Source organism: Urtica dioica, chromosome 9, assembly GCF_054948205.1.
Source record: "Urtica dioica subsp. dioica isolate 48M chromosome 9, U.dioica_male_clone48M_v1_H2, whole genome shotgun sequence".
NCBI lineage: Eukaryota > Viridiplantae > Streptophyta > Magnoliopsida > Rosales > Urticaceae > Urtica > Urtica dioica.
The window spans coordinates 24,792,576-24,927,451 of record NC_142764.1 but is presented as its reverse complement, the minus strand read 5'-3'; the positions used below and the strand labels follow the sequence as shown (position 1 = coordinate 24,927,451).

The 134,876-nt window shown below is 39.5% G+C and overlaps 18 protein-coding genes and 5 pseudogenes across 24 annotated transcripts in view; 7 read left to right on the top strand and 16 right to left on the bottom strand.

The window, feature by feature from the left end:
- The first annotated feature begins 7,551 nt into the window (after positions 1-7,551).
- Positions 7,552-8,990, top strand: LOC149386112 (cysteine-rich repeat secretory protein 55-like). The gene is made up of 2 exons (XM_089627539.1): positions 7,552-8,366; positions 8,456-8,990. The coding sequence occupies exons 1-2, from the start codon at positions 7,613-7,615 to the stop codon at positions 8,533-8,535; spliced, it is 834 nt and encodes a 277-aa protein (XP_089483665.1). The 5' UTR covers positions 7,552-7,612; the 3' UTR covers positions 8,536-8,990.
- A 41-nt stretch (positions 8,991-9,031) lies between these two features.
- On the bottom strand, positions 9,032-11,886 carry LOC149386111 (G-type lectin S-receptor-like serine/threonine-protein kinase At1g61370). The gene is made up of 7 exons (XM_089627538.1): positions 11,206-11,886; positions 10,994-11,113; positions 10,534-10,712; positions 10,218-10,428; positions 9,891-10,128; positions 9,646-9,796; positions 9,032-9,572 (listed from the first exon to the last, which is right to left on the bottom strand). The coding sequence occupies exons 1-7, from the start codon at positions 11,273-11,275 to the stop codon at positions 9,273-9,275; spliced, it is 1,269 nt and encodes a 422-aa protein (XP_089483664.1). The 5' UTR covers positions 11,276-11,886; the 3' UTR covers positions 9,032-9,272.
- LOC149386110 (G-type lectin S-receptor-like serine/threonine-protein kinase At1g61370 pseudogene) lies at positions 11,282-12,616 on the bottom strand (annotated as a pseudogene).
- A 5,880-nt stretch (positions 12,617-18,496) lies between these two features.
- Positions 18,497-19,947, bottom strand: LOC149386109 (uncharacterized). The gene is made up of 2 exons (XM_089626470.1): positions 18,855-19,947; positions 18,497-18,531 (listed from the first exon to the last, which is right to left on the bottom strand). Exons 1-2 carry the CDS (start codon positions 19,945-19,947, stop codon positions 18,497-18,499), a joined length of 1,128 nt encoding a protein of 375 aa, XP_089482596.1.
- Positions 19,948-20,746: 799 nt separating this feature from the next.
- Positions 20,747-21,649, bottom strand: LOC149386108 (G-type lectin S-receptor-like serine/threonine-protein kinase At1g61550 pseudogene; annotated as a pseudogene).
- A 2,994-nt stretch (positions 21,650-24,643) lies between these two features.
- Positions 24,644-28,002, bottom strand: LOC149386107 (G-type lectin S-receptor-like serine/threonine-protein kinase SD1-29). The gene is made up of 7 exons (XM_089626469.1): positions 26,614-28,002; positions 26,402-26,518; positions 26,069-26,262; positions 25,773-25,983; positions 25,441-25,678; positions 25,202-25,352; positions 24,644-25,124 (listed from the first exon to the last, which is right to left on the bottom strand). The coding sequence occupies exons 1-7, from the start codon at positions 27,923-27,925 to the stop codon at positions 24,825-24,827; spliced, it is 2,523 nt and encodes an 840-aa protein (XP_089482595.1). The 5' UTR covers positions 27,926-28,002; the 3' UTR covers positions 24,644-24,824.
- Positions 28,003-29,048: 1,046 nt separating this feature from the next.
- Positions 29,049-32,306, bottom strand: LOC149386106 (G-type lectin S-receptor-like serine/threonine-protein kinase At1g61490; annotated as a pseudogene). The gene is made up of 6 exons (XR_016301350.1): positions 30,970-32,306; positions 30,791-30,882; positions 30,403-30,596; positions 30,104-30,314; positions 29,576-30,012; positions 29,049-29,497 (listed from the first exon to the last, which is right to left on the bottom strand). The product of XR_016301350.1 is annotated as a G-type lectin S-receptor-like serine/threonine-protein kinase At1g61490 (transcript).
- A 4,072-nt stretch (positions 32,307-36,378) lies between these two features.
- On the top strand, positions 36,379-38,225 carry LOC149386105 (uncharacterized). Its single transcript, XM_089626468.1, has 2 exons — positions 36,379-37,054; positions 38,173-38,225. The coding sequence occupies exons 1-2, from the start codon at positions 36,379-36,381 to the stop codon at positions 38,223-38,225; spliced, it is 729 nt and encodes a 242-aa protein (XP_089482594.1).
- Positions 38,226-41,286: 3,061 nt separating this feature from the next.
- On the bottom strand, positions 41,287-45,137 carry LOC149386104 (G-type lectin S-receptor-like serine/threonine-protein kinase At1g61360). Its single transcript, XM_089625497.1, has 7 exons — positions 43,736-45,137; positions 43,526-43,642; positions 43,158-43,351; positions 42,860-43,070; positions 42,527-42,764; positions 42,288-42,438; positions 41,287-42,207 (listed from the first exon to the last, which is right to left on the bottom strand). The coding sequence occupies exons 1-7, from the start codon at positions 45,039-45,041 to the stop codon at positions 41,908-41,910; spliced, it is 2,517 nt and encodes an 838-aa protein (XP_089481623.1). The 5' UTR covers positions 45,042-45,137; the 3' UTR covers positions 41,287-41,907.
- Positions 45,138-46,111: 974 nt separating this feature from the next.
- On the bottom strand, positions 46,112-50,007 carry LOC149386103 (G-type lectin S-receptor-like serine/threonine-protein kinase At1g61480). The gene is made up of 7 exons (XM_089625504.1): positions 48,570-50,007; positions 48,380-48,481; positions 48,101-48,294; positions 47,802-48,012; positions 47,473-47,710; positions 47,232-47,382; positions 46,112-47,145 (listed from the first exon to the last, which is right to left on the bottom strand). The coding sequence occupies exons 1-7, from the start codon at positions 49,873-49,875 to the stop codon at positions 46,846-46,848; spliced, it is 2,502 nt and encodes an 833-aa protein (XP_089481630.1). The 5' UTR covers positions 49,876-50,007; the 3' UTR covers positions 46,112-46,845.
- A 3,859-nt stretch (positions 50,008-53,866) lies between these two features.
- On the top strand, positions 53,867-57,261 carry LOC149386102 (G-type lectin S-receptor-like serine/threonine-protein kinase At1g61360). The gene is made up of 7 exons (XM_089625503.1): positions 53,867-55,234; positions 55,338-55,451; positions 55,710-55,903; positions 55,990-56,200; positions 56,289-56,526; positions 56,627-56,777; positions 56,848-57,261. The coding sequence occupies exons 1-7, from the start codon at positions 53,911-53,913 to the stop codon at positions 57,151-57,153; spliced, it is 2,538 nt and encodes an 845-aa protein (XP_089481629.1). The 5' UTR covers positions 53,867-53,910; the 3' UTR covers positions 57,154-57,261.
- Positions 57,262-61,229: 3,968 nt separating this feature from the next.
- On the bottom strand, positions 61,230-62,678 carry LOC149386101 (G-type lectin S-receptor-like serine/threonine-protein kinase At1g61500). Its single transcript, XM_089627453.1, has 5 exons — positions 62,569-62,678; positions 62,270-62,480; positions 61,945-62,182; positions 61,720-61,870; positions 61,230-61,637 (listed from the first exon to the last, which is right to left on the bottom strand). Exons 2-5 carry the CDS (start codon positions 62,472-62,474, stop codon positions 61,344-61,346), a joined length of 888 nt encoding a protein of 295 aa, XP_089483579.1. The 5' UTR covers positions 62,475-62,480; positions 62,569-62,678; the 3' UTR covers positions 61,230-61,343.
- A 718-nt stretch (positions 62,679-63,396) lies between these two features.
- Positions 63,397-64,845, bottom strand: LOC149386100 (G-type lectin S-receptor-like serine/threonine-protein kinase At1g61550 pseudogene; annotated as a pseudogene).
- A 7,892-nt stretch (positions 64,846-72,737) lies between these two features.
- On the bottom strand, positions 72,738-75,907 carry LOC149386099 (G-type lectin S-receptor-like serine/threonine-protein kinase At1g61500). The gene is made up of 7 exons (XM_089625654.1): positions 74,608-75,907; positions 74,425-74,535; positions 73,957-74,150; positions 73,665-73,875; positions 73,334-73,571; positions 73,107-73,257; positions 72,738-73,031 (listed from the first exon to the last, which is right to left on the bottom strand). The coding sequence occupies exons 1-7, from the start codon at positions 75,902-75,904 to the stop codon at positions 72,738-72,740; spliced, it is 2,496 nt and encodes an 831-aa protein (XP_089481780.1). The 5' UTR covers positions 75,905-75,907.
- Positions 75,908-80,805: 4,898 nt separating this feature from the next.
- Positions 80,806-84,182, bottom strand: LOC149386098 (G-type lectin S-receptor-like serine/threonine-protein kinase SD1-29). Its single transcript, XM_089626467.1, has 7 exons — positions 82,817-84,182; positions 82,523-82,633; positions 82,204-82,415; positions 81,916-82,126; positions 81,592-81,823; positions 81,369-81,519; positions 80,806-81,265 (listed from the first exon to the last, which is right to left on the bottom strand). Exons 1-7 carry the CDS (start codon positions 84,180-84,182, stop codon positions 80,957-80,959), a joined length of 2,592 nt encoding a protein of 863 aa, XP_089482593.1. The 3' UTR covers positions 80,806-80,956.
- A 6,164-nt stretch (positions 84,183-90,346) lies between these two features.
- Positions 90,347-93,952, bottom strand: LOC149386097 (G-type lectin S-receptor-like serine/threonine-protein kinase At1g61370). 3 transcript variants are annotated; one of them, XM_089625652.1, is made up of 7 exons: positions 92,533-93,952; positions 92,180-92,293; positions 91,897-92,108; positions 91,579-91,789; positions 91,262-91,493; positions 91,020-91,170; positions 90,347-90,943 (listed from the first exon to the last, which is right to left on the bottom strand). In XM_089625652.1, exons 1-7 carry the CDS (start codon positions 93,872-93,874, stop codon positions 90,623-90,625), a joined length of 2,583 nt encoding a protein of 860 aa, XP_089481778.1. In that variant the 5' UTR covers positions 93,875-93,952; the 3' UTR covers positions 90,347-90,622. The 3 variants fall into 3 exon arrangements, with proteins under 3 accessions (XP_089481778.1, XP_089481777.1, XP_089481779.1); XM_089625651.1 differs by having other exon boundaries at positions 91,262-91,499; positions 92,533-93,951; XM_089625653.1 differs by lacking the exon at positions 90,347-90,943 and having other exon boundaries at positions 91,243-91,499.
- Positions 93,953-95,671: 1,719 nt separating this feature from the next.
- On the bottom strand, positions 95,672-97,735 carry LOC149386096 (coumaroyl-CoA:anthocyanidin 3-O-glucoside-6''-O-coumaroyltransferase 2-like). Its single transcript, XM_089625655.1, has one exon. It carries the CDS (start codon positions 97,520-97,522, stop codon positions 96,119-96,121), a length of 1,404 nt encoding a protein of 467 aa, XP_089481781.1. The 5' UTR covers positions 97,523-97,735; the 3' UTR covers positions 95,672-96,118.
- Positions 97,736-102,188: 4,453 nt separating this feature from the next.
- LOC149386095 (protein EIN4-like) lies at positions 102,189-105,401 on the top strand. Its single transcript, XM_089626923.1, has 2 exons — positions 102,189-104,218; positions 104,559-105,401. The coding sequence occupies exons 1-2, from the start codon at positions 102,476-102,478 to the stop codon at positions 105,099-105,101; spliced, it is 2,286 nt and encodes a 761-aa protein (XP_089483049.1). The 5' UTR covers positions 102,189-102,475; the 3' UTR covers positions 105,102-105,401.
- Positions 105,402-108,528: 3,127 nt separating this feature from the next.
- On the bottom strand, positions 108,529-112,097 carry LOC149386094 (G-type lectin S-receptor-like serine/threonine-protein kinase B120). Its single transcript, XM_089625171.1, has 6 exons — positions 110,470-112,097; positions 110,162-110,394; positions 109,862-110,072; positions 109,518-109,755; positions 109,268-109,415; positions 108,529-109,079 (listed from the first exon to the last, which is right to left on the bottom strand). Exons 1-6 carry the CDS (start codon positions 111,866-111,868, stop codon positions 108,774-108,776), a joined length of 2,535 nt encoding a protein of 844 aa, XP_089481297.1. The 5' UTR covers positions 111,869-112,097; the 3' UTR covers positions 108,529-108,773.
- A 5,262-nt stretch (positions 112,098-117,359) lies between these two features.
- LOC149386093 (protein trichome birefringence-like 14) lies at positions 117,360-121,891 on the top strand. 3 transcript variants are annotated; one of them, XM_089625172.1, is made up of 6 exons: positions 117,360-117,646; positions 117,848-117,940; positions 118,739-119,012; positions 119,354-119,680; positions 120,088-120,283; positions 120,688-121,891. In XM_089625172.1, exons 3-6 carry the CDS (start codon positions 118,856-118,858, stop codon positions 121,505-121,507), a joined length of 1,500 nt encoding a protein of 499 aa, XP_089481298.1. In that variant the 5' UTR covers positions 117,360-117,646; positions 117,848-117,940; positions 118,739-118,855; the 3' UTR covers positions 121,508-121,891. The 3 variants fall into 3 exon arrangements, with proteins under 3 accessions (XP_089481298.1, XP_089481299.1, XP_089481300.1); XM_089625173.1 differs by having other exon boundaries at positions 118,736-119,012; XM_089625174.1 differs by lacking the exons at positions 117,360-117,646; positions 117,848-117,940 and adding an exon at positions 117,968-118,043 and having other exon boundaries at positions 118,736-119,012.
- A 495-nt stretch (positions 121,892-122,386) lies between these two features.
- Positions 122,387-123,661, top strand: LOC149386092 (uncharacterized). Its single transcript, XM_089626465.1, has 5 exons — positions 122,387-122,559; positions 122,602-122,798; positions 122,877-123,080; positions 123,152-123,552; positions 123,596-123,661. Exons 1-5 carry the CDS (start codon positions 122,387-122,389, stop codon positions 123,659-123,661), a joined length of 1,041 nt encoding a protein of 346 aa, XP_089482591.1.
- A 7,631-nt stretch (positions 123,662-131,292) lies between these two features.
- LOC149386091 (calcium-binding protein KRP1 pseudogene) lies at positions 131,293-131,864 on the top strand (annotated as a pseudogene).
- Positions 131,865-133,671: 1,807 nt separating this feature from the next.
- Positions 133,672-134,876, bottom strand: part of PPD1 (Photosystem II reaction center PsbP family protein) — a 2,159-nt gene continuing 954 nt past the window's right edge. For both annotated transcript variants that reach the window (XM_089624964.1, XM_089624965.1), the window contains exons 3-4: positions 134,690-134,876; positions 133,672-134,174 (exon numbers count right to left, since the gene is read on the bottom strand). The exon at positions 134,690-134,876 is cut by the window's right edge. In XM_089624964.1, the coding sequence (XP_089481090.1) occupies positions 133,953-134,174; positions 134,690-134,876 (409 nt within the window). In that variant the 3' untranslated portion in view covers positions 133,672-133,952. The remainder of the gene's footprint in view (positions 134,175-134,689) is intronic.

The following is a 134,876-nucleotide window of genomic DNA, read 5'->3' as shown; positions in this document are numbered from 1 at the left end:
AAAACAAAATCCAGTTTAACAAGAAACGAACACGTCGCAAATTTCTATCATAAAAAAACGAGAAAGAAAATAGCAAAGAAATTATGTGAGAATGAATGAACGATCTTTAGTTTTCAGAAGCGGTCGAGAGAGAGAGAGAGAGAGAGAGATATTACTATTATTTAGTAAATTAGTTGGTTTTTTAATTTCGAAATTAAATTTGATTATCCAAAGGGTATACTAGGCACAATATATTGGACCTTACTTGTCACATCAGCGCGAAGCCTATAAGTTTAAAAACTTGAAATGTTGGCTAAAATAAAATTAGTATATTTCAAATGGCTTAATCGGTTATAATTAAAAAAAAAAACTGCCAATTAAAAAGTAAATAAAAAATTCCAGATTAATTTTTAAAAAAATATTTATGATGGAAAGGACAAAACAGTAAAATTGACAAATAAAACATGCCTAAAATTATGAGAATGGCTAGTTATTTAAAAATATTGAAGCTATGACTATTTATTAATTGTCATAATTTTAAGTAGCTTAGTTTGTGCAATTTCTTTATAAATAATGTGATTATTTATTTCATTTTTTCGCATTTTTGGTCTTCGGGGCATTTCCACTAGACATGGTGGATTAACATTTTATAGAATATTCACAAGAAAAAGACAGGGCTTGACCTTAGTAAAAAAATAATAAGGAAAATAGAGAGTATCGCATCACGTCAGCTCGATGTAGAGATGAGAGATATTTTTTTAAACCATTTAAAAAAATCCCTTTGAAGTTCATAAGTTGTTTAAAAAAAAATCCAGTTGTCGTCTCAAGTGATCATCGTTGACATTTCCTTCACTTATTCATTAAATAAAATTACGAATTCTCACGGCTAATAATATTGATATGTTCCCTGTTGCTTTTCTTTAAAACAACTTTCTTAAATGTAGATTTTGACGAAGCATTTTTTAAAACCATTTTCCATTTCCGAGTTGCTTCGTTTGTCTTTTTTTATTCGTATAACCTCTCTGGCCTTCCCCAACTCACCATACGCTCAGTGTAATTAATCAATAATCGTGATAAGTGTTGTATATATAATCATTTTGGAACGCCATCAAAGCAGAGAGCGTAGATTGGGACAGAAAAAATAAAATAAAACATAATGCTAGGCATGCTTTTCACAATATTTACCTACAAAACATGCATAATCATAGATATTATTATTCCCCAACAGATTTTACGTCGAGTGAAAGTTACGGTAATTAAACGAGATAATCATACATAAGAAACAGGAATACAAAGAGAGCACGTGACTTGCAAGTGGTTGAAAACTTGAAAGAAGTGAAGTCACGTGTATCCAGAGAGGAGGTGGCAGAGTCGATGTGTGCAAGCTAATTTGGGCTCATCGCTGAGTTATGTACTAATGAGAATCTATTACAACTGGAAAAACTGTAGCGTTTTGTCTTCTTTTATCCGTAAAGCCAACACTTCCAAGTCTGATAAAGGAGTGAAATTATTTGCTGTGGTCAAAACTGCCTTATATAGATAGGTAAAAATTTGATGGATCTAGAGTTTGTTGCTTGGAATCAATCTTGATCTAGTATTAGAATCCCAAAGCTAGGTTAAATTTGTCATGACTCGATAAGAATCAGCTTTCTACGGTTATGACAAGTTCATATTTCAATATATATAATTATATTATTACATTTAGCTCGTTGTTCCGTAATATATCTCGATCGAGGTCACTCATATTGTGTTGTATATCTAGATCTTTTGAACAAATCGGAATAGAAAACGATGTTCTGTTCGACATGATTTTGAAATTTTAAATCGAAGACGTTCGATGGTTTCCTTACGCCATCAAGTAGAGCTTTTCAAAAGATTTCCTAAAGTCAATTGGATTTTAGAGCGACAAGTTAATGGCCGAAATACGTGTATCCTCTATTGATATGAAGGACCTTAGCTCGACCAGCAAAATTCGGGGCATTAGAGATGATATGCAATAATGAAAATAAATTTTAATCCATAGTATTAATAACGTTTTGAAGAATAAAAGTTAAGAAAAAGGTTTTACATATTAGTTCTATTTTAAAAATAGAACACCAAATAAACTATATATATCTTGTTTTTATTTAAATAACTCTAAAAAAAAAAAAAAAAAAAAAATTGGGGTGCTAAAGCCCCCTCACTGCAACGTAGCTTTGTCCATGATTACCCTCATCAATGATAGGGCGTAGAGCACTCTAGTCTGTCTCAACAGGTCACTTTGGAGAATTTGGTTGATAAGTTCTTTACAAGTCTAAGCCTGTGAGGCAACCTTGACATATTAATTCAAACTTTCATGGTCTTAGAATCGTGTATATGACTTGGACAAGGATTGTATACATTCAACATACGGATGTCAAATACTATTTTATTCGACAAAGGATATCTGAGGGCGAGCTAAATGTTGCTACACTGAGCACTGAGGACAACCCTGCTGATAGTGGGACTAAAGAGCTAACTCTTGGGGAGTTTAAACATTGTCTCCCGAGAGTTTCGTCACCACCTTAGTCAGCATGGACTTCGAACGATGAGTCCTCAAGGACGAGAATAGATTGTATCTAATTTGCACAGTAATGGTAGTTGAAGATGAAGCTAAAGTAAAGTCTGTTAATTTCGGCTTCACCATCAACATTTTTATCAGACAGCTCAGCAGTGACATGGCTTCATCAATGGTTGAAGACACCGTGATCTAACAGTGTAGTTACATTATTAAGTTTAAGTTCGATACCAAATTGTTTCTTGTTCATTTAATTTTGTTTGTGATTGTTTGGTTTAATTGCTTGCGTTCTAAGGTATTTTCTGTTCTTGAGTTCAGTGAATATGGGAGTAACTCTTAGTCAACGAGTACTAAAAAGTAATGTTGCTCTAAGTCGAGAAACGACACTAGTCATGTGTAGTGGCAAGTAAAATTAAGGTTGTCGCATGGCTATTATGATGAAACTTTTTTTTCTAAATACTTGAATTCCTAAAAATAGTGTCATTGAGGAGCGAGAAGAAATCAACGAAAACATACGACGAAACAAACGTCTCATCGATATTTTCTGTTGATAGTTCCACAAAGTGGAGAAACCCTTGATTGAGGAACCCAATTAATACGGACAATAATTACAAAAGAGAAAAAAAAATCACTTTTTCAAGCAATAAAATGTTTATTTCTTGGTTAAGACTAATCCCAACAGTAAAGTGCAGTTTAAGATGAGATTCGAGATCTTATTCATTCTCATATAGCGAGTGATTGAATGCATAATAAAAAAAACTTATGCTCTCAGAATAAAAACTAGAAGAGGAGAGAAGTGACACAGAGCTGAGATCATGAAAAAAAAGGATAATGAATTCGATGCTTAATTTTTTTTAAATAGAATAATGATGAATCCAAATTACAAAAATTTGTTCACATCAAACCCCAACCATACAAGCGTAATTTACAAAACCTAAATATAGCTTTCTTGATAAGAAAAAAAACTCTCTAAACCCCCACCAAAGATGCAAGGAAAATGAAACAAAAATATCCTAGTTATTAAGCATAAGCAAGATTTGGCAAATAATACACTTGTCTTCTTTCAGTGCATTCTTCTCCGCTCGAATGGGTCGGGTCGTTGATCCTATTCTAGCTTGTAGTATAGGACCAAGGCTTAAACAGAGTATTTTTAATCCGATTCCGGAGTCCGGACCAAAGAAAAAAGAGACCTAGTTGTGTCATCAATTCTATAAGTCTATGGTTCACGTTAGTCTTGTTCCAATGTATAGTATCAGACTGAGGTTTATAAGAAGCATTTTAGATTACCAACTTCAAACTAAGAGCCTAGTTTAAGTAATCTAAATCTAAATCTTCAGTAATCTCAACATTTCAACGAATTACACATATAAATATATTGCTTTCGTAGACCAACTCCTAAATCCAGATTTTTTCCGCCGCGCCAATCTAATTTGCAGGAAAGAATGAAATGACAGAACAATGAATTCTAAGGTCATAATACACCAACCAAGAAACTCAACCTATAGCAACCGAACAAGATCAACAAACCAAAGAATCAGTAAATAAGAACTGACCGAACCGGCGTGAACAAAAATGCCCTTGCATCTCAACGCTCTATATATCTGTATCGGAAGTGGCCCACAAAAATGCTCTCTTTGTGAAGGAATTGGACAAGAATCTGGAAATTACTTTTGATGTGATAATCATACTGGAAATCAAACATGGTAGTCGAGTTTTAGTGGATAAAACGATTTACAAATTGGATATCCTGAGCAATAGAAATTGAAACACAGAAGACAAGCCTGAGGATAAAAAAAAAAAAAACCAATTCGATCAAAGACATAAAATCACAATAGAAAAAAACAAACGTGCCTCAGCTCAAACACATCCAAGGAGATCCAGAAAAGCAAGACCGCCGTTAGAACAACCTCGCCGCCCAATCAGTGTATTTTCGATTCCCTCTCTCATCTTGTTTTGTTTTCGCTGATAGCCCTTGAGCTTTAAAGCTTCTGGCATTTTGATCCCTTTTTGTTTTTGCATTTTAATCCGTATTCTCTTGATTTAACTTAAGTAGCATTTTGGTATTTTCGAAAAATTAATTTCATTATTTTATTCTTAAACTTAGCACCTAAACAATTTAGATCATTTTAAAAACTAATATATCTTATTTACGATTGTTTTTATAACACCATATTTGGTTCAAGATTGCCCATTTTTAATTCCAGGGTTTCTCTGAATTTGAAAGTTATCACTTGACAAGTTTCCATATCAAGGTTCAATCCAATTAAGTCCTTAGCGTCTACCAATTTTGCCATGTCCTAATATTTTCACCCTAAAATTAAAAAGATGAACATTTTTAGATTTTAGAGCATTCTTATGTTAATGATACTTTTAAAAATTAAAAATAAGTTGTTTTAGTTTGTAACTATATTTTAAGTTATTTAGGTGTTGAATTTAAATTAAAAAATATTTCTAAAATAACCAAAATACTACTAAATTAAAAGGATAAAGACCAAAATGCTCCAAAACAGCTTAGAGATGAAAATACAACAATCATAAAGATGAAACTATATATATAGCGGAATGATTACCCTTAATTAAATTATAGTTTAATTATCTAAATATTAAAGATATAATCCAATTCAACTCATGACTTGCAAAAATGCTAATAATGAACAGATCTAAACAACCAGCATGTTGACGAATTACATAGATTATTAATGAAATCTAACAACCAGTACTCGTTGATGATCATTAACAACGCAACTACAGTCCATGCTACTCTCTGCGAAAAAAAAAACAATTTAAAAAGAATGACAAAGTCAAACTGCATAGCAACAACATTAGTGACTATTGGAAATAAAAAATAATTCATTCTCAATAGTTCTTATTCAGCCTGACAACATCAAACGAGAGAGAGAGAGAGAGAGAGAGAGAGAGAGAGAGAGAGAGAGAGAGAGAGCAATAACTAAGTATCAATAACTACTTTCTATCAAATGGTTTTCAAATCAATTAATATTAATTGATAATTAAAAAATATTTAAATTTGAATTATTGTTTATACCGATCACAAACTCAGGAAAGGCATAATTGAGAAACTTACATGTTGAATCATATGCCACGTATCTGTGTTGGCTATCTTTCTAAACTTTTTAAAACGTTGACTAAAACAAAATCATCACGTTTGATGTGGCCTAGTGAGTTAAAAAATTCTATTTTTTTTTATCTTGTTTAGCTTCATTTAAGTTTTCTTTAGTTGTTTATAGTTTTATTAAAAATAATGGAAAATCATCTGAAACCTTAAAAAGAGTGTTTTTAAAAGAAGTTAAAAATGAGCATTTTGAGAAGTGGAGCTATAAAATTGACTATGTGATAAAATATCTCTTTTTTTTTTTCTTTTTTTTTTTTTAAATCAAAGTGGAAGTAGTTATTTTTCTTATAAATGAAATTATAAGCAGTAAAAAAAAAGTTAGATGAAGACCAAAAAACTAAACAACTTTTAAAAAAAATTCTATGAACATCTAAAAAAGTAAAATTGTGATCATCTAAATTACATTGATATTTTCACTTTCAAAATATATTTTTTAAATACTTCGCTTTTCATTCTTATTATGAGGAAAATTAGAAAAATAGCCAACTTAAACGTTTGACATTCTTATAAGTATATGAAATGATTATTTACCTAAGATTTACTTCTAAAAATGGTTATTTATTTAAGATTTATCAAACATTGACTATTTAACAATGTCAAACGTTTAAACTGACTATTTTTTTAATGAACCTTTTTTTTAATGTATTTTTTATTATTTCATTGCTTTAGACCTTCGTCTTAACCCGTGTTTCCTTTTCAGACTCGTTGACGATAGATGGAAGATAATATTGACGAAAACCTAGCAAACTTTAGGTTTTGTTTTGTAGTATGTGTTAGTATAATACGTACATTAAATAATTTCAACCTGAATTAAATTACATTCGATATAATTCTTCTTGAATAAGGTTAGAAAGTAATTATCCTAAAACCTGATTTTATAGGGAATTTATCCTAAACCCTTTGCTGTAGTTTATGCCACTAGTTTTTTATTAGGCTATTCGGTTAGTGAATATTAATTTGAAAACTAAGTAAAATTTACAAGTTAGAGGGAGTTGTGCTGTAATTAATGTTACAGAAATATTAAAAATAAGTATTTATGGAAAATTTTGGATGGACCCCCTGGCATGTGAACCAATTGAGGATGGAGGAGTTTCTTTTGGAGCAAAAAAAAAAAAAAAATGAGGATGGAGGTCCATCTTTATATCTAAGCAATTAAATGTTTCCTCTTTCACAAACATACCATTCCATTGCAACCTTTATTTATTTTTCCTTCCTCAAGAGACTTGTTCTTGACCCTTCCAAGATCCATTTATCTTCTCTTGTCTTTCAGCCAAAAAAAAGGCTAATCTAAAAAAAAAAGCAGTTTGTCTCGTATTCATCTATCTGTAAAGCGTACTTAAAAAAGAAAAAATCTATCCGTAAAGAGACGCGCACGAAAAAAAAAATGGCATACATATCATAATTTATAAGAGCCAATAGTAATTTACTACTTTGGTGTCAATTCTCCCGCTAAAACATGAGAAGTTGACTTTTAGATTTATAATTTTTTTTATATCTATTATATATATCTAAGTGGATGTATGACTAATTAGTGAATAATTAAGTCATACAACAATACGCTTTACTCTTTCATCGTTATCAGGTGTTGTTACCATTAATTTTATATTCAACGTCTTTGCTCCATCAATTAATTAATACTAACCTGTCTCTTTAGCATAATCCGTACGAAATCTATATTATCATTAACCATTAATTTAATTGTTTTTTTCTCAAGTAAATTGATCTTTACTACTTCTTATCCCAACTAAACTAGTTGCTTGGTCCATATCTTTTGACTTTGAACTCAACTTGAAATTAAAAACATTTTATTCTCCTTAAAGTAAAAGTTGACTTGGACATAAATTGTTTTTTTTTCTTTTCAAACCAGTATTCCAAGTTGCAATAATTAATTTCCCTCCATTGCAACTCCAATCAAACTCTTTTTTATCAAACCATAACCACCCTTCTCTAAAAAAGAAAAAAAGGAGATGAGAGTTTCTCATTTTCCCATCATTTTATTACTAATCCTCAGCGATGTTTGCAGTGGAGACACAAACATGGAAACCTGGTTCAACTGCCCGGACGAGAACAACAACGAATCATCGATCGACACGTCATTCCAAGCCAGCCTCCGAAGCCTGTTGGGCTCGCTGATCGCCAACGCGCCGCTCAAGCGAGGCTTCCACGAGTCGGAAACGGGGCACAAAGACCACGAGGTGATCAGGCTGTACGGCCTTGTCCAGTGCCGGGGAGACATCTCGGCCGTCGATTGCTCGAGGTGCGCCGAGGAATCCGTGAAAACGGCCGCGGAGAAGTGCCCGAGGAGCAGGGACGTCTCGGTGTGGCTGCGGTGGTGCTTCCTCAGATACTCGGACGAGGACTTCCTCGGGACGATGGACAAGACGTCGGTGTCGAGGACCAACGAGACCGACTTTGACGACCTTTCGGTGGTCTCGAAGGGCTTAGAGCTCATGGCCGGGCTCGCCATCACGGCCCCGAAGCGGGCCCTGATGTTCGAGGCCAAGGAGGTCGATGTGGGGCCCGCCGGGAAGAGGTTCGGGATGGCACAGTGCAACAGAGATATCGGGAGAGTCGAGTGTGGGAAGTGCCTTCACTCTCAGCTCGCCGATTTCAAGACCACCGTTTGGAACAAGCGCGGATGGGAGGTTTACGGGCTGAGTTGTTCCATGTGGTACCATGATTACCGGTTTTACTTCAACGTTTCCGCCGATGCTAGTCGAGGTTAGTTCTTTATTTGTTAATACTTGTAATTCATAACTTTATTAACCTTCTTTTTAGATGATTTATTTTTTATTTTTTTTGGGTTTAAGGTGTGGTGAGACTCGCTTTGGGAAAAGGAGTTTGGATTCGGGTTATGATCGCGGTTTTAGCGCTTGTGATGGTTTTTTAGTCTCTTTTTTTTTTGCCAATGTCACTGCTAGGCAATGAAATTGGTTCATTATTTATTCTTTGTCCATTTAGAAGATTGTTTATACACCAGTGGTTTTGTGTGTGGGTGAGTGTGAGGGTGGAAGTTTGTACAAGATCAATTCATTTATTTGTTGTTTTCTCTCTGGTTTTTTATATTATATTTTACATTATTTATGTGTAATTTTGTGGGAACCCAGTTTTTCGTTGTCCAAATACTGTGACAAGGTGAATTAAAACCAAGGTTAATTTAGTACATATGGAATAGTTAGAGGAGCTCAACGCCCCGGAATATGATCTGCAAGTAAATAGTACCAAAGAAAAAGTTCAGTGATTAGAATCCTTCACTTGCTCTATGAAACACAATTTGAAGCTCTGCCGAATATCATGTGTGATTAGGCGATGACACTCTGGCATTTAAACGTACACCGGACGATAACAAACAAGAACATTATTTGGGAGATCACGTTCAGAGATCAAGGAGAAGAACATTATTTGGGAGAATCTTATAATACTGTAATTTGGTGAATTCAGATGGTATTGCTTATATAACTGTATTAAATAATTAACATCTGTATTATGTACTATAGACTAGTACTAAAGACTAACATTGGTCATTGTATCGCCGATGAGAGAGTGATTCTGTGTATTTTTCGGCGGGTGATGGATCATAGTGTGACTGTGTGATCATAAACTTGATTTCTTGGAATAGTCCTCTCATTATCGACCATCAAGAATCGACACGGTGACCTCGTTGGCAGAGCCTTGGGTGTCATTGTGTTGCCGAGGTTGGGGTTTTCGCCTTTCGAAAGTGAAAAGAGGCTCTTTTGGCCGAGGACGATCCGACTCGTTCATCAGCATCGACACTATTCCCGGCATTGTTGGCCTGTCTGAGGCCTGGTCTTGTACGCAAAGAAGCCCCACGTGTACGCATCTCATTGCTTCCTCTGAAGAGTAACCATTTTCTAGCGCTTTGTCCACCATTTCTACATCCCTTCCTTCACTCCACAACTCCCAAGCCTGACACAAGGGTACAATTTTATAGAATATAAAAAAAAATGGAATTAGCTAGGAAATCAGTTATATAACTCACAAAACCGACGAGGCTAAAGTGTTTTTCATAGAAATTGAAGCTCGTGTTATTCCGGCCGCTGAGAATTTCTAACATCAAGATCCCGAAGCTATACACGTCTGATTTTTCGGAAAAAATCCCGCCCATGGCATACTCAGGAGACATGTAGCCACTGCATTTGATCACACACGTACTCATTAGAGATGCGAGGCTTCAAAAGTTTGACAGCTCAAATGTGTAGTTAAAAGAAGAAGGAAAATACTTACAGCGTTCCAACAACCCTTTGAGTATTGGCAACATCGAATGTCTCTTCAAAAATCTTAGCTAGTCCAAAGTCTGATATCTTTGGATTCATCTTGTCGTCAAGGAGAACATTGCTGGCCTTGAGATCTCGGTGGATTACCCTTAAAAAAGAATCGCGGTGGAGATATACGAGACCCCTTGCAATGCCGATTATAATGTTGAAGCGCGTGGTCCAGTCCAGTTTCTTACTTTTTTGTGAATCTAATCAATGAAAATAAGCGATTTCTTGAGCACGATAATTAACCAGGAGAAATTATTGGTAATTCATGTTAGCTCATGGGGTGACAGACCAAAAATAAAATTGTCCAGGCTTTTGTTGGCCACGTACTCGTAAATGAGTAACTTCTCGACGTTTTCGGTGCAGAAACCAAGAATCCTGACAAGATTTCTGTGTTGGAGTTTGGAAACTAATACCAACTCGTTCTGAAACTCTTTCGTGCCTTGTCCCGAGCTGCTAGACAGTCTCTTAACCGCTATCTCTGTTCCGTCTTTTAGTTTTCCCTGAAAATCGACTCGTGAAAATTTCAATCACTCTAAAAATAATTTAGATGTTATTCGAAAGGTTTTTTTTGTTTTCCTATCGTGGAACACCTTACAATCATTTACCTTATAGATAGTGCCGAATCCTCCCTGACCAATTTTTCTGTTAAAGCTGAAGTTATCAGTAGCTACCAAAAGGCTCTCGTAACTGAAAATAGGAAACTCCTGGTGGTAGTTTAGCTCTGTAAAAGTGCTGCTACTCTTGACAGCTTTGGTCTTCTCTGTGATTGGCTCGATTTCTGATTCTGGAGCAAGAAAAAGAATAAACAGACTTAGCTCAAAGGACAAGTGAAGTAGTACATAATGGTTGAGAAGTTGTGATTTGTTAAACAGGGATATCAGTATTCATTATCATATGGTATCATCATCATCTCAAAACCGATCAACAATAGCTGGCGTAACAGACGACCTTATACACGTTTCACCTCTATTAATGTTAATAATGGGCGATCCTTAACAAATATAATTAAAGGGATAATTGTGCAGGCGACGCACAAATCGAAAGAGTAACTAAATAGTTGCTTACTCTTTTGATAAGTGTCTCTCCTGCACAAATAGATCACTGGAAAGACACATAATAAACTCACAACACATGATATCGTTGCAAGGTAGGCTGTGATTTCCTTTCTGTTGCTTTTCCCTCGGCCTGCAAAATGAAAAGAAATGGCCAACTAAAAAAAAAAAAAAAAAAGTGTGAAGCGATTTACAAATTTTTCACAAGCTAAAGATTACACTCACCTAGCTCTCCATGAGCGAGGCGGATAAATAGAGATTCGCCACCGGACGAAAATTTCTGGACATCAAGCATGCTATCTCACCATACAAAGCACCCTACTCGATTGACATAAGCATAAGCACTGCAAGAACAATTTTCTAAGCACGATTTCTGACAATCGGTCGTATTTCTCGGAAGAGTCAAGTATTGGTAAAAATCAGGAAGCTTTGTACTTGTGAGCTCTAAAAAGCCATCGCTTTTCCCTCTACTGTTGTTCCTCTCACAGACCAGCGGGGCTCTCCTAAAGCACCCTTGAGTCCAATTCTGCTCTTTCCACTCGAGATCCGATTTCGGAGCATACCCTTTGAAGCAGCTACAAACCGGAGACTCAGATGCCTTGCACACCCCAAAATTACCGCAAAAACCGTACACATCGCACAAACTGTTTCGAGACTCCCAAATTGTCCTCCAATCAAGGCCTTCTTCTTTCAACGCTATTTTTAAAATGCCTTGCGGCGATATGAAGAGCTTTGTGTTAGTATTGGAGACCCTGTCGGGGTTTAAGCGGAGGTGCGCGGTTCTCTGCTCCGCGATTTCAGTGAGATCTAAAGGGTTCTGATATGACTTGATCACGTCCCACGGTCCGGATCTATAGTGGGCCCTTGTCCCGTCCCATATAAAGACCTGCGCCGGCATAACCTTGGTCGAGACTCCTACGCTGAAATTCCCGAGCGTTGGGTCAGAATCGCTTTTCCAAGAAGTCAGTACGTCGTTCTTTCCTGTTTTCTCGTCGAAGCCTATTACCGAGCCTGGTAAGAGCGTGTCTCCGAGCCTATCGAAACTCTGCCATAAAGTCTTGTCTGTTTCGACATCCTTGAGAACCAAGTTTCCATCGTCCGAGAGTGTTGCCACAGATCTTTTTGACCTAACATGAGGGCTGGTTGACCAGACGGATTTGTTGTTTCCATCGACCAGCTCTAAATTTCCGTTTTCACCGATCCGTAAACTCGCTGAAGAATCTGCTACGCCGACTGGTCTTTCTCTGTTTAGTACCCAAACTATAATCTGTGGAGATATGTTCTTGTACCAGATTCCCACATATCGATTACTTCCTGAATTATTCGGAGCAAAGAAGCCTAATTCGAAAATCTTACCTGGCGAGATTAGAGTTTTTTCTTGAGACAGTGTCTGGGACCGAGTAATGTTTTCAGCTGCACAGCAATACTCAGATGATAACAAGAACAGCAAGACGAGAGATACTGTATTGAGTACTTTGAGGTCATTTTCTTAGAATTATGTTTCTAGAATGAATGATTGGGAAAAAAAACACATATTTCAGTGCGGTCTAAAAGATGTGAAGTGAGCGAACAAGATATCAAGTTTGAACGTTTGAGCTTGCTGTTCACACTTCGCTTTCCTGAAATTAGCAACCATATTTTTGTATGGTTGATACCGTGACAACGAATTAACGCTCATTAATAATGTATTTATTAACACTTTGACGACTTGTCTGTATTAGAAGACTCGATATATATATATATATATATATACAACTCAAGATGATAAGTCATTAATTACCGAGCATATGTACCAAGTGTTAACGTAAGAATGAAGTAATAAATATAACTTGACCAAAGCAAAGATAGGTCTGTAAAATCAAGTCCAAATGGGAAGATAAAACATAGTCGTAAGTCTGTCTCTACGACATAATATTCAAAGCTTAAATAAATAATAATAACATCAATCTCAAGCAGATCGGAATCAAAGAGATGTCCACACAAACTGTTGAAAGTAAAAACTTTTCTTTGAGTCATTTCAACAAACAAGTAATAGGCACAACCCAGAAGAACAAAAGAAAATATTTAACCGGAAGTGAAATCCAGTGTTTTATCCAATTTCACGTCTTTTGAAACAAAGACTTCATTTACAACACGTTCTCTTCTTTTCGTCTTCCTCTGATTCTCTGCTCAAGTTTTTTTTTTTTCAAAAACTTTGCATCTTTCTAATCAGACTTCTCTTTTTCTCTACTAGCTATTACATTAAACAATACTAGTACTGATACAAGATAAAAAAAACGCAGACCAATAGTCTGTACACGTCAGGTAACAACTAATGAATATTTACCAGTTTGCCACCGAAAATCAAACGGCAAATAAAGGCACCATCGTTGATGCGTTGAAGGTAAAGAAAACTACATTCTAACTCTACTACCACAATTATCACTGCACTAGAAAACCTAATAAAATATATCTCACTAATTTGGGCGTCGGAGTTTCTGCACCAAATACAATCCGGTGAGTCTGTTTGTTCTTCTGTGCTCGTTTATTGTACAGAGTGAACTTACTGTCCGTCTAATAATCACTATGTTGTCTACCTGAACTCTTGTAGGTCACTACCCAGATTTTGAAGCTTCCATTGTCGAGCTTCAAGCATTGACATTGTGGCCTCATTGGCAGAGCCTTGGGTGTCGTTATGTTTTCGAACTTGGGGTCGTGTCCTTTGGAAAGTGAAAAGAGGCTCTTTGGGCCGCTTACGATCCGTCTCGTTCATCAACATCGACACTATTCCCGGCATTGTTGGCCTGTCTGAGGCCTGGTCTTGTACGCAAAGAAGTCCCACGTGTACGCATCTCATTGCTTCCTCTGAAGAGTAAGCATTTTCCAGTGCTTTGTCCACCATTTCTCCTTCCTTTCCTTCACTCCAAAACTCCCAAGCCTGACATAGGAATCAATATCATACAATTTCAAAGAAATTGGGATCAGAGAGGGAAAGAGTTATAACTCACGTAACCAACGAGGCTAAAGTGTTCGTCATAGAATTTGTGGCTGGTGTTCTTCCGACCGCTGATAATCTCTAACATCAAGATCCTGAAGCTATACACGTCTGATTTTTCGGAGAAAATCCCGCCCATGGCATACTATGGGGACATGTAACCACTGCGCTTGATCACAAACATACTGTGAGACGCCGGGATTAGAAGGTTTGGGAACTTAGAATGCTTAATGAAATGAGGAAAAGGGCTTACAGTGTTCCGACCACCCTTTGGGTATTGGCAACATCGTGCGTCTCCTCGAAAATCTTAGCGAGTCCAAAGTCCGATATCTTTGGATTCATCTTTTTGTCAAGGAGAACATTGCTCGCCTTGAGGTCTCGGTGTACTACCCTAACAAAGGAATCGCGGTGGAGATATAGAAGACCCCTTGCGATGCCGAAAATGATGTTGAAGCGCTTTGTCCAATCAAGTTGCTCACTTTGTGAATCTAAATCATTGAAATAACAAGAGATTTCTTAGGACGGGATAATCGTAAAAAAAATTATTTATAGCTTATGCTAACACAGGGAATAACACTTACCAAAGATAAAATAATCCAAGCTTTTGTTTGGCATGTACTCGTAAACGAGTAACTTCTCGTGGTTCTCAGTGCAGAAACCGAGAAGCCTGACAAGGTTTCTGTGTTGGAGTTTGGAAACTAATACCATCTCGTTCTGAAACTCTCTCTTGCCTTGTCCCGAACTGCTTGACAGTCGTTTAACTGCTATTTCTGTACCGTCTTGCAGTTTTCCCTGTAAATCAGCCCTCGCAATTTTTAGCCATTACGAGAATATTTTTGGGCTTATTAGAAATAAATTCCTTGAAACAGCTTACAATTATATACCTTATAGACAGGACCAAATCCTCCTTCACCAAGTTTGCTGCTAAAGCTGAAATTATCCGTAGCGGCCAAAAGGCTCTAGTAGCCAAATATACGAAAGTCTGGCTCATAGTCTTGCTCTGTAAATTGAGTATTTGATCTATATTTTCTGCTTTTCTTGACGATTTTGGACTTCTGAGTGATTGAATCGACTTCTCCTGATTATCAAGCAAGACAATAGAAAAAGGAAAGCAATTAGACTAATTACTTTCATAAACTTAGTTACTTACTCTTTCGATTCGCACCTCTCCTACACAAACAGATCACTAGAAAGACACATAAACTCCCAACGATTGAAATCGTTGCAAGGCTGGTGATGATCGATTTTTTGTCGATTTTTCTTCTGCCTGGGAAATTACACGAAAAAGCTAATTATAAAAGTTAATAATGCAAAGTGATTTACAAAATTTTATGAAGTCGAACATTACACTTACCTAGTATTACAATCGAGCTTCGATGAATCAAAACAGAGAAAAGAAGAGAGAATCGAATGAAAAATACTTCTGTGATTCTTTTCATTAATTCAAATGTTCAAAATACAACCAGCGTATATATACAGTAAAACCAGAAAAAACTAACTCATTAATACAAAACGACAACGTATTAAATGAGCTAACTAAACAACTAACAAACGACGTGTCGTACGCAGACGACTACCAAAACCCGTCGTTCAACAAAGGAAAACAAAACAGAAGAAACTTGTACACTAAGTAACTAACTGAAACATTATTCATAAAGCCTATAAACTTCAATACACCCCCTCAAGATGAACTGAAAAGATCTAAGAAGTTCATCTTGGATAACAGATGCTTCAACGCAGGTGAAGGTAAGGGCTTAGTGAAAAGATCAGCCTGTTGATCGATCAGCCAGTTGATCTTGAGTTCTGATCGGTAAGAGCTTCAGAGTACCTTTCCTGACATGATCCCGGACAAAATGCAAATCAATCTCGATATGCTTTGTCCTCTCATGAAAGGAAGGATTCGAAGCAATTTGAGACGCTGCCTGGTTGTCACAAAACAGAACAGATACAGCTGAAGAAGAAATACCAAAATCCTGTAACAGCTGTTGCAACCATATAACTTCAGAAGTAGTAGCCGCCATAGCCCTATATTCTGCCTCTGCTGAAGACCGAGCAACCGTGGTTTGCTTCTTAGACTTCCAAGCTATAAGTGCCTCTCCCAAGAAGACACAATATCCAGTAATAGAACGTCTAGTATCAGGACAAGTCCCCCAATCTGCGTCTGAGAAAGCTCGTATATTTGTTGAAGACGAAGAAGAAAAATGAAGACCTAACCCGGGTTGTCCTTTGATGTATCTCAACAAGTGATGAACAGCTTGGAGATGGATATCACGCGGAGACTGAAGAAATTGGCTCAACGCATGCACAGCAAAGGTAATATCCGGTCTGGTGATGGTTAGGTATAACAGTCTTCCAATGAGACGTCTGTAATGAGTGACATCGTCCAACAGTTCACCATCAGTAGCTGACAATGTAATCCTCGGCTTCATAGGCGTGTAGACAGGTTTTGACTCCAGAAAACCAAAATCTTCAAGAAGCTGCAATGCATAATGTCTTTGGTTCACAGTGATCCCAGTTCTTGAATAGGCAATTTCCAATCCCAAGAAATATCTCAATTGTCCTAGATCACGCAGCTTGAACTTAGACTTCAAAAACAGCTTGACTTCATCAATCATAGTTGTACTTGGACCAGCAACTATGATATTGTCCACGTACAAGAGAATAGCCACAAACGTAATCCCTTGACCCCTTGTGAAAAGGCTGTAGTCAGACTTGGATTGTTGAAAACCCCCTCGAACGATCTCCTCCGTGAACTTTATATTCCATTGTCTTGAGGCTTGCTTCAATCCATATATGGATTTGTGCAGCTTGCAGACAAGCTTCCTTTTACCAGTATTTTGCACCCCCTGAGGTTGCACTCCCAATGGCACATCCATGAAAACCTCTTCAATAAGCTCTCCATTCAGAAAAGCATTTTGAATGTCCAATTGTGCCATTTGCCAATGCTGTGAAGCACATAAAGCCAAGAGAAGTTTGACTGTCACCAACTTCGCCACTGGTGAGAACGTATCAATGTAATCAACCCCTTCCTTCTGTGTGTATCCCTTGGCGACTAATCTTGCTTTATGTCTAGCAAGAGAGCCATCTGCATTTAGCTTGTTGGTGTATATCCATCGACACCCTATAGCTTTGGCATGATCCGGAAGAGGTACAATAGACCAGGTCTTGTTAGCCTCCATTGCATCTAATTCCTCTGCCATAGCTGATCTCCATTCTTCATGCTTGACCGCTTGATGGTAATAGTTAGGAGTATAGTGAGCTGAGACAGATAAAACAAAATGCTTAAAAGAGGTAGATAACCGTCCATAATTCATGACTTTTTCAATAGTATGTTTAGATTGAAAACTTGGACCTGGCATGTCTCCCAAAAGATTGCAGTGATAATCTTGCAAGTAAAGTGGAGGCTGAACAGTCCTAGATGATCGTCTCAGGATATGAGAATCTCTGTGCTCATCTTGATGAGCACCTTGAGTGTCTTGATCATGCACATCATGTGGTGGAGCTTGGCTTGTAGGCTGTTGAACTTGATACTCAACATCCTCAGAGTCCACATGATGGTGTGATCTTGGTAAAACTATATTTTCAAAAGGATCTGCAGCAGGATGATTAGCAGCCATATATTGGAAAGGAAAATAGTTTTCATGGAAAACCACATTTCTTGAAACAAAAATATCTTTGGTGTTGATATCATAGAGTTTGTATCCCTTGATCCCTGGACTATAACCAACAAAGACACATTGTCTAGCTCGTGGTTGAAATTTAGTCCTGTGAGCCTTCAAAGTACTGGCAAAGGCAAGAGAACCAAAAACTCTCATAAACTGATAGTCAACATCTTTCTGAAACAAAGCCTCAAAAGGAGACCTATGTTGTAAGAGAGGAGTAGGTGTCCTATTGATTATATAGGTCGCAGCAAGCACACAGTCAGACCAGAAAATAATAGGCACATGTGATTGAAAGAATAAGGCACGAGATACATTTAATAAGTGCTGATGTTTTCTTTCAACCACTGAATTTTGCTCAGGGGTTTCAACGCAAGAATATTGGTGAATAATCCCATTTTGTGAAAAATAATCAGTGAAGGCAAGTTCTTTAGCATTATCAGAACGAAATTGTTTGATAGAAACACCAAATTGAGTAGAGACAAGAGTACAAAACCGTGGAATAATGTTCTGAACTTCTGACTTGCTTTTCATTAGGAACGTCCAACAGTAACGAGTACAGTCATCTACAAGTGTGAGAAAAAACCTGTGACCTGTTCTAGAAGTTACAGAATATGGACCCCATATATCACAATGTAACAAGTCAAAAGGATTAGCAGACAAGTGATTATTCGAAATGAAAGGGAGGCGTTTTTGCTTTGCTAAAGGACATATGAAACATGGCTTATTTTCTGTACACGAGTGATAAGCCAGTTTGCCTTTTAAAGACTCAAGCCTCTTGTAAGACAGGTGACCTAATCTTCCATGCCAAATCTGAGCTGAAACTTTATTGATGTAAGTCTTTGATGATGCATCAGTGAGCATGTATAGGTCACCAAGTCTCCTACCCTTCCCAATCGTCTTCAAATTCCTGTAGTCCTGTATATCAAAACCATCATAGGCAAAGACAACTTTCACTCTTGATTCATCTGTAAGTGCACTGACAGAAATCAAATTAAATTTGAATCCTGGCACATACAAGACTTCTCTAAGAGTGAGGTTATGAGATAACACAACATCACCATAATGATTGACAGGGATAACAGTATGATTTGGTAAAGTGACACTAGAGTTTTTCAGAGGTTTTAAGCATCTAAACAGTCTAGAATTAGCACATATATGTTTAGAGGCCCCTGAGTCCATAATCCAGGAACAATTACTAAAAATGTCACCATATGTCATATATACAGAGTTAGAAAGACCTGTCTTGTAGGATATGGTATTGATGTCACTTGATTCACCTCCTCCTTTTGTCATGGTGAGCTGGCTTGACAAGTGTTGGATCATCTGATGAATCTGCTGGTCAGTCAGGGGAGCTGAGACTCCAGTCTGAGACGCTCCTGATTGGTCTTGACTCAGTCCTTCAGATGCATTTGCCTGGCCCCTGACTTTTGGCTTCCATCCAGGTGGATATCCATGAAGCTTGTAGCATTTATCCACTGTGTGGCCCAACATTTTGCAATGAGTGCAGGTAGGTTTGTCTTTCTTGATTCCACGCTTTTGATCTTCTTTCACAGCCATCGCCATGGTGCTGGATTGGTCTGAGCTTCCAAGAAAGTCAGTTCCAACTGATCTTTGTTTCTCTTCTTGAGAGAGCATGGCAAAGACCTTGTTGATTGGTGGAATTGGATCCATCAGTAGAACCTGACCCCGAGTTTGAGTGAAAGACTCATTCAATCCCATCAAGAATTGCATCACATACTCATTTTGGAAGAAAGCATTGAGATCCTTGACTCCACCACAGGTGCATTTTCCGCATGAGCAATTAGGTCGAAAATTGCATAACTCTTCCCAAACTCCCTTGAGTTTTGTGAAATACGTGGTCACACTCTTCTGATCTTGGAGCATATTCATCAATTCTCTCTTTAATTGGAAAATACGAGGAGCGTTTGATTGTTGATATCTTTCTTCAAGATCTTTCCAAACTTTAAACGCAGAATCTCCAAAAAGAATGCTCGATGAGATTTCTTTGGATACTGAGTTGAGGATCCAAGAGAGAACGATATTGTTGCTTCGATTCCAAGCAGTATAGAGACTCACGTCTGTCGCATCTGGTTTGGCTATTGTTCCGTCTATGAAACCTAGCTTGTTCTTGACCGACAAGGCTATTTTCATAGATCGAGACCACGATACATAATTGTCTCCATTCAATGGCTGAGAAACCAAAGTGATACCTGGAGAGTCAGAATGATGAATGTAAAAGGCTCCACTTGGATCTTCGATCTCTGATCTCCTTCTTGATCCTCCGATGACCGTCGCTGATCCTGAATCGGTAATTTCTGGATTCTGATCCATCGATTCAGATCGAAGAGAGCTAGGCAATAAAAGAGGAGGAGATAACTGGATGAAGAACGATCGGAAACCCTAGGCGCAGAAGCGCTCTGATACCATATTACAATCGAGCTTCGATGAATCAAAACAGAGAAAAGAAGAGAGAATCGAATGAAAAATACTTCTGTGATTCTTTTCATTAATTCAAATGTTCAAAATACAACCAGCGTATATATACAGTAAAACCAGAAAAAACTAACTCATTAATACAAAACGACAACGTATTAAATGAGCTAACTAAACAACTAACAAACGACGTGTCGTACGCAGACGACTACCAAAACCCGTCGTTCAACAAAGGAAAACAAAACAGAAGAAACTTGTACACTAAGTAACTAACTGAAACATTATTCATAAAGCCTATAAACTTCAATACCTAGCTCTCCGTGAGCGACGCGGAGAAACAGAGATTGGCCACCGGATGACGATGCCCTCCGGCCATACCAAATAACCTATGCCGTTGACATAGGCATACGCATTGCAAGAACAATTCGTCATACAATATTTTTGACAATCGTCCGGGCTTTTTGGAATAGACAAGTATTGGTAAAAATCAGGAAGCTTTATGCCCTCGATCTCGTAAAAGACATCGTTTTTCGCTCTACTATTGTTACTCTCGCAGGGCAGCTCGGCTCTCCTAAAGCACCCTTGTGTCCAGTTCTGTTCTTTCCACTCGCGATCCGATTTCGGAGCATACCCTTTGAAGCAGCTACAAATCGGTGTCTCTGATGCCTTGCACATCCCGAAATTACTGCAAAAACCGTTACACATTGCAGGAACTCTTCCGAGACTCCCAAGCTGTTATCCAATCGCTGTCGTGTTCTTTCACTATGCATTTGAAAACGCCCTCCGGTGATATAAAGAACTTGGTGGATATGCCAGAGAGATTGGTGGGGTTGAAGTAGAGATGCGCGGTTCTCTGCTCCGAGAGTTCGACGACATCAAAAGGGTTCTCGTACGACTCGTCCATGGCCGGGATTCCGGTGAACTTGTTCCCGTTCCACGGCCCGGATCTCCACTCCGGCGCCGTCCCCTTCCATACGAAGGACTGCGCTGGCATCAACTTGGTTGAGACTCCGACGCTGAAATTTCCGAGCGCTGGATCGGAATCGCTTTTCCAAGAAGACAAGACGTCGTTCTTTCCTGTTTTCCAGTCAAACCCTATTCTCGAGCCTCCTAAGAGCGTGTCGCCGAGCCTATCAAAGCTCTGCCATAAAGTCTGGTTTGTTTCGACGTCCTTGACAACCAAGTCTCCGTTGTCCAAGAGCGTTGCGACCGAGCTATTCGATACAATGCCGTGTTTGGTTGACCAGACAGATTTGTTGTTTCCATCGACGAGCTCTAAGTTCCCATTTGCTGTGATCCTTAAACTCGCCGGGGAATCTGCTATGCTGATTGGGTTCTCTCTGTTGAGCACCCATACGACAATCTGTGGAGATATGTTTTTGTACCAAATGCCCACATACCCATTTCTTGTTGACTTGTTGGGACTAAAGAAGCCTAACTCCAAAACTTGACCGGGCGAGACGAGAGTTTTTTCTTCATATAGTTTCTGGAACTGAGTGATGTTCTCAATTGCACAGCAATACTTCGATGTTAACAAAAACAATACTGCCAGAGATATTGGAGCCAGCAAAGGGCTGAGGTCGCTATACTTAGGATCCATTTTTTAGCGACTACGAAAATAATGCAATGTAAATTAAGGTATACAAAATAAAGGTTGTCATTGCTGTGTGTGGTTGAGTTGAGTGAAACGAAGAAGATGAGAAGTCAGCAAGGAAGACATTATTATTGTTGAAGTTTCAGTTGGTCGTTCAAACTTCTCTTTCCCATAAATATCAGCTTTGGTCAATTTTTCGCTGTTGACAATAACTACAATTGGTCTTTAAAATATCATATGGAAAATTTAAAGCGATTTTTTGACCTCTAGTAAAAACAAGTGGTCATTTTAAATTCAGCAAAAATCTAAAATTTTATAGATCTACAAGCATGTCGCTCGTTACAGCGGAATAATTAATATATTTTAATATAAAAAAATAAATATATAAAGATATATCCAGAAATATTTAAGTTTGAAAAAAATATATTTAAAGTTTTTTTAAAACATTTTTATATTTCTGATAAAAAAAATGGTACAAATAAACATTACTTGTGTTAGGGTAAAAAAAAAAAAGTTAAAAAAAAATCACGAAACACTGTTCATTGGACCGTGTTTCGTGAGAGGGAGACCATCATCTCCTATAATAATAATAATAATAATAATAATAATAATAATAATAATAATAATAATAATACTCTCAATTTATTTTCTCTTTTTTTCATTTTTTTTTGTTTAGGTTTATTTTGTAAATATAGTGGATTTTGAATTCGTCAAACACGAACTTGAACCTGTCGCCGCTTGGAGAAGAGGCCATCGTGGAGAATCACGCTGGACGAGTCTCTCGGGAAAAGGTCGTGGCCCTCCAGCACTACACTGCGTACAACTAGGTATAGGGGAAAGTACGAGCAAGCGTTTGCTAGGAACACCGAAGAATAGGTGGAGCGTTGATTTTGGTGGTGGTGATGGTGGTGGTGGAACGGGTTTTCTTCTACAAATATTATTCTCTCCCAATCTCTCTAAACTAGCCAAACGCTAAAACTAAACTTCTAAAAATAATGAAAAATATGTGATTGTTTGGGCTTAACTTCGTTTATATAGGATTTCAGTTAATTTCGAAGCCATTTGGGCCTTTAAATGAGATCCAAATTGTCCAAAACGCTTTAAAAATAGTTAATTAGCCAAAACATGACTCCATGGGCGGGTGGCGCGCAAAATGCACATGCACCACGCGGTGGGCACAGTGGGCACGTGGTCTCTTTGGGAGTTAGCGTAAAAAAGTGCGCTTGATGTGTGTGGCAAAGTAGTGCTTGAAATTAGGAATGGCAACGGGTACGGGTTTTAGCGAGTACACCAATACCGGTACCCGTACCCGCCTATTAAAATACCCGTTAACCCGTACCCGTTAACCCGGTTTTCCCAACGGGGCGGGTAACGGGTATACCCGTCGGGTGACGGGTGCCAAAATTGAGCACCCGCTAACCCGTTAACCCGTTTAAAAAAAATAAAAAAAATAATTTTTAATAAGAATCAAAACAACAACCTACTCATTATGATGTAATTTAATGTTTTCTTAAAAAAAAATATCTAGTTTTTTTCCATAAAAATAATTAACGGGCGGGTTAGCGGGTTAACGGGGCGGGTTTAACATTTTCGCTACCCGACCCGTACCCGCTAAAATACTAACGGGTAATACCCGTTAGCCCGTTAACTCATTTTGAACGGGTATTACCCGACCCGTTAAGACCGGGTAACGGACGGGCTAACGGGTTTCGGGTAAAAATGCCATCCCTACTTGAAATGGCCATAAAGGTTTGCTCCGATATCCGATTTTTGAAAATAAATAAGAGAAAGCTCTATTCAATGCTGAAAAGAATTCATCTGAAATCATCAATTGAGAAAAAGGTTCAAAATACCGACAATATATCCCGATATCAAGGAAAAATGAGAAGTTCGGTATAAAAATTACTATAACAGCTTAAATATCGTTTTTATTCATCAAATACCGATATTTATGGAAAAATGACTATGACAGCCAAAAATGAAAAATTATTCCTTAAATACCGATTTTATGGCTCTAAACAGACCCAAAATTTAAACTTACGTTATTGGGCTAATGAAGGCCCATTGTTGCTTCTGAATTTTCATAGAACCGCATAAGTTTATATGTAGTGATTTCTTTCAATTTTTTAATTTCACAATAAGGTGAATTTTATTTGTTAGCTAAATAGTAACATCAAAGATCACGTTTTATTTTTTATTTTTATTTTTGCATTCCCTTGTTTCAAGTTAAAATCAAGTGGTTCAAAATTCAAATAAATGTTATATATTCATTCATTAAGTATATTTATAGATATAAATATATATATATATATATATATATATATCTATTTAAAATATAATTGTTATATGTATCATTAAATGATATATACATAATATCTATTTGTTATAGGATTTTTGTCGATATATCCGTCGGTAGTCGATATATCATCGGTAGTCGGTATTGAAATTGTTATAAGATACCCGTCGGTAGTCGATATATCATCGGTAGTCGATATATCATCCGTTGATACTCAATATAGTAGTAAAATCAAAACTTCGGTATCGGTATCGATATTTTAATCCTTGATTGAAAATCTCAAAATCATGAAGAAGAGGGCTCCATTAGTGTTTTGCTCTAACTTTGCCAAAAGCATCTGAATCGTCTTGAATTACTCCGATTTTGTTCCATGAAAACTCCAAAAGCTAGTCTCCCTAATAACCTGAAAAATCTAAAGAAACTACAAGAAAAAAGATGATAAAAAAAACCCTAAAGATTAACTTCAATTCAAAATTAAAAGTATATAATAAGTGTGTGTAAAAGGCATTTAACAAACATCTCCTTTAAATATGCTATTTCTTTATTAAAAAATTAATTATTGCGGTGGTCGGAATTGGACCATGATATTGGTTCATTAATCCATTTAAAGATTGTTTATACACCGATGGCTTTTTGTGTGAGAGTGGAAACATGTGCAAAATCGATTCAGCTATTATTAATATTATTATTATTATTATTATTATTATTATTATTATGTATAATGAAGTTAAATATAAAAAAAATAAGTTACAATGAGAGGATCTGTGACTTAATAAATTTTGTAGTCTCTCTAATAATCTCCGTTGTTGGTCATTTAATTGCTGAATGCAAACATGGTTTTGTGTATTGTCGGCGGCGATAAATCAGGGTGTGACTGTATTATCATCATCGACCTTCAAGCATTGACACGGTGGCCTCATTGGCAGAGCCTTGGGTGTCATTGTGTTGCCGAACTTGGGCTTGTGGCCTTTGGAGAGTGAAAAGAGGCTCTTTCAGTCGAGGACGATCTGTCTCGTTCATTAGCATTGATATTAAGTCTGACATTGTTGGCCTGTCTGAGGCCTGGTCTTGTACGCAAAGAAGCCCCACGTGTACGCATCTCATTGCTTCCTCTGAAGAGTAAGCATTTTCTAATGCTTTGTCCACCATTTCTACTTCTCTGCCTTCGCTCCACAACCCCCAAACCTGACAAATGATTAAAAAAACGATTTTATAGAATTTTAAACGAACTCAGGTTAGAGAGAGAAGGGGATATAACTCACATAACCAATAAGACTCAAGTGTTGGTCGTTAAATTTGAAACTTGTGTTCTTCCGACCACAGACAATCTCTAATATCAAGATTCCGAAGCTGTACACGTCCGATTTTTCGGAAAAAATCCCGCCCATGGCATACTCAGGAGACATGTAACCGCTGTGCTTGATTACGAATATAGAGTGAGGCGTGAGGCATGAAATATTTGACGACTTAAATGTTGGATTGAAAGGAGAAGAATACTTACAGGGTTCCGACCACCCTCTGAGTATTGGCAATATCGAGCGTCTCTTTGAAAATCTTAGCGAGTCCAAAGTCGGATATTTTAGGATTCATCTTGTCGTCTAGGAGAACATTGCTGGCCTTGAGGTCTCTGTGTATAACCCTTAAAAAGGAATCGCGGTGGAGATATACGAGACCCCTTGCAATGCCGATAATAATGTTGAAGCGCGTTTTCCAATCAAGTTGCTCACTTTTTCGTGAATCTAATAATTGAAAACTAGCGATTTATTTGGGCAAGATGATCGGAAGAAACTATTTATAGTTCATGCCAGCTAGATCAGGGAGTGTGAATCTTACTAAAGATTAAATTATCCAAGCTTTTGTTTGGCATGTACTCGTAAACGAGTAACTTCTCGTCGTTCTCCGTGCAAAAACCGAGAAGCCTGACAAGATTTCTGTGCTGGAGTTTGGAAACTAATACCATTTCATTCTGAAACTCTCTCGTGCCTTGCCCCGAACTGCTAGCCAGTCTCTTAACCGCTATCTCTGTGCCGTCTTGTAGTTTTCCCTGCAAACCACACCCGTGAATAATTTCAGGTTTATTCAGAAGTTTTTTTTTTATATATAACTTGAAACATTTAACAAATATTTACCTTATAGACCGGGCCAAATCCTCCTTCACCAAGTTTGTTGTTAAAGTTGAAGTTATCGGTTGCCAGCAAAAGGCTCTCGTAACCGAAAATAGGAAACTCCAACTGGTGATAGTTTTGCTCTGTAAATTGAAGATTTGATCTAAAATTGCTGCTTTTCGTTGCGCATCTAGTCTTCTCCGCGATTCGCTCATCTTCTTAGAAAAATGAAAAGAGCGCGTATCGACTTTGTTAATCATTGTTAAATATGACATGATTTCATCACAAAACCAATTGACAATGACTAAGTAAACATTATGTTAATCACTTGAGATCTTAAACAGCTGAGTTACTTACTATTTTGATTAGCATTTCTCCTACACAAACAGATCACTAGAATGACACATGAACTCACAACACATGAAATAGTTGCAAGGCTGATTATGATTTCCTTTTTGTCGCTTTTACCCCCACCTGCGAAATCAAGCGAAATAGCTATAGCTTAAAAAAAATGAAATATTGTAAAAAAGAGATTGATAAAGTTTTCAGAAGTTGAAGATTACACTCACCTAGCTCTCCGTGAGCAAGACGGATGAATAGAGATTCACCGTCGAAGGAAAATTGTTGGACATCAATAATGCTCTCTGACCATACCAAACAGCCTATGCGATTGACATAAGCATAAGCACTGCAAGAACAATTTTCCATGCACGATTTCCGACAGTCGTTCGTGTTTATAGGACGAGTCACGTATTGGTAAAAATCAGGAAGCTTTGTACTTGAGAGCTCTAAAAAGCCGTCGCTTTTCCCTCGACTATTGTTTTTCTCACAGAGCAGCTCGGCTCTCCTAAAGCACCCTTGAGTCCAATTCTGTTCCTTCCACTCAAGATTCGATTTTGGAGCGTAGCCTTTCAAGCACCTGCAAATCGGAGGCTCGTAGGCGTTGCAAACCCCGAAATTACCGCAAAAACCGTAAAAATCACAAGGATTATTTAGCGACTTTCCGGCCATCGACCAATCATGGCCGTCTTCTTTGAACATGAATATTAAAACACCCTGCGGCGATATGAAGAACTTTGAGGAGACAGAGACGTTGAAGGGATTGAAATATTTGAAATGGAGATGTGCAGATCTGTGCTCCTCGTCTTCCATGACATCAAACCGGTTCCTATTCGACCCATCCACGCCCGGAATTCCTATGAACTTTGACCCGTCCCACGGCCCGGATCTCCAGTGAGGCCTTTTCCCGTTCCATATGAAGACCTGAGCTGGCATAACAGTGGTCGAGACTCCAAAACTGAAATTCCCGAGCTTTGGATCGGAGTCGCTCGTCCAAGAAGTCAGTACGTCGTTCTCTCCTGTTTTCCCGTCGAACCCTATTGCCGAGCCTGGCAAGAGCGTGTCTCCGAGACTATCGAAACTCTGCCATAAAGTCTCGTTTGTTTCAACATCCTTGAGAACCAAGTTTCCGTTGTACAATAGCGTTGCAGCGGAGCTGTTTAACACAATACGAGGGCTGGTTGACCAGACAGAATCGTTGTTTCCATCGACGAGCTCTAAATTTCCTTTTTCGCCAATCCTTAAACTCGCTGAAGAATCTGCGACGCTGACTGGTCTCTCTCTGTTTAGTACCCAGACTATAGTCTGTGGAGATATTTCCTTGTACCAGATTCCCACATACTGATCACTTGTTGAATTATTTGGACTGAAGAAGCCTAATTCGAAAACCTGACCCGGCGAGATCAGAGAGTTTTCTCGAGACAGTGTCTGGAACCGAGTTATGATCTCGAGTGCACAACAGTATTCTGATGATAACAATATCATTTTGACGAGAGATATTGTAGCAAGTAACAATCGGCGATCTCTGTGCTTTGAGGACATTTTCTTATTGACTATGAAAATAATGCTAAACAGTTGATGCCCAAAAGGGTAAGAAGCGAGCAAAGAAGATAAAAAGATTTGAAATTTAAGCTGGCTGTTTCACACTACACTTTCCTGGTATCAGCACAGACACTTTTGTATTATTGATGATGTGACAGCAAATTCGAGCTCAATTTTCAACAGCTTCGTTGCAATATTTCTCTCCGAAAACTTGTCTTTATTAAAGGACTCGAAAATCACGATTAGAAAATAGTCATAAATATACAGCTCACGAAGAAAAGTCATTGAATACCAAACATTATGTACAAAGTGTGATAATGTAAGAATGAAGAAATAAAATTTTCTTGAACAGAGATATGTCTGTAAAATTAAATCGAAAAAGGTAGAAAGAGCATAGTCGCTATTCTATCTCTACGAAAGAATATGCAAAGTTTGAATAGCCAGCTCAAAAACATCAACGTTTGTGATGACCAAGAAGCAAGTGATCGCCAAATAAATCCAATTTTCGACAAGCATAATTTGCATAAGTAGACCTGGTTAAAGCTATGGAGTTATTTATTTCATTCTTCTTCATCGTCACCGTCAATCATAACCCGGTGAGCCCGGCCAATGAAGACCATTGAGCACATGAAACTTATTTCTTATCTGATGTTACTGCTGGACAATAAAATTTCGTTCATTTATCATTCTTTGTCCACTCAAGATTATTTATACACCAATGGCTTTTTGTGTATGAGAGTGGAAGCATGTACAATATGAATTCATCTATTATTATGTATGATGAAGTTGAATCTCAAAACTAAGTGACAGCGTAATTTATGACTTTACAAATCTTGTTAAGTCCCTTTGTTTTTAGGAAAAATGGCATGAACTAGCCAATTCAAACTATGGCTTTTGCAAAATAGCCATAGTTTCATTAGGTTAACCAAAATAGCCATTACTCTCATCCCTGGACTAAATTAATCCTGCCTGGATTAAATTTAATCCCGATATTTTGTGTGGATTAAATTTAATCCTGCCTGGATTAATAATCGCAGCTTGGCTATTTTGCTTATACTTGATAAACTTTGGCTATTTTGCAAATCCTTAAGTTCTATTTGGCCATTTAGCCGCTTGACCCTTGTTTTTACGACGCGGGATCCTTAAACACACCCCAATCGAAATGCAAGCGATGTAGGCTATAAGTTTTTCTCTCTCTGATAATCTATATTGTAGATCATTTAAATGCTGACGGGAACATGGTTTTATATGTTGTGACTCTTTTATCATCATCGACCTTCAAGCATCGACACCGTGGCCTCATTGGCAGAGCCTTGGGTGTCGTTGTGTAGCCGAACTTGGGGTTTTGGCCTCGGGAAAGTGAAAAGAGGCTCTTTGGGCCATGGACGATCCGTCTAGCTCGTTCATCAACATCGATACCAAGTCCGGCGTTGTAGGCCTATCCAAGGCCTGGTCTTGTACACAAAGAAGCCCCACGTGTACACATCTCATCACTTCCTCTGAAGAGTAGGCATTTTCCAGTGCTTTATCCACCATTTCTACGTCCCTGCCTTGACTCCACAACCCCCAAGCCTGACACAAGATAAAAAAGAGATTTTAAAGAATTTTAAACAAACTCGTGTTAGAGAGAGAGAAAGGGAAATAACTCACATAGCCAATGAGGCTCAAATGTTTGTCGTTAAATTTGAAACTCGTGTTCTTCCGACCACTGACAATCTCTAATATCAAGATTCCGAAGCTATACACGTCTGATTTTTCGGAAAAAATCCCGCCCTCTAATAATGTGAGATGCCGGGATTAACTGGTTTGAGAGCTTAAAATGTTGAATAAAAAGAAGAAAAAGGCTTACACCGTTCCGACCACCCTTTGGGTATTGGCAACATCGTGCGTCTCCTCGAAAATCTTAGCGAGTCCAAAGTCAGATATCTTTGGATTCATCTTGTCGTCAAGTAGAACATTGCTGGCCTTGAGATCTCGGTGTATTACCCTTATAAAAGAATCGCGGTGGAGATATACGAGACCCCTCGCAATGCCGATAATAATGTTGAAGCGTGTTGTCCATTCAAGTTGCTCGCTTCTTTGTGAATCTAAATCATTGAAAACAAGAGATTTTTTAGGATGGGATAAATACAAGAAATTATATATAGTTCATGCTACATTAGAGAATGTGACACTTACTAAAGATAAAATTATCCAAGCTTTTATTGGGCATGTACTCGTAAATGAGTAACTTCTCGTCGTTCTCGGTGCAGAAACCAAGAAGTCTAACAAGATTTCTGTGTTGGAGTTTAGAAACTAATACCATCTCGTTTTGAAATTCTCGCGTGCCTTGTCCTGAACTTCTAGACAGTCTTTTAACGACTATTTCCGTGCCGTCTTGCAGTTTTCCCTGCAAACCAGCCGCATAAATTTTTAGCCCATATAATAATATTTTTATGCTTATTAAAAAAATGATCTTGGAACACATAAAAATTTACCTTATAGACAGGGCCAAATCCTCCTTGACCAAGTTTGTTGCTAAAGCTGAAGTTATCCGTAGCGGCCAAAAGGCTCTCGTAGCCAAAAATAGGAAAGTCACACTCATAATTTTGCTCTGTAAATTGAATATTTGTTCTGTACTCTCTGCTTGTCCTTACAATTTCGGACTTCTCGGTGACTGCCTCGACTTCTCCTGATTATCGAGCAAGAAAAAAAAATGGAAAACAATCAGATTTAGTTTTATAAAATTTAAATGAAGTACAAGTAAAATAGTACTTAGTTCCTAAGATAACTATGCTGAAACTCAAAATAAGCGAAGAAGTTGTAATTGTGAAACAGAAAAAGAGTGACCATGCATTATAGTACAGAATCAAATCAGATACTTACTTTGTTTATTGGCATTTCTCCTACACAAACAGATCACTAGAAAGATAGATAAACTCACAACAACTGAAATTGTTGCAAGGCTGATCATTATCCTCATTTAGGCGCTTCTTCCTCCATCTAAGAGAGATCAACGAATAGCTAATTTCAAAACAGGTTCAAAATAATATAAAGTGATTTACATATATTTCTCAGGTCTAAGATTATACTCACCCAGATCTCCGTGAACAAGGCGGAGAAACAGCGATTTGCCACCGGAAGAAAATTCCTGGACATCAATAATTCTCTCTGACCATACCAAACAGCCTATGCCGTTCACAAAAGCATAAGCGCTGCAAGAACAATTCTCCATGCACGATTTTCGACAATCGTCTGGATTTTTCGGAAAAGACAAGTATTGGTAGAAATCAGGAAGCTTTGTGTTTGCGAGCTCATGAAAGAGGTCATTTTTTCATCCACTATTCTTTCTCTCGCAGGGCAGCTCGTCTAGCCTCAAACACCCTTGTGTCCAATTCTGTTCTCTCCACTCGAGATCAGACATCGGAGCATACCCTTTCAAACATCTACAGATAGGAGACTCCGATGCCTTGCACACCCCAAAATTACCGCAAAAACCGTACACATCGCACAAGCTCTTTCGAGACTCCCAGAGCATCGTCCAATCACCGCCTTCTTCTTTCAACATAAACAGAAGAACACCCTTCGAAGATATGAAGAACTTGGTGAAAACGGAAGAGACGTTGTAGGGTTTGAAAGAGAGATGCGCGGTTCTCTGCTCCGCGACTTCGATGAGACCAAAAGGATTCTGATACGACTCGTCCATGGTCGGGATTCCGGTGAACTTGTTCCCGTCCCACGGCCCGGATCTCCAGTGCGGCCTCGTCCCGTTCCATATAAAGACCTGAGCTGGCATAACCTTGGTTGAGACTCCAACGCTGAAATTCCCGGGCTTTGGATCAGAATCGCTCTTCCAAGAAGTTAAGACGTCGTTCTTTCCTGTTTTCCCATCAAACCCTATTGCGGAGCCAGGTAAAAGCGTGTCTCCAAGCTTATCAAAACTTTGCCATAAAATCTCCTTTGTTTTGACATCCTTGAGAACCAAGTTTCCGTTGTCCAAGAGCGTTGCGACCGAGCTATTCGAGGGGACACGATGGTCGGTTGACCAGACAGAACCGTTGTTTCCATCGACGAGCTCTAGATTTCCATTTTTGCCGATCCTTAAACTCGCTGGAGAATCTGTGACGCTGATTGGATTCTCTCTGTTGAGTGCACATACGATAATCTGTGGAAATATTTTCTTGTACCAAATGCCCACATACCGATTGCTTGCTGAGTTGTTCGGGCTAAAGAAGCCTAACTCGAAAACTTGACTGGGCGAGATGAGAGTCTTTTCTTCAGATAGTTTCTGGAACTGAGTGATGTTCTCAATTGCACAGCAATACTTAGATGTTAACAAAAACAAAACTACCAGAGATATTGGAGCCGGTAAAAGGTTGAGATCGCTGTACTTGGAAGCCATCTTCTTAGCGACTACGAAAATAATGTAATATATTTGAAGGTATAAAAAATAAAGGTTTTCATTGGTTTATGTTGCTGAGTTGAATGAAACGAAGAAGATGAGAAATCAGCGAACAATATATTATTAAGTTTGAAGTTTTTCAGTTGGTTGTTCACACTTTACTATCCCAATTATATCAATTTTGAAGAATTTTGAACAATTTTTCACTGTTGATAATTTGACAACAATTGGTCTTTAAAATATCGTAATGGAAAATTAAGATGCGTCATGTGTAGCATGGCTTATAAAATTGAGCATTTTCAGGTACCTTGGAACGCTTAACGAATCAATGATTGCTTCCTGTTTGACACGACTATTGAAAAAATGATTATTCAAAGATATACAACTCGAGGAAAAGTCAAAGTGATCGTTCACCAACTATATTTCAAGTGTCTGCTTTGAAGAGATTCGAAGTCTTCTTTTCTTGCTTGGTGGAGTTTGTGCTTTGTTAAAAATAGATTAGCAAAATAACTAAAGTATAAGTTTTTAGAAAAATAGTCAAATTCATGTCGTCAAATTTTATTTTAACACTTTGATTAGAATTTTTGACGATTTATATAAGTAATTTATCGATTTCAAAAAATTCAATCACAGACTATTAAAACTTTGTATAGTTACACATTTTCCGCTATTGCTCAAGTTATATTGGCATACATGTTTATCTTAGATGAGCATTTGTATACTTGAGTCCTTTTGAAATGTCACCTGCGGCTGCTATGGCCGCCTCGCCGCCGCCCACCTGGGGCTGGGCAACCGTGACCTCGCCGTTGCCAACTACAAGAAGGGTCTAGATATCGATCCCAACAACCACGCCTTTTGTGGGGGTGGAGTAAGTTCATCTCAGAGAGCAAATCATGAAGAAAAGCGAATTATTTTTGGGCAGGCTTGTAACAAAACAAATTATTTTTGGGGTAAGTTCATTTTTCATTCTAAAGTGAATTTTTGGCATGGAGTTGTATTGGCATGTTGGCTTAACAGTTCTAATATATTTATTTTGCATAGCTGAATATATTAGCATGGAGTTATACTGGCATATATTCGTGTGCTTTTGAACTTGTATATTTGATACCAAAGAAGATTTAGTGACAACGAGGTCACTAATCCATTGGTTTTAAAGACAAAGCTGTCATTGGAACTAAATTCCATAATTCTTTAACTATACTATAGGTTTAGTGACAACATTTTACCTAAACTATAGGATTAAGTGACAATGTTGTCATTTTAAAATATAGGATTAGTTACAACAATATTACTTAACTACATGTTTAATGATAATAACATTGAAAAATTTGTTGATTTATTGAGTACATAGATGTCAACAAATGACATGATTTGTTGACATGATATCTATGTCAACAAATCAACAAACTTTCCGGTTATCATTTGTTGACATATACATGTCAAGAAATCATGTCCTTTTTTGACATCTATGTCAATAAATCAATAAAATCAAAATTTTCATATATATGTCAACAAATTGTATCAGTTTTGACATATTTATGTCACAAATCAACAAACTTTCAAGTGGTGTTATTTGTTGACATCTATATGTCAACAAAGCATATCAATTGTTAACATATATATGTCAACAAATTGTCGAACAAACCTAGATTTCTAAAATAAAAAACCAGATTTCTTGACGAGACTTGGAGAAAAAAAAAAGTAAAGAAAAAATAGGTAAAAAAAAATTAAAAAAATATATTCTCTCTCCAAGATTTACTAGTAAATTTATCTAAATCATGATTTTGGTGGAAAATGAGTAATGAGTTATCAAATGTTAATAGAATGGTCAACTTCTCCCCTATTAAAACATGGGAAAATATTATCAGAAATTGCCTCAATTACCACCATTTGATAATTTTTTTCCAATTTTCCACCAAAAGCTTAATTTAGCTAAAAATACTAGTAAACCACTTGTATAAATACAATTTTACCCTCACCATGATGTCAACAATTGATATCTCTATGTCAACAATTGACATCTATTGTTGACATCAATGAGTTTTTGGTTCTCTATTTGTTGACATAGATGTCAACAATCGACATCTATTGTTGACATCTATGTCAACAATTGTCAACAATTGACATTAATTGTTGAGGGTAAAACTGTATTTGTACAAATGGTTTAATAGTATTTTTGGCCAAATTAAGCTTTTGATGAGAAATTGGAAAAACTTATCAAATGGTGGTAGTTGAGGCGATTTCTCTATTATCTTGAGTTATTGATTATTAAATTATTAATAATGATAACTTTATCTAGTAATAGATGTGGAAATTTTTTTTTGTGTCTTAATATACCAAAATAATGGACATAATAAAATTAGATAATACTTTTATAGGGCAACACAAACAAAATAATCTAAATTAATATGATAATATATAATTTTATCGTGCTCACCAATTTTATAATTTTTTCCCACTTTCCACCAAAAGACTAATTTTTTTCAAAATACCACCGAGATGTCAATATTGTTGACATTTATGTCAACAATGTTGACATCTCATAGTGAAGCGCAAAAATAGATGTCAACATTGTTGACATAGATGGTGGCATTTTGGGAAAAATTAGTCTTTTGGTGGAAAGTGAGAAAAAATTATAAAATTGGTGGCAAATGGGGCAATTTCTCAAAATTTTAACAATTGTGGCAATTTCATTTTCTAGACCTAAAAGTTATGGAAATATCTTAATTAGACCCCACTACTACAAATGTTGGATTATACAACCCACTTTCTACAACGCTTAACATAAGCGTTGTAGAAACTAGGGATTCTACAACGCTTAACATAAGCGTTGTAGAAACATAGTGTTTCTACAACGCTTATGGCTAAGCGTTGTAGAATCTCGGTGTTTCTACAATACTTATGGATAAGCGTTGTAGAATCTGGGTGATTCTACAACGCTTTTGTAAAGCGTTGTAGAAGAACTTAAATTTCAGATTTCCCACAACGTTAACACTATCCGTTGTAGAACCGTCGCCGCGGCACCATGTGATTTTCGCCGCGGCGAAAACTTTCTACAACGCAAGTTCAAAGCGTTGTAGAAGGATGGACCTCGCCGTTAATTAAAAAATATCAAAAATTGGACTTTTGTACCAATTTTGGACAAAAATGCCCTCAATTCAAAATAAACCTCATCTCCACCCCCTTCATTCTCACTTTCTCTCACGACTCTCCCCACTTCCGACGCCAACATCACCAAATCCGACGCCAACCTCACCAAATCCGACGCCGACCTCGCCACCTCCGACGCCCACCACCAACTCCGACGCCGACCTCAACAAATCCGACCTCCATCTACCTCCATAGCTTTCAAAACCTAAAAATGACAAAAAAAGGTAAGTTTTTTTAATGGTTTTGTCATGGTTTGATTAGTGTAGCATAGATAAGATATAAGATTAGAGTGGTTTTGTCATGATTTGGTTTGATTTGTCATAGTGAATTTTTTTTTTTTTTTTTTAAATCTGGGTAGCGTCGGGTTTGAATTTTTTTTTATTTTTTTTAAATCTTGATGGATCCCGTCGGATCCCATCGGAATCGGTCGGGATCCAACCGATTCCGATGGGATCCGACCGTCTCCGACGCCATTGGTTCCGATGTTCAAAGTGAAATATTTTTTTTTTATCTGGGTCTGGGACCGATGGGTTTGATTTTTTTTTTTTTTTTAAATCTGTAAGTTTTGAAGGATCCCGTCAGATCCCATCGGATTCGGTCGGGATCCGACCGAATCCGATGGGATCCGACGGGATCCGACCGTCTCCGACGCTAATGGGATCCAACTGATTTTTTTTTTTTTAAATATGTATGTTTTTTTGATGGATTCGGTCGGGATCCGACGAGATCCGACCTCCTGAAGGCGTTTTTTTTTTATGATTTTAGTTGTATTTTGAATTATTTTAGTTGTGTTTTGAATGATATTTGTTTTGTTTTTATAATTTATTAGTGATTAAACTTGTTATAACTCGTGTTTTAGGAGAATTTGACATTGCTATGTGAGAGTAATTTTCCGGGTCGAATCACATATAGTGGTTCGGGAATGTTGAAGCTTGTGAAAGAAAAATTCACAGCTCTGGATCTACTTCAAAGGATTGCAGAGACTCCGTTCGCTCAATTCTTCGAGGCGACGACGTTAAATTTCTCTTCAGTACTCTTACGCTCTCTGCTTCTTCGAAAGGTGGAGCCAACGAAAAGGGGTGAGATTCACTTCGCTATCGGAAATAAACGCGTGAGATTCGGTAAACTCGAATACGCGTTGATCACCGGATTCAGTATGGAAGACGGTCCGACGGCGGAGGAGCAGAACGAGCGAAGAAGTAATAGGCTCGTGACCGATCACTTAAACGGCGTGCGAAACGCCAAGTTCGAAGTCTTGACGAACGCGTTCAAGACATGTCAAGATCCGGAGGACGCGTACAAGCTCGGATTGTGCGTGTTTGTCATTGGGTATCTCCTCGGAGTAGAACACAACCGAGTCATCAACGACAAGTATCTCTACATGGTTGAGGACTTGCCATTCTTCTATTCTCTGCCATGGGGGAACATCACGTGGACAGAGACGTTCTCCGCCTTCTCTGTGGACATGAAACGCTACTGTCTAAAACAAAAGGACAAATCCGCCAACGAGAACATTCTTCAGAAGGAGGCAAAGTATTCCTTACCGGGGAATTTGCACGACGTGCAATATTGGACGTTCGAGGCTATTCCGGAGATTGGTCAGCAGTTCTGGAACAATATCGGTGTCCGAGTACCGAGGATGCTTTCGTGGTCAAGCGTTCGAGTGGTGACACGCAAGGACGTCGAGAAGGTTTTCCTTAAAAAAACGGTGGAGGTCGAGCTCAGCCGATTGGAGGTCGAGCTCGGGACGTGAGGTCGAGCTCGGCCGTGTGGAGGTCGAGCTCGGCGTGTGGAGGTCGAGCTCGGCGTTGGAGGTCAAGCTCGGGCGTGTGGAGGTCGAGCTCGGGCGTGTGGAGGTCGAGCTCGGGCGTTGGAGGTCGAGCTCGGCGTGTGGAGGTCGAGCTCGGCCGTGTGGAGGTCGAGCTCGGGACGTGTGGAGGTCGAGCTCGGGCCTATGGAGGTCGAGCTCGGCCGATTGGAGGTCGAGCTCGGCGTGTGGAGGTCGAGCTCGGCGTGTGGAGGTCGAGCTCGGGCGTTGGAGGTCGAGCTCGGCCGATTGGAGGTCGAGCTCGGTGTGTGGAGGTCGAGCTCGGCCGTGTGGAGGTCATGTCATTAAATTCATATTTAATTATTTTAAAGTAATAAATAAAAATATAAACATAAACATAACCACAAACATGTTCAACTCAAACTTAAACGTAAATTGTTCAACAAAATAAGTTTAAAAATAAACAAGTTTTCACTCTCTCCATGTGCATGTCTTCCTGTTATGTCTCATACCACCACATTTACCACATTTCCGATGAATAAAAACTTTTTCTCATTGAGATGGGAATCGATTGACTCTTCGTCTTCCTTGTTTACTTTTCTTCGGTCGACCGGCTTGTTTCTTTTCAACTGGTGCCAACACCTTCATGTTTTTTATGTCATCCGGAACGTTCCACTGATCTTCATTCCCTACAGGATATATAGACTCCTTGTACATCTCAATCCATATCTCCTTCGAATAGAAAGGACTGCACAACGAATAAATGTCCACACTCCTGTGTTGTGCGGATGCGATGGCATGCTCGCACGGGATTCCAAGTAGTTGTGGTAGTCCACAAGCGCATGTGTTATTCATCAAATGCACATCAAAGTCACCTTTCTCGTCTCTAACATTACATTCAAACATCCCTAGTCCGTAGGTATTCACGTATTGTGCTTTGCCGTTCAGATGTTCGAGATTATCTTGAAACTTCGGGGACAGTTTTGTATCACATTTTCTAGCAATTTATTCTCGATTAAAAAACCATGTTTGAAGTGTGAATCTAATGAACTCAAGCAAAGTGGTGATGGGAAACGTTCTAGCATTCCTCGTCTTATTGTTGAAGCTTTCTGCATTATTGCTTGTCATTATATCATACCTATAGAAACAGTTACATATTAACGACGTTCTAGTTAAAACACTTGTAATGACAAAGGGAAAAGTTTTAGTTTTACCGTTTTCCAGGAAAAAATGCTCTTGCCCATCGATCAAAACTGACTTCCTCGAGATACTTAGCCATCTCGACATCTTTTCTCCTCAATTGCTGAAAATGAGCTTCGAAAGCCCGCTTATTGAAGGCATAAGCGACATCATACAGTTCAATTCCACAATGGTCGGTCTTGAATTTGTGATGGACATTTAGTTTGAGATGATGGAAGCATGCTCCATGAGGGATACCGGGAAACACCACTTCGACGCCATGTATGATGCTAACATGTCGATCGGATATGAACACCAACTCTTCAACGTCTTCCCCGATAGCTTCTCTCAACTTTCTCAAAAACCAAATCCACGAAGCATGACACTCGCTATCTACTACACCGAATGCAAGTGGATACAACTGAGAATTAGCATCCATCGCAATTGCGCATAGCAACTGTCCACCGTATTTTGTCTTAAAAAATGCACCGTCTAATGATATGACGGGTCGACAAGACTTGAACCCTCTACGACACGCCCCAATAGAAAAGAACGCGTATTTGAATCTATCGTCATCTTTCACAAACTCCGTAAGAGTCCCTGGATTCTTCTGCTCCAACATGTATAACCAAGATAGTAACTTCTGATAAGATTCTTCTGGCGTACCCCTTACGTAAGAAATTGCTTTCTCCCTTGTTCTCAAAGCTTTCAAGTACGATATGCCAACACCCCATCTTGTCTTGACTTCCTCTCTTACGTTATGCGCTGAATATTCAGCCATAGAGCTAATGTTGTACTTATCTTTGAAGACGTGCCCAATAACCCAAGGTGCAGCTCCTCTATGACCTTCTGTTCGAACCACACGCGCGCAAGAATGTCTACTCTCATACGACGTTATCTGTCACATGTCAGACCACTGCACAACATCCCTCAGCTTCCAAGTGCACATCTCATTTTTGCATATGACATACCATCTCTTTTTCGAAGACGATTTCACTCTAAACTCAAAATTATTTTTTAGAGCAAAAACATTAATCTGTTGCTTCATCTGTTTCTTTGACTCAAACTCTTTCCCAAGGTATATATCTTCTGTGCTACCTATTGCATGTAATCAATGGTTATAAAATATATAACATAACATTTTCCATATTATAAGTAGATCTCATTATTTTTATTACATGTGGACGAATGTGACAACAGAGTTGGACCTTCATTACGTTCTTCTTTGATAACATCATCCGCTGTGAAGTCAGGGGCTTCCCATGAATAACGCACGAAATCCGTTTGTGAAACATCTTTACGAGGGTCACGTGACGGTTCACCGTGTCCTGATGGTACTGCAAAATGTTTAACAAAATCTTTATATTCTTCATGATTCGCAAACTCTTCGAATTTTGTTTCTTTGTCACTGTTGTGTCCATCTTCTCCCTTGTCACTTTTATCTTCATCAACTTTGTTATTTTGTTCTTCATCATCTTCTTCCTCGTTGTTGTGATAATTATCTCTGTCATGCACGTATACTTCATCAAAATTCTTTCGTCTCTTGTTGAGTTCAACACGAGGCAACTCTTCATTGATAACATTTTTTCCTTTATCTACTTTGTTTGCACTGAACGCTGTGATTTCTTTCGATATCAAAGTTACACAAAGTGCATATTTTCTACGACTTTTGCACTTCGTATAATACTTAACATCAATATCGTCCTTCAACAAAACAGGCTCAATCGGCATATTACCCGCTTCATATGGAACTTCTAACTTTAAGTCATACTTTGATCTGTCTATATCGACTCTATTGTACACCTTGTCGACTAACCCCGTGTACGTCGTCTCTTTTGAAACTTCAAGCGGAAATGTTCTTGCATTTTTGAACACGTATAAGTGTCCATTTCTCTCCCATGTGCCGTTAACCATCAACAAAACTGCAAAAAATATCACATAAAAATAGATTAAATAAAAAAAAACAAGATTTTTTTAATTTTCTTGGTAGTTTGTCGGATCCGGTCGGATCCTGCCACATCCGGTCGGATCCTGCCACATCCGGTCGGATTCTGACCTTGCCAGATCTGGTCGGATCCTGCCAGATCCGGTCGAATCCTCCGAATTTTAGCTTAAATTTCATCGGAAATAGTACTTAAATTTCATCCTAAATTATCGGATTTAATCGGAAATAACGTTAAATTCCGGGTTATTTGACCTAAATCTACCAACTTTTTTTTTTCTACACAAACTATATCAACATAACTAAAAAAGATGAATGAATGAGCATACTAACCCATTTCGACGGGAGGATACTCGAAAATGATGAAACGAGAGAAAATGAGAGAGAATGAGAGATGAAAAGAAGTAGGGAATGAAGTGAAGATGGTTATATTACCTTGAAAGGGTATTTTTGTCCGAAATTGGTACAAAAGTCTAATTTTAGATATTTATGAACTAGTGAGTCTAATTGAGATATTTTCATAACTTTTAGGTCTACAAAATGAACTATGGTAAGTGTGATTAACTAATCTAATGCCTTGTGATATAAAAGGCTTTGATCCGGAGTTAGTTAGAGACACGAAACAGATTGAGAATTGTGAGGAAGAACAACTAGAGCTATTCCGGCCTTTGTACTTGAGAGAATCTCAGCACTTGTAAACACTCTCTATTAGTCTTGGATTTGCTGAATGTAGGTCACCTTGACCGAACCAGGGGTAAGTGTGGTGTTCTTGTGTGTGTGTGTGTGTGTGATCGCTCTTTGATTGCGCACAAACTGTTCGACAAAAAGTCTATACGAGTTTCATTATCAGAAGTTTATTCCGTGGCTTAGGAGTGTTTAAATACTCGCAGATAGAATGATGAAATAAATTTATCTTGAACCTCGTGTCTGTAAAATCAAATCCAAATTATTAGAAAGAGCATAGTCGCAATATTGTGTCCATGAAATAGTATGCAAAGTTTGAATAGCCAACTTAAAAGCATCAAAAATTGTGATGACCATAAAGCAAGGAATTGCAAATGTATCAAACAAACAGAACCATCCTGTTATGAGCTGAAATACTGCAGCAAAATATTCAGCAAAAGTGCAACGATACCTCAATGAGCCCGGCCGCTGAAGACCATTGAGCATAAGAGACTAATTTCTTGTCTAATAAGAAATAATGAAGAACACATTGAGGTAGTACTCTAATGTTTCTTGCTTCCTAAGCTACTGCTAGACAATGATGAAGGTTCATTAGTCATTCTTTGTCCATTTACAAGATTGTTTATACACCAGGTGGCTTTTTGTGTTTTGAGAGAGAAAGCATGTACAATATCAAATCATTAACTATCATGTATAATAAGGTTCAATGTACGATATCAAATCATTCATTATCATGTACAATGACAATGAGAGGAAGAACCTGTGGCTGTATAAATCTAGTTAATCCTCTCTGTAATAATCTCTGTTGTGGGTCATTTAATTGCTGGGTTTGTGTATTGTACATCCGCGGTGATAATCAGGGTGGGACTGTATTATCATCATCGACCTTCAAGCATTGATATGGTGGCCTCATTGGCTGAGCCTTGGGTGTCGTTGTGTTGCCGAACTTGGGGTTGTGGCCTTTGGAAAGTGAAAAGAGGCTCTTTGGGCCGTGGACGATCTGTCTCGTTCCTGAGCATCGATACCAAGTCTGGCGTTGTAGGCCTATCCAAGGCCTGGTCTTGTACACAAAGAAGTCCCACGTGTACACATCTCATCGCTTCCTCTGAAGAGTAAGCATTTTCCAGTGCTTTGTCCACCATTTCTACGTCCCTGCCTTGACTCCACAACCCCCAAGCCTGACACAAGATAAAAAAGAGATTTTAAAGAATTTTGAACAAACTCGTGTTAGAGAGAGAGAGAGAGGGAAATAACTCACATAACCAATGAGGCTCAAATGTTGGTCGTTAAATTTGAAGCTCGTGTTCTTCCGACCACTGACGATCTCTAATATCAAGATTCCGAAGCTATACACGTCTGATTTTTCGGAAAAAATCCCGCCCATGGCATACTCTGGGGACATGTAACCACTGCGCTTGATCACAACATACTATGAGACGCCCGAATTAAAAAGTTTGACAACTTAAAATGTTGAATGAAAAGAAGAAAGAGACTTACAGTGTTCCGACCACCCTTTGGGTATTGGCAACATCGTGCGTCTCCTCGAAAATCTTAGCGAGTCCAAAGTCAGATATCTTTGGATTCATCTTGTCGTCAAGGAGAACATTGCTGGCCTTGAGATCTCGGTGTATTACCCTTATAAAAGAATCGCGGTGGAGATATACGAGACCCCTCGCAATGCCGATAATAATGTTGAAGCGTGTTGTCCATTCAAGTTGCTCGCTTCTTTGTGAATCTAAATCATTGAAAACAAGAGATTTTTTAGGATAAGATAAACGTAAGAAATTAATTATTTATAGTTCATGCTAGATCATGGAGTATAAGACTTACCAAAGATAAAATTATCCAAGCTTTTATTGGGCATGTACTCGTACACGAGTAACTTCTCGTCGTTCTCCGTGCAGAAACCGAGAAGCCTGACAAGATTTCTGTGTTGGAGTTTGGAAACTAATACCATCTCGTTCTGAAACTCTCTCGTGCCTTGTCCCGAACTGCTAGATAGTCTTTTAACGGCTATTTTTGTGCCGTCTTGCAATTTTCCCTGTAAATCAGCGCATGAAATTTTCATCCCATATAATAATGTTTTTAGGCCTTTAAAAAAATGATCTTGGAATACATAACAATTTACCTTATAGACGGGACCAAATCCTCCTTGACCAAGTTTGTTGCGAAAGCTGAAATTATCCGTAGCGGCCAAAAGGCTCTCATAGCTAAAAATAGGAAAGTCCGACATGTAGTTCTGCTCTGTAAATTGAATATTTGATCTATATTCTCTGCTTGTCTTTACAAGTTTGGACTGCTCGGTGATCGCCTTGGCTTCTCCTGATTATAGAGCAAGAAAATTAAAAAAGGAAAACAATCAGGCTTGGGTTTATATAATATGTATGAATCAGACTTAGATTTATATAATATGTATGAACGACAAGTAAGGAGTACCTAGCAGTTCTAAGATCCAATTTTTCTAAATCTCTAAATGGGATAAACTTAGTTACTTACTTTTTCGATTCGCAACTCTCCTACACAAACAGATCGCTAGAACGACACATAAACTCCCAGCAATTGAAACCGTTGCAAGGCTGATGATGATCGCCTTTTTGTCGATTTTTCCTCCATCTGAGAAATCACACGATCAAATAGCTAATTATATAAAAAGTTAATAATGTGAAGTGATTTACAAAATTTTCTGAGGTCGAACATTACACTCACCTAGCTCACTGTGAGCGAGGCGGAGAAACAGAGATTCGCCTCCGGAGGAATATTGCTCAACATCGATGATGCGCTCCGACCACACCAAACAGCCTATGCCATTGACAAAGGAATAAGCACTGCAAGAACAATTTTCCATGCACAATTTCCGACAATGCGTTGTATTACTCGGAAGAGTCAAGTATTGGTAAAAATCAGGAATCTTTATGCTTGCGAGCTCATAAAAGAGATCGTTTTTCCCTCTAGTATTGTTTCTCTCACATAGCAGCTCGGTTTTCCTAAAGCACCCTTGGGTCCAATTATGTTTTTTCCACTCGAGATCTGATTTCGGGGCATACCCTTTGAAGCAGCTACAAATGGGTAACTTTGATGCCTTGCACACCCCGAAATTACCGCAAAAACCGTACGCATCGCACGAACTCTTCCGAGACTCCCAGATCATCACCCAATCGAGGTCTTCTCTTTTCAATGTGAATGTAAAAATTCCCTGCGGGGATATGAAGAACTTGGTGGAGTCTCTGGAGACGTTGTAGGGGTTGAAAAAGAGGTGCGCGGTTCTCTGCTCCTTGTCTTCGACGACGTCGAAAGGGTTCTCGTACGACTCGTCCATTTCCGGGATTCCGGCGAACTTGTTCCCGTCCCACGGCCCGGATCTCCAGTGCCGCCTCGTCCCGTTCCATACGAAAACCTGCGCTGGCATGGCCTCGACTGAGACTCCAACGCTGAAATTTCCGAGCGTTGGATCGGAATCGCTTTTCCAAGAGGTCAGGACGTCATTCTTTCCCGTTTTCCCGTCGAACCCTATCGCCGAGCCTGCTAAGAACGTGTCTCCGAGCCTATCGAAACTCTGCCATAAAGTCTGGTTTGTTTCGACGTTCGTGACAACCAAGTTTCCGTTGTCCAAGAGTGTTGCCACCGAGCTGTTTGACGAGACGGGATGGTCGGTTGACCAGACAGATTCGTTGTTTCCATTGACAAGCTCTAAGTTTCCATCTGCGGTGATCCTTAAACTTGCCGGGGAATCTGCGATGCGGATCGGATTCTCTCTGTTGAGCACCCATACGACAGTCTGTGGAGATATGTTCTTGTACCAAATTCCCACGTACCGATTGCTGGCTGAGTTATTCGGGCTAAAGAAGCCTAACTCGAAAACTTGATCGGGTGAGACGATAGTTGTTTCTTCTGATAGTTTCTGGAACTGAGTTATGTTCTCTACTGCACAGCAATACTTCGATGTTAACAAAAACAGTAATACCAGAGATATTGGAGCGAGTAAAAAGTTGCGTTCGCTGTACTTAGAAGCCATTTTCTTAGCGACTACGAAAAGAATGCAATATTGTGAAGCTAAAAATAATAGGGTTTTCCTTGGTGTATGTGAGTTGAGCGAAACGTAGAAGAACAAGATCTCATGTTTGAAGGTTTAGTTGGTTGTTTACACTTTGTTTTCCTAGAAATTGGAACTTTGAGCAATTTTTCACTGAATCACTGTTGATAAGTTGACAACATTTTTAGCGTCCTAATTAATTATGTATATATCAAATGGAATAGTCAAAATATGTCTGGTGTACATATCTTATACAATTTCCGTGGTTTAAAATCTCTCACAATACTTTCAAGTTTCAATGATTGCTTCCGACGACTTTTTAAAATTATGATTATTCAAAGATAAACAACTCGAGGGAAAGTCATGAGTGATTGCTTACCAACCGTATATCAGCCTCTGCTTCGAAGAGATTCAAGTCTTCTTTTCTTGCTTGGTGGAATGTGTGCTTGTTTCTTTCACATGCATTTTCCCCTTCTTTATGCGTGCAAATGTATTTTTCATATGATTTATCCAAACATGGGAAAAGTATCACCGTCATATCATTTGCTAAATTTATAAGTGATTAAGCCACACAAAATTGAAAATTTGCTAAATGGACAACTTTTTGTAAATTTTTTAGTAAATAATCATATCATATAATCAGGGACGAAGCAGGAATCTAGATTAGAGGGGCTAATTTACAATAAAAAAATTCAGGAGGGGTTGATTTGTAAATTTTGAGAATAAAAAAATGTAAAAATAAAATTAAAAATGGGCAAAAAGTGCAAAAAAAAGAATTTAAAAGGGAGCTATAACCCCTTCTCACTCTCATGTGGCTTCGTGCCGGATCATAATGATGCGATATTGTTTAAACATTTTAGCATTCCATTTATACATTAAGAATCCGGTGATTATTTACAACTATTAATGAATATTTTCAATTAATAATATCTTTTTGACTTTGTTAATAAAATCTCACGGCTATTTATTTAAAATTTACCAAATATTAGCTATATGACAAAATTTGAGTTTTCTTAACCCGTAGGAAAATAAATTACAAAGTGTTAGACCAGTCCCGAAGAAAATCTATTATTTAAAATCAATACAACAAGAAAAAAGCCATAAAGCCCGTACTTGAAATCAGCTTGTTCCTTGTGTTCCATAAGCACCAAAGCACAGTAAGCACTCCATACACCGGAGATAGTGCTGCACCGAATAAGACCAATGAGCCCGGCCCTATTGAGCCCGGCCGCAGAAGACTATTTGAGCACAAGAAACTTATTTCTTATCTAATAAGAAAATATTAAGATCACACGCTGAGGTTGTACTCTAATGTTTTTTTTCTTCAAGTTACTGCTAGATAATGAAATTGGTTCATTAATCATTCTTTGTACATTTATTATCATCATGTCCAATACCAAATAATTTACTATCACGTATAAAGAAGTTCAATCTCAGATACAAATGAGAGGAGTAACCTATAATAATCTTTGTTGTGAGGGTTTGATTGTATTATCATCATCAACCTTCAAGCATTGAGACTGTGGCCTCATTGGCAGAGCCTTGGGTGACGCTCTGTTGCCGAATTTAGGGTTGTGGCCTTTGGAAAGTGAAAAGAGGCTCTTTCGTCCGAGGACGATCTGTCTCGTTCATTAACATCTGTACTTTGTACTATAGACTAGTACTAAAGACCAACTTCGGTCATTGTATCGCCGATGAGAGGGTGATTTTGTGTATTTTTTGGCTGGTGATGGATCATAGTGTGACTGTGTTATCATAAACTTGATTTCTTGGAATAGTCCTCTCATTATCGACCATCAAGAATTGACACGGTGACCCCGTTTGCAGAGCCTTGGGTTTCATTGTGTTGCCGAGGTTGGGGTATTTGCCTTTCGAAAGTGAAAAGAGGCTCTTTTGGCCGAGGACGATCCGACTCGTTCATCAGCATCGACACTATTCCCGGCATTGTTGGCCTGTCTGAGGCCTGGTCTTGTACGCAAAGAAGCCCCACGTGTACGCATCTCATTGCTTCCTCCGAAGAGTAACCATTTTCCAGTGCTTTGTCCACCATTTCTATTTCCCTGCCTTCACTCCACAAGCCCCAAGCCTGACAAATGTTTAAAAAAAAATCATTTTGAAGAATCAATTTTAAACAAACTCTGTGTTAGAGAGAAAGAAAGGGAAATAACTCACATAACCAATGAGGCTCAAATGTTGGTCGTTAAATTTGAAACTCGTGTTCTTCCGACCACTGACGATCTCTAATATCAAGATTCCGAAGCTATACACGTCTGATTTTTCGGAAAAAATCCCGCCCATGGCATACTCTGGGGACATGTATCCACTGCGCTTGATCACAAATATACTGTGAGATGCCAGGATTAAAAAGTTTGAGAACTTAAAATGTTGAATGAAAATTAGAAAAAAGACTTACAACGTTCCGACCACCCTTTGGGTATTGGCAACATCGTGTGTCTCCTCGAAAATTTTAGCAAGTCCAAAGTCAGATATCTTTGGATTCATCTTGTTGTCAAGGAGAACATTGCTGGCCTTGAGATCTCGGTGTATTACCCTTATAAATGAGTCCCGGTGGAGATATACGAGACCCCTTGCAATACCGATAATAATGTTGAAGCGCGTTGTCCAGTCAAGTTGCTCACTTCTTTGTGAATCTAAATCATGGAGAAAAAGAGATTTCTTAGGACGGGATAATCGCAAGAAATTATTTATAGTTCATGCTAGATCAGGGAGTGTGACACTTACCAAAGATAAAATTATCCAAGCTTTTGTTGGGCATGTACTCGTAAACGAGTAACTTCTCGTCGTTCTCAGTGCAGAAACCAAGAAGTCTAACAAGGTTTCTGTGTTGGAGTTTGGAAACTAATACCATCTCGTTCTGAAACTCTCTCGTGCCTTGCCCCGAACTGCTAGACAGTCTTTTAACGGCTATTTCTGTGCCGTCTTGCAGTTTTCCCTGTAAATCAGTGCTTGAGATTTGTAGCCATTACAATAATATTTTGGGCTTAATAGAAATAAAATCGTTTTAACACCTTATTATTTACCTTATAGACAGGACCGAATCCTCCTTGACCAAGTTTGCTGCTAAAGCTGAAGTTATCTGTAGCAGCCAAAAGGCTCTTGTAGCCAAAAATAGGTAAGTCCGACTCGCAGTTTTGCTTTGTAAATTGTGTACTTGAACTATATTCTCCGCTTTTATTTACAATTTTGGACTTCTCGGTGAGTGTCCCAACTTCACCTGATTATCAAGCAAGAAAATAGAAAATGAGAAATTGATCGGGATAAACGGGATAAACTTAGTCACTAACTTTTTCGATTCTCACCTCTCTTACGCAAACAGATCACTAGAAACACACATAGACTCCCGGCTACTGAAATCGTTGCAATGCTGATGATGATCGTTTTTTTGTCGATTTTTCTTCCGCCTGCGAAATTACACGAAAAAAGCTAATTATAAAAGTTAATAATGCAAAGTGATTTACAAAATTTTCTGAAGTCGAACATTACACTTACCTAGCTCTCCGTGAGCGAGACGGAGAAACAGAGATTGGCCACCGGAGGAAAATTGTTGGACATCGACGATGCCCTCCGACCATACCAAACAACCTATGCCGTCGACATAGGCATAAGCACTGCAAGAACAATTCGTCATACAATATTTTTGACAATTGTCCGGGCTTTTTGGAATAGACAAGTACTGGTAAAAATCAGGAAGCTTTATGCTCTCTATCTTGTAAAAGACATCGTTTTTCGCTCTACTATTGTTTCTCTCGCAGAGCAGCTCGGCTCTCCTAAAGCAACCTTGTGTCCAGTTCTGTTCTTCCCACTCGCGATCCGATTTCGGAGCATACCCTTTGAAGCAGCTACAAATCGGCAACTCCGATGCCTTGCACACCCCGAAATTACCGCAAAAACCGTACAAATCGCAGGAACTCTTCCGAGACTCCCAGATCGTCCTCCAATTGCGGCCTATTTCTTTCAATATGAATTTAAGATCGCCCCCCGGAGTAATGAAGAACTTGGTTGCAACGGCAGAGACGTTGTAGGGGTTGAAAGAGAGGTGCGCGGTTCTCTGCTCCGTGTCTTCGACGAGATTGAAAGGGCTCTCGTACGACTCGTCCATGGTTGGGATTCCGGTGAACTTGTTCCCGTCCCATGGCCCGGATCTCCAGTGCAGCCTCGTTCCTTTCCACGTGAAGACCTGCGCCGGCATCAACTTGGTCGAGACTCCATTGATGAAATCCCCGGTGGACGGATCGGAATCGCTTTTCCAAGAGGTCAGGACGTCATTCTTTCCCGTTTTCCCGTCGACCTCTATCGCCGAGCCTGGTAAGAGCGTGTCTCCGAGCCCATCGAAACTCTGCCATAAAGTCTGGTTTGTTTCGACGTCCGTGACAACCAAGTTTCCATTGTCCAAGAGCGTTGCCACCGAGCTGTTTGACGAGACGGGTTGGAGGGTTGACCAGACAGTTTTGTTGTTTCCATCGACCAGCTTTAAGTTTCCATTTGCGGTGATCCTTAAACTTGCCGGGGAATTGGCGATGCTGATCGGATTCTCGCTGTTGAGCACCCATAAGACAGTCAGTGGAGATATGTTCTTGTACCAAATTCCCACGTACCGATTTGTTTCTGAGTTATTCGGGCTAAAGAAGCCTAACTCGAAAACTTGACTGGGCGAGATGAGAGTCTTTTCTTCAGATAGTTTCTGGAACAGAGTGATGTTTTCAATTGAACAGCAATACTTCGATGTTAACAAAAACAGTAATACCAGAGATATTTGAGCGAGTAAAAGGTTGCGATCGCTGTACTTAGAAGCCATTTTCTAAGCGACTACGAAAATAATGCGATATTTTGAAGCTTAATTTTTTTTTTTTTAAGGGTTTTCCTTGGTGTATGTGAGTTGAGCAAAATGTATAAGATAATAATTCAGCGAACAAGATCTCATGTTTGAAGTTTCAGTTGGTTGTTCACACTTCGGTTTCCTAAAAATTGGAACTTTGCGCGATTTTTCACTGTTGATAATTTGACAACAATTTTAGCAATTATGTACCTTTGAAATATCAAATGGATAATTCAAAATATGTCTGGTGTACATAGCTTATAAAATTTAAGTGGTTTAAAATCTCTCACAATACTTTCAAATTTCAATGATTGCTTCCTGTTTGACGACTTTTGAAAATTATGACTATTCAAAGATATACAGCTCGAGGAAAAGTCTAAGTGATTGCTCACAAATCATATATCAGCAGGCCGTAGAAATTGGTGTCGAGAATGACCAAAGATAAATAAATTGTATAAAATATCCTGTAAAAATATCTAAATGTAACTTTCATTTAAATCAAAATACAAAACAACTAGAGTTCATATAAAAAAGAAAAAAAAATTATAAGCTAATCCCTAAGTAAATATCTAAATTATTCGTATATACTAAATTAATTTGCAAGCAAATTCTTTATGATTCTGAAGAAGGAAGAAAGTACTTCTATATAATCGATTCTGAAATCACACGGACGCGATTGAAATAAACAAAAAATTTAAAGAGTAAAATTAGGCAGGCGGACTAATTCTTAGGCCAAAATGCAATTGTATAGAAAAAAAAAAAAAAAAAAAAAAAAGACCCACATTTTGCCGACCATTTATAGTATGAATATGTCAAAATAAATCTAACATATCTAAAAGTATGGAGATTACTCAAGTCACTTCAATTATATATATGTAATTTCATTTTATTTTTAGAACACGAAATTTTATAAAAATAGCTCATTATTTTATCGTTTTATCTTGACATTAATTTTTTACAGTTTTATTTTAAAAATATAGATAAATATTTGAAAATAAAACAACTGAGATCATTATGAAATTTTATAATGTGTGAGGTATTCCTGAAATTACTAAATTAAAAAGAGTTATTTATGAAATATTTCTAAGTTGGGGGTGGCCTGGCCCTGGACCACCAGTGGGCATAAGGGTAGGTCCGCCCCTTATATCAGCCTCTGCTTCGAAGAGACTCAAGTCTTCTTTTTCTTGCTTGGGGGAGAGTCTTTTTTTTTTTTTTTTTTTTTTTTTTTTTTTTTTTTTTTTTTTTTAAGGAAGTGTTGTTTCTTGCATATGCATTTTCCCCTTCTTTATGCGTGCTTATTTATAGTCTTAAGATGATTTAAATGAAAAAACATGGCAAAAAATATATTGTTCATATCCTTTAGTTTTTGTCGACTGCTCTACTCATATATTTTGCATTTTCAAATATATCACAATCATATCTTCGAGCTATTTATTGTTAAACTATCCATTATGTTTTATTAATAATGATAAATTTATCTTGCAATAAATATTAATTCTTTCTGTCTTAATTCATCAAAATGGACATAATAACAATAGGTAGATAATACCATATTATACAGCGTACACTACTATACAATAGGAAAATAACAAAAATCTAGATCTGATATGATAATATATACTTTTACTATCCTCATTTTAGAAAATAATAAGCAAATCTTCTACCTCCTTTTAACTCGTGTACAACTAGTCAATCTTCTACCTCTTTTTAAGAATTTAGCCAAGTTTAATTTTATTAGTAAAATAGCTAACTAAATCGAAGTTAATTAAATTAACTGTGCATATAATTTAATTAAATTTTGCCTAATGTGCTATTTTTTAATAAAATGAAACTTTTGCTATTTTTTAAAAAGAACGTGGACTATTGAGCTAGTGGCCTAATTATCCCTTAAAAATGAGATAAATATTTAAAATTTTATCAGTTGTGATAATATTTAAGAGAAATGACGGAAAAAATATTTAAAATTTGTCTGAAAATATTTCTTATATATATATATTTTTTGTTTGCGGTATAAATATCTAATGTCGTGTTTTAGTTGCGCCGTATGTACTTCCCCATTAATTTGAAACATAAGTCTACGTGGGGACGGCTCAGATTTGAAATAGATCTAATTGGTTTTCCTTAAAATTGACTAAACACTCATTAATTATTTAATTTTTTTAACAAAAATAGTTTAAAAGAATATAATCTTAAAAAAAAAAAAGACTAGGATCCCCAACCCTAGCTTCATCCAAACTATTAGGATCCTGAAAACATTGAGGACAAATTTACCATCCCCAATCTACTGATGGGCTTGTCTGTGTCGTTGAGCTCCGATGAAGACGACTACCGAAACAAAATATGAGGAAAAATGCATAATATAAATGATTATAATTTTCTAGTAAAATTGAATGAGAAATGAAATACATACAAATCCAAATTTATACATAGGGCTATATATGTGTTTATTTCCTAACTTCTCACTTTTCACTTTTCTTTACCTCTAATTTTTCATTATTTCAAAGAGACATTTCAAGACACAATTTATAATTGGGTTATATAGGTGAATAGCCATTTGGTTATAGAGGTTTTGTTTTTAGCATACCTTTTGTTAATTTCCTGTAAATAGCCACGCCCACCAATTAACAACTAATTAAAAGACCAAACAGACCTCAATAAATATCCCGCTCATTTTAAACAGAATAATAAAACATAATTACAAAGATTTGGTCATCATAACTGTCGCGTTATTTTTGGAAGCAAATTAAAATTAATTAATTTGTTGCTCCTCACTCTCTCCACAACCCACCCTCTCCTCTGAAGCCACCACACCACTCCACCAACACCCTCCTCCTTCTATCCCCGCCTCTTCGCCGCCTCGCCGACGACGATGACAAAGACGACGGAGAAGAACAAATCTCCGGCGGCGGAGAGAGTTGCGCGTACTCGCAGCCGATCATGGTCCTGGACGTGATCTGGAACCTCGCTTTCATCCTCGTCTCATTCTTCGTCCTCTTCTCGACGTTCCACGAGAAACCCTCGACGCCTCTCGGGCTTGGGTCTCTGGGTACGCCTTTCAGTGTGTTTTGCATGTGGGTTTCGTGTACTTCGATGATCGGAGGACCAGGAAATTCTCAGATCTCCTTGGATTCCCACCACCTGGGACTGATCTCGATCGATCGGCCCGCCCGTCGTCCACGCTGAGAGGCAGATCTGCCACGAAGAACAACCTCGTCGCCCGGAAAAACTCCGGCGCCTCTCAATACGAAGCATATTTACAGTATATTCATTGTAAATACAAAGCATATATTTACAGTATATTCATGTAAATAAACTGAAAAAAATTCTGGAAATATTTTGGGCACGAAAATTATGGAAATTACGAATATATGGAAGACAAAATAATATCAATAAATGAAGAATATATTTACAGATTTTATCCATAATGAATTGCCACGAAAATAGAAACTAACTACCTAAATTCAACGCTGAAAACTTCCAAATACATAACAATAAATGGGCTGAGAACTTTCAAAATCTGCTGGAAAATTCAAATTCCAAATTTGAAAACTTCCCTATTCGGTTTCAATATTTGATTCGAAATAAAAAAAAAACTGTCTAATTAAAATAGCGTAAGGGCAAAAATGTAAAACTAATTCAATTAATAAGCTGCCACGTAAGCAAGATGGCTATTTACGAAAAATTAACGAAAGGTTGGCTAAAACCAAATTGCTAGTGTTTAAGATGGCTATGCAGCCAATTATTTGTTTATAATTTGAATTTTCCTTCTTATTTTTCATTCAATTTTCATTTTCCTTGAAAAATGTATTGCTAAGAAGTAAGAATTTATAAGCTCATCATTCATTAAACTAAAGACACGTTATGTATGACTCTAAAATTATAAGGAAACCGACGCGTGAACTGACAATTCAAACATGAAATCTTGTTCGCTAACTTAATTTCTTCTTATCCACATACACCAATGAAAACCTTTCCCTTCATAGTATCACATTATTTTCTTATTCTGCTAAGAAAATGGTCTCAAAGTACAGCGATCGCAAGATTGTACTCGCTACAATATCTCTCATACTGTTCTTATTATTATCGTCGGAATATTGCCGTGCAGTTGAGAACATAACTCAGTCGCAGAAGCTGTCTGAGGATAAAACTCTACTTTCGCCCGGTCGAGTTTTCGAGTTAGGCTTCTTCAGTCCGAATAACTCGGTAACAAATCGGTACGTGGGAATTTGGTACAAGAACATATCTCCACAGACTGTCGTATGGGTGCTCAACAGAGAGAATCCGATCAGCATAGAAGATTCCACTGCGACTTTAAGAATCAGCGAAAACGGAAATTTGGAGCTGGTCTATGGAAACAACAATCCAGTCTGGTCAACCAAACACGGCGTTTCGTCGAATAGCTCGGTCGCGACGCTCACGGACAACGGAAACTTGGTTCTCAAGGATGTCGAAATGAACAATACTTTATGGCAGAGCTTCGACAGGCTCGGAGACACGCTCTTACCAGGCTCATCGATAGGGTTCGACGGGGAAACAAGTAGAAACGATGTGATCACTTCTTGGAAAACCGACTCCGATCCATCCCCCGGGGATTTCACCCTCGGAGTCTCGACCAGATTGACGCCGGTGCAGATCTTCATATGGAAGGGGACGAGGCCTCACTGGAGATCGGGGCCGTGGGACGGGACAGTGTTCACTGGAGCCCCGATCACAGACGAAGCAAGCAATATCGGGGAGAAGAACCCGTTCAATATCATCGAAGCAGCGGAGAAGAGAACCGCGCATCTCTACTTCAACCCCGTCAGTGTCGCCACCGTGCCCCTCAAGTACTTTCTATCTCCGCAGGGCGTTTTCAAAAGCATGTTGAAGGAACAAGGCAGCGATTGGAGGAAGGTCTGGGAGTCTCGAAAGAGTCCGTGCGATGTGTATGGTTTTTGCGGTAATTTCGGGGTGTGCAAGCCATTATTGAATTCACCAATTATTTGTAGGTGCTTGAAAGGGTATGCTCCGAAATCTGATCTCGAGTGGAGAGAGCAGAATTGGACACAAGGGTGCTTTAGGAGAGCCGAGCTGCTCTGCGAGAGAAACAATAGTCGAGGGAAAAGTGATGTCTTTTACGAGCTCAAGAGCATAAAGCCTCCTGATTTTTACCAATACTTATCTTTTCCAAAAAATATAGTTGATTGTCAAAAAACATGTGTGGCGAACTGTTCTTGCAGTGCTTATGCTTATGTTGACGGCATAGGCTGTTTGGTATGGTCGGAGAGCATCATTGACGTCCGGGAATTTTCCTCCGGTGGCAAATCGCTGTTTCTCCGCCTCGCTCATGGAGAGTTAGGTGAGTGTAATATTCTACTTGAGAAAATTCTGTAAGTCGTTCCGGACCGTGCTCTTTTGTTTTTATGTTTTAATATAATTAGCTATTTCGTTTACTTTTGCAGAAGGGAAAATTGCAAAGAAGACGATTATCATAATCCTTGCAACGATTTCTATCGCTGCGTGTTTGTGCGTCTTTCTAGTGATCTGTTTGCGTAGGAAAAGTGTGAAACGAAAGAGTAAGTAACTAAGTTAATTAATCCCTTCTATTATGGTTGTCAAGGATCCCAGATGACAAAGATAAATGATCATTATTTTTTTACTAGATCATGGTTACTCCTCTAATTTGCTAATTGGTTTTAAAATGAAATTTTGCAAGGATCATAATATTATGTCAGAAGCGAAACTTTGGTGTACAATTTTCCTTTTACTTCATACAAGTTCGTATATATCTGTCCGGTTTTTTTATCTTTGTGAATTTCCTTCTTAATAATTAGAAAATGTTGAGGCGATCTCCGAGAAGTCCGAAATTGTCAAAACAAGCAGCAACTTTAGATCAGATATTCAATTGACAGAACAAAAGTACCAGTCAGAGTCTCCTATTTTTAGCTATGAGAGCCTTTCGATGGCTACGGATAACTTCAGCTTTAGAAACAAACTTGGTCAAGGAGGATTTGGCACTGTCTGTAAGGTAAATAATTGTAAGGTGTTTCAAGTTTTCTTTTAAGAAATGAGTCTTTTGAATAAACCTGAAATCATTCACGGGCGGGTTTGCAGGGAAAACTTCAAGATGGCACAGAAATAGCGGTTAAGAGACTGGCTAGCGGTTCGGGACAAGGCACGAGAGAGTTTCAGAACGAGATGGTATTAGTTTCCAAACTCCAACACAGAAATCTTGTCAGGCTTCTCGGTTTCTGCACCGAGAACGACGAGAAGTTACTTGTTTACGAGTACATGCCAAACAAAAGCTTGGATAATTTTATCTTCGGTAAGTGTCACTCACTGAGCTAGGTTGAGTTGTAAATAATTTCTTACGTCTATCACGTCTTAAGAAATGTCTTGTTTTCAAATATAAGATTCCAGAAGAAGTGAGCAACTTGACTGGACAACACGCTTCAACATTATAATCGGCATTGCAAGAGGTCTTGTATATCTCCACCGCGATTCCTTTTTAAGGGTTATACACCGAGACCTCAAGGCCAGCAATGTTCTCCTTGACAACAAGATGAATCCAAAAATATCCGACTTTGGACTAGCTAAGATTTTTGAGGAGACGTTCGATGTTGCCGATACTCAAAGGGTTGTTGGAACGCTGTGAGTATTTATTTTTTCCTTCTTCATTTTAGTCAACATTTGAGTTGTCAAAATTTTGAAGCCTCGCATCTCTAATGAGTATGTGTGTGATCAAATGCAGTGGCTACATGTCTCCTGAGTATGCCATGGGCGGGATTTTTTCCGAAAAATCAGACGTGTATAGCTTCGGGATCTTGATGTTAGAGATTGTCAGTGGTCGGAAGAACACGAGCTTCAATTTCTATGACAAACACTATAGCCTCGTTGGTTGTGTGAGTACTTTTTCCCTATCTTATTTCAGTTTGTTTAAAATTCATTAAAAATTATTGTTCTGTATTTCAGGCTTGGGAGTTGTGGAGTGAAGGCAGGGAAGTAGAAATGGTGGACAAAGCACTAAAAAATGGTTTCTGTTCAGAGGAAGCAATAAGATGCGTGCACGTTGGGCTTCTTTGCGTACAAGACCAGGCTGTGGACAGGCCAACAATGCCGGAATTAGTGACAATGTTGTTGAACGAGACAGACCGGCCTCGGCCGAAAGAGCCTCTTTTCACTTTTGAAAGGCGAAAACCCCAATCTCGGCAAAGCAATGACATCGAAGGCTCTGCCAATGAGGCAACTGTCACTGCGTCAATGCTTGAAGGTCGATAAGTAGGCGATAGAACATATTACAAGTAAACCGATCCTTGTATAATCAACATAAAACCATACTTATTTACAGATCTTGTTTATAGTGAAAATAAATCCTCTTATTATTAACTATATTGACGAAATATGACTACTTATCATTTTGGACTTTTTTGGAACTTAGGATGTGTTAAGCCGTTTTTTTGGTTCAACACTTATGGACACGTGACGTGAGCGGACTTGGCCACGTGTCTTCGAATTTGTGAGATTAGTAATGGGATATTCCTCTTATCGAATGAAGAACGAGAGAATTGGTTTCTCAAGCTCTTGGACACGATCGTAGAGGGAATATAATTTGGCTCAGGGGCCTCGGGTTTTGAGAGAGTGAACTTATCTCTCCCACTCTAGAGAGAATGGAAGGAGATCGTTCCTCGTTTTTGTGTGAAAAATGTGTGAGTGGAGTGGCTTTGATTCTCTTGGTTCTTGATTTCGGTCTCAAAGGTGTTTCTAGTGAGAGAAGTAGCTGAGTAGAGGTTTTGACAGAGTCTAGCTAGAGAGAGAAAAAGCCAACCCTTGATAAGTGTGTCTCAGGTATTTATAGTGAGGTGGTGAGAGTTAGGGTCGGGGTAGTATCGTCATTTGACAGTTATTGGAGGGACAGTCCTGTTTGGAGGGGAGCGGACGAGACCTATTGAAGGGTCAGGAGGCGCCACACGTCCTGCCAGGGGGTCTGGAAGCTCGTCTCGTCCTGCCAGGGGGTGACGAGACGTGACGCGTCCTGCTAGGTGGTATAGAGGCTTGACGTGTCCTGTCAGGGGGTCAGGAGGCTTGTCCCGTCCCGCCAGGGGGGTCCTGCTTGGCGGTCGAGAGGCTTGACTCGTCCTGCCAGGGGGTCAGACGGCTCGTCCCGTCCCGCCAAGGGGTAACGAGACGTGATGCGTTTTGCTTGGTCGGGTGGCTTGACTCGTCCTGCGATGGTGTCAGGAGGCTCGTCCCGTCCCGCCAGGGATGACGAGATGTGACGCGTCCTGCTTGGTCGAGTGGCTTGACTCGTCCTACCGAGGGGTCAGGAGGCTCGTCCCGTCCCGCCAGGGGGGTAACGAGACGTGACGCGTCCTGCTTGGTCGGGTGGCTAGCTGGACAATGACTCATCGTCGTTTCGTCGAGTAGTCCGTCGGAGACTCGCTCGTCTCGTGGCTCGTCGCCTCGCCGATTCCGTCACTCCTGTTTATATTTTATGTGTTGGGCTTATCCGTCTCACCGAGCGGTCCGTAGGGGACGCCGTCTCGCCGAGTACGTCTATCATATCCGTCTCGTGACATGTCGCCGAGTACGTCTATCATGTCCGTCTCGTGGCGTGTCGCCTCGCCGAGTACGTATATCATGTCCGTCTCTTGGCGTGCCGCCCCGTCGAGTACGTCTGTCATGTCGTCTCGTGACGTGTCGCCTCACCGAGTACGTCTATCATGTCCGTCTCGTGGCGCCTCGCCGAGTACGTCTATCCTGTCCGTCTCGTGGCGCCTCGCCGAGTACGTCTATCCTGTCCGTCTCGTGGCGTGTCGCCTCGCCGAGTACGTCCATCATGTCCGTCTCGTAGCTTGTCGCCTCGCCGCGTAGTCCATCGGAGACTCGCCCGTCTCGTGGCACGTCGTCTCACCAAGTGGTCCGTCGGGGTCGCTATCTCGTGGCTCTTCGCCTCGCCGAGTGGTCCGTCGGGGATGCTATCTCGTGGCTCTTCGTCGAGTGATCCGTCGGGTACGCCATCTCGTGGCTCTTCGTCTCGTCGAGTAGTTCGTCGGGGGCGTCATCTCGTGACTCGTTGCTCGGGGCTCGTCGACTTCGAACTCCCGGTTTTGTGCTTCGAGGAGGCTCATTGACTTTGAACTCGCGACCGACACGGGTCTTCGCGGTGGTCGTGCTCGCCAATCTCGGACTCGCGCCGGTTCGCCGACCACGGAGTCGCGGTGCTCTCCGACCACATCTCCGCTCGGCTCGTCGGCACGGGTCTTCGCCCGACTCTTCGACCACGTCTTCGCGGTACTCGCCAACCACGTCTTCGCGGTGGTCCCCGACCGCGTCTTTGCGGTGCTCGTCGGCACGGGTCTTCGCCCGGCTCTTCGACCACTTCTTCGCGGGGGCTCGCCGATCTCGGACTCGCGCCGGTTCGCCGGCCACAGAATCGCGGTGGTCTCCGACCACGCCTTCGCGGTGCTCGCCGACCACGTCTTCGTGGTGGCCTCCGACCACGTCTTCGCGGTGCTCTCCGACCACGGACTCGCGGAGGCTCACCGATCTCGGACTCGCGTCGGTTCGCCGGCCACGCACTTCATGGAGGCTCGGTGGCCTCGCACTCGCGGTGACACACCGGTCACGTGCTTCATGGAGGCTTGCCGTCAATCTCCGGCGCGGACTTCGTTCTGGCTCTCTGATGCGAGGCTTCGCATCGCAGTGGTTCGCCAAGCGGGAGTCGACGTGGCGCTGGTCTTCATGGCGGTTCACCGGCACGGGGCTTTATGGTGGTTCGCCGGCGCGAGACTTCGCATGGCTTGCCGGTCCGAGGCTCACGGTGCTCGCTGGCCCGAGGCTTCGCCGTGGCTCGTGGGCACGAGGGCTTCGTGGGGCTCACCGGAGGTTCGCGGTGCTCGACGACGTTGCTCTCCTTCTCAGTCTCGCTCTCTCGCTCTATCTCTCTCCGCGTTCTCTTCTTCTTCTTCTTTCTTTCTTCTCTTCTCTTTTCTTTTCTTTTTTTTCTTTCCTGCGTGACCTGGTCTTCTCTTTTTTTCTTTTGTTTTCCGTGGCTGCCGTGTGAATCTCTCCCCTAGCTAGGGTTTTTGTTTTTGTTTTATATTGTCTTTTTATGGCCCATGAGGCCCATGTGCTGATTTTGGGCTTATCAAAATTGCACATAACAGGATGCAAATTATTTAAATGTTGTAAACGATCCGGGTCACCTGCGGATTACAAATAATATAACACAAACATATATTAATATATATATATATATATATATATATATATATATATATAGTCTACATGAAATATAATATGAAATAAAGAACTTCTAGAGAATCACTCACTTCACGATGTTGATCAAGTCGCACTCTACCTCATTTGCGCAATCCTAAGCTCACCGATATCATTTGGTAAAATTGGTGATATATATATATATATATATATATGAGGCAGTATATGACGAAGGATGAGGCGGGCGATAGAGAAGTATTCCAAGTAGAATTGGTTCATAAGAAAACAAACCAACATGACGGCCCGGTCACGAATAATTATTTTGTTATATTCTATATTTTGTCAGAAAAATCTCATTGATGGCCACCACTGGGGTGGCAAATACATGGGCATGCAATGCAAGGAAGTCTTATTAAGACAGGTAAACTTGAAGGTTTTCCTTGCCTTACTTATGCTCATGGAATTATAGGATTGGGAGCATGTTTGGAAGTGAGTATATTTAGAAATGGTATTATAGAAAAATTGATCATAAAAGGTAATTGTAGGAATATATTAAAGACCTGGCAAAGGAAATCAAGAAAGCAACAGGTTCAAAATGTTTTTTTTTTTTTTTATATATATATCAGAAAGCTACAGTCGGCGTAAAAGGAGTGTGTTTTTGCATCTTTTGTGTGTACAGGTCGGATACGAGAGCGAAACACAGTTCACATTGATTTCATGAGTCGGGTGAACATGAGAAAATCGAAGTCACATTACATTCATGAATAATGATCACTTATATTGTTCCCCGGAGACTAAAAGCACTTATATTGTATTCATCATTTTCGATCTGATATCAATTCAAGAATGTAAAGGAATGTTGAATCGAGTACCAAATGAAATCACTTGCATTTGCCAGCGCAAATCAAGTTTCTTTGACATACAAGAATTATGTATTTTCTCTCATCAACTGCATGAGAATGATATACGAAATCAAAAACCAACTTAGAAATCATTTGGTTATATGGTAAAAAAAAAATTATGATATAGTTTCCAATACAAACAGTTCGGTGGTCAATTCATATACTTTTTTCTTCTTTTTATTTTTATTTTTAATCAGTGTCGCTTTTTTGAGAGAAAAAAAAAAAAAGGACAAATAATTGAAAAAACCATAAAACTTGTTCCTCTGTCCATATCAACTACTTAACATAAAGCCAAAAAAAAAAAAAAAAATGCAACCAATCCAGTGCAGAAATGATAGATCATTCGGGTCAACGTGGTTCAAGTAATGACATACTGGCCTGGTTCACAGTACCGCTCTGTGACTGAGAATCATATCTGGGCGTGCTTTGGAGAGCAAACATGGGTTCGATCGGCCGAGGAAGGCTTATTTCGTTGCTGAGCATCTGAATAACGTCTGGCATGGTTGGTCTATCGCGGGCCTGGTCTTGGACGCACAGAAGTCCAATGTGTATGCAGCGTCTCACTTCCGGCTCAGAACACGAGTCGGCTAACACCTCGTCCACCAATTCTAGTTCCCTTTTCCCACTCCATAACTCCCATGCCTGAAATTTTGTAGCTCACGCGTATCAAGAGTAAGAAATCACAAGCGATTTGAGATCGAGATCAAGATAAATTAGAACTCACATAAGTGATGAGGCTCAACTGCTTGTATAGGTACGGGAACGTGGTGTTCTTCTTCCCGCTAATGATCTCCAAAAGCAAGACCCCGAAGCTAAACACGTCTGATTTCTCCGAGAAAATCCCGCCCATTGCATATTCCGGAGACATGTAGCCTCTGAAGCATAAAAAAATAATGGATTTAATTCTCATTGATACTAATATTTGAGGCTGACGTATTTCGGTGCTTACAGTGTTCCAACCACTCTTTGAGTGTTTGCTAAGTCCATTGTTCCTTGGAATATTCGTGCCAATCCGAAATCCGATATTTTTGGGTTCATTTTCTCGTCCAGGAGAATATTGCTGACCTTTAAGTCCCTGTGGATCACTCTTAGACACGAGTCTCGATGGAGATAAACGAGACCTCTTGCGATGCCGTGCACAATTTTCCATCTGGAAGCCCAGTTGAGCTGCATACCTCTTGTTGGATCTGATCATTGAATTATATTTAGAATGAATATCTGTGAAAAATGCAAATTTAAAAGCAATATTGTGGAAGTATATATTCGAAACCAACCGAAAATAAAGCAATCTAGGCTTTTGTTAGGCATGTACTCGTAGACAAGTAGTTTCTCATCGTCTTCAACGCAATAACCGTAAAGCTTAACAAGGTTTCTGTGTTGGAGCTTGGCGATCAATGCGATCTCATTCTTAAACTCTTCTATGCCTTGTCCCGAGTTGCTGGAGAGTCTCTTTACGGCTATCTCATTCCCATCAGGCATTGTTCCCTGCATATTTGCATACACCTTTTAATTTTTTCATCTCCATCATATGTTTATGAAATGAATAAAAGATAAACGTGAAAAAAAAAATAACCTTGTAAACAGAGCCAAAGCCTCCTTGTCCAAGTTTGTTTGTGGGGCTGAAGTTATTTGTCACGGCTAAAATTGTGGTAAAGTCGATCACGGGAATATCGGTCACGACTTCTTGTTTATGAACTTGAAAAGTGCTACTTGTAATACCTGTTGGCTCAAACGGATCAGTTTTGTTCACTTGGTTTGATAATTTTTTTTTCTGCAATAGGTAGTATATTCATTACCATGTTTGGAGCTCAGATTTCGCGATTGAAAACCAAAATTGAAAGGAAATGTAAACTAAGGTAAAGTGAAGATGATTCAGCTTTTTTTTTTTTTTGTACAATAAAGTTTGAGGCTGATTGCTTTCGTTTTTGTTTTTAAATGACTTCTCTATTAAGTGTGATATTATTTTATTTATATATATATATATATATGAAGAAGAGGAAGGATCCTCTCAATGAACAATGTTTTTAAATAAAAGAATTAAAAGATTGGACCCTAAACACAAGCAGGGTTCATTCATACCCTTTTTTTTTTTTTTTTTTTTGCATGATGGTTCAGCGATTCTGAATTTGCACATTCTCAATCTTCCATGATTTTGTAAAGTGGGACAGTTAAAAGCCGTGGTATAAACATTCTATTCACTATTACAAACTAGGGAACCTACAATTGAGATTCTGTAACAATTTAGAAAAATCGTTGTTAAAAGTGTACTCAAGGATGCCTGAGAAAGACAGAGTCACGCGCGTGTACCTCTTTTTCTAGCTCTGCGTCGGTGCAAACGGAACGCTAAGATACCAATAACGGAAGCGGTTAAAATGGCTGCAAGGCTGGCTGTGATCTTTACCGTTTTATGCCCATCAGCTGAAAACAACTCAGCATGCCAATAAATAACGTGCACTACAAGTAATCAGAAGTAAAAAACACTTCACAAACAAAGAATCCATAGTTCTCACCTAACTCTTCATGGGAGAGGCGGAAGAAAATTCGAACCCCGCCTCCGTACTTGGATAAATCTCTTATGTCAACCAGTCCGCTTGACCACACCAAACACCCTATTCCCTCAACATACGCGAAAGCCACGCACGAACAATTCCCAAGGCACGAGGTTTTGCACCCCTCCAGATCATTCTCTGCATACTCGTAAAAGTCTGGTACCCTCACATCATCAATAATACCAAACCTGTCCCTCTTCCCCGAAGTAGTATTTCTTTCGCAGAGCGTTTCCTTTCTTCTCACGCAGCCCCGTGTCCGGTTCGCTCTGTCCATTGGCACGAAACCCTTGAGGCATCGGCAGATCGGATTTCTCCGATCGTCGCACACACTGTTGGGCCCGCAGGCACCGTAAAAGCTGCACTTGCTATGCGGTGCCTCCCAGTAATACAGCTCTCCGTCCTCGCCGTATTTATTCTGTCTCATGAAACCATCCGGCGACAAAAACAGGTAAGTTATGGACTCCTGGTAGGGGTTGAACCGTAAATACGTCGTCCCGTCCTCCGCGTTCTCGTTGAGATCGAAGTCATTTCTGTAACCCGTGTCCATTTCGGGTATTCCCGTGAACTTGGACTTGTCCCACGGCCCGCTCCTCCACCGGACCTCCGACCCGTTCCCGGCCAACATGCAGCCCTCCGGCGGCATCTTTTTAGCGATTACGAGAGAGAACTCGCCGGGGGACGGGTCGCTCTCGCTCCTCCATGATGTCAGCACTGTAGTCTCGTTGGTCTTGAGGTTGAACCCGATCGCCGAACCAGGCAAGAGTGTGTTGCCGGGGTGGTCAAAACTCCGCCACAGATTGGCTCCTGAGACCTCTTCCTTGAGGAGGAAGTTTCCGTTATCCAACAGAATCGCCGCCACAGCCAAACTTCTGTTGGATGATGATGATGTGGCATCGGTTGACCAGACCGACTTGTTCGCTCTGTCTAGGATCTCGAGGTTTCCACGGCTGTTGATGGTAAGGATCGCCGGAGAGTCGGTGGGTCCTAGTGGGCTTTCTCTGTTGGCGACCCAGACGACAGTTCGGGGTGAGATTCCGGTGTACCAAATTCCGACATAGTGGTTCGACGATTTGTTGGGAGTGAAGAATCCTAGTTCAAAGGTACGGCTTGGAGATACGAGGGTGTTTCCTTGAGATAAGGATTGGGATTGTGTGATGTTGTGGATTTCATAGCAGTGCTTTGAGGGAAGCAAGTAGAGAAGAAGGAAAGTTGTGAAAATTAAGTCAGCACAACGAACTCTGTGTTTTGCAATAGCTGCCATTTAACTTTTTCAGCTACAACCAAACCTCTTGTAATTAACCAGAAAATACAGCCCAAAATTCAAATCAATAGCTTGAAACTCGTCAAAAATTGTATTAATCTTGTTCTATTCCGTCAGAAAGAACTGTTCTACGTAGTTTAATATTTTATATAACTTCGAATCATTCACGCAATGGAATTTCCTGGTAAATAAAGGGTTTTTATTGTAAAAGTGTGACATTTTCAATCTAGTCATCTCTCAATCGTGTACATGGACATCTGGATTATTAAATATTAGGGTGATTAAAAAAGTAGTAAGATTAAGAAATTAAGAGATTTGACATTGAAAAGGTCAAAGGAGTTGTTTCTTCTTTGGATTACGGGGATGATGGCTCCACAAGGTAAAAACTTCTTTAACAAATGGCTTTTTGTCTAACCGAACAAACGCACCATCGTCATTCTCAAGATTAGAAAGAAATTTTCATAAGAATAAAAAATAGTCTGCACTTGTACCCATGATACTAAATTGGTGTAACTTTTACATCAAAATCAAATTAGTGCAACAGTGTTTTCATCTCCAACCCATAACACCAAATCTCTCGCACACAAAAATATTCACAAAAATATTCTATTTTTATATTTTACTTTTCAATATTACTTCATATTAATTGCATATTAACCTCTCTATCAATTTGTTATGTCAATAATAATCGTATTTAATATATAAATTTTCTATATCAATAATATCAAATTAATTTATATTAATATTAGATATTATGTTAATACTACAAAATCAATATTAAAAAAGTCACCCTAAAAACATATATTTTTTAAGATAATATTCATAGAATAAAGATTACGTAAACATTGCATTTCATAGGTAAACTTAAATACTTAAAATAAATTAGAGAAAAAAATACGCACATGAAAAAATTAATTTGGTATGTATTGTGCTTAATTAATGTTATGTATTTTATTATGTTATCTGATTTACTCTCTTTTTTAATTGATGATATGTATTTTTTATATAAATTATTTAAAGCGCGTTCTAGAAATATGGCCAAAAGTAAACCTCCTTTTTTTTTTATTTTAGTCAATGTTTGCCAACTTTAGGAATGCAGCCAAACAGGCTTATAAGAAAAAAAAAAGAATAAATAAAGTCTGATTTTCATTTATTTATTAATAAATTCGTCACTTTCTCTCTTCTACTTATATTCCTACATTTTTTTCATAAAAACAGTACAAAACCATATCTACCTCATATGAACTCGAAATTGAGTGATTCCAAATCCTACGGATTCGTGACGCCGAGATCTTAAAAAATAGATCCATTGTGTTTGATGAAAAATCATGTTTAATGCCATAAATGTAGAAAAATCACGTTATTGTCTTAGACATGAAAATAACTGAAATTTTTTGGAAATCATCTGGAAATAAATGAAAACGTAAATATGATGCATTAAACATAATTTTTCATCAAACGCAATGAGTCTATTTTTGAAGATCTCGGCGCCGCGAATATGTAGGATTCGGAATCACTCAATTTCGAGTTCGTATGAGATAGATATGGATTTTTGAAGTTTTGATGAAAAAAAAATGTTTGAAAAAAAGTAGGAGAGAGAAAGTGACGAATTAAAAAACAAGAAAAAGAAAGTGATGAATCTAGAAAAAAAAAACGTTATATTTATTTAAGGACAAATATGGAATTTTAACCTATTGCCTCTAGTGCCACATAATATAATTGGCTATTTTTCTAAAACTCTCCAAACGTGGGCTAAATCCCAAACCTTGAGTTTAAGGTGGTCTAGTTAGTTACCAAATTCTTATTTAAATTAAGATCAAAATAATAAATTAATTTGTCTTTTAGCTATATAGCCATTTGACTTGTAGCGTTTTGTATAATAGCTAACATTTTGTTAATGTTTTATAAATAGTCACCTCAACTTATTTACGGCACTAAAAAAGACAAAAAAAAAAAAAAAAAAAAAAAAAAAACCCCAAAATAGGCGGGAATGTTTTTGGCTATTTTTGTCTTTTTGAGTGCCGTAAATAAGTTTAGGTGGCTATTTACAAAAATTTTACAAAAAGTATTCTTAGACTTTCGGTGGCTTATTTGATAATTTTCTTTAAATTAATTGTATTGGAGGGTGAATTTGCTGTTAAAAATTGTGTTACACCAAATTTAGTATAGATGAATAATCTCATACTAAATTTGGTGTGAATTAATTATTTATTTACACCAAATTTACTGTGGTTGAAGCAATCTCGCACCAAATATGTCACTTTTCAAACTAAATTTAACGTTGGTTTGAGTTTTTCCTAGGGTTTGATCATCGGCTTCCCATAAGAGTGGTCAATAGAACTAATCAGCCTCCCAAGAGGAAAGGGGAATAATAAGAGCCAGAGTCGACGAAAATAGGTTACAAAGAGGAGACACGAGAAATGGGGACTTGTATGAACAAAAATAAAGTACTATCGAGCGTGAACAATACTAAGACTCATATAGGCTTCATAAGCGCAAAGTATAGAAGCTCATGTAAACGACGACACCAGTGAGAATAGAGTTGAAGCCTTCAGCCACTGCGTCCAATTATTGTGTACTATAAAGAGATGCAATCCCAATGAGGAATGAACAAGGGACTGGATATTCCTTTAATATGCACTAATATAGTAATATCTTATTCTCTCTCTACGGATCTTGTCCAATATCGATGAGAATAAAAAAGAAAGTGTTAACCATATTACCAATGATAAGCGGAAATAATAAGACAAATTACATAAATAATTATATAAATAAACAATGAACGAAACTAATATAAAAATCATATAGACATGTGTTGTTAAATGATCTTATCATGGAGTGACACGTGAAGAAGCTCAAATGACACGCTGGAACAGAAATCAGTAATTGAAATGTTGCAGAAAGTCGGATTCATTCTGACAATGCAGAATTCGACCGTTGGATCTTCATGACGTGGACAGCAAGAAATCCGAGTTCTGGTCTTTAAATAGAACTAGGCTTAGTATTTCATGTTCAATGTTCATTCTTTCAGTTCATACTTACTTTGTAGAGAGAGAGAGAGAGAGAGAGAGAGAAAGTGCTTTAGAGAAACTTGTTTAGAGAGATCAAAACGATTATAGAGAGCCATTCTTGTTCAGATGAAGATACCAAAGGCATTGGAGGGTGAGAAGGGCTTACCTGCAGCAATGTCAGCGTCTGAGAAGTCCGACGTCCTCGAAATGGCGTACATCACCCTAATTCTCCATCTCGGCGATAAAGTGATGCGAGAAGTCTCAAAGGGAGAAGACAGCTGCTGGAATTTGGTCAATACTTGAGTCGCCTTACATGACTAAATCTCTCTCCAACAGAATTCTCCTTTAAGGAAGACTCTATGGATTCAAAATCTAAGAGGATAAACCACTCAGCGAAGGCCTCGATGATTTCAACAAAGATCATTCTTGATCTTGAGAATATTGATGTAAACATCGACGACGAAGATCAAGACGTGCTTCTCCTCAACGCGCTACCGAAATCCTTCGCCAATCTCGTCGAAGCCATGAAGTTCACCAAAGAATCCCTAACCCTAGAAGAGGTTCAGATCGCCATGAAAGCAAAAGATCTGGAATCAAGATCGGAAAAGCGATCCACATTAGAAGGGTTGAATGTCCACACAAAAGCAAGCGAAATTCAAAATCTCAATCGAAGAATCGCTTCAAATTCAAGAATGGTGATTCCAAAGATTCCAAGGCCGAGATCAAAAGGAATTCACTTATAAATGTTATCACTGCCACAAGGAGGGACACATGAAGAAAGATTGTCCAGATAAGGACAAGACCTTCGAGAAGCCTAAGAAACACGTAAATGCAGCCATTGCTCAAGACGGCTATGAAAGCGCTGAAGCTCTCAACATCACTGATCAAGATCCAAACAAGGTTTGGCTTCTTGACAGTGGATGCAAATAACATATGTCACCTCACAAGTCATAGTTTGAAGATCTAAAGCTTAAAGATGGTGGCTCAATTTTGCTTGGAAATGACAAGGCCTGTAGAGTCATGGGATCAGGTAACATACATATCAAAATGTTTGATGGCATTGACAGAATTTTAACCAAGGTCAGATATATACCAAATCTCAAAAGAAATTTAGGACTCTAGAAGATCTTGGTTATAGCTTTAATTCTTGCAATGGTCACATCCTGATAAAATGGAAATCTGAGACAGTAATGAAAGGTTTTAGAAGAAATTGCTTGTATTTCTTGATTGGCACTATTGTTGTGGGTAGTGTGAATGTGATCAACTGGGAAAATCTTGCTAAGCTATGGCATCTAAGGTTTGGACATGTCATTGAACAAGGGATGTCAGAACTGGACAAGAAAGACTGTTTTGGTGATCAAAGATTGGGAAAACTACAATGTTGTGAAGATTGTGTTTATGGGAAGTCATCCAGGGCTAAGTTCAACAAAGCTGTTCACAGAATTGAGGGCATTCTGGACTATGTGCACTCTGATCTATGGGGTCATTCAAGTGTGGTCTCACATGGTAGCAGCATATATTATATGTCAATCATAGATGATTTTTCAAGAAGAGTATGGGTTTATATTCTCAAGTACAAGTCAGAGGCTTTCGATATTTTCAAAACCTGGAAATGTGCTATTGAAACCCAGACTGGAAGAAAGGAAGAAATTGAGAACTGACAATGGTCTTGAGTATTGTGCAGATATGTTCAATGATTTTTACAAGAATGAAGGAATTCAGAGACATCACACAATGGTACACAGACCTCTGCAAAATGGCCTTGTAGAAAGGTTCAATAGAACAATTTTGGAGAGAGTAAGGTGTATGCTGTCTTATGCTAAACTCTCTCATTCTTTCTAGGCTGAGGTTATGAAAACAACTTGTTATCTCATAAATAGATGTCCCTCTACTACTATAGAATTGAAAACACCTATGAGAATCTAGTCTAGCCATAAAACTTACTACTCTAAGTTAAGAGCTTTTGGATGTACTGCATATGCTCATGTGAAACAGAGAAAGCTTGATCCTAGAGCCATCAAATGCATCTTTGTTGGCTATCCAGATGGAGTCAAAGGATACAATATGTGGTGCACAGAACCAGGTCAAAGGAAGTGTATCATCAGAAAGGATGTGGTGTTCAATGAACAAGACTTTCAGAACAGGAAATAGTCAGTCAAGGATTCTTTCTCTCTTCAAGAACAAACCACCCATGATCCTATGGAGGTGGAGCTTCAACTAGAAGAAACAACTCAAGAATGACAACCTGTTCAAGTTGAGCCCCACCATGATCCAGACATATATCAACAGGGAGATGTACAAATCAAGTGTCAGACAGATTACAATCTTATAAAAGCCTAGAGTGGGTAACCCCGTTCGACAAATCGTGCCTACGTTTGGAGGGCCTTTGTCCGATGGAAAGCAATTTACTATGATAACATGGTACAATAAGGATTTACACTTAACGACTCCATCGCTAGCTATCTAGTCTACGTCTATCCTCTTCAACAGCAACTTAGACTCCCCCTAAGCTTGAAATCTCCTCGATTCTCACAAAATATCTCTCCCGAGAATTCTAAACGTGTTTCCCGAAAATTTCAATGGAGAAACTTAATCTCGTGCTTCTAATACAATCACCTGAATATAGGCAACAAGGCAGAGACACCTTAAAAGCTTGAGCACAACTCGTTCTAAACTCAACTAATCAATCAAATAAATCTCTCAAAAGGCGTGAGTGAAGACGGTATGGTTATGATCTATTTATAGAGAAAATTAGGTCAAAACGAATCTTGAAGTAAGATTAGGAGCATCAGCCCATTATATCATCAATCCACACTGAAATCCTTCTTCAAGTCGGAATAGAGAAGCCCAAAAGTTAATGGACCGAGACTGTTGTACGAAACTATTAGAACAAAAAGTGCGACACTTGCGAACAATAATTGTAACAAAACCCGATGCTATCCGAGAATATATTCCACGACTCTATAATTATTTTACAAACATTAAATCGCCAATTAATGTAACAATAGAGATGAACAAAGTATCACAGTGTTCAACTCCAGAGAACTTGAACATGTGCCAGAAAACTATCACCACCGCGAGAAAATTGAGGGGAAAGTTAGAGATATTTTGTCTGTTTGGCTTCTGCCTTTCAGCCATTGTCTTGGCTTTTTTTCTCTCTATCAAATGAGAATAACAACCAGCTTTATGTAGGTTCATGTTTGGCCAAACCGTTGCATAATAAGTTCGGTTTTAAGGCATATCAAGGCAATCAAAGTGTGTTAAAAATTAATGTTGTTACAAATGTTAAAAACGTTCAGCATTGGTGCATGGAATAATCAGCTCATAAGTTCACTTTAACATGGTAAAAAGTCAAAATTAATGATGTTTTTCAACACACTTTAAACAACAATTTCTCATTCATCTTACATCCAGTTTTGGCAAATAAATAACCGATCTTATAGCTCTCGTAACGAGGATATTTTTATACCTCTCGTAATGAGGAATAAAAATAAGTCAAAACATTTCAGTTTCGATGAGTGGACCCCACTAAAAAATTAACCACAAATTAGCAAATAACTTGATATTAAATTCTCTTTAATATCAATAAACACACAATTTTCCAACTGAAAGAGAATTATACGGAGCAATCTACATTTATCTGATTGAATTATATTTATCGGATTGAGTGTTTCTATATAGCACGAAATCAGATGGAAAAAAATTTGTTTATTTGTTTCTGAATACCTCTCAGCTTACCCGTCATTATACAGTTTGCCCCTACGATAAGTGTGATGGGGAGACCCATAGTGGCGAATTAAGCTTGGAATTCCAATGACGGAGGTCAAATTTGAAAGGAAAAAAAAAGGCAAATTTTTTAAAAAATATATATAAATTTGGGCTAAAATTATAAAACTTATAAAAGATTTAGAGTAAAAATTATAATTTTTAAAACTTGAGGGGCGTTGGACCCCAAAGTAGCTCAGCCTTTGGACACATACTGGTGCACAGTCCTTATCCAGTCTAAAATCAGTGTCCAAACCGGACCGGACTAGAGGTTTGAAAATTTAACCGGACCATTTAAGAAAATAAAATAAACCGGACCAAATTGTTTTAGATTGGTCCAGTCAGGTCTGGACCATTTTAAGTTTTTTTTTTTTTTTGTACGAATTGAATGAGAGAACAGAAAAATGAATTAAAAAATTAAATATCAATTGACATAAGTATATATTAATCAAGATGTCCAACTTAAATTAGTTCATTCAAATATCTTAGAATTATTTATAAAAAAAATAAAAAAACAAATCTTAAAAAGTTAAGACCGGTTCAGTCCAATCTAAACCGCGGTCTAATTTTTTTCAAATCAGACCCTGGACGATTTTTAGACCGGCCTAAAAAATTGGACCAAACCAGATTAAACAAAATCTGAATTAAAACGAACCGACCATTTCAAAAACCGGTGGTCCGGTCTGATTTACGATTTTTTGGATTTTTTGCACACCCTTAAATAACGTACTGGTACCATGTTATTTTACTATTTCTTCTTAAGGGTTGGTTTGGAATAGACGAGGTGTTCCAAGGTCTGCCTCCGTTTTTCATTTAGTGCACATATAAGGTTTGAAAAGTAATTAATAAAATATATATATATATATATATATATATATATATATATATATATATATATATATATATCGTGCTGTTCTTGTTCACAAGGTTATTTAGCTTCCTCTTTATTTTAATTCTCGTGTTATTTATTTTTATGCATTATTATATATTTTCACTATTTGTTATCCATTGCAACTTGTCACACAGTTTCTAACAATATCCTATGTGACATCTTGCATCAGATTACCGAGTAGACTTAAAAATTGTTCCTCTATCTGTATCACAACAAAGAAAAAACATGTAACCAATTCAATGCAAAAATGATAGATCATTTGGGTCAACGGGGTTCAACTAATGACATACTGGCCTGATTAACAGTACCGCTCTGCGACTGAGAATCAAATCTAGGTGTGCTTTGTAGAGCAAACATGGGTTCGCTCGGCTGAGGAAGGCTTATTTCGCTGCTAAGCATCTGGACAACTTCAGGCATGGTTGGTCTATCGACAGCGTGGTCTTGGACGCACAAAAGTCCAATGTGTATGCATCGTTTTACTTCCAGCTCAGAGCGAGACTCGGCTAACGCCTCGTCTACTAATTCCAATTCCTTGTTCTCGCTCCGTAATTCCCATGCCTGAAATTTTGTAGCTCACGCTTGTCAGTACAAGAAATTCCGAGCAGTATGAGATCAAGATTAATTAAGACTCACATAAGTGATGAGGCTCAGCTGTTGGTATAGATATGGGAATGTAGTGTTCTTCTTGCCGCTAACTATCTCCAAAATTAAGACCCCGAAGCTAAACACATCGGATTTTTCCGAGAAAATCCCGCCCATTGCATACTCTGGAGACATGTAGCCTCTGAAGCATAAAAATTTAAATGAATTTAATTCTCATTGTTTCTTATATTGGCAGGCTGAGATATTTTGGTGCTTACAGTGTTCCAACCACCCTTTGAGTGTTTGTTAAGTCCATTGTTCCTTGGAATATTCGCGCCAAGCCGAAATCCGATATTTTTGGGTTCATCTTCTCGTCTAGGAGAATATTGCTGACCTTCAAATCCCTATGGATTACTCTTAGACACGAGTCGCGATGGAGATAAACAAGACCTCTTGCAATGCCCTGCACAATGTTCCATCTCGAAGCCCAGTTGAGTTGTGTGCCTCTTGTTGGATCTGGTCATTTCATTATTGTGTAGAATGTTGATTCACAAGTAATGCGTGTGTAAAAGCAACGGTGAAGTGTGCATTTCGTTATTTGAAACTAACCGAAAATAAACCGATCCAGGCTTTTGTTAGGCATGTACTCGTAGACAAGTAGTTTCTCATCGTCTTCAACGCAATAACCGTAAAGCTTAACAAGGTTTCTGTGTTGGAGCTTGGCGATTAATGAGATCTCATTCTTAAACTCTTCTACGCCTTGTCCCGAGTTGCTGGAGAGTCTCTTTACGGCAATCTCATTCCCATTAGCCATTGTTCCCTGCAAATTTTCATACATCTTTTAATTTTTTGTCATGACCATTATTTGTTTATAAAATAAATAAAAGAACAATCTATTAACCTTGTAAACAGAGCCAAACCCTCCTTGTCCGAGTTTGTTTGTGTGGCTGAAGCTATTTGTCACGGCTAAAATGGTGGCAAAGTCGATCACGGGAATATCGGTCACATCTTGCTGCTCCTGAACTTGAAAAGTGCTTGTCGTAACATCGGTTGGCTCAAACGGATCACCATGCGCACTTGGTTTGATTATTTGTTCTGCAATGTTTCATTTTCTCACCAATTAAACCAAGTTCCGTCTTGTAAAACATGAAAAAAGTTAAAGAGTGTCGAATTCAATCCTCCTCCCAGCCTCATAGAGTTTATCACAGTTGGTTCATACAACATTAATTTTTTGTTGTTGCAATAAGATTAAAGTTGTGATGATTTCTATAACACATATTTTGTAGTTTCCAGATCATTTTATATTAACACTACTTTATCTTTAGAATGTATGACAGAGAGATTATGAGTCCGAGCCTAGCATAGTTACCTCTTTTTCTAGCTCTGCGTCTGTGCAAATGGAACGCTGTGATACCAATAATGGCAGCGGTAAAAATGGCTGCAAGGCTGGCTGTGATCTTGACCGTTTTATCTCCATCAGCTGAAAACAACATCCCAATTACTAACGTACACAGCAAGCAACCAGAGTAAATACAGAATCCAAAATTCTCACCTAACTCCTCGTGCGCGAGTCGGAAGAAAAGTCTAATCCCACCTCTGATAGAAAAAACTCTAACGTCAACCAGTCCACTTGACCACACCAAACACCCTATTCCCTCAACATACGCGTAAGCCACGCACGAACAATTCTCAAGGCACGACTTGTGACAGCCCACAGAATCGATCTCCACGTACTCGTAAAAGTCCGGTACCTTCACATCGTCGATAATACCGAACCCGTCCCTCTTCCCCGAAGTAGTGTTTCTTTCGCAGAGCGTTTCCTTTCTTCTCACGCAGCCACGCGTCCGGTTCGCTCTGTCCATTGGCACGAAACCCTTGAGGCATCGGCAGATCGGGTTTTTCCGATCGTCGCACACACCGTTCGGCCCGCAGGCACCGTAGAAGCTGCAATTGCTCTGCGGTGCCTCCCAGTAATAGTAAAGCACTCCGTCCTCGCCCAATAGCTTCAGCCTCAAGAAACCGTCCGGGGACAAGAACAAGTTTGTTATGGACTCTTGGTAGGGGCTAAACTGTAAATACGTCGTCCCGTCCTCCGGATTCTCCACGAGGTTGAAGTCGTTTCTGTAGTCCGTGTCCATGTCGGGTATTCCCGTGAACTTGGACTTGTCCCACGGCCCGCTCCTCCACCGGAGCTCCGACCCGTTCCGGGCCCACACGTAAGCCTCCGGCGGAAGCTTTGCAGCGATTTCGGCGACGAACTCTCCCGGGGAAGGGTCGCTCTCGCTCCGCCATGATGTCAGCACGTAGGTCGCGTTGGTCTCGGTGTCGAACCCGAGCTTGGAGCCGGGCAAAAGCGTGTCCCCTTGGCTGTCGAAGCTCTGCCACAGATTGGTCGCGGAGGAACCTTGCTTGAGAGCCAAGTTACCGGCGTCCGACAGGACTGCCACCACGGCCGAGCTGTTGTTCGACGATGACGTGGCATTCGTTGACCAGACCGAGCCGTTGGCTCTGTCTAGGATCTCGAGGTTTCCGCGGCTATTGATGGTGAGGATCGCCGGAGAGTCGGCGGGTCTGAGCGGGTTTTCTCTGTTGGCGACCCAGACGACGGTTCGGGGCGAAACTCCGGTGTACCAAATTCCGACATAGTGGTTCGAAGATTTGTTAGGAGTGAAGAATCCTAATTCAAAGGTACGGCTCGGAGATACGAGGGTGTTTCCTTGATATAAGGATTGGGATTGTGTGATGTTGTGGATTTCATAGCAGTGCTTTGAGGGAAGCGAGGAAAGAAGAAGGAATGTTGTGAAAATTAACTCAATACAACGAACTATGTGTTTTGTGATTCCGGCCATTTAAATTTCTCAGCTTTAACCAAACGTCTCGTAGCATAACCAGAAAGCAGATATTAAAAAAAACTGTATTAATTTAGCAATATTTCGTCAGAGGGTTATCTATTCTGAGTAGTTTAATTAATCTTGTATACAAACAATAAGAACTTTGAATTATTCAGGCAATTGAATTTCGCGGTGATGAAATGTTTTTTTTATTAATAATGTTATAATCTGCTGATGTCATGCTGCGAATTTTCGTCTAAAACTGATATAAAATTGTAATAGCGTGATATTTTATTTTTCCTTAGTAATCTCTCAATGTGTGTACCTACGGATATGAGCAAATGGGTTGTCGTTAGGAAAGCTGGTGGAACATTATTTTAATATTAAACTTTCTAGTCAGCGCGCGAAAATATCAGGACGAGTAGGTAATAATAAATAATAACAAAAAACTAATATGATTAAAAGAAATATTGGACTTTGAAAAACTCAAAGTAATTGTTCCTTGGATTACAGGGTCAGGGATGGTGTCTCCACATCACACACTTCATCTTCATAAGCACGTATTTAACAAATTTGTCTTGCGTTGGTCAGAAAAAAAAAAATATGCACCATCGTCAATCTATTTGTAAAGATTAGAAAGTAATTTTCAAACATTTTATGCACTCATGTTACGGTTTGACCCGCCTACCATAAGAGCGGAGAAATTTTATTGGATTAATCAAATAAATAACGAGTGTTCAATTTCTACTAAATGTAAAAAGTCTGTATGTTTTAGTGTGAAGGTTATTAATTGTAATTTATGTTTAAATGTTCATCATCTTAGATCAAATTAAAAATATTCACACACACACATATATAACGAATTGGATTCAAGACTGAAAATACCGCTCCAAGCTTATCGAACTTGAGTTGACTTCCATACAAATTTTGCAATCTTTGCTAAATATTTAATTATAAGTGTTCCATCATTCCATGTACCCGGAGATATACCCTTCATTTTCATGGAGATTAGGTAAGGCATAGACACTCTAGAAATTGCAAACAGGGGTTCAATTAAAAAAAACAAAATTCAGGAATGATAAATTTAAAAAAATCATATAATTAATCCTACAGAGCGTGATTCATTAAGTGAAACTAAGTCCCAAACTAGCCGCCTTGTGAAGTTTGAAAGGAGATCAAATTTTTTAGGCTAAAAATATGAAAATTAATATAAAAAAATAAAATAAAAATTAGTTTTAAAATTATAATTTTCAAAAAAAAATCAGGAGGGATATTTGCCCCTCCCGGATCGTCATGTGGCTCCATCACTAGCCATAGACGAAAAGATAATTAAGATGCGGCACTCTTTATTTTAATGACATTTGAGAAGTATAAAATGAATAATATAGAAATATACACAATCTGCAATCCCTATGCTTTCTGTGGTACCTAGGATAGCCTAGTGGTAATTCTACACCACCTCCTGTGTGGAGGTCGTAGGTTCAATCCCCCACTGCAGCAAAGTTGCTTAAAAAAAAAAAATTTATGCTTTCTAGTCTTTAGTTTCTCTAAGTCCAATCGATCAATGTTTATGCGGAGCGAGAGATGTTAACATGAAAAATGTTGGAATAAAACTATTAAAGAGTATTTAAGACTCTGTGTTTGGCTGATTTGTGGCTAATGATTGAGTTGGGTTCACACATCAAAATTGAATAATTCAAGCATATTCGTAATCCTCGTAGTGAGAGGTATAACATCGAATATTTATTTGTCAAAATCAGACATTAGTTGTATGAAAAATTGATGTTCAAAGTATGTTGAAAAATACCAATAATTGTGAAGGAATAATGAAAGTGTTGGTTGATAGTGCTTTTACTAGAGTTACACATGAAATGAGAATAGACAAATGCCTGAGTTTGTATAGCTAATTTGTTCAAAATTATTTGAGTTCCCAATGATGACTTAGTTTTGTAGAAGCCAAGGGTTTAGGGAAGCCCAAGTCCACCATGCGCCGCCACGGTCATGTTGTGCCGAGCCGAGTTGGACTCGGGCCGCCGTCTGGTTGCGTAGTCCAGTGGTATTTTTTCCTTTCAGATTTTATTATTTATTTTTAAACAAATAAAATAAAATCTTCTAATTACTTGGTGTTGTAACTGTGCAATGATAATTAAATTGTAACCGAGCCTTAATAGCTCGTGTTAAAGGCTGAATGGTTTTGTAACCGAGTTTTTAATGTCAAAACGGTTTTGATTTTAAAAACATTAAGGGGCCTTTAGGGAGCATTAGTGAGCTAACAGTTTTGTCCAAAGCCGTTCATGGAAATGCCTATAAAAGACAGTGTCCATCTCACATTTGAAGACACAAACATCGAAGCAAGTCTTTTTCTCTTCCTCTCCTCCAAAAATCGAGTTTGTTTTAATTCTTTGTAGTCCGGTGGTATTTTTTGGCAACTTGATTCTAGTTCGTTGTAGTTTAGCTAAGTGGTGCTAAGCTCGTCTAGTTATCGTTATCCTGAGAGGTTTTTGCTCACGTAATCGAACACTTGTAGAGGGCGATAAAAAGCTTCAAGGAAACTGTCCAACGGGCCTCGACGCTTTTTCTTTTCTATTTCCATGCCGATTAAGGCTTATCCGGTTTATTTTTTTCTCTCTTGTATTGTTTATCCATTATATTATTGTTTGTTTTTAAGTTTTCTAAAATTAATTATTTAATTTATTATTTTGCAAATTTTCTTCATTTTCGTGCACAATATTATTCGTAATATTGCTAACAAAAAAATTCATATCTCGAACTTTTTTAAAATAAAAACCGATTTGAATATATTTAACAAAAAATTTCAAAAAAATATTGCTAACAGAAAATCCATATCTCAAACAATCTCGAACTTTTCAAAATTTTCTTTATTTTTCCGCACAATACTTATTGTAATATTGCTAACAGAAAATTCATATCTCAAACAATCTTGAACTTCTCAAATTAAAAACCCGATTTGAATATCTTTAACAAAGGCACTCACAGTTTATGATAACAGTCAAATAAGCATAAATAAGTATTTGAAAATAGGATAACATCAAATGGAAAAGAAGTGCGATTTTGTTACAGAACAATGGAACAATACACAGGAATCGAGCTTCGAAGCTTAAAATACAAAATAAATAAATTAGAATGCAATATATGAACTTTAAGTTCGTTTTAAAGGTCTGAGCCTTTACTTATAACTCGTGAATTCTCATCCTATTTGCGTGTGTAGTGTGAAAGACACGTCATCATTGAAATAGCCTTCTCCAACCCAGTTCGTGACGCGTGTCCTTCTCGATCTAGATCGTGTGAAGTGGTTTAAATGGCTCAATTTGAATCATCATATTTTTCCGCAAAATTAATTCATATTTTGATTATGTCCTCTGTTGGTTGCTCCGGACTGAAGACATCCAAATCCAAGCTCGGCACACACATCCGAGTTCTTGATAAGTGTCTTTTATACACACTATCACGTATTTCTAAGCTCAAGACGAAACACATTCTCTAGTCTATTTTTTTTATGCCCTCGTGTCGATTTTGGTAAGACTATTGGTTTCAAATGAGATTCACAAGCTCGAAGTTAATTGACCTATTTTGAGGCATTTAGAGACTTTGTAATGTACTTTGACGCATCTAACACGTTTAGTTTATGCATAGATACAGCTTCCACCTAATGAATTTATACAATATAAACCAATCAACTGTTTATTTAACTGATAGCTATTATGTAACATGTTTTGGCACATTGGTTGTTATAAATAATTATTTGTTTTGTAATTATATATAGATTTTTTTTAATAATTCGCTTATAATTGACGTAAAGGAGCCCATATGCGAATTAATGGGCCATACAGACAAAAACATGTTTATATTATTGCCAAATGGCAAATTGACAATGCCTTAACTCAAGTGATGCAGTGGAAATTAGGGATGGCAACGGGTACGGGTAAAGCTGGGCACACCTATTCCGTTACCCGTACCCGTTATAATTTTTTACCCGTTACCCGGACCCGTTTACCCGGATTTTGAGACGGGCCGGGTAACGGGGATACCCGCCGGGTAAGCGGGTTAAAAATATTGGACCCGTTACCCGTTTACCCGGTTTAAAAAAAGGGTAGCGGGTCGGGTAGACCCGCTTACCCGTTTACCCATTTATAAAATAAAAATCCATTAACAATACAAAGTTTAAAAATAATAAAATTTAGGTGAAAAATATCAAAGTGCTACTACAATATAAAGAACATTAAAATTCAAAATAAATAAATAAAAAATACAAAAAAAGTCTTCATTGCAAATTGATCATCTTCATTGTAAATTTGGTCATCTTCATTGCAACATATAAAAATTTATTATATTTTTAAATATTTAAAAGTTAACGGGTCGGGTCCCGGGTAACCGGGTACGGGATGACTATTCCGTTACCCGTACCCGGACCCGTTAAAATCTTAACGGGTATTACCCATTTACCCGTTTACCCAAAAAGAACGGGTATTACCCGACCCGAATAAATCGGGTAACGGGCCGGAACGCGGGTAACGGGTCAAATTGCCATCCCTAGTGGAAATTACTCAAATTATCTCGTTTTAAAAAATGTTTTCGTGAATATTTTGCTTCTTATTCTTATTATGTAAATAACTCGTTTTAGATCGAGAATACTTCATGTTCACGAAAAAAACAAAAATCCTTTTGTTGTTTACAATATAATTTACTACTTTTTTTTCTTTTATTGTTTACGGTTTTATTTAACTTTTCTTTAGTTATTTACGGTTTCATTTAAACAGCAAAATTATTAAAAAAAAAATATAAAAACATACGAAATGTGTGAAATTTTTAGATGTGCAAGGAATCGCCATCTTCACGTGACATTTGTGAAATTTAACATGAGATTTGGGATCAAATTCAGTAAATCCAACTAACATGAATGTGGTACCCAGAATTGCTCATTACCTTTCAAATAGATGATCTCCTTTTTTTCTTTAAAATAAAATGGCAGTCATTTATAACTCTGCTTACGTATTACATCATATCTACACCTAATTGCAAAATTACTCTTCTTCTCAAATCTCATCTCACTCAGCGTCCTTCAACCAAGGAAGTGGTCAATTCATTGGACAACGTATTATTATTACTCTCGCCTGATTTGCGATTGTCGCAGCCTCTCGATATGTTGAAGCTGAAGAGAGGATGTTTTGGGTTGGGACGGTCAGTGTCGTTGCTGAGCATGAAAACGACATCTGTCATAATTGGCCGATCCACCGCATTGTCCTGGACACAAAGTAGTGCCACGTGTAAACACCGCATCGCTTCCGCCACGGAATACAGCCCGTCTAGTGCCTTGTCAACCACGTCTCGTCCTTTGTCTTCGCTCCACAATTTCCAGGCCTGTGTGAATTCCTTTATTTGAATTAGCCTGAGCTGGGTTTTTTTTTTTTTTTTTTTAACAAATGAATTAGCTTGAGTTTTAGAGAGAGTGTAATGAACTAACGTAAGGGATGAGAGTGAGTTGATCTTCGTAATCATAGAAGCTTGTATTTTTGGTTCCGCTGAGAATCTCCAACAATAAGACTCCGAAGCTGAACACGTCTGATTTCTCCGAGAAAACGCCGGCTATGGCATACTCTGGAGACATGTAGCCTCTGCAGTAGATCAAAACTTGGTTATTAATTACTTCAAAGCTTGTTGTTATTATTGTTGTTATTGTTACTCACAGTGTTCCAACGCCTCTCTGGGTGTTTGTCAAATCCATGGTTCCTTGGAACATCCGAGCCAACCCGAAGTCCGATATCTTCGGGTTCATTTTCTCGTCCAACAGAATGTTGCTCGCCTTCAAAACTCGGTGGACCACTCTCAAACACGAGTCGCGATGGAGATACGCTAAGCCTCGAGACACACCGAGTATAATGTTCATCCGAGTACTCCAATCTAGTTCCGCACTTCTGCCTGAATATGATCAATCCATAAAAAAAAATCATAAATAATATTTTCTGCAGAAGAATTTTATGTCTATATTTTTTTTCACAATGCTAACTAACTGAAGATGAAATGATCCAAGCTGTTGTTGGGCATGTACTCGTAGACGAGCAATTTCTCTTCGTTTTCTATGCAGTAACCAAAGAGCCGGACCAGATTTCGGTGCTGTAGTCTTGAGATCAATACCATCTCGTTCTCGAACTCCCTTATTCCTTGTCCCGAGCTGCTAGCCAATCTCTTCACCGCTATTCGTTTCCCATCCGACATTATTCCCTGCAAAAAATGTATGCTTAAAAAACTTTTTAACTAAATTTATCGTAGTAACGACTTAACTACATGTAAATTTTAACCTTGTAGACAGAACCAAACCCTCCTTGACCGAGTTTGTAGGTCGGGCTGAAGTGGTTAGTCGCAACCAAAATGGCACCAAAGTCGAAAAGAGGAAGCTCGGTCGGGTTGTTCTGTTTCAGAAGTTGGAGACTGTGTCTCATCGACTCACTTGGCTCGCCCATCTCGAACAGTTTCGTCGTCTCCCAGATCTCGTCTACATCGTTTTCTCGATCTTCAATAAAAACTCCCATTAATATAGTAGTGACGTCAAACTAAGTACCTAATAATAGTTCATTCATTCCACATGAAGAAACAGGACAAGTACATTTTAGTACCTACCACTTCGTTTAACTCTGCGCTTGTGTAGAATGAGCACGATTGTACTGTATATACCTAAAGCCGATGAAAAAGTTACAATGCTCAGCATAATCTCCATTCTTCTAAGTCCATCTGAAAACATTGCAAAAAAAAAAATGTAGGTGTTAAGTATAATGGATCGGGGGCTATTCAAGCCTAATAGCAACCATGTTGATAGGTCATCTTAATGATCTCACATTGCTAATTAGTTTCGAGATGGAATTCTTGATTCGTAATAACAAAAATCCGCATCGAAATAAACCTTATTAGTCTCACCGAGTTCTTTGCGAGAGACGCGATAAAAAATCTTCTCGCCTCCGTACGAGAATCCCTGAAGATCGATGAGGCCACGGGACCAAACCAAGCACCCGATCCCCTCGACGTGAGCATAAGCTAAGCAAGAGCAGTTTCCGAGACAAACCCTCTGGCAATGATCAGCGCTCGGATATCCTAGCTCGACAAACTCGTAGAAATCCGGCGGCTTAACATCTCGGATCACCAAAAACACGTCGTCCTCCGGCGAGCTCGACCCATTGCTCCGGTCACAAGCCAGCTCATTCTTCCTCGCGCAACCTCCGGTCCAATTCCCGGCTCGCCAGTCGTGACCCGACCGCGGCTCGAAGCCCTTCAGACACTCGCACATCGGGGTCGTGTAGTTTCTGCACACGCCGTACGCACCGCACGCTCCGTAGAGATCGCACGGGTTCGTCGGAATCTCCCAATTGAGCCGAAACTCGTCCTCGGTGGCGTTCTTCTCCATCAGCCTTATGATTCCTCGGGGAGACACGTAGAAGTATCGGATTATGGAGGCCGGGGTGAACGTCATGTAAGTCGTTCCCTTCTCGGCGTCCTCGACCAACCCGCACTGGCACTCGTAGTAGGTTTCCATCTCCGGGACTCCCGTGTACTTCGTCTTGTCCCACGGCCCGCTCCTCCACCGGAGCTTCCCGTTTTCCGTCGACCGGATCACCACCTCCGGCGGCCTCTCCCGAAGAATCTCCACCGCGAAGCCGCCGGGAGACGGGTCGGAGTCGCTCCGCCACGACCGCAGCGAGAATCTCTCACCGGACTTGAGGTTGAACCCGAGCCTGGAGCCCGGGAGGAACGAGTCCCCCGGGTGATCGAAGCTCTGCCATCGCCGGACTCCGGTCAAAGCGTCGGAGATGACGAGGTTCCCATTCTCCAGCAGCGTCGCGACGGTGGTGCTTCTCGACGGAGATTCGGAGGAGGACCAGACTGAGCGGTTGTTTCCGTCGAGGATCTCGAGGGCTCCGACGGGACTGATGGCCAGGCTAGCGGCGGAGTCGGTGAAGTTGAGCGGGGTTTCTCGGTTGGCGACCCAGATGACGGTTCTGGGGTGAACTCCTCTGTACCAAACGCCGACGTATCGGCGCGAAGATCTGTTACTCGGCGTGAAGAAGCCGAGCTCGAAGGTGTTGCCTGGAGAGACTAAGGTGTTGGGGTGAGACAAGGGCTGTGATCGAGTGATGTTGTGGAGTATCAGTGGCGTTGCATTGCACTGATTGGCTGAGGGAAGCCAAAGTAATGGGAATGATATTAGTATTAGAATGGATTTGGACGCTATTACGTAGTAGAAGAAGAAGAAGAAGCCATGATCCAAAGGTTCTCGTTTTAGGTTCATTTTTTTTGCTGTGATCTAAGAAAGAAGTAACTCTGTGTTTTGTTTGTTTCAACTTCGAACTTTAAAAGACCGATATCCATGCGGTGTATTGAATTAGGAGTGTTTGATACGTTGGTACCGCCGCAAAGGACAATGATTTAGTCTTTTCGTGCATGTACTATTATTATTTACGTCGAATTAAATTGGACGTGGAGGAGCACGATTACCGCGTGGTCGGCGAAGGAAACAGATATTGGGTATATATTTGGTTGTTTTTCTAGTTTCTACCCAAATTTTTAAATTTTTAGTCGTTTTTATTTCCTTTTTAATTAGAGCAGTCGTTTGTTGCTGTAGGGGATAAGCTGTTGTTGGATTGGATTCCTTGACTTAGCAGCACCGCGGATTGGAAGCTCAGCCCTCTCTCCGCTCATAAATTCCATAAATACCCAATTTGAAGACGATAGTGATGCTCTAATTTTGCCGTTATTTTAAATGAAATGGTAAAATACTAAGAAAAAATTAAATGAAAATATGAAACTATAAATAACAAGAAAAAAAAAACTGTTCATTAGTTATCTTAGTTATCTCGTTTAAAAACGTTTTTAAACGAGATAACTAAGATAATTTAGTTTTTGTAATCTACGTGAGGTTGTGTGCTCAATAGAATGCTTTTTTTTTTACAATTTTTTTCATTCATACGACTCGTATATTTGACTACTTTGACCATTTAAGCTCAAATTACAAAGAAATCTTGTAAATATTAAATAATAGAGACAAATCGTTGTCTCGGAGGATTGAACCTATGTACTCACAGGCAGGAGTAGTGCCACTCAAACTAGATGCTTGAGGGTCCTCACAGGCAAGAGATAGTGTAACTCAAACTAGATGTTTGGGGGTCATTTGCTGTAGTTTATGCCACTAGTTTTTTATTAGGTTATTTCGTTACTTAATATTTATGTTTTTTCATTAAGGGGTGTTAGATCTTGAGAGAGATTGGGGTCGATTGAGAAGAAGAAGATCTCATTGATATGAAATGAGGATTACACGATTACAAGTATTTATAGTCCACTGCTATACAGGGCTACGACAGAGTTTACTAGACTAGGACTAAAACGATTGGGGAAAAGGTTAAACGACACACCGTTTAACTCTTTACACTAACAGCCCCCCGCAAGCCGAGCGTGGAGAGAGACTCGACGCGAAGCTTGGAGCGCAAGTCAGGGAACTGCAGACTTGAGATTGGTTTGGTGAGAACATCTGCGGCCTGATCAGAGGCGGGAACATGGCGGACGTCAAGCAAGCGGTGAAGGACCTTCTCACGAACGAAGTAGAGATCAATCTCAATATGCTTAGTCCGAGCATGGAGAACTGGATTGGCAGCAATCTGAACCGTACTGAGATTGTCGCACCACAACACAGGACGACGCTGACAGGTGTGGCCGAGCTCAGTGAGGAGAGACTGAATCCAGGTCGTCTCCGAGACGAGACTGGCTAAGCTGCGAAACTCAGCCTCAGTCGACGAACGGGAGATGGTGTGTTGCTTGCGTGATGACCAAGCAACTAGGTTAGCGCCAAGGAAGACACAAAACCCGGACGTGGACTTGCGATCATCACAGTCTGAAGCCCAATCAGCATCACTAAAACCACTCAGCAAGAGACTGGACACATCTTGACGCTTAACGTGGAGGCCAAAATCCATAGAACCAGCAACATAGCGGAGGATACGCTTAACAGCCTTCCAGTGCGAGGACAAAGGACACTGCATGAATTGGCACACTTTATTGACCGCAAAAGCCAACTCAGGGCGCGTGATCGTAAGATACTGAAGCGCACCCACGACACTCCGATATAATGACGGAGATTCAAACTCATCACTGCCACACCTACATAGCTTGGTGCCAGATGCCATTGGAGACGCTATTCCTTTAGCATTGTGCATCTTGACACGAGTTAAGAGGTCCATGGCATATTTCTTCTGCGACAAAAGGAGCCCAGACTCAAGATGGTGGACTTGGATGCCGAGAAAATAATCCAAGTCGCCTAAGTCCTTAAGGGGAAAATGAGAGTTGAGGCGGTAAACAAAAGCTTCAAGCTGAGTCGAGCAGCTACTAACGAGGAGGATATCGTCGACATAGACCAGTACAAACTGAGTGAGAGTGGGAGTGACCTTTACAAACAGCAACTGATCAGTTTTGGCCAAGTGAAACCCTTCAGTGAGAAGCACAGCGTGAAGTTTGTCAAACCAAGCGCGAGGCGCTTGTTTCAGGCCATATAGAGACTTATGGAGACGGCAAACCAGGTTCGGAGAGGTATTGTCCGTGAATCCCTCAGGCTGTTGAAGATAGACCTCTTCATGTAAATCGCCATTCAAAAAGGCGTTATTTACATCCAACTGACGAATAGCCCAGCCTCGAGCCAGTGCCAACGTGAGAACTACACGAATGGTGGTTTGTTTGACCACCGGGCTAAACGTCTCATGATAATCGAAACCTGCGATCTGCTTAAATCCCTTTGCCACAAGACGGGCTTTGTGCCTATGCAACGTACCATCAGAGTTGTGTTTCAACTTAAAAACCCACTTGCTCCCGATGGCTTGTCTGTTCGCAGGGAGTGGAACCAAACTCCACGTCTTGTTTCTCAGTAGCGCAAGGTATTCGTCTGTCATTGCCTGTTTCCACGCTTCTGAGGATAGAGCCTCAGTGACCGAGTCAGGCTCTTTAGAGGCAAGAAAAATCCTGGGCTTAAAAATCCCACTCTTGCTGCGAGTGACCATTGGGTGAGAGGAAGCAGCGCCAATAAGGTCAGTTGTAGCAGGTGTGGGTGCTGGTGGAGGTGGTTGAGGGGAGAGAGACGCAAGAGAAGCAGGATCGGGGTGAGAGGAGGGGGACGAGGTATGTGGTCCATAGATGGGGATAGGAGAGTGAGAGATGGATTGAGTTGAGGAAGAAGCCGAACTAGTCGAGCTGGCCGGGCTGGTCGAGCTGGCCGGGCTGGTCGAGCTGGTCGAGCTGGCCGAGCTGGCCGAGCTGGTCGAGCTGGCCGAGCTGGCCGAGCTGGTCGAGCTGGCCGAGCTGGTCGAGCTGGCCGAACTACTAGCCGAGGACGCTGTTGGGTTGGGAATTACAAGGAGCGGTGTTTGTGAGACTTGGGAAGGGGGCTGGGTGGGGACGGACTGAGAGGGAAAAAGCTGTACATAGGGAAAAGATGTCTCGTTGAAAATTACATCCCTAGAAATGAACACCCTTCCAGTTTCATCTAGACACTTATACCCTTTGTGGTTCAAGCTATAACCCAAGAAGAGACACGGTTTAGACCTGAAATCTAGTTTGTGTTTGTTGTAGGGTCTCAAGTTAGGGAAACACTCACATCCAAAAACCTTGAGTTGAGTGTAGGTTGGCTTGACTTGAAACAGTTTTTCTAAGGGAGACACCATATTGAGTGTGGGTGTAGGTAGTCTATTTGTGATATAGACAGCAGTCCTGAAAGCCTCATCCCAGAATTTCAGAGGCATGGAGGCCTGAGCAAGCAACGTTAGCCCTGTTTCCACCACCTGTTGGTGTTTGCGCTCTGCAACACCATTCTGCTGATGCGTGTGAGGACAGGAGTTCCGGTGACATATCCCTTGAGAGGTAAGAAATCCAGTGAATGGTTTGTACTCTCATCCCCAGTCCGACTGCACAGCCAGTATTTTGTGACCAAGCTGCAACTCCACATGTTTCTGAAACAGCTTGAACGTGTTGAGTGCCTCTGATTTTTGTCTCAACAAATACAGCCATGTATATCGAGAGAAGGCATCAATGAAATGTATGTAATAGGTGTATCCACTGGCATAAAGATATGGTGCTGGGCCCCACAGGTCAGTGTGTATGAGTTGTAAAGGTTTTGTGTATCTAGTCTCAGACGTTGGGAATGGATTTTTATGAATTTTCCCTAAGCAACAGGCAGTGCACACAGACTTTGAATTTGACGTTGTATTGACATGAGGAATTTGACAAGAGTGAAGTACAGATTTTACTATTCTTTCAGCAGGATGAGCAAGTCTTTTATGCCAAATATCAAAAACATTGTTACAAGACAGTTTTGTACTAGAAATAAACGCACTCGCTGAATTACCTAGGCTTGGACTAGTTTGAGACACAACTGGAAGGCTTGATTCTGTCCTGAGGGGAAGTTGACTTTTATCAAACACATAGAGACCATTGTGAAGGTAACCACGCATGAGCACTAGCTTAGATACCTGATCCTTCACAAGACAAAAGGAGGAGTGAAATTCAAAAAACACGTTGTTATCGGAGGCAAATCTAGACACACTGAGAAGATTTTTGGTAATGCTAGGGACATGTAGGAGTTTGTCAAGTATGAGAGAGGTTTGACTAGGAGATTTGAACTTAGTTTGACCTATATGTGAGATAGGGAGGCCCATACCATTTCCGAGGAGGACCTTCTCTGAGCCAGTGAACTCTTGCCTTGACACCAGGTTCTCTTCAGCGGAGGTGATGTGGTGTGTTGCGCCGGAGTCAGGGTACCAATTTGAGTCTTGAGCTGAGGACGGTGTTGCTAGCATTGCTGAAGGATTGAAGTCAGGCTGTGAATGCTCAAAGTATTCATCGGAGCCAAGATTGTATTGAATGTCTCCAAAGTTTTCATCTCCAAACTCAGCAAGATGACCTTGAGCATCAGTGTTGTCTTGTAGTTGACCAGGTCCGGTGAAGTTCTGATCAAACCTGTAGAAGCAAGATGTGACTAGATGGCATGTCTTGCCACAGAGTTGGCATTGTACCCGTCCTCGTCCAAACGAGCCATTACCGCGACCTCGAGCCGGAGCTAGGTGGAAGCCTCGATTTGTGCTGAAGGTTGCTTGAGCGCCATATCCTCCGCGTTGAAAACCTTGACCGCCTCTTTGAGAATAGAATCCACCTCTTTGAGCTCCATTATAATAGGATCCACGGTTGAATCCTGAACCACGACCTCGATTCCAGTTGGAATTAGCGTTGTACTGAGCAACATTTGCTGTAGGAGAGTCGATTTGATTCAGGACTTTAGTTTTCCGCTCAATTCTATTCTCTTGCGTGAGAAGTAGAGATTCAATTTCCACGACTGTGAGAGGCTGTGCTCTGGTTTCGATGCTCATGATGAAGCCTTCGTATTCCTCAGGTAGTCCATTGAAAATTGCCTCGATATGATCTTCAGCTTTGTACTCCTCACCAACCATAGCAAGCAGATCGATGAGATTGCGGATTTTGAGTAGGTACTCATTGATTGAGAGTGAACCTTTTCTCATCGAGTTCAACTGTGTCTTGAACTGAGAAACTTTGGCTCTCACTTGCGAAGCAAAGTAAACTTTCAGTGTATTCCAGATCTGAGCTGTTGTTTCACAGGAAACCATCCGTGACAGAAGGCTATCGCTCATAGAAGCCATAAGCCATGAGATGATGAGCTGATCTTGACGATCCCAAGCAAGAAAGGCTGGATTGACTAATCCGATCTCCCGATTTCGCTCGGAAGTGAATTCAGGTGGTGGAATAACCTCTGGTAGCAGAAATCTCTGCAGATTGTAGCCACGCATAGTCGCTAGCACTTGCTTTCGCCACACGATGTAGTTGTTGCTGTCGAGCTTCGACGCAATCGGATGAGTGAAGGTGATAAACGCTTGAGCTGCATTTTGTTCCATGACGATACAGTTGTAGATGAAGATTCAGAGGACGACTCGATCGGAGAAGACGAAGATCGTCGATTAAGCGTCGAAAGAAAGAAGCTCTGATACCATGTTAGATCTTGAGAGAGATTGGGGTCAATTGAGAAGAAGAAGATCTCATTGATATGAAATGAGGATTACACGATTACAAGTATTTATAGTCCACTGCTATACAGGACTACGACAGAGTTTACTAGACTAGGACTAAAACGACTGGGGAAAAGGTTAAACGACACACCGTTTAACTCTTTACACTAACAAGGGGTAATAATTAAAAAATTAAAAATCGTATTAATTAAAAAAAATGTTAAATTATGTCCTTAAATTAACTCCAAAGACTTGGTTTAGTGGTAAGGGCGATTCTTGAGATCAGCCTTCGATTTGATTTCCCAGGATGTAATAATTTGAATCACTGCAATAATCTCTCAATCGATAATGCTAGGACCTCGTGGACTATCTCGTGGACTTTAGTCAACATTAATGCTATAAAAAAGGATAATTTAGCAAAATCATTGGGAATTGTTAAATAGTAAAGGTTTGTAAGTTGACTTACGTACAATGTTCCTCCCTTGCTGAATATTAAATTAGTGAAATCATATTGATCATCTCCTTTAACGGGAAAAAAAAATTGAAAAAGAGATTATTTTCAGATGGTATGGCATAGTCGTTTATAGCTGCGCTTACGTAATCTAATTTGTCCAATTACTCTTCTCAAATATCTCAACTCACTCACCGTCCTTCCACCAATGAGAATATCTCAACTCACTCACCGTCCTTCCACCAATGAAGTGGTCACTTCATTGGACGACGTATTATGATTCTCATGATTATTACTGTCGCCTGATTTCCGATTGTCGCAGCCTCTCGAGATCTGAAAGCTGAAGAGAGGATGTTTTGGGTTGGGACGGTCAGTGTCGTTGCTGAGCATGAAAACGACATCTCTCATGGTTGGCCGATCCACCGCATTGTCCTGAACGCAAAGTAGTGCCACGTGTAAACACCGCATCGCTTCCGCCACGGAATACAGCCCTTCTAGTGCCTTGTCAACCACGTCTCGTCCTTTGTCTTCGCTCCACAATTTCCAAGCCTGTTTTTTTTTTTTTTTATTCATTCAAATCAGCTATAGTTTGAGAGGGGAGCGAGAGAGAGTTTTGTGAGCTTACGTAAGGGATGAGAGTGAGTTGTTCTTCGTAATCATAGAAGCTCGTGTTTTTGGTTCCGCTGAGAATCTCCAACAACAAGACTCCGAAGCTGAACGCATCCGATTTCTCGGAGAAAATGCCGGCTATTGCGTACTCTGGAGACATATAGCCTCTGCAGATCACAGATTGAGATTATTAACTAATCAAAGCTCGTTGTCGTCGTTAACGAGTCATTTGTCTATACATTTGTTTCAGGTGCTCACAGTGTTCCAACGACTCTCTGGGTGTTTGTCAAATCCATGGTTCCTTGGAACATCCGAGCCAACCCGAAATCCGATATCTTCGGGTTCATTTTCTCGTCCAACAGAATGTTGCTCGCCTTCAAATCTCTGTGGACCACCCTCAAACACGAGTCGTGATGGAGATACGCTAAGCCTCGAGACACGCCGAGTATAATGTTCATCCGAGTATTCCAATCTAGTTCTGCGCTTCTGCCTGAATCTGGTCAATCCATCGATCGATCAATCAATCAAGCCAAAAAAAGGGCATTTTCTTTTAATCTTTCTCGAAACTAACTAACCGAAGATGAAATGGTCCAAGCTGTTGTTGGGCATGTACTCGTAGACGAGTAGTTTCTCTTCATTTTCGACGCAGTAACCCAAAAGCCGGACCAGATTTCGGTGTTGTAGTCTCGAGATCAGTACCATCTCGTTCTCAAACTCCACGATTCCTTGTCCCGAGCTGCTAGCCAGTCTCTTCACCGCCATTCGCTTCCCATCTGGCATTATTCCCTGTAAAAAAAATATATATGGCTCAATAAAATTTAATCAAATTTATTCGAAACCAAACCCTCTGGTCGTGTATATAATGGTTTCACTACTTGTGTTATAATAATGACCTTATATACGGAACCAAACCCTCCTTGTCCGAGTTTGTTCATTGGGCTGAAGTGGTTGGTCGCGACCAAAATCGCACTGAATTCGAAGACAGGAAGCTCGGTTGGGTTGTTCTGTTTCAAGAGTCGGAGACTGTGTCTCGTCGACTCACTTGGCCCCGCCATTTCGAATAGTTTCGTTGTCTCCGAGATCTCATCCACGTCTTTTTCTAGCTCTTTATTCGACAAACTCTCATGTTAATCAATTTAGTTACATAAACTTGGTCCGTACATCAAACTGACTTACTGCTTTTTCTAACTCTGCGCTTGTGTAAAACCATCACCGCTGCGCCAATTATCCCCAAAGCCGCGAAAACAGCTACGAGGCTCGGTACAATGATCTCCATTCTTCTAAGTTTATCTTGAACCAATGCACCACAAAAAGTAGGTTAGTAACTATTAAAATGACAGAGACTCAACAAGGTCTGATTAATTGTTTTAAAAAAAAATGCGCATCGAAATTAATCATATTAGTCTCTCACCAAATTTTAACTGAAATTAAACAAAATCCGCATTGAAGGTAATTATATTAGTCTCTCATCAACTTTTAACTGCAATTTAACAAAATGAGCATCGAAATCAATCATATTAGTTTCTCACCGAGCTCATCACGGGAAACGCGATAGAAAATCTTCTCGCCTCCATACGAAAACCCCTGAAGATCGACTAGGCCACGAGACCAAGTTAAGCACCCGATCCCCTCAACCCGAGCGTAAGCCAAGCACGAGCAGTTTCCGAGGCAAACCCTCCTGCAACGATCGGAGCTCGGATACACGAGCTCAACAAACTCATAGAAATCCGGCGGCTTCACGTCTCCGATCATCAAAAACCCATCATTCTCCCCCGGCGAGCTTGAACCATTGCTCCAATCACACGCCAGCTCACTCTTCCTCACGCAACCATTGCTCCAATTCCCGGCCCGCCAGTCGTGACCCGACCGCGGCTCGAAGCCCTTCAGACACTCGCACATCGGAGCCGTGTAGTTCTTGCAAACGCCGTACAGTCCACACGATCCGTAGATGTCGCACGGGTTCATCGGAACCTCCCAGTTGAGCCGAAACTCGTCCTCCGTGGCGTTCTTCTCCATCAGCCTTATGAACCCCTCGGGTGACACGTGGAAGTACCGAATGTCGGAGGTCTCGTAGGCGTTGAAAGTCATGTAAGTCGTTCCTTTCGAGAGGTCTTCGACCACGTCGTATTGGCTCCCGTAGTACGTGTCCATGTCCGGGACTCCCGTGTACTTCGTCTTGTCCCATGGCCCGCTCCTCCACCGGAGCTTCCCGTTTTCCGTCGACCGGATCACCACCTCCGGCGGTCTCTTCCGCTGAATCTCCACCGCGAACACGCCGGGAGACGGGTCGGGCTCGCTCCGCCATGAAAGCAACGAGAAGCTCTCACCGGACTTGAGGTTGAACCCGAGCCTGGAGCCCGGGAGGAACGAGTCCCCCGGGTGATCGAAGCTCTGCCATCGCCGGACTCCGCTCAAAGCGTCGGAGACGACGAGGTTCCCATTCTCCAGCAGCGTCGCGACGGTGGGGCTTCTCGACGGAGATTCGGAGGAGGACCAGACAGAACGGCTGTTTCCGTCGAGGATCTCGAGGGCTCCGACGGGATTGACGGCCAGGCTAGCGCCGGAGTCGGTGAAGTTGAGCGGGGTTTCTCGATTGGCGACCCAGACGACGGTTCTTGGGTGAACTCCTCTGTACCAAACGCCGACGTATCGGTGCGAAGATCGGTTACTCGGCGTGAAGAAGCCGAGCTCGAAGGTGTTGCCGGGAGAGACTAGGGTGTTGGGGTGAGACAGAGATTGTGATCGAGTGATGTTGTGGAGTATCAATGGCGTTTCTGAAGTTGCTGTTGCAAGGCATAGGAATGATAGTAATAGTACTTGGATTGATTTAGAGACGAGGACGTGATCTAATGGGTATAATTTTGGGGTCATTTCTTTTTTTTTTTTTTTTTTGGCGAGGAAAGAAATCTAGTAAGTTTGTTTTTTTTTTGTTTGACATTGAAGTCTCTGAAGAGTGAATGCGTTGTAAGTGTGAAAGCATTTGATTCGCTAGTGCCGCCACGAAGGACTGTGTGCTTTATTTGTAAGAAATATGATTTATAATTTTATATGCGTAGTATTAAATTGGAAAAAATTGTTTTTTTTTTTTTAGGAAACGTGGTGGTCAGTGCCACGAAATATCATAAAAGTCTTCACGTATGGCGAAGGAAAACCGTGGTTACAAAGATAAGAGAGAAACATAAACCAACGGTAACGTAAACAGAAAAAAACTCAAATAACCAGCAACAAGACCCTAGGAGGCCGTGCGGGACCTCAACTCGCGATCATCGGCTATTATGGCCTCTTCCGAACAAGGCAGGACTGCGGGACCTCAACTCGCGATCATCGGCTCTTATGGCCTCTTCCGAACAAGGCGGGATTGAACCCAGCCAGGTGGAGGATGAGTGATGTTTAACCGCGTAGCGCGCAAGATTATGCGCTGCAACATTACAAAGACGAGAGATATGCATAATGCGAAAACCCTCGAGCTCCCTCACCTCTCTGAAGATGCGGTGCAATATCGTCCCAAGCTCTGTTGCCGGCGTCACGCCCTCATCGATCATCCTCACCACCCCCAAGCAGTCAGACTGGATCTCCGCTCTCCTGCCACCGACGCTGCGAACTAGCTCTATGTCATGGAGGACAGCATACGCTTCCGCAAACTGGGGGGAGAACCCCCTAGTCAGGAAAAGTGTGTGCGAGGCGATCACCTCTCCCGTGTGGTCTCGGACTATACAACCGACACCGAAGCCTCCATAGTCGCGAGCTAGAGCCGCGTCGACGTTAATCGAGAGGGTCCCGTCTCTAGGGGGTCCATCTGGGGGTCTTAGTCACCCTCGTGCTCATCGGAGTCTCCCCTACTGTAGCTGCTGTGTACTCCTCGAGGAAGCTCACCGTCCACTGGACTAGCTGTGGCTGGCTCCAAGCAGGTCTCCCGGCTAAGACATTGTTCCTGTGGTTCCAAAGTTCCCAAATAATAGTAATGAAAAGCTCATGGAAACGAACCTCAAGGACCTCCATCACTCTGAGGATAGCGTCGAAAACATCGCCGTTTTAATGTTGTCTTCTCCTCCTAAATAATTTTTTCAAAATGTTATTGAATTATACTTCCGTAGCTAGTAAAGTAGTAATATTTCAATGTTAAAACGAAAATTCAAAACGCAGTTGGGTAGCAGTCAAAGATGAATGAGTGCACCTCCTTCCTTATCACGATTTGACATGTTTGGCCACTAAAACAAAAGTACTGGCACGTGTGAGCTATAAAATTTTATTAGATGAATAGATTAACCCATATATATCGAATCTCGGGTTGGTGCGAATATTCCAAAAAACAATGGATTTGACACACACTCAAAGGTTGTTGAACTTAGAACATCGTTACCGACTAATGGTAATTCCACGTCAGTGGAAGCGGTGGTTCAATCCCAATGCAGCAAAGTTGTCTAAAAAAAAAAAAACTTAGAACATTGTAAGCACAAAAATAGCCAAGTCCCAAATATAAATTACTGTACAAGAATAAAATTCATTTGAAAATATATGCTTCATAGACTATATATATGAGTATGCAATGGGCATGATTTTTTTCGAGATAATCACATTTGTTTACATTTTGGAGATAGTGAGCGGCAAGGAGAACACTACGTTCCGGTACCTAATAATAAATCAAATAAATTCCCTAAAAAAAATTTAAAAAAAAAATGTTCAAATAGTAACATCTCTAATCCGATGTATGTTATGTGTTGCATACGTACATAGCATAAAAAAAAAATAGGGACAAGATTGACCAACTCCACTATATTTGTATCTGAATTTGATCAAATACTGTAATTTTGAGAAGATAGATAAATAAGCTCGCCATTTCGATTATAAACGTGGTAGTAAGGCACTAAGGCTTCTCCATTCCACGGCGAATAGGTAATTTCATTTTACTTAAATTACGATAAATTTTGAATGCCAAGTGATGAGCATATACACTCACACACACACCCATAATGGCGGAATCATAATTTTATTTCAAGAGGGGCATAAAATATAAATTGTATTTAAAAGCGTATACTTTTTCATTGGCGATTTCCCTCAGTGCAACTGCGACGACGACGACGAGGACGATGGCTCTGGCTGGAGGGCATATGTGTATTACCCTATTGAGTTGAAGCTTTCTTGGAAGAGGGCGCTGAAGTGATTCATTTTGGGTCCAGAGAGCACCAAGCTAAGCTCAATCCCTGGCCGGCCATCGCTACGATCACAGAGAGAAATGGCACCCGAAACGTCCGTGTGAACCAACTCCGTCTTCGCTGGCCTTCCCCACCCAAAGTCCGTCTCGTAAACGCCCAGCCTCGGCGACCCCGCCACTGTCACGACGTCGTATTTCGGACTTAGCTCCGAAAAATCTCTCAGCCAAGTCTCGGCTCCTTCCATTACCTCGCCGTCACTCCCAAACGCCCTCACTCTTTCTCCAATGCTTTTCACCGCCGTGGAAATCCCGTCCGGCCCAACCAGATCTCCTTTCGCCGCCGAAACCGTCACAAACGCCAGACAATTTCCGAAGTACTCGTTCGGTACCGGAATCCCTAATCGCTCTCTACAGTCCGCCAGGAAAACAAGGAAGCAAGGCTTCTCGTCTTCGTATGACGTGGTAGCCTCTGATTTGACCACGCAAGCCCATACCAACGCACACGTCACCACAAATGCTGAGTTACACGCGGATTCCAAGTCTTTGCGATGACTGACCCAATTCTTCAGTTTATCTATTTGGGCCTCGCCCATTACGAAAGTAGCCCGAACTTTTCCCTCTAGTTGCTTCTGCAGACTCTCATCTCGGCCCAGATCCAGAATCTCTGGTTTCTTGGCCCAGTCCCATAATTCCTTCATCGAATCCGTGGTCTGGAGCTCATCGACGCTTCTCATCAGCTCTCTGCCGTAAAACGGCACTAAGTTTTCAACCACCGCCGAATCTCCCGCGGGATTATTGAGGGACGCCCAGTGCTTCATGAAGTGATGGAACGACTTACCGTCTGCTGCCACGTGGCAGAAAGTGACGCCGAGGATGAATCCGGAGCCGGGGAAGAAGGTGACCTGCAACGCCATGACCGGAGCTGAGCGTGCGCCGCCGTCGGAGATGATCGCCGGCGGAAGCGAGGGAACGAAGGGGTGGAGCTCCAGGACGCCGCGCGGTCGATCGGCGAAGAGCGCGTCGAAGTCTCCGGTGGATGACTTGGCGACGACGAAGGGAACGGAGTCTCCGGGGGAGTAGAGGAGGACGGGCCAATCCGGCGGCGGAGGAGAGACGAATTTTCCGGCGAAGGGGAAGAAGCGGCGGAGGGCGAGGGAGAGAGACCCTTTGAGAGAATGGACAACAGTGTCGGAGAAGTGGTGGAGCGAATGAGGGAATCTGTAAAAGTAGAGGCGCTGCATAGGGCAACACCTGTACCACAACAAATCGAAGAAAGTCAGCCTGAGAGAAGTCTCCTGGACCGATCCCGGTGGCGGAGATACTCGGCTCTCTTCTACGATCGTCACGGCGCGCGGCGGCGAAGCCATTTGAGAGAGAGAGAGAGAGAGAGAGAGAGAGAGAGAGGTAAAAGTAGCAGATTACAGTTGGGCTCTCGTTATATATATAAAAAGAAATAAAGACGAGAATCATTGGACCGAATCACCTTTCTTGTCTAGAATCAGATAAGAGTTCTGCATATAATTTGTTATTCAGTGAGAGAGACGTGATTGTTTGTATCATTCTCATAATATAATTGTTTTGGTTTCTTATATAAAAAAAATGACACTCTCCTAGTCAAGGATCGAAATACCGTTACCTTTACCGTTCCGAACTTTCGAATTTACTGGTAATTCCTGATACCGTAAAAGAATACCGGAGAAAGCAGAAAAAAAAAGGAAACCGGTACCGTTGAACTTACCGTTACCGTAGAGGAATACTGTCAAATACCGTATTTACCGAGGGGAATTCATAAAAGAAATATACAAAAAAACATACAAAGTACGTAAGATAAAATTCATAAAATTAAAAATAGTGTAGAATGTTACAACACAATATAAAATTACAAACACAACAAAAAGTAAGTTCAATTGTACAAACCAAAATGATAAAGTTCAACGCAATCCATCAAATATTATAGTTCAACAAATTCAACATAAAAAGGATATAAATGAAATGACTACTCATAGCGATCATATGCAACGGTCATACAGTAATCATATCAAGTCATATAATGAGCACATGCACGAAAGTACATATCTAAGTGATAGTCGTACAGCGGCCAAGTGTGTAGCGACTCGAAATTTTAAGCTTAATGTTGTAAATTAAGTACTTCAAAAGGACGAGAAAATTATGTAAATTAATTTTCTAAGAATTATTTTCATCATTTTGGGTTTGGAATAATGAGTTTATCGAATTAATTTGAAATATATTAAGGTAAGGAGAAATCTCGGAATAAAAAGGAAGGATTTATCGAGTTCGTCTCGAATAAGAAATTATTTTCCGATGAGATATTCCAGAATTTAATTTGAGAAAATAAATTATCAAGGACGATAATGAATTCCGAGAAACCTTAAATAAATTTGAATCAATCGAGAACGAATGAGAAAATTCTCGATTCAAATCATTTAATTAAAAGTTCGATCGGTTACGGTTTTAGTCACAAAATTTTGTGACAAGGACGTGGTTGTAATGTTTTTCTGGGCTTAGTTGAAATAAAATGTGGAGCTCGGGGTCAGTTTACAAGCGGTGGAGAATTGAAGATTTTCATGAGCAAATATGGAATTCTCATTTCATATAAAAGGAAAATTTATTTTTTTTTCCTTATTTTCTTTTCTTCTTCTTCTTTCTTTTTCCTTCTTCTCGGTTCTTCTCCTCCCTCACGCGCGCGACCTGCATCAAAGAAGAACAGAAAAAAAAAAAAAAAATTTAAACAGCAACAACAACTCCACATCACCGGCCAACCATCATCAACCTCACCTCCTTCACTCTTCCTTTTTCCTCACCCGTGCTCGGCCAACAGCTCCAGCACCGAGCCATCACCGCGCGCCTTGGCCGAGAGACCGGCGGTATCTGGGCAGAAATGATCTTCGTTGCATAGGGAACTAGGCGGGTCGGTGGGATCCGGTCGGGAAGTGGGAAGTTTTGGTGTAGGTCGCGACGATTTTTGGGCGAGCTCAATCCGTTCCTCACCGGTCGGGACCCGGTTTTTTTTTTCTTTTTTTTTTAATTGAACCGGACCGGGAAGTGAGGACCGGATTCCTTCCCGGATCCCGGTCCGGTTCCCCCGGAATCACCGGAAACTTCCGATTTTGGTGGTTCCGGTGCCGGGGACTTCAAAAAAGGGGGAACCGGACCGGTTCCCGTCCGGTTCCCCCGGAATTTAAAACCTTGCTCCTAGCCCTACACCGTTCGCAGCTCGTATTATTATTATATATGCTAGTTTTTGAGTCGGGCACGGCACTACGGCGCGTTCGTGCATACATACATACATATTATATATACATATAACATATTATTTTTATAAAAGGGAATTCTTAAAAGCCAAAATGTGATGCACAATTTTTTTTTAAAAAAATATATTGCATTAGGTAGGGACATCGCCTTTGGGATTTTCTGAAGAGACAGTTTAGTAGCATAATGTCACATCCTTAGTTTTGCTTGACTAAGTCGTGTGACCTTAGCTCATTTGATGAATTAAGTCAGCTTGAAAACTTGACTAAGAAAGAGAAAACGGTTCAGAAAATAAGAAGAAAAGTGTTTAAACTGGAGAACTTTGTATTATACTCATATACAAAGTTTTAATGAGTTGATTTTTAAATAACTACGAAATGAAATGACTTCCCTATTTATAAAAAGTGTTACAAGCAAAGAGATCTGTATAATCCAAAAAGAAAAGTATAAAAATACCCATTAGATTGTAATAGGTTATTAACATTTATATCAATAAATCAACAGACTTTCCAGTCTTGTCATTTGCTGACATATATATGTGAATTGTTGACATGTATATGTCAACAAATCATCAAACAAACTCAAATTTCTTTGAAAAAAACAATTTTTTTTTTACACAAACGAGACTAAAGAAAAAAAGCAAGGAAAAAAAAGAAGAGGGTACAAATGGATAAAAAAATATTCTCTCTCCTCCTTAAACTAGTATTTTTTTATTATGGTTTTTGTGGGAATATTATGAAATGGTAGTACTTGCGGCAATTTCTTTAAAATTGAGCCTTTTTTCCCCAAATATTATGAGGCCCTAGGCAATGGCCTAGGCTGCCCAATGGATTGGTCGGGCATGCTCTCACAACAAATATGTCACTTCTCACACCAAATTGGTGTGAGTTGAAAATGGTCTAAAACACTGATAATCATCTCATGATACTAATACAAATAGGATGCTAATAGAGGTGAGACCCACCTCCACTATTCATAATCATTTTCACTAAAACAATGATGTGTTATCCATGTGAATTTTTTATTTTATGTATGGGATATTCGCGAAAACAACACCACCTCCAAAGTGGAAGTCGTGAGTTCAATCTCCACTGATAACAAAGGTGTCCTTCAAAAAGAAAAAATAAACTAACGGGCTTAAAGTAATTAATTTATATTGTAGGGTATCATTTACATAATTTTTCCATGAGTATTATTTATATAAAATTAGTTAATCAGGCGTGGAGCATTAATTAGGAGAAGACAAAGTATGATGATGACAATGATTAAAACGAAAGGAAGATAAAGAGAAGACAAGGAGGAGAGACAAGTATGATGAGGACAACGAAGAAAACAAAGGGAAGATAAAAGAGAAGACAAGGAGGAGACAAATCCGACGAGGACACCGAAGAAGACAAATAGAGAGCAAGGATAGGACACGTCCACGAGCACAACGAAGAGGACAAAGAGAAGAAGACTACGACAAGAACAACACAATGAAGAAGACAAAGAGGAAACGAGTTTAACAACTTTTTCTCTCATATTCAAGAGAAATTCTATCATCTCAAAACACAAAGAGGAATGATCTATTTTTGTTCTCTCAATCTCTCTCATATTTTATTTCACAAACAAATACTAATATTATATCAAATTACATTCTCTCTCAATAAGTGTCAAAGAACTTGAGAAATATAATTCTCATGTTCTTCACAAAATAAGAGGAACATCTCATTACATATCACCATATGTATTTTCTCTTTCAGCTAAGGAAAAAGAAGAGCACGGCGAATCACGTCATCCACCTCGATATTTTAGGGTTTCCATCGCGGTCGTAACACTACGGAATATCATCTTTCCATTGCGGTCCTTTCAAAACCATATGAAATTCGACACTTGTAACTCAAGATTACGACACATTGCAAGCTCGCATCTTGACACGTGTTGCATAAACGTTATCCGAGAAATCGCAGTAACAATAAATATTTTCAAAATAAAATTACTCAAACTACATTTTTACATATGACTTGTAAATTATAATTGTTCTCACCAAAAATGCCAATGAAAAGGCATACATATTTTTATGTAAATATAAAATATATTTTTTTAATCATGCGTCGATATTCTAATTTTCGGGACCATCACCATCTAAACGCAATCCAAAATGGTATTTAAATGCTTGAATGGTATGTAAATAAGCTCTCTTTTTTTATGGAAAGGGATTAAAATATAAAAAAAAAAAAAAAAAATGTTTGATGCACCCCAAGCGTGGCAATCTTTCTTGATTGAATAATATCTTGAACGCGTACCAAGTAAAAAGATATATACTAATAAAACCCAATTCATTCTGCAACTAGCTTGGTCTATTGTTAATACCACACATGTCTCGACAAAGAGGTTATGAGTTCAAACTTTCATGAGAATACAGAAATATATACCCTTTAGAATTTATTATAAATTATGTAATTTTAGTCAATAATGCTACTTGTATTTTGGACTGCTATATCATGTCATCTTGATAAAAAAAAAAAAAAAAAACACATTGTTTACGGGGATTTCCTAAAAAAAAAAGTTCAAATAGTAACATGGCACCTATTAATTGAGTATCCCTTTTTATTTTTTTTGCTCAGAATTAATTTAATATCCCTGCTAATTACTAGAAAAGTATCTTTTCTGAGTTTTCTTTTCTTTTTTTATATAAATTATATAAATAAAAAAGTAAAAACAAACATGACAAGCACGTGTATTCACGTGCATTTTAACTGATACAGTTCTCACTTCTGGGGGTATTTGAGTTTGGTACAGTGAATCAGGTTTTGTTGTTTTAAAGCAAAAATTCTAAGAAGATTAAAAACTCAATCAAACCCAGATCTACAACAAAAAAAGTCATTCTTTTCTTTTTTCTAATTAGACCCATCCAAAACAAAACAAACCCGACAACAACAACAACACCGACCCTCCCTCAAAAAAAAAAAAAAAACAACACCGACCCCCCCAAAAAAAAAAATTTCTTCCGCTTTTCAAATTCCGCTCCACAAGACCACAACCCGAAAATGGATCGGTGACTCATCAACATGGCGAGAGCTCCGTCGCCGTCTCTCCGGTGGCTGTTATCGGCGCTGGCGATTCTGGCGCTATTCCGCTTGTCGGCGAGCTCCGGCGATTTCCCTCACTGCAACTGCGACGACGAAGACGGCGCTGGCGGCGGAGGAGGAGGGATGTGGAGGCTGGAGACGATAATGGAGTGCCAGAGGGTGAGCGACGTCTTGATCGCCGTGGCGTATTTCTCGATCCCCGTCGAGCTTCTGTACTTCATCAGCTTCTCGAGCCTCCCTTTCAAGTGGGTGTTCCTCCAATTCGTGGCCTTCATCGTCCTCTGCGGCTTGACCCACCTCCTCAACGCCTGGACTTACTACGGCCCACACTCATTCCACCTCGTTCTCTCCCTCACCGTCGCCAAATTCCTCACCGCCCTGGTTTCCTGCGCCACCGCTATAACCCTCCTCACCTTAATCCCTCTCCTCCTGAAAGTCAAGGTCAGAGAGCTTTTCCTGAGGCAGAACGTGATGGAGCTCGACCAGGAGGTCGGGATGATGAAGAGGCAGAAAGAAGCCAGCTGGCACGTCAGAATGCTCACCCGCGAGATTCGGAAATCCCTCGACAAGCACACAATCCTCTACACCACTCTCGTCGAGCTCTCGAAGGCGCTCGGGCTCCAAAACTGCGCCGTCTGGCTCCCGGACGATCGCCGGACCGCCATGACCCTCTTCCACGAGCTCAAACCCCGCCGCGGTGGACGGAGATCCATCCCGGTGGACGACCCGGACGTGGCGGACGTTCTCTCCCGCGACGGGGCGGCGAGAGTCTCGCCGGAGTCGGCGCTGGGCGGGCCCGGGGTGGCGATCCGGATGCCGATCCTGAAAGTCTCCAACTTCAAGGCGGGCGGGAGCGCCGCGACCCCGCCGGAGTCGTGGTGGCACGCGATTCTGGTGCTGGCGGAGGGGGAAGGGGGGCGGTGGGGCCCGCACGAGATGGAGATCGTGGAGGCGGTGGCGGACCAGGTGGCGGTGGCCCTGTCCCACGCGGGGGTCCTCGAGGAGTCTCAGGCGATGCGCGAGAAGCTGGCGGAGCAGAACCGCGAGCTCCAGTCCGCGCGGAGGAGCGCCACCACCGCGAGCCGGGCCCGCGTGACGTTCCAGAAGGTGATGAGCCACGGGATGAGGCGGCCCATGCACTCCGTCTCGGGCCTCCTCTCGATGCTCCGCGAGGAGTCCGGCCTCGTTCCCGACCAGCGAGTCGTCGTCGACACAATGCTCAAGGCCGGCGCCGTCCTCTCCACCCTCGTCGACGACGTCATGGAGATCTCCGCCGCCGCCGGCGACGACGACAAGAGCTTCCCCTTCCGGGTGGCGGCCTTCGACCTCCGGTCCACTGTGAAGGAGGCCACGTGTCTGGTCAAGTGCCTGTGCATGTACGCGGGGCTGGGCTTCGAGGCGCGGGTCCAGAGCTCGCTCCCGAGCCACGTCGTGGGAGATGAGAAGCGGGCTTTTCAGGTCATCCTCCACATGGCCGGCCACCTTCTGAGCGTCTGCGACGGAGACAGGGGAGGCGCCGCCTCCTTTCGCGTCTCGTTGGAGCGCGGGAGCAGCGATGCGGCGTCTGGCGGCTGGAGGGTCGACGATTTCGTGACCGTTAAGTTCGAATTCGATATCGGAGGCTCTTTGCCCGAGGTGGCGGGTCTCGGTGCTCCCCGGAGGCATAACAGCGACCAAGGCAAGGGAACCATGAGCTTCGACATTTGCAAAAGGCTCGTTCATGTAAGACAAGACATCTCTTTGACTACTACCATAGAAATTTGTCAAAGAGTTTTTTTTTCTTCTAGGATGTGAGCCCACAATCAACAACAAAGAACAGATAATATACAAATTTATAATGGGTTCACTCTGAATCCGAGAGCTACATTCACTTTGCCGCTGCAGTTTTCGCTGTAACCCAAATCAAGAGTCATAATTACAATTCTCTATTGCACTCTACACACAACATTGGCGTACACGAGTATAATAGAGAAAACTAGGGCTAACATATACAAAATCTTCAGTGTCGAACATATTTTTTGGCCCTTAATTTCGTTACTGATATTCTAATTTGGCGGTGCAGATGATGCAAGGCAACATATGGATATCCGCGAACGCGTGGGGATTCCCGCAAAGCATGACGCTGGTTCTCCGGTTTCAGAACCGTCCCTCGTTCGGGAGAAACAGCTATCTCCCGGGAAGCCTGATGGATCAACCGAGGTCGAACCCGAGCTTCAGGGGCCTACGAGTCGTGCTCGCGGACGACGACGATGTGAACCGAACGGTGACGAAGAAGCTTCTCGAGAAGCTGGGCTGCGACGTGCTGGCGGTGTCGTCGGGGTTCGAGTGCCTGAGCGCCGTCACGACCGCCGAGAACTGCTACCGGGTCGTCCTGCTCGACATCCACATGCCCGAGATGGACGGGTTCGAGGTTTCGCTGAGGATCAGAAAGTTCCGGAACGAGAGGTGGCCGCTGATAATAGCCGTCACGGCCAGCGCGGAGGACCACGTCTGGGAGCGGTGCCTCCAGATGGGAATGAACGGCTTGATCCGCAAGCCCGTCGTCTTGAAAGTCCTGGCCGAGGAGCTCAACAGAGTCTTGCTACGCTCCAATGACGGCTTGTGAGGTTTTTCTTTTTTTTTTTTCTTTTACGGGTTTTGCAAAGATTAGTACTACACCAAATACAGATATAGAGCTCAGCTAACAGAGGCTGATTACGGAAATATAGTAAATTATGCTGCTAACCATTAGTCTGTTGATTTAATGTCATTATGAAATTGATAGATACATCATTTGTTGTACCTTTGACGTGTGACTCAAGCTTATACACAACAATCGAGACAAAAACAAATTGTAATTTTTTTTTTCTATCAAAGAAACGTAGGAATAAAAAAAAATGCTCGACTGCTATAATTTTATTGTCTCTTTTGGAAGATTAACCGCCCTTCAACTAGAGATTTAGTTTTTTTTTTTTTTTTTTTTCATTCCCCAAGCATACACGCACTCTGCGATTGGAAAGCAAACGCTGGTTTTCGGGTTCTCGACGAGAAACTCCAACCATTGCTTACCCTGGAGACATAAAGCCGCTGAAGTTCACAAATAACTTGAATTTCAGAAGTAACTCTTCGACTCTGTAATCTGAAATAAATAGTAGTATTTGAGGTATCAAAGACATTTTGTGCCCCGTGAAACATGCGACCAATCAAAAATCTGAATTCTCGGACTTGTCGACTCATTCAAGAGAATATCTCTAGCGTAAGCTCAATATAAATCTCTCTTTAACAGGAGTCGGGGTGGAGAGAAATTAAATGCGTCTACTAAACCCTTGTATCATGTGGAAGCTTGTAGCCCAAGTAAGTTACAGCAATCCTAACGAAACAGCGTCATGTTACCCAAGCGAGTGCTTTGAAAGTGAAAGTGTATCTACTGAGCTCATACTCTTGAGTCTGCTCAAAAACGTCCTTGCAGATTGGAGACATTCATTTTGCATTCTCCAATTAAGTGACTCGTAGCCCATGCTTTTGCGGCCAAAGCCTTATCTGGAGTGGACTACCGGAGAAGGTGATTCCTTGCCTATTTGGCTGTTCTTCCCTGATGTAATGTTTTCATATTTTTGTTTATGAGAAGGTGTCTTTTGGAATGATTAGCCGGACTTCAACTAGAGATTTAATTTCTTTTCATTCCCCGGGCACACAAGCACTCTGCGATTGGAAAGCAAAAGCCGGTTTTTGGATTATTGGCTGTCCTATTAAGACTGATATTTCTGAGGAAACTCCGACCATAGTTTACCCTGGTGACTTAAAGCCGCTAATGTTCAGAAATAACTCTTCAACTCTATAACCCTAATGGTTTTTGGTAGTATTTAAGGTACTAAAAGACATTTTGTGCCCTGTGAAACGTGCGACCAATTTGAAAGCTGAAAGCTTGGACTCATCGACTCATTCAAGAGATTATTTATAGTGTAAGCTCAATATAAATCGCTCTTTGCAGGAGTCGGGGTGGAGAGATATAAAATGCATCTACTAAATCCGTATATCGTATGGAACCTTGCAGCCCAAGTAAGTTACGGCATAATCTCTACTTGTTCCTTATGTTGAAACGGTCCATAGCAACTGCAATGTTACCCGAGCGCAAAAGAGCAAGTGCTTTGAATGTGAAGTGTGTCTACTGAACTCATACTATGTCTCAATTAAATCATTGGAGTTTGGCTCAAAACCTGCAGATTAAACATTCTCTTTGCATTTCCCAATTAAGTAGAATCAGTGCATGAATTTCAAGTCACTACAACAAAATTTTCCCCTTGCTGATTAATGATCTCAGTTTACCAAACTCTACCGCGGTAGCTTTAGAACTCTTTTTGCGCTGATCCGAGATTTTCCAATGTGTCTTATAGAAGAGAAATAGCATAAGATATTTTTATTTTCGATACGACGAATCGCAGAGCTTTCATGTATAGTTTCAAAGAAGATGAGTTTAGCATAAAAGAAAAATGTACAAGCAATCTAATAACACAGGAAATCCACAACAACCTTAGCATTTACAAACTAGCTAACTATGCAACAAAATTGAGTGAGATGTGAAACAAATGTTGACAAAGAGAAACAAATGTTGACAAAGAGAAACAAACTCACAGACTATGATAGGAACTAAATTGTTTGATTCAATCAATTAGTTAAGAACAAGATCACTGGAATAGATAATGAGATTTTATTTTTCTAAATTAGTCTTGTGTAAATGTACTACTGCCGAATGAGCTACATATACTAAATTGTGATTACAATTACACATGTTGCCAGCGAGCTCATCATGATCAAACATTACATTAGCCATTGACTTATCGTATTGACAATGCTAAAACCACGCAGACAATAACACCTTTTTCTTTATACAAATATAAAAAAATAACACCATTTTCATAAAGACAATACACATGCTGCAAATTATTGCTAAAGCCACGAAATAAGATGCGTGATAAGAGTCTTAGATTAAAAAAAACAGTTTGATGTAGCGAAATGCCTATCAGATAATTCCCTGTCAAACAATTATTTAATACGTCTAAAAGTTGTAAAAATAAAGTCCAGCCTTTAAATAGTAAGATTAAACTGTGGACATCAATAAATGGTGTAATTTTATATTATCCTTCTAAATGTTCACAATTTCATCACATAAAATAAATAAATAAATAAATGTTCACAATTTCAATTCAATGGATTGCTGATCATTGCACGGCACGATATATTAAACGGAATTGAATACACAATGAGATTCTTCGATGTAATCCAAGTTGACCATCGTCTACTTTTTCTTGATTGTGGTGCTATGGGTAGACTTTATATAACACGTAATATCAAATTCATAATTAGATTCTTAGATGTGATCCAACTTGACCATTGTCTACGTTTCTTAATTGTCATGCTATGAATGCGATATTTCTTATGAGTTGTAGATTATGAAATATGACCATTATTTAGTTATTTGAACATATACATAAGGATGCCTTTTCTTCTATCTTTCTTTTATTGTTCTTTTCTTGACCAGTCTGTGGTCTGTACTGACGTCGTGGATATGAACAGAGTGTCTACTTTTAACATTAATCTAAGGATTAGGTATTTATTTATTTAAATATAAAGTGGATATCAGTGCATTCGTTAAAAAGTCCCTAACTGCTACGATAACAAATTATACAATATATATATATATATATATATATATATATATATATAAAATTAAAACACGAAAGTGCAACAAAACTTCCTCTTAAAATATAAATTAAAATAAAAATAAAATTCTGAGCTGATCAGGTAAGAACAAAAATAATAACATGGTTCTATCACTCTATGACATTTTTTTTTTTTTTTTGTGTATTGTGTGTGGGTTGTATATGTATAATGTATGCCATAGATTATTAATACATCTTTCTACGCAGACACAAATCCAATATATGAAACGACTTTAGAAAGACTTCACTTCAATAACCAAAGTTAAACTGCTCTTTCCGATACTGTATTTATAACTACAATAATAAAATATAAAGATAAAAATTTCACGCACATAATCGATGTCTTAGCACGTTGTCGCACTCAAATCCATTAGTAACTAGCTCAGTTACATTCGGAACACAAAAACTTTTGCATCTGTACATGTCCTTCCGTATCCAATCCAATCCAATCCAATAAAAACAATCTCATCTTTGTAACTCTGTAAATCCTCAGTTAATACAATCTTTCCTCTACCAGAATATAAACTTTATGTACATAAAAATCAAGCTTAAAAAAAAAAAAAAAAAAAAAAAAAAAACTACCTTCCATCTACCATGGAAACCGTGATGTCGCTCGAAGAAGCGTCCTGGCCTCCCGAGAAGAGGTCGACATCGATGCGACCCCTCATGGAGTTGAATGTGGGCTGTCTTGGCAGAGGAAGAGTCGAGTTTTCGCTCTCCAACATCAACACCACCGATGCCATGGTCGGTCTGTACAGCGGCGAGTCTTGAACGCACAAAACCGCCACTTGTATGCACCGCAACACGTCCTCTCGTACTGACGTGTCCGCGATCGAGGGATCCAATAATTCTATCGTTTTTCCTTCGTTGTATAGATGCCACGCCTGAAATATAAACCATCACAGAAACCTCATTCAGCCACTTCTTCAAAATTATCCACAGCTTTTGGAGTTTGAGCGAGGATTGTGAGTGTTCATTTTATTATTCAGTGAGCTATGAATGGTTTTTGGCAGTTCGGATTAGGGGTTATAGTCCTTAAAAAAACATTGTTACTATCTCTTAATGTACTTACATATCCGATGAGGCTCAAGTATTCAGTGTTGCGAAAGCTGGTGTTTCTTCGGCCGCTGATTATCTCGAGAAGCAATACCCCGAAACTATACACGTCCGATTTGACCGAAAACAGACCCTCCATCGCATACTCGGGCGACATATAACCGCTAGCAAATTCAAGGGGTTATGTAACGTCAGTTTAATTCAGATTTGATTGGTGTTATGAATGCAATGAAGTTTTTTTTTTTTTTTTTTCTTGGTAAACTTACTAGGTTCCGACGACTCGGTTCGTGTTCAATTCGTTCTGGTTGCCACCAAATATCCTAGCCATGCCAAAGTCCGAGATCTTGGGGGTCATCTCTTCGTCCAGCAGAATATTGCTGGCCTTTAGATCTCGGTGGATGATCCGAAGCCTCGAGTCTCGGTGGAGATACAGAAGCCCTCTCGCGACGCCTTCGATGATGTTGAAACGCTTTCCCCAGTCTAGCAGGGCTTGCTTCTCCGAATCTGAAATTCATAGCACCAACAAGATTAAAAAACCGCCTCCTACTCCGATAGACAGATAGATATGAAGAAGATGGTATGGTGGGGAAAGAAAAAAAAAGTGACTTACCGAAGAGAAAGAAATCCAAGCTTTTGTTGGGCATGAACTCGTAGAGCAACATCTTTTCCTCTTCTTGGATGCAACAGCCCAAGAGCCTAACCAGATTCCGGTGCTGCAATTTGGCGATGAGGATTATCTCGTTCTTGAACTCTTCAACGCCTTGCCCCGATTTTCTCGACAGCCTCTTCACCGCTATTTCTTGTCCCCCCGGAAGCCTCCCCTGATACAATAATAACCCAATAAATCCATTTTCCTTTTTTAAAATTCATTTTCAAAATCTTTCAAGTCCAGGTCAACTAAAATGTATACCTTGTAGACATCCCCGAAGCCGCCTTCCCCGAGCTTGTTTTCCTCGGAGAAGTGGTCCGTGGAGGTTGCCACGAAATTGAAGCTGAAAATCGGCAGCTCCGACTTGTTGACTTGCGAGCCGTCGAAGTTGGCCATGTCGATCGACCCCGAGAGATCCGTCGAGTATTCTTGGCTCTTCAGCGCGCCCGAGGCCGGTGCTTCCCCTTGCTTCAACGCACCCGGATTCGGCAGAACTACAGTTATCAGAAATTCCATATGAGTGAAATAGATTTATATTACATGTATGCTCAAAGGTCAACGGAACACACCTTGAGGCCTCAGCTTGAACCTCCATAGCAGCCACGCGAACAAGCAGAGAAGGGCGGCTCCGGCGAGAGAGAGAGTCGTCACCAAGGCGACGAACCCCCTTCCTCTTCCGCCGCCGCCGGAGACGAGGTCGGCGCGAGCCAGTCGGAGATTCAGAACCTGACCGCCGCTCTCGAAGCGCTGGACATCGAGAAGCTCGCCGCTCCAGACCATGCACCCGATGCCCGCCACGTAGGCGTACGCCGTGCACGTGCAGTTCTTGAGGCACTCTTCCTCGCACCTCTCTTCGCTCAGCGCCGGCAGAGACTCCGCGAAGTCCGGCGGCTTCACTCCGTTCACCGGCTCGAACCCGTCCTCGTCCGTGGATTCCGACGGTGACGTGGCGTTTCTCTCGCACTTGAAGCGGCTCCGGCGCCGGCAGCCTCGGGAGCGGTCGTCGACGGGCTCGAAGCCGGGCATGCAGCGGCACGAGCCGTCGGAGGCGGAGCAGATTGCGGAGCCGCCGCAGCGGTTGTAGGACTCGCAGGAGTCGGCGCGGGCGGGCTCGGACTGAAGCACATCCCAGGAGCGATTCTCCGGCCGCCACCTCAGCTGCTCCTCGAGCCCGTCCCAGCCGAGGCGGAACCGGAGCCGGTCCGAGCTGCTCACCGGGTGGTACGAGAAGTGCCTGGACCCGCCGTCCGGGACCAGCTTGAAGCCGTACAGAGTCGCCATCATCTGAGGCAAGCCCACGAAGATCTGCTGGTTCCAATGCCCGCTCCTCCACCGCCGCCGCGACCCTTCCCAGATCACGATCTGCGGCGATCCCCTCGGGTCCACGCCCATCGAGAAGTTCCCCGGAGACGGGTCGGTTCGGGACCGCCACGACTGGAACACCCGGTTCTCTCCGCCGGACTCCGACTGGACCTCCACGTTCATCCCCGGCAGAAACGTGTCGGTCGGGTCGTTGAAGCTCTCCCACACGCTCCTCCCAGCTCCTCCGCTGGAGAGAACCAGATTCCCATCCTCGCCGAGCTTCGCGGTGAGGTTGCCGGAGGATGATGATGACGTGGCGTTGCCGGAAGACCAGACCGAGGCGACAGTGCCGTCGGAGATCTCCAGCTTTCCGTCGGCCGCGACGGAGAGGACTCCGTTTCTGGAGGAGATAGGGCGGGCTCGGTTGGCGACCCACACGACGGTCCTCGCCGGATCGTCGGTGTACCAGATCCCGACGTATCGGAGCGTTGAGCCTTCGACAGGGCTGAAGAATCCGAGCTCGAAAGTCCCTCCGGAGGAGATCAAGGTCTCTCCGTCACGGATCGGTGTTTCCGGAGTGATCGTGTCGTTGGCGGCCGAGCAAAGACGGTGAGCTAGAAACGAAGCTGAGATCAAGAACAAGCAGTACCTTAAAAGTCCGTACATATTTTTCCAGAGCTGACGGACGGGAGTGGAAATGGAATGGAATGAAGAATTAAATGAAACTGAAGATTTGTATTTATTATTTTGGTCTCTTTATTTAATTCCAATGACGGCTCTGATATCTTTTATATTTCGATATACATGTGTGTAATTTATTTGTATCGGCCATCGGGGAAGAGAGAGAGAAAGAGAGGAGTTGAGAAGTTGGACTGTAATTCAGAGTTCTGACCAACTATTTATATTATATATGCGTGTGGGCTTTTTTAGTTCGTGGAATTGGAAAATACGAGATTCGTCGGCTTTGAAAGTAGACGAATTGCTTTAGTTTTAGGTGAAACTCCATATTCATGACTCTACATACTACTCAGCCGCGAGTCGTGACTGTGACTTACATTTTAACTTTTTAATATTTTTAAATTTTTGTTGATTGAGAAAGAAGTATATGAGAAGAGAATATCGCTAGATTTTATTAAGATATGTATATGTGTATTCCATTGATTAGGTGGTGCGAAAGATTAAACAAAAAAAAAAAGGTGGTGCAAAAAAAAGGTGTTACAACTTACAAAGACACAGATTTGACTACCACATGGGATTTTGACCTTCTTTTTTCTTCATCAAACATATAATTAAAATGGGACCAAGCCTTTTATTTATTAATTTTTTTTAAATAAGGACATTCGCTGTGCGGATTCGAACCCATAACACTTTTGAGGTGGTGTGGACTATTGACCAAATTTTTTATTGTTTTTACTTATTTTGTGATTATTGAGTAGATCTTTTATTGGTTGTGCCTGTAATCTATTGCCCCTATAAGAAATAAGGATACAAATGAAAACTACTTTTTTTTTGTAATTTGTACCAACTACACCATCCGATTACAATATAAATCCAATCCAATCCAATGTACACCTATAAACAAAGGAGAAAAATATGACATAATTATTTGACTATTGCTAGTGAAAGAAATAATATCATTCTATCATACTGTATTTAGTATAAAGTTTTAAAATGTAACTATATATAAACTTTAATAATGTAATTATTTAATGCTCATCATTATTCTCTTTATAGTGAGTGGTATATATGATAATGATTTAAATATTGAACTCACTTCGAAATTTGAAGCGTAAGTTATAAAAGCGAAGTGATGAATTGTGTACACTAACTCTATCTAAAAATAAGTAAAGAAATAACAGTAACACTCTCAACCATCGTGACATAATTGTTCGACCACCTTTTTTTATTGTACATGTTATTTTCATGTTTTTTTTCTTCTTTTTTTGAGGAAATGTTATTTTCATGTTTTATTATACATTTTTATGGCCGTGTAACTTATTAAAGGCTAGAATTTGCAAAAGTCGTGTTTCATACAAGGGAAGGCAAGGGGGGAATGGACTTTTTTGTTTCGTTTTTTTTGTTTTTTTTGTTTTTTTTTTTTTTTGACCGGCTTTTTGTTTTTGTTAGTTATTTAGTTTATGTGATGTTTTAGTTATCTATGTACTCGTTGATTTAGTATAGGACTGGCTTTTTTGATGTTTTGTCCATCATATAGAATGGGTTTTTTGAGTTCCTCAAATGATTTAGTCATCTTGAAGTTTTATTAATACCGTCCCTCTTTAAAAAAAATTGATGATGTTTAGAAAGATTAGTTTCGCTTAGTCATGTGCCAGGCTTAATCCCTCGAGCTTTTAAGAGCAGGGTAGGATTCGAGCTCATGTCTATTAACGGCACTGTTTGTTGCTCGTTTTAGGAATGAAAAAAAAAATCTATGTTGAAGGGGCCCAATGGAGTTTTTGACAAGTTATGATAATACTCGGCCGAATAGACCATTGTCTCTTTTATTCTTATATGTTTGCCGTTTGCTTCTCAATTTTATCTCAGGATAAATATTTGGTTGAATGAAGTACTAGCCTCTGTTCGGGATTTGTTGTGTGGTTGTGGACAGTTATTATTGCTAATGAAAATTTTTCCTTTAAAAAAGTGTTTCATATAACGAGTTCAAAGGCAACTCTTTTTGGTATTTACATGTGAAAAAATGATATATCAAAGCACAAAGGCTGCTGATCCTAAATGTTGTGGTGTTTTTACGAATAGAAGTGTAATATTTTTAAAAGCTAGTGCTTTAATATTTTTAAGGATTCTTTTAAAAATGTGAATAATTATTTTTTCGTAAACAAAATAAATAGTCTAAAAAAATAAATAATATGTTAATATAAAAAAATAATTCTTCACAACTTACAAAAAATACTATTTTCATCATTTTAGATGCAGCAATTAGTTTGAAAAAAACTCTCACGAATAATTTTCATTCCAAATGGTGCCAAATTATTTAATAATTCATAATAATAATTGTATGGAAATCTGAATTCCATAATTATATAAAATAAAAAAGTGCATAATTGAAAACATTGAATTGATCATTGGAGGTGGAATAAATCATGAGCAGAGTCTGATAAATCATGGAGTCTGCACTTCGGCTTTCTTCTTCAGAAGCCCAATGCGAGGATTTTAGTGACTGACATGAGCAGAGGGAAAACGCGAATTTACCCACAGATCGGAATTTTAGTAGAAATGACCGCTATAGGCTCTTTCCAAACATAATTCTTCAAATATTCTATATGCTTTTTTAATCCTTAAATTTTCCTTCTTAACGTATCCTTTTTTATAATTTCAGTTTTTTACTGTTTAGAGTCTCATCTAATTTTTAAATTTCTCTTTATAATTTCATTTAAAATGAACGCAAAATCAATTGAATATTAATAATCATAAGGTATTTATGAAATGTTTTAAAAGTTATGATATTCCAGATAATTAACATCTTCAAAATAGTATTTGTATAACTTTCCCTTTTTTAATTCTCAACTGCAAGACCGGCAATGAAACTTTCCCAAATACCAATTTTTAAATTAAAGGTGTAATCAACCCATATTTGGTGCCATTTCATAGCATATATGAGTTGAAGGTGTCCAAGTGATCTCCTAAATCTGCATCATACACTAGAATATTTTGTATCCTAAATCTATTTAGGATGTGGTGTTATAACATGCCATAAACGTGTGGCAATATCTCCCACTCGAGTCAGATTTTTATTTTGGTTTAAAACTATTTCCTTGATCCTTTCCTCCAACATCTAATATTTGGTATTGTTTGTGATGATGATGTTGTTAGTTCCGAAGTCTCCATCTATGATTTTGATTGTGTTTGACCTAATGTTCTCGGATTTATCTTTCTCGATTAAGGGTTGGCACCGATAAAAAAACATATTTTCCTTTTTAGGGAGATAAATATTGTCAATTTCTTCACTTTTTCTCGTATTGGACCTTTCAGCATGGTGTTGTAGTATATCAATGCGCTTGGAAAATTCACCAATGAGCTCCAATTTGCACATGAAGTTCATTGTTCTTCACTTTGAGGTCACCCTTGCATCTCTTTTAATTGTTCTGTAAAAATTAATTAGTTGTGGCGTCATTTGTGAAGATTGTCGGACGAAGAACACAAGGGCTAAACATGAATTGGGGGCCGAGCACGATGAATATCTTGGCAAGAGTATCTATAAATACACACAAGTCTAGTAAAAGAGAGAAAAAGTAAATTTGATGAGGGTGTTGTGGGGTGAGAATATTATACGGAGTTGCTCGTGTGCGTTCATGAACGAGAACGCATTCGTTTCATTTTGTTTGAGTGTTTCGTATATAGTCATGAGTTTATATGACATCTTGGGTTGAATATGCCCATGACTTGAGGTAATAAAGTGAGAATTGTATTACACGTGTCCTCAAATGGTTATCTGATGATAACAATTGAGTGTTGTGTGTGGACTACTATCAAAGTTAAGTATTCAAACAATTAGTTTTGTTAAGTTAAGACCAAAATTTTTATTAAGGTGATTATTTTTTTGATATGTCAACTTCCATTCTTAGTGAATTGCGGCTCATAATTTCGTATCCTTGCCTTATGAACTCATTTTCATCTAATTTTCAATGCTCGAGCTTAGATCGCTTGGATCATTACGAGTTATTCTCTTTAGAATATCTAGGTTAATTTAGTGAGTAAACCCTTTGTACTTTAAAATTTCATTTTTTTTTATTGAATAAGATTATGATGTTATTCGTATTATTTCTAAGTTTTCTGTAATATTTATTTATTTATAACATTTTAATTTTTTTTTAATTTAGTTTTGTTCACGTTTTTATTACTTTACAAATGTGCCGCTAATTTTAAAAATATTACAAAAAAATCTCCCACTATTTCAAGTTTTTAATTAAAATATTTTTTCTTACGGAGACCCTGAAAATTATAAATTATAGATTTATACATTTATGGACGGGCTAAATAACTAGCCTTAACAGCCCTTCTACTTTAAACTTATAGTTCGAATATTAACATATTTAGAAAATTAGTCAATTTGTTATAATAACATCCCAATATTCCAATAATACCCGTAAGGGTTAATATTATTAACTGTTAGAGTAAATAATATTAACGGTAACAAAAAAAATAATAAATCTCATTAATGATAACAAGAATGACATTAAATCTCATTAATGATAACATGAACAATTAACCACAAGAAGAACAATAATAAATCTTATTAACCGTAACAAGAATAATAATAAATCTTATTAACTGTAAAAAGAACAATAGTAAATCTTATTAACTGTAACAAGAACAAAAAAAAATTTATTAACCGAAACAAGAACATCAGTAAATCTTATTAACCATAACAAGAACAACAATTAATCTTATTAACAGAAACAATAATAACAATAAATCTTATTTTAATTTCCCCTCTATTAAGTGGCTATAACAAATCTCTAAATTTATTGATGGATTTTTCATATCCGTACTCTACATAACCATATTTTTTGGAATATTGATGGAAAAGCAGTCTAAATACTCGGATATGACCGCTTGATTATGACAATTAGACAAGTAGATTAACCCGGTTTTAAGATCTTAACTAAAGTCTTAGTAATGTCTCTGGGCATATTTTTCTTTTCGGAAATGCTTTTCATCTCGATGCACGATATTGAACGATCCACTCACAACGCGACACGTGGCACTGAACATCCACGTGTCGCGATGTGAGTGGATCGTTCAACATCGTGCATCGTGATGAATAGCATTGCTCTTTTCTTTTAGTTTATAGTTTTGAATCAAGGAACAAAGCTTTAGTACTTTGGAAACAACAAGACCCAATCAATCGAAATCGCGCATGGCCTGACAAAACCCAACCTATGCCTTATCAACATCGGCAAATTTTAGATATAAATCAGCATCACACCATTAAAACTACAATATTAACTTAAATGGTGTTGTTTACGAGAAGGGAAAAAAAAAAAAAAACCACGCACAATTAAATGGGGTTGCGCTAATAAAATAAACCCCGCATAGATGAAACTCAGAAGGTTCGAAAAGAACTAAACTTGTTCGATAATAAAAAAAAAAAAAAAAAAAAAAAAAAAAAAAAAAAAAAACACTAAACTTGGAATTTGCTAAAAATAATGGTTATATAGAAATGAGGTAAAAATGGCTTAAATCTAGATCCACGAATCTGATTGAACGTGGAAGAAAAAAAAACAGAAACAAATTTCAAGTGCATTTGACAAGTTATTAATATCACAACCAAATTCTCATCCTTTTCTTTCTCACGAAACCATACACTAACGAGTTCGAGATCTTCACAATCATCGTTCACAACTCTACACCCATCTTTTCAAGTCTGAGGAGCTTCGTAATTGTACCACTGTATCGCGGATTCCTTCACTTGTTCCTCGAAAGGTCAGTCGTGTTTTTGGATAATCAGATTTCGGAAAGACGATTTGTTTTTGTTTTTTTTTTAATTAATTTTATTTTTATGTGATAATTGGACTTTGGTCTCGCGAGTTGAGAGTGACGTAGAGAAAATGGAAGTTCCGAGTTTTTGTTGGAGTGTGTATGTCTACAATTCAATATGTTTGACGAGTTTGTCTTTGATTTTAGAATATCCATCGAGGTTCATCAACCGTGCCATCGCTTCCTTCACGGCCATCATCGCCGATTCCTCGCCGGCGTTCGAAGCCATCTTTTCAACCGGTAAGGTCTCTCGCTCTTCGTGGTCTTGAATCTCAAGCTGATTACAGAAATGATGCGAAAGTCCGAGTTGCTTTGTTCGGTTTGTTTGATATGCTGTTGTGAGGTTGGTATATTTTCTGGGGGTTTATATTATGCTTATTCCACATAAATTAGGGCGTTATTTGTTTGTTGCAGCGTATTGTAATGTGTTGAGCAAAGTTTAATGACATCTGATGCATTAAGAACCAAAGTTGTCAAACAAGTTGATACATTGATTGATTCATGAGATTAGTTAAATATGTCCTAAGACGGGGATGAACTGGTAGTTTGTGTGCAATTTTTGTTTTTACTATCTTAATATGTTGGCTATGTTGATAGTTTGATAACCAGTCCTGTATGTTATTTTTTTTTCTTGAAAGGGATAAGACTGTGCGCCGTTTATTCGATTTCTTATTTGTCTAGGGTGTTGTAGTAGAACTCGGTTATATGTATATATATATATATATATATATATATATATATATATAACCGACTTGTGTATATTATGTTTCCATCTATGTCTTGCCGAGATTCTTTGTTGTTACTTTTGCTCTTCCCTGTGGATCTGTTTCAATTATTATGATATTATCTGTTGATTTTTTGCTTTAAATGTTTACCTTCCAAATTGAGACAATTGTTGGTTAAACTATCTATAATTCTATCTTATGTAACAAGGATTCGTCGAATTAATTTTATCTTGGCAAGTATCCCAAACTTGGAGTGTAGATAACCTTGAATTTCTTCTTAAATTTTTCATTCCTTTTTTTTTCCTTCTAGAAGAGTGTTCATCTGAACTCTTGGAGGACGAGCAAATATCAATTGGAGCAAATAATGTTGTTTTACGGAGCATAGCACGGTCTAGATCAGTTAAAGAGAGACAAGTAGAATTACATTGCAATGAAAGCGGGCTTCAATAAATTGCGTAGAGGAAGGCCAGTTTATCTCACTCTCGCTCTCCTTGTTGCTACTACTTTATTACTTTGGGCATGTGAGAAAAACCCTTTCGGCACTACCTTACCATCGACCCTAGAGCGGTATAGCAATGTTTCAAGAGGTTCGTTCTACATTTTTATACGTCTTTGTACTTTGGATATTGTAAAGATAGACAGTGTAATAAACTGACTGTCAAGTTCATAGACAAATTTCCTGGAGAACTTTGTCTAAAAAGACTTACACTGCACAAGCTAAGAGTTCAAGACTTTGAGAGAACTAAGTTTGCATATGTTTTGGGTTTAAATTTGTGGCTGAGTTAGAAACGTGGTGAATTAAACATCTCTGTAAATTCAAGATGGCAGAACAAATTGAAATCGCTATTGTGCGATGTACAAGTTTTTTTATAAATCATTGATAAAATGTGATAGCTCATTGATGAGGGTGTATCTGATCTTAATGCAGGCTTTACATCTGAAACAGCTGGTGGTCCTTCAACTATAAAGGCGGAAAATGAAAATATCAAAGTAAAAGAAAAAGAAAGAGAAGACGAAGAAGAAAAAGAAAAAGAAAGAGAAGATGAAGAAGAAAAAGAAAAAGAAAAAGAAGACAAAAAAGAAAAAGAAAAAGAAAAAGAAAGAGAAAAAGAAAAAGAGGAAGAAGAATCGATAAAAATGGACAAAACGAATAATAAGGTTGACAACTCGAGTGTTTCTTCATTGGATTATCCACCTACCTTGTCTGAAGAGTTGAATAGTCTCACGAATAAATCATCTTCCTCCAGTAATGAAGGTAAATTTCTCTCCACTGAAATTGGATTATCCCTAGTATGTGAATTTACTCTTTCTTTTTCCCACGCCTTAACAAGTCTCGTTGATTTAAAATGTTCATCTGTTTTGGAACAAAACAATCTCTCAAGTCTAATCACCCGGAAAAAGAAAAGAAAAGAAAATAAAAGTAAGCAAAGAAATAGAAATTTCTTACCATTCCTGTCGGGTACGTTGACACACATTAACATCGTGGGAACCTCGAAATCACACGTAATAGACACTTGCGGCAGAGGGCAAGGATCTGGAATATGGAAGCCTCTATTTCTACAATATTCTCTCACCCCTAAAGCCTTTTCAAGTCTCGTGTCACTAATGTTTAGTCAATTTTGTAACCATGTCACGTAATTCACGAGGTCACATTTGTTGCAGTTTGTAACTACAGCATAGGTAGATGGGTGGCAGACAGCAAGCGGCCGCTATATTCTGGGTCTCAGTGTAAGCAATGGCTATCGGAAATGTGGGCGTGCAGGTTGACAAGACGGCCTTATTTCTCTTTCGAGGGATATCGATGGCAGCCTCAAAATTGCGAAATGCCAGACTTCGAGAGGACTTCATTCTTGAGAAGGTTTGCCAAATATCTCTCATTCATCTCTGTTGAACATAAAATGTTCTCTATTTTTGCCATTCATATTAGGCTGTTTGACATGTATTTGGGTGGCAACACTTCGACCCTTTTTTTTTTTTTTTTTTTTTTTTTAAATCTTGTAATTTTCTACAAATTAGTTATAGATGATCATTTTTAGATGCTTCTTTCCTTCTTAAAACTATATTCTCAATTGACATCAGACAGTAACATAATTTAGAACGACATTTTTTTTTACAGAATCACATATTGGAGAGACAAGTAATATTTTTTAATTAAATTACAGGGCTATGGATACCAAATCGCCTTCCTTTTAATATTCTGTCGAAATTACTATAATTCCATTTATTAGTCAATCGTGATCTAATTTCTATAGAACGTTCCAGAATGCAGGACAAGACAATTGCGTTCGTAGGGGATTCCCTCGGGCGACAGCAGTTTCAGTCGCTGATGTGCATGGCCTCAGGCGGAGAAGCCAGCCCAGAAGTCGAGAACGTGGGAAAGGAATACGGTCTCGTCAAAGCCCGCGGAGCTATTCGCCCCGATGGCTGGGCCTACAGATTCCCGGGAACCAACACGACGATCTTGTATTACTGGTCGGCCAGCCTGTCAGACTTGGTTCCGCTTAACGCCTCGGACCGAGCCTCCCAGGTGGCGATGCACCTCGATCGCCCCCCGGCTTTCCTCAGAAAGTACCTGCACCGCTTCGACGTGTTGGTCCTCAACACGGGTCACCATTGGAACAGAGGGAAGCTTAACGCGAACAGGTGGGTCATGCACGTCAACGGAGAGCCCGAGAATAAAGTCATAGAACACGCCAAGAACTTCACGGTGAGAAGCATAACCAAGTGGGTCGATTCGCAGCTCCGTTCTCACCCCCGCAGGCTCAAGGCTTTCTTCAGGACGATTTCGCCGAGGCACTTCGCCGGCGGCGATTGGAACTCCGGCGGTAGTTGTGATAATACCATTCCGCTGTCCCACGGAAGTGAAGTGAGTGTAGAAGGGTCGAGCGACCAGGTCATCGAAGCCGCTCTGAAGGGCACGGATGTGAAGATTTTGGATATCACCGCTCTTTCGGAACTGAGAGACGAGGGTCACGTTTCTCGCTACAACATCAGAGGAACTCCGGGGGTGAACGATTGCTTGCATTGGTGCTTGCCCGGGATTCCCGATACATGGAACGAACTACTTGTTGCCCAAGTCTAGAGTGTGACTCGGTGCAGTGATGAAATATAGAGAACAGAAAAGGTATTCGTTACAAGAGAGGACCAAAGTGTCTACTTCATTTTTCATTTTTTGTGACTCATTATACTAGCTTTCAGTCGGATTTTTTTTTACTGATCATGATATTTGTAGCTGGTCCAGATTCTTTATACAGAGTTTACTGTAAACATGTATATTATTATATTGAAAACCAAGAAGTTGAAATAATAAGAAATAGTGGACGAATATACAAGTTTGTAGCTATGCCCTCAATTGTAAACTTCCAATACAGACGAGGCCTTTGCTGGTTCCTTTGTTTTTGTTTTAATTTTTCATGGCTGATTTTTGTACCGTTCTTAGACAATTGATGAATTCACGTTTTTCTTTCGCGAGGAAGAGAAATAGTTATTCTCTGTTTTCCTTTTGGAATTAGCTAAAACTAAGATCGCAGTAAGGTATGGGGTGCTTAGGCTTGCGTACCCGAGGGTTAGAAATCTTCCTCAAATAAAGGGGGACACTTGTAGCTGATGCCTAATTTGGTAGGCTTATGCCTGGCCTCAAAATTGAAAATCCCCTTGATTACCCGGTTGCGCCTTTAAAACATTGGTACTAAGAAGTGGGTCTATATTTAGTTGTTCTCCTCGAAAACATACTTTTTTTCAAACACAATGTTGTTTAGATTATCACTGATAATGGTTCGGCTTACAAGAAAGCCGGATTGAAACTCGCTCGTCGATATAATCTGTACTGGACTCCGTGCGCCGCACATTGTATTGACTTGATGCTAGAGGACGTTGGAAAACGAGCGACTGTCGCCGATGTTGTTAAGAATTGTAGAGAAATCACGAAGTTCATCTACAATCACGGGTTGTCCTCTCGAAGATGCGAGAAGACGGACAAGGAGAGCTAATCCGTCCCGGTCCGACGAGATTCGCCACGAATTACTTGGCCCTAACGAGTCTCAAGAGCAGTCGACCGGGGTTGAAAAAGATGTTCACGTCGGATTGGTGGGACCGATGTTCCTTCCGTCAAACTGCAGCTGGGCAGTTTGTGGAGTAAAAAATATTGGACAATAACTTATGGCTCCATATTGATAGCGTGTGCAAGGTGTTCGAGCCTATGTACTCTGCTCTGCGTCTCGTTGATACAGAAGTTGTTCCGACGATGGGCTTGCTGTACCACGTCTTCGATTTAATGAAAAAGAAGTTGGAAAGCATCCCAAACAAGCAATGGATGGTTGACATTGCGGTTCAGAGATGGAATAGACAACTTGACCATTCGTTGCACCAAGCAGGTATTACTCATTTCACTTATTCTTTGTGAACATCGTTGTATAATTTTTAATTTTTATCTGTGATTATTTATCTTGCAGCTCACTACCTAAATCCAAAATTCCAATACAATCCGGAGATCGCCAAGGCACCCGAACATCTTACGGCGGTTACAGAAGTGTTTGAGCGACTATTCCCCAACGATGACTGCGACGACATCGGGAACGAACTTATAAAATTCCGCGACGCGAAAGGCATGTTCGGTAATAAATCCGCAGTAGCGGGAAGGACGAAGATGGCTTCCGGTAAGAACTATTTCTTATTCCCAATGTTCATATCATAGTGTCATATTTACGGAGTTTCTTCATTTTCTTAGGAGAATGGTGGGCGATGTTTGGAATTCAAACCCCCACGTTGAGAAAGTTGGCGATGAGAATCCTTTCTCAGACCGCATCATCATCGGCGTGCGAGCGAAATTGGAGCACGTTTGCACTTGTCCACACTAAGCAGCGAAACCGACTGGCGTATAAGAGACTTGAGGAACTCGTCTTTTGTAGCTACAACATGAAGCTGCAATTACGAGATATCCAAAACGACGCCGTCGACAGGAAGGATCCATTGGATATTATCCAAAGATCAATGGAGATAATGGGCGACAATGTCGACGATGATGAAGTCCTACAATGGATCTGCCCAGTTCACCTCGACGATGAAGACCGGAACCCCGACCCAAACGTCGCCTCACAAGCCCGGGCGGAAGGTGTTAATGTCGACACCGTCTTGAGCGAAGACGTCGGTCATACTTCGCATGGATCATCAGACGATGGACGTGGTCCTAACGACGGTGACGATGGTGGAGACGGTGGTGACTTTGGCGGCTATCTAGCTAGTCAAGACGTTGGTGGTGGTAGTGATGGTGGTGGTGGTAGCCAACATTACGAGCCGTGGACTATGGAGCAAGGTTATCAAGCCACGCAAGATTCTGATCACGGGTCACGATGTCAAAGATCTGACAGGTTAGTGTATTCGCATTTATTCATGTCGGAGTTCACAAACAATGTACGTATGATGAATATGGAAAGTAATATATTACATGTTTAACAGACCCGGAGAGTACTTTGACTTTGAGACCGGATCGTATTACGATGGAGGAACACAGAGAGCTCCCACGCATTACATGTCTTCTGGTAGTGATTACGGCGGTGACTTCCAGCAAGGATATGGAGCGTACATGTCATCTGGCAGTTAATACGGCGTCGATCACTTGATGTCTTAGTTCGACACAATGTCATTCACCACGTCAGACAGACAGAGTGACGGTTCGTATACTTGTCCTTCTTACCTTTATCCTAATCCGATAGGAGTGCCACAGCCACAGGTGAATTTGCAAGGACGTGGACGTCGTATGTACGGTGTACGCGTAGATCGGTTCGGTCCCGAGCACATCATAGCATGTGCACCGGGATGCCCACTGATAAGTGAAGATGTGGGGTACGATCAAGCCGACTACGGGAGGCATGTTCAAAACTTCCGACAATCGTACCAGGGGAATTTCACTTGGTCTCAGTATTTCGAGCTTCAAGAAAGCCAACCGAGTTTTATCCAACCGGGACGTCCATCGGGATTCTATTGATACACCCTGGATAGAAGGATCATCGAAGGCGTATCAAAGGCTAGGAATTTAATGGTTTGAAGCGTAGCCAAGTGGGTCGATTTGCGGCTGGGTTCTCATCCTTGCGGGCTCGAGGCTTCTTCAGATGGTGACTGGAACACCGATGGTGGCTGTAATAACACCACCCCGTTGCCAAGTAAAGGGGTAGAAAATTATGGAAATAATTTTCATCTAAGCTAAACATGTATTTGCGATGGACTGGAAGTTTTGAGTGGATTCCGAGAAATTTCGGAAAGAGAAAAGAGAATTTTTCGAGCACGAGTTTTAGTAATTCTCGAAAAATTAACAAATGAACTCGGGAAAATTATGAAACATTCCAAACCTTATATTATATGTTAATGTAACTAGAAAAGGGAGACAATTATATTTTAGTAATTTTCTTGCACATTTTTTAAGGAGAATGAGCACAAATGTCAAATTTTCAGTAAAAAAGACTAAAGTGCAAATTTCGGAGGGATTTTTCTGCAAATTCCGTGAGTCATCTGAAGTACATGTTGAATTGTCATCTAGAGAGCTTTTTGGTTGGTGTGGTGTCAACACAAAATGGGGTCCCAAGAGGATTTTTAAAGAGTTCAGAGACTAAAATGAAAAATCCTAAAATTTTAGATAAAACTTAGATTTTCTCACTCTTTCCTCATTTCAACTATGGGTCTGAACTTTAGAGAGAGAAAAATAAATGGAGGGTGCTCGAAAAAAAAAAAAAAATCTTGCAAATAAGAAAATCAAGAGGAAAGAGGAAGAGGCTTGAACAACCACCCACATCCAAGTTCATGGACCAAAGTAATCTATTTCCTACTCTCTTGCTAAAGATTCAAAATGAGAGTTGAAAATGGAGTTATACTTGGTTGGGTTCTTGTGATGTGTTGAAAAACATGCTCATTAGATTTGTGTATTTAGTCCTTACACGTGTTTTTAATTTCGATTTTACATGTAGATGATGTTTTTATCTCTTATTTATAAACAAGACGAAAAACTTATTAGTTAGGGAATATTATAAATCTTGTTAATATAAATTATAATGCGTGTGACTTGATGTAATTGTGAATACTATCGCTTAGTATTTGAAGTCCATCAATTATACATCTTCTTAATTTATATTTTGATATGAAAAAATTAAAAAAAAAAATAAAATAAAAACCTGAGTACCAAAATAGTCAAAATGAAACTATAAAATTTGTTTTTAGCCTACGTTTCACAACTTTTAGAAATATAACCAACAAGTTTATGTGGCAATAATTAAGGTCTGATTTGCCCTTATTTATTAACGAATTCGTCATTTTCTCTCTCTTACATTTTTTTCCTATATTTTTTTTTTTACATAAAAACTTCAAAAAATCATATATATCTCATATGAACTCGAAATTGAGTGATTCCAAATCCTACAAATTCGTGACGCCGAGATCTTCAAAAATAACTAACAGGTTTATGTGGCAATAATTAAGGTCTGATTTGCCCTTATTTATTAACAAATTCGTCATTTTTTCTCTCTTACTTTTTTCCTACATTTTTTTTTACATAAAAACTTCAAAAAACTATATCTATCTCATATGAACTCAAAATTGAGTGATTCCAAATCCTACGAATTCGTGACGCCGAGATCTTCAAAAATAGATCCATTGTATTTGATGAAAAATCATGTTTAATATCATAGATGTAGAAAAATCACGTTACTACTTTAAATATGGAAATAACTGAATTTTTTTGAAATTATCGACATAAATATAATTTTTCACCAAACACAATGGGTCTATTTTCGAATCTCGACGCCACGAATTTGTAGGATCTGAAATCACTCAATTTCGAGTTCGTATGAGAAATATATGAATTTTTGAAGTTTTGATGCAAACAAAATTATTTGAAAAAAATAGGAGAGAGAAACTGACGAATTTGTTAATAAATAAAGGTAAATCAGACCTTAATTATTGACACATAAGCAATTTGTTTATATCTCTAAAAATTGTTAAACATATACTAGATCCAAAATGTTTAAAGTGACCTAGTTACAAATCTTAAAAAAAAAAACATATTCATATAGAATTCAAAGTGGTGGATTCTTTTTCAGGAGTTGTAGCTTTTTTTTTTTTTTTTACTACTCTACCTTTGTTTCTACATGGCCATTAAAAAAAAAAAAAATTATGCACAACATCTTATAATTTTTATGTTCATTAGTTCTTTAGGTTTATTTTCACCGACGCAAAATATAATTTTGAACATATTTTAAATTTCCACGTAGTGTATTACCTAACTTTTCATGGCATATACCCTTTTTTTTTTTAATAAATATATTACATGTGTATGTATATATGTGGACATTTGTTCATATATATTGATCAGTACATATTTTTGTCATCTTCGTAAATGCTCAATTAAAAGTTTAAAGTAACACAATAATACCTTCTTCCTTTAACTTAAAAACAATGAATCAGAAAAATAATGCACCGAATTTCTACTAAAGTATATAAAATCTTCATAGACGATGACCCACAGCAACAAGCCGGGTAATAACTTTGTACTATACTAAAAAATAGAATAACAATAATAATAAAATCAGGATTTAGCTATATATGGTTAAAATTCTATTGCAAAGGAGGCTTGCTCTCATAATTTGTTACGTATAGTGTTGTTTTTCATCGTGGAAAAATAATAATCCATTTAAAACAAATACGAATACATAATTTAGGCCTGCCAAATTACGTCAACGCCCAAGCCCATTCGCCGAAATTTCATTTGTTAAAATCTTGCTAGCCAAAAATATGCTCGCCAAAGACCCATTTCTCGAAGACATGTTCCTCGATATCTATTTTCCAAATACTCATTTGCCAAAACACCCATTCGTCGAAAATATATTCACCAAATACACAGTCTCCAGAAACCCATTCACTAAAAACCCGCTCGCCAAAGGCTTGTTCGGGGAAAACCCATTCGTCAAACCATTCTACGAAGAACCATTCGCTAAAAACCATCTCACAAAAGCCATCATTGACCCTGAAAGTCCCATGAGTTCCTTTAGAAAACCTATTAACACAAATCTTGTGCTTAGTTTACTTAGACTTAGAGAAACTATGTCAACTCTCTCTCTCTCCCTCTCTCTCTCTCTCTATATATATTTATATGTATATATATATATATATATATATTTATATGTATATATATATATATTTATATGTATATATATATATATATATATATTTATATGTATAAATGAGACTTAGACCCCCTAACTCATCTATCTCTCATATTAATGTTGATAATTAGAGCGCAATCGGGGGAAATTCGTTGCATCCTCAATTTTCTTGTCTTATTTAGGTTATGATGATTGAAATAAACCAAACTTTCAGAAAAATGCAAGATCAAGACTAAAGACCATCACCCTTGATTTGCTATCTCTCCTAACACTCTTTACAGATCGTTGCATTGCGTTTTCCTTTATAGTCACGGCCCTCTTGAGCTAGATCGAGAAACGGCATTATAATGATTTCACTGCATTGTTCTTGTTGTCTTTCCTAGGATCTTTGGCGGTCGTGGCATATTGGGTCCTTCCATTCATAATCACGGCCCTCTCGGATCTTACAGAGAAACGGCCTATTTAGTGCACTTAGCATCTTGAGTCCACCCCTTGCATCGTTACGTATGCTCTTGAGTGTTGATCCTTAAAAGTTAAAACGATATTAACATTTTGGTGCTAGAAATGATGGGTACACATAAACACACTACAAGTCCCACAAAAAAAAAACTACGTTAGTTCGAATCGGCATTTTCATTCAAAATGTCAATATTTGAATTGACCAATCTAATCGATCGAGTTGTCTTTAACTACATTAAAAAAATATCATTCAAATGAAAAATAAAACAATTTGGCATAGTACCTATGATACTTGGATTATTCAAATAAAGACCTTCATCCTCGTGGAAGGTACACCTTTATCGAGGACAAAGTTCTCGACTATCCAAAAACCTCCCTCTCTTCGTCGGAGGACACCGCATCATGATTTAACGCGACAACGAGACGTACGGTTGAGGCTCGCTTAAACTCGTCCAAATGGAATAGATTTCTATGTTGACCTAGCTCTCCCTAAAAAAGAGCCCTCATGTCGTTAAAATCCTCTTTAAAGCCGCCACCCCCCTAATCTTTTCATGTTTAAGTATCTTGAGTGTAAAAAATGTGCCTTCGACATAGGTAAGGCTCTAACGTAGGCTTGCGAGCTTGGCTTCCATCTTGATCATGAAATACTACAGCGCATAGTTTGATGAAATTACACTTAGGATGGATATGGATATTACCCATTACAAATTATGAGAGTATGACTAGAGCTCATGAACCCTACTATTTACCTTTGTAACCCATTTAGATTACCATCATATAAATATTAATAAATACATGCGATAGATATTCTTCATGTTTTATGTATTATTTTGACACTGAAATTTATTAGTTCTTTTTTTAATGATAATATGGATCTTCATTTTGATTTTTTTTTTTAGTTCGAAGGACTCATTTATGACTTTTAAGTATTCTATGCTGAGTTAATATTCTTTCATAAAACATATCAAATGAGTAAAAGAAATAACCATAAATATATCACACACCCCGTAGGATTTTAATATGCCCTGACCCTTTTAAAAAAATCGAATATGTGAAGATTTGATTTAGTTTCGTCGGACTCCACTCAAACTCTACCTATTTATATCCTATTATTTAAGGTGAATTGTACATTCAAATAAATTGTCTCTCCAGCAAGAAGTTTAACATTTTATATATATATATATATATATATATATATATATATATATATATATATATATATATATATATATATATCACCGTCTGTTTCTAGTTGGAGCCTGGAGGAAACCTCCTCTTCATTTCCTATGATGCAAATATATATAAATAGTTGCCACAGCATAAATAAAAAGTGAGCACGGATCCTAGAAATACACTTTCGAGGTTAGTGTGCCTTTATTAGATGACAAAAGGTAAACTGGAACTATGTTCCTCTATTCCTTTAGGTCATTATTGTAGCATTGGATTTTCCTACATAAAAAATGAGCAAATAATTTAAGACGTAGTGCTTGTTTAGCCCCACAAAAGAACCCCACTAGAGGTGCAATATAGTTTATCTTCTATCTAATCTAGTATTAGGAACTAACCCCCATATGCCACTATTAACTTTTTAATATAGAATATCAAATAAGTAGATAGTAGTAAAAATAATATGTATATGTTGAATGATCATAGTTATGTCAAATAAATAAGATTTTTTTTTTAAAACAGTCTAATAATTACTCTCGATTAAAATTATACTAAAATATGGAAAATATACCCCAACCTTTTCTTCTCTAGCGACTCTCTTAATTAAAGTGATTTAAATATCATAGTAAATTAGTTGCCAAAAATTCATAAAGAATAGAAGAAGTTTTTTTTCACCTAGGTTCATATTAGCAATTGAAAACTTTGTAAATCAATTTAATAAACCATCATAATACATTAAATGAACCAAAGTTCAATAATTAGACTAAAAATGCAATATAAGTAGTCTAGACTCTAGATAGCCGGTATACATATTTTTATATTATTTTACCATGATTAGAAAGGCGGTAAAAGATATTATAATTAAAATAAAGCGTAAAAGAGTAAGCAACACAAATTAGGGGTATTCATGAAAACGGCCAAACCGAAGAACTCGATCATCCGAACTAAACCGTACTCATTTTTAAACCGCCTCATTAAAACCTGATGAAGTTTGAGTTGTAACCAACGCAATTGTTTCGGGTTGGCTCACTAGAACAAATATAGGCATTTCGTCGCTAAAGGCTTCAAGTGCGACTGATCGCACCTAAAAGTGTCACGCATTAGGTGCGACACTTTTTGGTGCGACTTGTCGAACCCAAAGCCGCACCTATTTTGCTTCAAAAAATCTCAAAAATGGCGGATGTTTGAGTATTCGGTGCGACGTGTCGTACCTAATAACCTTTCCTCCAAGGTATTAGGAGCGACATGTCGCACCTAATAACATTTTATAATCGTGCGATTGGATCAAACCAAATCAACCCGATGGTATTAATCCTTTAATTTTTTTAACATTGCAAATATTTATATGTACTATTGTTAAAAAAAATATCATTTTTTTAATAATATTATAATTAAATGAAAATACTCAGTATTATACTTTATTATTTGCGAATACATAAAAATTTGGTAATTAAAAATATGCGTAATTTTATTTTAATTAAATATGTAAATTTTTTAAAGATAAGTTAAATTTTGATTTTATTTGACATAACGTATTATATATAATATACATATATAGTTTTCATTCGAGTTATAAAGTCATTTGTTAAGAATTATAATCCGAAAAAACCAACCCAAACAACCCGATTATTTTTTGTTTGGTTTCGTTTGATTTTACCTTTCAATCAGGTTGGTTTGAGTTTTAAAATTAAAAAAATTATTTGTAACGGTTCGGGTTGATAACATATGAAAAAATAGACTAATACAACTCGATTACAGCCCTAACACAAATTCTATACCTAGATGAATATAAGTTGACACGTACGTACTTAATTATATGTTTAGCGACTATGTCTCGTGTCCACTGTTGTTACCATCACACGCGTGCGTACCATCTCTCTCTCTCTCTCTCTCTCTCTCTCTCTCTCTCTCTCTCTCTCTCTCTCTCTCTCATCAATAGAAAGTTGACAAAGCATGAAAGTGATTTTAAAGATTGACGATCCAAATATCATATATCAGCTTGTCTTCCCAAGCTGGGACCTTCCCATGCAACTTCTAGGAAGTCTCATATACTTCAAATTGGCATTTTCAACTAATTAATAATAATAAATCATCCACACACGTAGATGAAATAAATAAATATATGCAGAGGCAACAGATTTCCACCATCCACGCATTTCCATTCAATATACATCCCTTAGCTAAGCTAGTAGAATATATATTAGGGCAATAAATTCAAAAAATAATTGATAATGGCGTCGTCGAGGAATATCGGTGTGGTTTTCGAGGACTTTTTCCCGACGATGGTGGAGCGATTGGGTGCGGACGGGTTCATGAAGGAGCTGTGCAACGGGTTCCACTTGTTGATGGACGGAGAGAAAGGCGTGATCACGTTCGAGAGCCTCAAGAGGAACGCGGCGTTGCTTGGGCTGCAAGGAATCGGCGACGACGAGATCATGTGCATGATCAAAGAAGGTGACGTGGACGGTGATGAAGCCCTCAGCCAGATGGAGTTTTGCACGCTCATGCTTCGGTTGAGCCCAGCTTTGATGGAATCGTCTAAGCAAATCCTGGCGGATAATCACTGAAATATTAATATTGTTGTTTTTTGGTTTTGGTTTTGGGAGTGATCTTAGTTTTTTTATTTTTATATGAAGTAATTTTGAGGGTCTTATTATTATTATTATTATTATTATTATTCTTATTTAAAGAATTTTGAGAGTCTTATTAATTTTTTTATATGAGAGTCTTATTATCATCCATGTTTTTATTGGTAGTTAATGAACTTCTTATATTTTCTATATATATTAAGTTCTTTTTTTTTCTTCCGGGAGTACTTTAATTGGAGAAGAAAACAAATATATGTTCCCGAGTTGCATCAAAATTTTAAATTATATCTACATTTCTCAAAATAAAATATTTCCACGGGCTGATCCTCCGTCATAAGCAAGGGTTCTTAATAAAATTTCTAGTGGTGCCGTCCACGTTTATAAAAATCCAAGAGTACAATTAAGCTTCTTTGGGTTCTCTATAAACACTTCACTTCACCCACCTTAGTGTACGTTCATTCTTCTCTCTCTCTCTCTCTCTCTCTCTCTCTCTCTCTACAATCTAGAGACGGGCTTAAACCCCTTACATCACACATAGCACAAAGACTGATGTTGAGGGTCAGAGGCAAGGCCTACATGCTTGAAGAGGCAAACATGTTAGCTCACGTGCAATCATAGATTCAAACTCTAGATCGAACTGCGTAATCCTCTTATGTGCTGATCCAAAATGAACCGTAACATGTTGGCGCTAGAGAAGAGAGTTCTTGAAGCAAAATCATTCTTTATGTGGGATATCATCTACTTGAAACATGTTAGTGCACGTGGCCTTTTGAGTTTACCCAATCTTCGGAATATGTACCATTGAATCATTCCCTTTACGAAAAAAAAAAAACTTCAATTTAACATTTAGGCTCCTTCGGCGGGACTCCTTCTACGACGACGATCGCGTTTGAAAGCCCTAGCCTTTGTGACTGCAAGCATATAGAGGAGCTCTCGACGCTAGACACTCGATTGCCTCTAAGGACATAAGAAGTGGAAAAAAAGTTCGCTTGTTGTGTTTCAGCGCTAGCTTTGCCCTTGCTTCCTCGCCTTGTAAACACCCAGCCCGGCCTTGCCTTACAAAGGAGTATTGAATCTTATTTTTCCTTGCAAAAGCATGGTGTCAACATTCATTTAGTATCGGCTCTCACACTAGCCCGGCGTTCATGTGGCATTTATTTTCCCTCGTTTACTCACCTTGAAAAGGCATGGCCTTGTCTTCGCTCGGCCGTGTCTTCTTTTAGCCTTGTCAACAATTCAAAACACTTTGCGACTGCCAACTTAAAAAAAAAAAATAAACTCAAATAATATGCAACCTGACCTTCATCGAAGAGTCATCGGATCGAACGACTTAAGGACGAATGCTTCACCTTCATAAGCGTGTTTGAATGGGTGACGAATGGAAACTTGAGAAATCTTATTGCATGCAGTGAAGGATTAATAAGTTGAATTATTCATTCTTTCACTAATTTGTATTTATATATTAGTCTACGTCTTGAAAACTACTAATTAAAAAATGAGTCGAAGTATAGACTTGTAAGACATCGAGTTAGTTTAAAACTTGTATGCACACGATTTGAGGATGGAATGGACGATAAAAAACGAAGTAATAGTTGTTAGGATAAACTACGATGATGTTGGGTCTTGTGACATGAAAAGTTTTAACTCTAGAGTTTACTCTAAATATTTTTAAATGAAGATATTGAACTAGACTGGGGAAATTTTGAGACTTGATGCAAAATTGGTTTAAAATTGCGTAAAGCCTAATGTCACGAACGAAATGACACATTTATAATTATCTCAGCTCTAACGAGACTTGGTTACGGTTAAAATCCAATTGCCTCCTATCATATTTTTTCCCGTGATATCAACAAATTACGTGACATTGATGCTCAATCCTCAATTCAATTACGTAAAATTTTCCATCTTTAAATTTAGACTCTGCTCTGAGATTTTCCTTTTGAACTGTGCATCATTTCAGCTGGAAAGTCATATCATCACAAATGATATCATTTTTTCCCCAATAAAATAGAACAGATATTGTTTCTCGCTTCAACAATTTACAAGAACCTGAACTTGATAGAACATTGTGTAACAAATCGAATGGCAAAACTGGCTCTCAGAAATGAGAACCATGATCTCATACCGCATGGCCTAGAACTCTTTTTTTTTTTTAACATAAAATCCTCTAAGCAACCACCTTGTTTACTCGAAAGGAATCCATGGCCCGGCGAAAATCGTTCTCTGCTTCTTCGAAAACACTCTCGGGGGTTTGCAATCTCAACTCGTACAAACGGTTGTTCTCGACTCCAAGAACCGAGAGGTATCGTCTATTCCACTCAAGCCGAGTCACTCGGTCCTGTGGCATAACTGCCAGCTGATTGCTGTTTGCATAAGACTTGATGTTCACCTGAGTTTCAAGATAAAAAAAAAAATAAAAAAAAATAAAGGTTCATCAAAGGAGGTCAAACAATTCAAAGCCCCCAACAATTCATAACCTTAAATGTCTTCTCAAGTACATTTATCTTTAAAGAAAAGGTCAAACATTTCAAAATCAATTGACAAATGAAATCTATTGTCTTTTCAATGCCAAGACATTTTGAATATACTTTATCAAGATGACGACTCTCTGAGCTCGAGCTCGAGCTCGCTCACATTTGTTCATCATCGTGGTTCAACTAGATGGATATTATTAAAAAAAAAAAAATGCGAGTTCTCAACAATCACCATAGTTTACTGGTTATAAATCGTATAATTTTTCGAATGTATCAAACGAATCATTTGATTCTTCCCACAAAGATTCTAACCAAAAATCAAGTTTCTGGGTTCAATGAGAACTTGTCTTATTACTTTCGGACCATGTCATGCTCGTTCGATCTCTAAAAAAGAGGCACAAGAATTCTGTGCCAGAGAATTCACTTTTACCTCAACTTGATAATATAGCTTGCCGTCATCGGCGACCCTCGAGGACGTTGAGAGGATATTGGATTCGCGGCGCACGCCGAGCCTGGTGGACATGAACTCGGTCAAGTACTGCCTCAGAACCTTCTTGGCGGCCTCTTCTGGCGGGCCCAAGTCCTCGACGCTCTTGTACGTCGACGAAGAAGGCGAC

Coding starts and splice junctions, on each gene's coding strand:
- LOC149386112 (XM_089627539.1), top strand. CDS start 7,613: ATGAGAGTTTCTCATTTTCCCATCATTTTATTACTAATCCTCAGCGAT. Junction 8,367..8,455: donor TTCCGCCGATGCTAGTCGAG/GTTAGTTCTTTA, acceptor TTTGGGTTTAAG/GTGTGGTGAGACTCGCTTTG.
- LOC149386111 (XM_089627538.1), bottom strand. CDS start 11,275: ATGCTTGATGTCCAGAAATTTTCGTCCGGTGGCGAATCTCTATTTATC. Junction 10,129..10,217: donor CCTGGACAATTTTATTTTTG/GTCTGTCACCCC, acceptor TTCATTGATTAG/ATTCACAAAAAAGTAAGAAA. Junction 9,797..9,890: donor CAAAGGGTTGTTGGAACGCT/GTAAGTATTTTC, acceptor GATCAAATGCAG/TGGCTACATGTCTCCTGAGT.
- LOC149386109 (XM_089626470.1), bottom strand. CDS start 19,947: ATGGATCAGAATCCAGAAATTACCGATTCAGGATCAGCGACGGTCATC. Junction 18,532..18,854: donor TACCATATCCTACAAGACAG/GTCTTTCTAACT, acceptor TTTGATATACAG/GACTACAGGAATTTGAAGAC.
- LOC149386107 (XM_089626469.1), bottom strand. CDS start 27,925: ATGTCCTCAAAGCACAGAGATCGCCGATTGTTACTTGCTACAATATCT. Junction 26,519..26,613: donor TCTTGCTCACGGAGAGCTAG/GTGAGTGTAATC, acceptor TTGATTTCGCAG/GTGGGGGTAAAAGCGACAAA. Junction 25,353..25,440: donor CAGAGGGTGGTCGGAACCCT/GTAAGTATTCTT, acceptor AATCAAGCACAG/CGGTTACATGTCTCCTGAGT.
- LOC149386105 (XM_089626468.1), top strand. CDS start 36,379: ATGTTGAAGCTTGTGAAAGAAAAATTCACAGCTCTGGATCTACTTCAA. Junction 37,055..38,172: donor CGAGGCTATTCCGGAGATTG/GTCAGCAGTTCT, acceptor TTTGCCGTTCAG/ATGTTCGAGATTATCTTGAA.
- LOC149386104 (XM_089625497.1), bottom strand. CDS start 45,041: ATGGCTTCTAAGTACAGCGAACGCAACTTTTTACTCGCTCCAATATCT. Junction 43,352..43,525: donor GAGAGTTGCGAATCGAAAAA/GTAAGTAACTAA, acceptor CTCTATAATCAG/GAGAAGCCAAGGCGATCACC. Junction 43,071..43,157: donor GATTTGGTCCCGTCTATAAG/GTAAATTGTTAT, acceptor GCTGATTTACAG/GGAAAATTGCAAGACGGCAC.
- LOC149386103 (XM_089625504.1), bottom strand. CDS start 49,875: ATGGCTTCTAAGTACAGCGATCGCAACCTTTTACTCGCTCAAATATCT. Junction 48,295..48,379: donor GATCTGTTTGCGTAAGAGAG/GTGAGAATCGAA, acceptor CTTGATAATCAG/GTGAAGTTGGGACACTCACC. Junction 48,013..48,100: donor GATTCGGTCCTGTCTATAAG/GTAAATAATAAG, acceptor ACTGATTTACAG/GGAAAACTGCAAGACGGCAC.
- LOC149386102 (XM_089625503.1), top strand. CDS start 53,911: ATGGTCTCAAAGTACAGCGATCGCAAGATTGTACTCGCTACAATATCT. Junction 55,235..55,337: donor CCTCGCTCATGGAGAGTTAG/GTGAGTGTAATA, acceptor TTACTTTTGCAG/AAGGGAAAATTGCAAAGAAG. Junction 56,778..56,847: donor ACTATAGCCTCGTTGGTTGT/GTGAGTACTTTT, acceptor TCTGTATTTCAG/GCTTGGGAGTTGTGGAGTGA.
- LOC149386101 (XM_089627453.1), bottom strand. CDS start 62,474: ATGCCTGATGGGAATGAGATAGCCGTAAAGAGACTCTCCAGCAACTCG. Junction 62,183..62,269: donor CCTAGATTGCTTTATTTTCG/GTTGGTTTCGAA, acceptor TTCAATGATCAG/ATCCAACAAGAGGTATGCAG. Junction 61,638..61,719: donor AGTTGAGCCTCATCACTTAT/GTGAGTTCTAAT, acceptor ACAAAATTTCAG/GCATGGGAGTTATGGAGTGG.
- LOC149386099 (XM_089625654.1), bottom strand. CDS start 75,904: ATGGCCGGAATCACAAAACACATAGTTCGTTGTATTGAGTTAATTTTC. Junction 74,536..74,607: donor ACTCGCGCACGAGGAGTTAG/GTGAGAATTTTG, acceptor TGTTGTTTTCAG/CTGATGGAGATAAAACGGTC. Junction 73,572..73,664: donor CCTGGATCGGTTTATTTTCG/GTTAGTTTCAAA, acceptor TGAAATGACCAG/ATCCAACAAGAGGCACACAA.
- LOC149386098 (XM_089626467.1), bottom strand. CDS start 84,182: ATGAACCTAAAACGAGAACCTTTGGATCATGGCTTCTTCTTCTTCTTC. Junction 82,416..82,522: donor GCGCAGAGTTAAACGAAGTG/GTAGGTACTAAA, acceptor TTTTTATTGAAG/ATCGAGAAAACGATGTAGAC. Junction 81,266..81,368: donor AACTCACTCTCATCCCTTAC/GTTAGTTCATTA, acceptor GAATTCACACAG/GCCTGGAAATTGTGGAGCGA.
- LOC149386097 (XM_089625651.1), bottom strand. CDS start 93,874: ATGACCCCAAAATTATACCCATTAGATCACGTCCTCGTCTCTAAATCA. Junction 91,171..91,261: donor CAGAGAGTCGTTGGAACACT/GTGAGCACCTGA, acceptor TGTGATCTGCAG/AGGCTATATGTCTCCAGAGT. Junction 90,944..91,019: donor AACTCACTCTCATCCCTTAC/GTAAGCTCACAA, acceptor AAAAAAAAACAG/GCTTGGAAATTGTGGAGCGA.
- LOC149386096 (XM_089625655.1), bottom strand. CDS start 97,522: ATGGCTTCGCCGCCGCGCGCCGTGACGATCGTAGAAGAGAGCCGAGTA.
- LOC149386095 (XM_089626923.1), top strand. CDS start 102,476: ATGGCGAGAGCTCCGTCGCCGTCTCTCCGGTGGCTGTTATCGGCGCTG. Junction 104,219..104,558: donor TTTGCAAAAGGCTCGTTCAT/GTAAGACAAGAC, acceptor TTGGCGGTGCAG/ATGATGCAAGGCAACATATG.
- LOC149386094 (XM_089625171.1), bottom strand. CDS start 111,868: ATGTACGGACTTTTAAGGTACTGCTTGTTCTTGATCTCAGCTTCGTTT. Junction 109,756..109,861: donor CTTGGATTTCTTTCTCTTCG/GTAAGTCACTTT, acceptor TATGAATTTCAG/ATTCGGAGAAGCAAGCCCTG. Junction 109,416..109,517: donor AACCGAGTCGTCGGAACCTA/GTAAGTTTACCA, acceptor TGAATTTGCTAG/CGGTTATATGTCGCCCGAGT.
- LOC149386093 (XM_089625172.1), top strand. CDS start 118,856: ATGAAAGCGGGCTTCAATAAATTGCGTAGAGGAAGGCCAGTTTATCTC. Junction 119,013..119,353: donor GTATAGCAATGTTTCAAGAG/GTTCGTTCTACA, acceptor ATCTTAATGCAG/GCTTTACATCTGAAACAGCT. Junction 119,681..120,087: donor ATCTTCCTCCAGTAATGAAG/GTAAATTTCTCT, acceptor CATTTGTTGCAG/TTTGTAACTACAGCATAGGT.
- LOC149386092 (XM_089626465.1), top strand. CDS start 122,387: ATGCGAGAAGACGGACAAGGAGAGCTAATCCGTCCCGGTCCGACGAGA. Junction 122,560..122,601: donor GCAGCTGGGCAGTTTGTGGA/GTAAAAAATATT, acceptor CCATATTGATAG/CGTGTGCAAGGTGTTCGAGC. Junction 123,081..123,151: donor AAGGACGAAGATGGCTTCCG/GTAAGAACTATT, acceptor TCATTTTCTTAG/GAGAATGGTGGGCGATGTTT.